The 144179-nt window shown below is 41.9% G+C and overlaps 2 protein-coding genes and 1 pseudogene across 19 annotated transcripts; 1 reads left to right on the forward strand and 2 right to left on the reverse strand.

Annotated features, from left to right (window-relative positions):
- The first annotated feature begins 17990 nt into the window (after nt 1-17990).
- On the forward strand, nt 17991-54843 carry INTS10 (integrator complex subunit 10). Of its 14 annotated transcripts, XM_060136742.1 has the most exons (20): nt 17991-18242; nt 18827-18894; nt 20073-20176; nt 21773-21912; nt 23979-24060; nt 24555-24695; nt 25126-25297; nt 25760-25929; nt 26663-26796; nt 28837-28911; nt 37568-37721; nt 38863-38945; nt 39660-39812; nt 42480-42588; nt 47093-47172; nt 48553-48715; nt 49556-49649; nt 51388-51482; nt 52310-52387; nt 54455-54636. In XM_060136742.1, exons 1-20 carry the CDS (start codon nt 18114-18116, stop codon nt 54490-54492), a joined length of 2262 nt encoding a protein of 753 aa, XP_059992725.1. In that variant the 5' UTR covers nt 17991-18113; the 3' UTR covers nt 54493-54636. The 14 variants fall into 14 exon arrangements, 13 of the variants coding, with proteins under 13 accessions (XP_059992725.1, XP_059992730.1, XP_059992724.1 ...); XR_009538343.1 differs by lacking the exons at nt 51388-51482; nt 52310-52387 and adding an exon at nt 50191-50992 and having other exon boundaries at nt 17992-18242; nt 54455-54589; XM_060136747.1 differs by lacking the exon at nt 52310-52387 and having other exon boundaries at nt 17992-18242.
- An 18520-nt stretch (nt 54844-73363) lies between these two features.
- On the reverse strand, nt 73364-119143 carry HGSNAT (heparan-alpha-glucosaminide N-acetyltransferase). 5 transcript variants are annotated; one of them, XM_060136344.1, is made up of 18 exons: nt 119019-119143; nt 111738-111853; nt 107711-107847; nt 107372-107493; nt 104496-104565; nt 87716-87785; nt 86743-86840; nt 86202-86278; nt 85574-85604; nt 83977-84137; nt 82751-82866; nt 80471-80592; nt 79987-80113; nt 78825-78911; nt 77070-77147; nt 76402-76472; nt 76200-76312; nt 73364-75554 (listed from the first exon to the last, which is right to left on the reverse strand). In XM_060136344.1, the coding sequence occupies exons 1-18, from the start codon at nt 119119-119121 to the stop codon at nt 75373-75375; spliced, it is 1881 nt and encodes a 626-aa protein (XP_059992327.1). In that variant the 5' UTR covers nt 119122-119143; the 3' UTR covers nt 73364-75372. The 5 variants fall into 5 exon arrangements, with proteins under 5 accessions (XP_059992327.1, XP_059992328.1, XP_059992329.1 ...); XM_060136345.1 differs by lacking the exon at nt 119019-119143 and adding an exon at nt 112278-112679; XM_060136346.1 differs by lacking the exons at nt 104496-104565; nt 107372-107493; nt 107711-107847; nt 111738-111853; nt 119019-119143 and adding an exon at nt 103989-104034.
- Nucleotides 119144-134393: 15250 nt separating this feature from the next.
- LOC132512615 (large ribosomal subunit protein uL30-like) lies at nt 134394-135575 on the reverse strand (annotated as a pseudogene).
- Between the last annotated feature and the right edge of the window lie 8604 nt (nt 135576-144179).

The raw sequence follows: 144179 nt of genomic DNA on the forward strand, positions 1-144179 counted from the left end.
TATTTTCAAAAAGCATCATAAGTACAATTAAAAGGAACTCTGGGAAAGGTATATGTGACAGCAAAAGATTAATATTCTTATTTTAAACTTTTTTAAAGAATAAGGGAAAAAATTAACATCCCAATTAAAAAACAAGCAAAGGTAATTCATAGGAGACCAACAATGTTCAGTAAACATATTTTTAAAAGGTCAAACTTTCTAATTATAAGAAATTCAAGCAAAAATAAGAATGTGATTGATCAAATTGGAAAAGATTAATAAAATGACAAAACCTAATGTTGGGGGTGGAGAGAATTAGCATTCTCCCGCAATGCTGCTGGAAATCTGATATGTCAAAATGTATCTGGAGAGTAATTTGACACATTTAACTTTAAAAAAAAAAACTTTAAAATGCATTCATTTTATTTAAATACCTCCATCTTTCAGAATATATCCAAATGAAACTATCATGTACATCTGAAAATGTATATTGACAAAGATGTTTAGCAAACTATTATTTATATTTAAAAATCTAGAAACAACTGAACATCCAATTATAATGAACCTAATTCATGGAATACTATACGGCAATAAAAAGTAGAAGACTTAATGGCATTGAAAACATTATTAAGATACTGTTTTGTAAAAAGCAAATTTCAAAGCAATGTCTAGTGCAATACTTTTGTTTCCTTTTAAGAATTTTTATTGTTCAATATAACATAAGAAAGAGTGTACAAAAGAAACAGGTAGATCTGACTTATCACAAAGTGAGTATCTTGTAAGCACCACTGGGTCCAGAAATAGAATGATTCAAGCATCTCAGTGTCCTCCTGCCACCTGCCAGTCTTCACCCCTCCCTTCTCCCCAAATGAACCACATGAGTGTAATTATTCCCTTACTTTTCTTTATAGTTTTACCACTTGTGTGGTAAAACTATAAAGGAAACACTGTAAACACTTTGGCTTACTTTTGTTTGTTTTCAAACTTTATGTAAATGCAATTACATGGTGTGGGCACTTTAGGTCTGGCCTCTTCCACTTCCCGACGTTGTACAGAGTAGCCATTTTTCATTGTGTACCAGATGGAGAAAGCCTTTCTAAGTCCTTGCGTGAATAGACCATGATGTATTTATTCATTCTGCTCTTGAAGGACATTTGTGGCTATTATGGATAATGCTCCTATAAACATGCTTCTATATGCCTTTTATTACATAGGAACACACATTCTGTTGAGTAAATATTTAGGGGTGGGATTGCTGAGACAATGATATGTGAATCTTCAGCTTTAGCAGATAATGTCAGTTTTCCTAATTTCCTGCAACAAGTTGACACTCTCATCAGTGGTGCAAGAGTTTCCATTGTTCCACATCCTTAATAATACTGGGTATTATTAGCCTTTCTTAATGTTAATAGTTGTATGGTTATAGAGTAGTATCTTGTGATTGTAATTTGCATTTTCCTTATTTCTAATGGATTTATTAGCCACTTACACATTGTCTTATATAATGAGCCTGTTTTAATCTCTTGCCCATTTTTTTCTATTGGATTGTTTATCTTTTTCTTTAAAAGAATAAAATATAAATGGAAAAAATTTGTAATGACTGCATAGATCGTGGTAATATCAGTTATTTCTGAATGATGGAATTACGAGTGATTTATATTTTCTTCCTTGTGCTTTTCTGCACTTTTCTAATTTCTATAGTAATTCTATATTATTTTTAGAACTTTTAGTGTTTCACAATTCTAATGAATAAAAACGATGGATTTTACAAAAGATACTACCTAGGGAATAAATTTTTAATGCTTGACTGTTAAATTTGTGGGATATTTGGATGATTGATGGTAGTGCTTCTCAAACTACTCCAAGGTGTTCTACAGTGAAAATTGAATAATAATACCCTCTTCCAATTTGCAATGGTTTCATTTATTTTGTTTAATGCCTACAACCAAATTTAATATATCAAGCTATCAACCTATATACACATCAATGAATTATTAATATGCCAAATAGGATCCAGCAGGAACAAAAGTTATGAACAAAGTTTGAGCCAAAATTAGGAAATCACACTCCTCTATCAAGAAGAACATCTGCTTTCACTCCCATCAGAACTCCTATTAATGTAGGAGCTTCTAAAATAAAAGTATTTGCATCCTGACAAATCACACATTAACATACCTTAGATTTCTCATGCTCTGAAAAATTAATTATAAAATAGTAATTGAATAAGACTGTTCCCAATATTGTGTAACATTAAAAAGAATGAAAATATAATGCTTGACCTCAAAGAGATTGCCATCTAATTGGAGAAACAAAGCAAGCCCTTATGAAAATAACAAAATGCATGATGATGTATAAATGATGTAGGGAGTCCAAGGAAAACATTTAAAAGTAGGATGAAGCCTTAAGAGAATGCCTAATACAAGAGGAACACGACTGTGTGTAAGGAGTCTCTCCTCACTGGGACTCTGCCTGAGACCTGCAAAAGATGTTATCGCACAGCAACGTAAGATTTTTCTTTTAATAGATCTTTATTGGAGTATAATTGCTTCACAATACTGTGTTAATTTCTGTTGCACAACAAAGTGAATCAGCCATATGCATACACATGTCCCCATATCCCCTCCCTCTTGAGCCTCCCTCCCATCCTCCCTATCTCACCCCTCTAGGTCATTGCAAAGCACCAAGCTGATCTTCCTGTGCTATGCTGCTGCCTCCCACCAGCCAACTATTTTACATTCCGTAGTGTATATATGTCAATGCTACTCTCACTTCGCCCCAACTTCCCCCTCCCACCCCATGTCCTCAGGTCCATTCTCTATGTCTACCTCTTTATTCCTGCCCTGCAGCTAGGTTCATCAGTACCATTTCCTTTTTTATTAGATTCCATATATATGCATTAGCATACAGTATTTGTTTTTCTCTTTCTGACTTACTTCACTCTGTATGACTGACTCTAGGTCCATCCACCTCACCACAAATAATTCAATTTTGTTTCTTTTTATGGCTGAGTAATATTCCATTGTATATACGTGCCACATTTTCTTTATCCATTCATCTGTCGATGGACGCTTAGGTTGCTTCCCATGACCTGGCTATTGTAAACAGTGCTGCAATAAATATTGGGGTACATGCCTCTTTTTGAATTATGGTTTTCTCAGGGTATATGTCCAGTAGTGGGATTGCTGGGTCATATGGTAGTTCTATTTTTAGTTTTCTGAGGAAGCTCCATACTGTTTTCCATAGTGGTTTTATCAATTTACATTCCCACCAACAGTGCAGAAGGGTTCCCTTTTCACCACACCCTTTCCAGCATTTATTGTTTCTAGATTTTTTGATAATGGCCATTCTGACGGGTGTGAGGTGATACCTCATTGTAGTTTTGATTTGCATTTCTCTAATAATTAGTGATGTTGAGTATCTTTTCATGTGCCTCTTGGTCATCTGTATGTCTTCCTTGGTGAAATGTCTATTTGGGTCTTCCGCCCATTTTTTACCTGGATTGTTTGGTTTTTTTTATATTGAGCTCCATGAGCTGTTTGTATATTTTGGAGATTAATCCTTTGTTGTTTCATTTGCAAATATTTTCTCCCATTCTGAGGGTTGTCTTTTTGTCTTGTTTATGGTTTCCATTGCTGTGCAAAGGCTTTTCGTTTCATTAGGTCCCATTTTTTAATTTCTATTTTTATTTCCATTACTCTAGGAGGTGGGTCAAAAAAAATCTTGCTGTGGTTTAGGTCAAAGAGTGTTTTTCCTATGTTTTCTGCTAAGAGTTTTATAGTGTCTGGTCTTACATTTAAGCCTTTAACCCATTTGGAGTTTATTTTTGTGTATGGTGTTAAGGAGTGTTCTAATTTCATTCTTTTATATGTAGCTGTCCAGTTTTCCCAGCACCACTTATTGAAGAGGCTGTCTTTTCTCCATTGTATGTTCTTGCCTCCTTTGTCATAAATTAGGTGCCCATAGGTGTGTGGGTTTATCTCTGGGCATTCTACCCTGTGCCATTGATCTATATTTCTGTTTTTGTGCCAGTACCATGCTGTCTTGAGTACTGTAGCTTTGTAGTATAGTTTGAAGTCAGGGAGCCTGATTCTTCTGGCTCCATTTTTCTTTCTCAAGATTGCTTTGGCTATTCAGGGTCTTTTGTGTTTCCATACGAATTGTAAAATTTTTTGTTCTAGTTCTGTGAAGAATGCCATTAGTAGTTTGATAGGGATTGCATTGAATCTGTAGATTGCTTTGGGTAGTAAGTTTTTTTTTTTTTTGCTGTACGTGGGCCTCTCACTGTTGTGGCCTCTCCTGTTGCAGAGCACAGGCTCCAGATGCACAGGCTCAGCGGCCATGGCTCACGAGCCTAGCCGCTCCGTGGCACATGGGATCTTCCTGGACCAGGGCACGAACCCGTGTCCCCTGCATCGGCAGGCGGACTCTCAACCACTGCACCACCAGGGAAGCCCAGTAGTAAGATTTTTGATCTAAATTTATGCCACCTTCTTACTGTTATTACAGTGGCCAATCAGATGGTTTTAAGATTGTCTCTAAGCTACAATTCCCCAGGATCCCAATCCTTTCTCTACTGCTTTGCTATGCTCTACATATTATTCATACACACAAATTGCTTTCTTTTGGCCAAGGTACCAAGCATCCTTTGCATAATCTGGAGTATATCTTGAAGAAGGCCTTAAAATGTGTGTATAAATTAATTTAAGCTACCACTCTCAATAATTTTAAATTCCACATAGCAACTTGAAGTCAGTTTTTATAATTGTTAAATTAGAGAATTGACATGAGAATTTAAAATGCACTGTACCAGAATGTAAGACTAAATAAGCCTGGGATGGCAGGGAAGATGGCAGTGTAGGAAGTGCTAAGAATTTGTCTCTCCACCTGGACAACATGGTATTGGCCAAATCTGTCTTCCATAATTATTTAAAAATTTCTGAGTCTATTCAGAGGCTTGCAGCTTCCAGGCAAGGACAGGCTGGTAAATTGCGCTTACTTTTAGTCAATTTCAGCCTCATGCAGCTATGCATCCTCCCACGCCCCAACCCACAGCACCCAGCTGTACCAGTGTTCTTAGAGGGGCTTGCAGGATCCAGAGTGGCAATAAGGACTTTGTCCTTCAAATATCAGGGATCTGGGCTCTGATCACCAACAGCTGCCTCTGGTAATGGAGGGGCAGACACAGAGGGGGGCAGTCAGCAGCATTTCTCACCACCATCGTTTCATGCTCCTCCACCTCAAGCACCTTTCAGGGGACTTAAAGAGACAATGGATCTTTTATTCCCTTCATTTTTCCCTTTTGTCCCTTTTGGGAGCAAGATACTTAAAGATTAGTTACACATACAGGGAAATTTAGAAAGGTAACACTCATGTCCAAGATGCAGGCTTTTCTTAGACCTGATAAGACCTTAAGTGTACACATTTCAGGCTGATCTCTGACACAGAGACACCTACACACACAAAAAAAAAAGTTTTTAAAGAACAATAAATCCTAAAATTTGCTTGGAACCACAAAAAGACTTTGAATAGCCAAAGCAATCTTGAGAAAGAGAAACAAAGTTGGAGACATCACACTTACTGATTTCAAACTATATTACGAAGTTATAATAATCAAAACACTATGATATTGACATAGAAACAGACACACAGATCAATGGAACAGAATAGTGAGCTCAGAAATAAACCCATGAGTATATGGTCAAATCAGTGAGGAAAGGACAGTTGCTGCAATAAACGGTGCTGGGGAAAGAGGACAACCACATGCAGAGGAATAAAACTGGACCACCATTTTACACCAAACAGTTACACAAAACTGACGCAAAATGGATTTAAAACTTTACCATAAGATCTGAAACTATAAAACTCCTAGAAGAAAACATAGGCAGTAAGCTCCTTGACATTGGTCTTGGGGATGATTTTTTGGACTTGACACCAAAGCAAAGGCAACAAAAGCAAAACTAAACAAGTGGGACTACATCAAACTAAAAAGTTTCCGCACAGCAAAGGAAATCATCAACAAAATGAAAAGGCAACATACTGAATAGGAGAAAATATTTGCAAACATACCTGATAAGGAGTTAATATCCAAAATATATAAGAAACTCAAACAACTCAATCTGATTAAAAATGGGAACAGGAAGTGTATAGACATTTCTCCAAAGAAGACATACAGGTGGCCAATAGGTACATGAAAAGATGCTCAACATCACTAATCATCAGGGAAATACAAATCAAAACCACAATAAGATATCACCTCACACCTGTTAGAATGGCTATTATCAAAAAGACAAGGGATAACAAGTGCTGATGAGGGTGTGGAGAAAAGGGACCCCTTGTGCACTGTTGGTGGGAACGGAAATTGGTGCAGCCACTATGGAAAACAGTAGTTTTTTTCCTCAAAAAATTAAAAATAGAACTACCATGTGCTCCAGCAATCCCACTTCTGGGTATATATACTAAGGAAACAAAATCACTAACTTGAAAAGATATCTGCAACTCCATATTCATTGCAGCATTATTCACAATAGCCAAGACATGGAAACAATCTAAGTGTCTACCGTTGTTGGAAATGGATAAGGAAAATGTAGTATATATAGAATGGAATATTATTTAGCCAAAAAAAGAAGGAATCCTGCCATCTATGGCAACATGCGTGGATTTGGAGGGCATTATGCTAAGTGGAATAAGTCAGACAGAGAAAGACAAATACTGTATGATCTCATGTGTGGAGTCTAAAACAAAAACAAGAAAAACCTGAACTCATAGATAGAGAACAAATTGATGGTTGTCAGAGGTGTATGTGGAGGCAGGCAAAATGGATAAGTGGGTCAAAAGGTACAAACTTCCAGTTATAAAATAAGTAAGTCCTAGGGATGTAACTTACAGCATGGTGACTACAGTTAAAGATACTGTGTCATATATTTGAAAGCTGCTGAGAGAGTAAGTCTTAGAAGTTTTCATCACAAGAAAAAAACTGTAGGTATGTGTAGTGATGGATGCTAACCAGACTTATTGGGGTGATCATTTCACAATACATACATGTATCAAATCATTACATTGTACACTGAAACTAATACAGTTGACCCTTAAACAGTACAGGTTTGAACTGCATGGGCCCACTCATACGGGGATTTTTTTCAATAGTAAACATTACAGTACTATGCAATTCTCGGATGGCTGAATCCAAGGATGATTCGGAGGAACCACGAGTACGGAGGCGTGACTGTAAGTTATAGGCTGATTTCTGACTGTGCAGAGCGTGGGCACTCCTAACACTACCTTGAGCTGTAAAATGATATCAATTATATCTCAATTTTTTAGAAAGTCAAACAGCAAACCTTGGGGAAGGGGGAAAATCTGATTTCCAAAGTTACCACATTATAAGATTTATTTGTCCAGTTTTCAATTAAAAAATCACAAGACATACAGAGAAACAGGGAAGTATGGCACAACCAAAGGAAAAATTAAATAAAAACTATCCTTGGAGAAGATATGATATAAGAAGAGGGATTTATTTCAAAGTGAAAAATAATTTTTTTTAATGATAAAATGGTCATAGTAATTTTCTAAAGTAACTCCTGGTTCTGGCCTTGATGGATTAGTTCAAATTGCATTTATATTCCCACTATAAACAACTAAAAAACTAGAAAGCAACTGTCTTCAAGCACTGGCAGTATACAGCACAGGGCTGTGATCTTGGAAGAAAGGAAGCACACCATAGGTAAGCTCCAAAGCCACCCAGACTCCTTCTCTGGAGGCATTTCCAAAAATAGTGCAGGAAAATGGAGGCCAAGAAGAGAACTGTCTCACTGGGCAAAAAACAAACAAAACAAAACAACCAGAGATTGGAATTCAGAGCAGCTAAGGCAGGTGAAATTTGGGGAGCAGGTTATCAGAAAGGAAGGAGCTACAGAGAAAGAATCCTAAAGTCTACCTAAGGGTTTCCCTGGCGTCCTTTTACAAATCTAAAGCTATCTGTGAAGATGAGGCTCTGAAAAGCCTAGCAGAGAAAAACTGCTGAGAGACCAAAAGCTAAGAGGAATTAGGGATTTCACAGTGCTGGGGAGACACTGACCCATCCAGAAAGGAGAGACACTGGTCAATGTCCTTGCCATTCAGTTGAGACACCAGAACGCCCATCTTGTAGAAGTAAAGATCACACCCTAGAACTGAGGGCAAAATACACCAACCTTTAAAAAGCCTAGAGCTAAGCCTTAATAAAAATCAAAGTGGTCCACATTAATTTAGGTAACTGCCAAAATAAAATTCAAAATTCTTTTGAAGAAAATAAAACAATCCAGAGCCTCTAAAACAAATCATCAAGGGTCCAGTATGCAGTCAAAAATTACTAGAAATGCAAAGAAAAAAATGTAATCTAGAGTAAAAAGTAGAATCTGTCCATAGAAACAGACACACTAAGAGGGTGTGGAGAAAAGGGAACCCTTCTACATTGTTGGTGGGAATGTAAATTTGTACAAGCACTATGGAGAACAGTGTGGAGACTCCTTAAAAAACTAAAAATAGAGCTAACATATGATCCAGCAATCCCACTCCTGGGCATATATCCAGAGAAAACCATAATTCAAGAGTATACATGCACCCCAATGTTCACTGCAGCACTGTTTACAATAGCCAGGACATGGAAGCAACCTAAATGTCCATCAACAGAGGAATGGATAAAGAAGACATGGTACATATATATATAATGGAATATTACTCAGCCATAAAAAGGAATGAAATTGTGCTATTTGCAGCAACATGGATAGACCCAGAAACTGTCATACTGAGTGAAGTAAGTCAGACAGAGAAGGACAAATATTGTATGATATAGCTTATATGTGAAATCTAAAAAAATGGTACAAATGAACTTATTTACAAAACAGAAATAGAGTTACAGTTGTAGAAAACAATCTTGTGGTTATCAGGAGGGAAAGTCAGGGAAGGATAAATTGGGAGATTGGGATTGACATATACACATTATTATATATAAAATAGATAACTAATAAAGACCTACTGTATAGCACAGGGAACTCTACTCAATACTCTGTAATGACCTGTACGGGAAAAGAGTCTAAAAAAGAGTGGATATACGTATATGTAAAACTGATTCACTGTGCTGTACAGCAGGAAGGAACACAATAGGGCTTCCCTGGTGGCGCAGTGGTTAAGAATCTGCCTGCCAACGCAGGGGACACGGGTTCGAGCCCTGGTCCGGGAAGATTCCACATGCTACGGAGCAACTAATCCCGTGCACCACAACAACTGAGCCTGTGCTCTAGAGCCCGTGAGCCACAAGTCCTTCAGCCCGCGTGCCACAACTACTGAAGCCCATGTGCCTAGAGGCCGTGCTCCATAATAGAAGCCACCACAATGAGAAGCCCGTGCACCACAACGAAGAGTAGCCCCCGCTCGCCACAACTACAGAAAGCCTGTGCACAGCAACGAAGACCCAATGCAGCCAAAAGTAAAATAAATTAAATAAATTCATAAAAAAAAGAAAGGAACACAACCTTGTAAATCAACTATACTCCAATAAAAAATAATAATAATTTTAGAAAAAGAAAAGAAACAGACATAAAACACTATGCCTCAAACACACAAATAGTAACATGTAAAAGAATCTAGAAAAAAGGATGGATATAATGGGGAAAGAGATAAGAAATTTTAGGAGAGTTATAAAAATTTACATATATAGTTTCCAAGTGGAAACTCTAACACTGAAAAAAAAGCATAAGAACTGGAATCAAATATTCACTGGATGGGATTAGCTGGAGATTAAACACAACAGAAGAAAGGATTAGTAAACTTGAAGATAGCTCAAAATACATCATTAAACTGAAACACAAAGAGTAAAATATTAGGAGAGAAACAAAAACAAAGCCTCAATGACCTGTGGGTCCAACACATGTGTGGTTAGGATCCCAGAAGGAGGGAAGCAGAAAATGAAGTAGGAATAATCTTTGAAGAAACTTTAATCAAAATCCCAAATCTGATCAAAAAAGAAACCCACAGACAGAAAAATCAGTGAACCCCAATCAAAAAAGAAAATACACCTAAAAAGAAAATCACACCTACACAGATCATAGTCAAAGATAAAGATAAAATCTCAAAGGCAAGCAGATGCAGGGTCTTGAAGAGGTACGGGTTCATAGCAGCATTGCATCCATCAAAGGGTGAATTAATAAACAAAACTGGCATATATACACAATGCAATATTATTCAGCCTTAAAAAGCAAGGGAAATTATGACACATGATACAACATGGATAAAGCTTGAGGACATTAATCTAAGTGAAATAAGCCAATCACAAAAAGATCAATCCGGTATGATTCCACTTATGGGAGGTACCTAGATGCTCTAGGTACCTCGTAAAACTCATAAAAACAGAAAGCAGAAGTTTGGTTGCAGGGGCTGCAGGCATGGGATACAGGGAATTGTTTAATGGACACAGAATTTCAGTTTTGCAAGATGAGAAAGTTTTGGAGATTGGCTATATCATGTGAATATGCTTAACACTAATGAACTCCACACTTAAAAACTGTTAAAATGGCAAATCCTACGTTATACATATTTTACCACAATTTAAAAATTTTTGAAATTTTTTTAAAAGAAGCAAACATAAGATAAAAGATACAGTATGTGCAAACAGCAATAATAAAAATAAGGCTAAGTTCTCATTAGAACTAATGGAGGCCAGAAGACAAGAGTATCTTTTTTTAATTTATTTTTTAAATTTAATTTATTTTATTGAAGTAGAGTTGATTTACAATGTTGTGTTAATTTCTGCTGTACAGAAAAGTGATACATTCTTTTTCATATTCTTTTCTATTGTGGCCCATCACAGAACACTGACTATAGTTCCCTGTACTATACAGTAGGACCTACGGGTATCTTTAAAGTGTCAAAACCAAATAAGAACTATCAACTATCAACCTAAAATTCTACATTGAGTGAAAACATCTTGCCAAAATGAAGGCAAAATAGAGATATGTTCAGATCAATGGACGTTTAAATAACCGATTGCCTGCAAACTCGCTCTGTAAGAAATGCTACAGAAAATTCTTCAGGCTGAAGGAAAATGGTACCATATAGAAATCAGACTCACAAGAAGGAAAAAAGAGCACTGGAAATGCTAAGGATATTGGTAAAAATAAAAGGGTAATTTTTTGGTTTCTTGAATTCTTAAGAAGTTAAACATTTATAGAAAAAACAATAACAATGTATTGTGGCAGAGGTAATATATGTGACGGTAACAGCACAAAGGGCAGGAGAAAGGGTAAATGGAGTTTTGCTGTTTTGTCTTCACATTCTTCGAGAAGCGGTGTAATAAACAAAGAAAACACGCAAAGGACCACAGCCAGGTCCTTGCAGTGAGCAGCGTTACAAGTGGATTTGCACACAGCAGGAGCACAGGGGACCACAGCCAGGTCCTCGCAGTGACAGTGAGGGCCCCGGTGCTGCTTGTTTCCCGTTCTGCGCCCTGCCTGCTCTCTCTGCTCCAGAAGGTGGCCCCTGGGGGCTGCATTAACCCGGGGTTAGCATCACCCAACGGAAGGGAGGTACCGCAGGCGCTCAGAGGGCAGGAGAGGGCAGCGGGGCACTTGTCCACTCTCTCTTCCTGTATCGGTGCAAGAGCTTGGCTGAGGCTGGCATTCTACAACAGCAGCCTCTGCCAGGACGCCCCTCAGCTCTCAGCCTCCAGGGCGAGGGGTAATCCTGCTGTCGCTGGCTCCCAGTCCCTCCACATCCCCTGTGGGTCTCTTAACTCTGTCCACACGGCTGTTAATTCGTTAAATCCTTCAGAAGTCCACTTGAGTGTATCTTGTTTTTTCCTCTTGGGACCCTGACTGAGAGAGCAAATGGTATGAAGAACAACAGGCTCTCAAGATGGAATTCTGGGGTTCCCATACATGGCTCAGAGCCACTGGAAACACATAGCACACCCTGGAACCAGGATTACTCAAAATAAGGTCTGCCATGGCATGGACTGGAGTAGAGAGGGGAAAAGACTTGGAAAATCATTTGGTTACTGTGGCAATAAGATGTAGATTGGAAAAAGGTAAGCTGGGTGTCTTGAACTTTCAACTCAGGGCGCTGGTTGAAATCAGAAAACGTCTCTGATGGCCTCCAAGGAATCTGTTATCTCTTTGCTTCCAGGCTGTAACAGCTGCAGATGGGATGCCTGTTCTGCATTATATCCAGGCATATAACGAGAGGAAAATTCCAGAATGGCAGCGTATTTGCATGGCCTTAAAGTGTCTCCCTCAGTTTGCTTACTGTTGCAAAGAGAAGAAAATACTTATAGTTCAGACAACACCTTGAATGATCAAAATGAGCGTCACCAGTGAGGGGCAAGTGGGCATTGTATGCCTCCAGGTGTGATGCCCAGAGAAGGGTAGATCACATGTGTAGTGTTCTACCTGGGAATGCACAGCTGAATCTAATCAGGAGGAGGAACAGATGAGCTCAGAATAAGGAACTTTCTATGTAAAAGAAAATGGAGAGGAGCTATATTCTTCAAAAATGTCAGTCATAAAAGGCAAAGAGAGGCTGTGGAAATATTCTAGATTCAAGGAACACGAAATGGAAAGTGAATGCAATACCTGATCCAAGACCGGATCCTTTACTAGAAGGGGGATTCTGTGAAAGACATTATTGGGTCAATTTAAAAACTGGAATGTAGGTGGTAGAGTGGATGAAACTATTTTATTAAGGTTAAAGGTACTGAAGTTGGGCTTCCCTGGTGGCGCGGTGGTTGAGAGTCCGCCTGCCGATGCAGGGGACACGGGTTTGTGCCCCGGTCTGGGAAGATCCCACATGCCACGGTGCGGCTGGGCCCGTGAGCCATGGCTGCTGAGCCTGCGCATCCGGAGCATGTGCTCTGCAACGGGAGAGGCCACAGCGGTGAGAGGCCCGCGTACCGCAAAAAAAAAAAAAAAAAAAAGGTATTGAAGTTGATCACTGTCCTTGGCTATGTAAGAGAATATCCTTATGCTTAGAAAACACATGCTGAAATATTTAGGAATAAAGGGCCATGACAAATACAATTTACTCTCAAATTGTTCAGTAAAATATATATTATGCATGTATTTATTGAGAGAGAGAGAATCCTCTCTCTCGTGCAAATGATAGAGCAAATGAAATAAAATGTTAACAATAAGTAAACCTGAGTAAAGAGTATGCGTTAGCTTGCTAAGATGGTCAAACAAAGTACTACAAACTGGGCGGCTTAAACCTCAGAAATTTACTGTCTCACAGTTCTGGAGGTTGGAAGTCCAAGATCAAGGTGTCAGCAGGGTTGGTTCCTTCTGAGGCTGTGACGGGGAAGTGTTCCAGGCCTCTCTCCTGGCTGCTGGTGGTTTGCTGCAAACCTTTCGTGTTCCTTGCCTTGTAGAAAATCACCCCCATCTCTGCCTTCATGTTCACATGGCATTGTCCCTGTGTGTGTGTGTCTCTGTGTCCACATTTCCCCTTTGCATAAGGACACCAGTCATATTGGATTAAGGCCTAAGGTAATGACCTTAAGTTTAATTACCCCTGTAAAGACCCTATTTCCAAATCAGGTTACATTCTGTGGTATCAGGACTAAGACTTCAGCATATCTGTTTTGGGCGGGGGTGGGGGGACACACCTAACAAGTATATGGATAATTTTTATACTATGTTTATTCTTGTAACTTTTCTGTAAGTTTGAAATTATTTCCAGGTAAAACATTTTTTTTTTTAAGGAAAAGAAATTCCTTTATGGCCTAAAGAGTGACTTACAAAACCAGGAAGAGAAAAAGTATATCCCAAAGAACTGCAGGATTCTACCAACTACATCCACAAGATGCTTGGAATTGACCAAATAGGATAAATCATACCATGAGATAGGACCAGATTTATCAATATGGGTTCACTTACCAAGAATTCTAGGTTCAACACGTCCAGTAACAGTCTAGGAACTGCTTGTCAAATGGGCATGTTTTGCTCCATTAGGCCTTGTCAGGGGCTGCATACAGCATCCCTAACCATCACAGCCATTTTGAATTCTGTTGGATCTGTTATAATAGTTGCAGATCCCTCTTGTGGGATCTGCAGCTATTATAGATAGTTGAACAGCTGTTAGGTGCCAAATGGCTCTAAGAGTATGCTTGTGAAGACTGGTTCATAGATGGCCTAGATTGAGAGGTTGGAATGTTCCCAGCATATGTTAGAGGAAGGACTATACTGGCTCACTGAGACGGGACTGTTGGAGTTAATTCATTACGTGCAGCCTGCTCAGCCAGCCCTTACCGTACAACCCAGGAGGCCCAGAAATGCTTCAGTGAAGGGAGCACCAGAATCCATAAAAGTCCTAGTGCCAACTGTCCTCTGTACACCAGAGATGCTGGTGGGAGGTAACTGCAGTAGAATTGGGCACCCTCATTTCAATGGGAATAATGGGATCCCTGTGTGGTAGCAGTGTGGTGGCAGCACTGGACCATCGAGGACAAAGTAGGCACAATTAGCATAATAAAACATGGGGACAGAGTGGCCATCAGAGCATTTTGGCTCTCAAGGTCTGCGGCAGTGGCTCATTGATCATAAAGGTCCCAGGAATAAAACAGATGGACAGCCTCCACCAAAGTACGGCTTGATCTGCAAAATCAGAGAAAGTCTAAGCCAGGTATGCAGAAATCTGAGTTGAATGACTATACAGAAAGTACCCAATTCCCATCAGTTCATAGATCCAGAGTCCTAACTGAAAGAGTGGGAGGTGGAGTCGTTGAGAGCCCAGACTGATACTAAGACCAGGAATCTCTTACAGCACCAATCTGCACATGCGTGTGCTATTCTCCAGCAGGACTCAGCCTCCTCAATGCTCATTGACTATATAGTTATTGCCCCTATTCCAAGCCAGTCGCAACATCCAGCAAGATGCACCACAGGGCGGATCCAGGGCTGTTCATCTGAAGAGTGGATACAGGTGGGATAAGAAGCAAAGGCGCTGAGCATGCTGAGTGTCCAAGCAAGGCTACAGCATGAGGAGGCAGATAAACTAGGAGGAAAAGGTAGATCTGTTAAGCTAACATCAGGGAGGAAGAAAGTAGCAAATTGCTGAAAAGAACCAAGGAGAGAGTTGAGGGCAGGAAAGTTAAGAGATTGTGTTTATGAGTTTTGAGATTTTGAAGTGGAAGGTAAAAAGCAATATAGAGTTTAATACGAATCACTGAACTGAGGTCCAGGAGCTTGAGGCTGGATGCTGGATGCTGGACGCTGGGCATCTTATGTGACTTAGAAGTTGTCAGGGAGAACGGGAGCCAGGCGCCCAGACACTCAATGAGGCTTCGAGATCAGGACAAGGAGGCCCAAAAGACGTAAAAACCCACATGGTGCGGTACCTCTCTTCTGTACTTTAAGATGCCAGCATGATACCCTAGGACAAATATTTATCTGGAGATCTTTCAAAATTAAGAGGTTGGCTAGAAAATATCCACAAGTCTTATCTTGTAATCTGGCAAAAACTCAATTGATTGGCATCTAAATTATAACCAGAGCTCCCTTATTTAGCCCTAGCTTTAAAATGTTTAATTTTCAGTTGTTACCTAATACAACACTAGAGAACTAAAGACCCAGGAACAGGTACACAGTTTTGTTTTGGTTTCTGTTTTGTAATCCCATAACCAAAACATAAAGTTTAAAGATTAAAGTCTAATCAGTCATTTTTGCCAATTTACACATTATACAATTTATACATTAAAATCAATGAAATAATGAAAAAAATATTTAAGCTAGCAATCTGGTTTTTTTTTTGGTCTACACTTTGTAAGATAAAAATTATCCTGATTTTTATATTTATGTATATATATATACTTATATATATGTATATATACACATATATATACATATATATATATATGTGTGTGTGTGTGTATATATATCCTTTTTCTTTTTTTGGCCACACTTGCAGGATCTTAGTTCTCCGACCAGGGATTTAACCCGGGGCCATGGCAATGAAAGCGCCGAGTCCTAACTACTGGACCAAAGGGAAGTCCCCTGATCTGTGTAAATTCAATTTTCTACCTTCCTTTCTACAAAGCTGAAAGAATTCTATCACTGAGCAATCCATCCCAGCCTACAAAGTGATCGCATAATCACGCTGTTCCTGTGCATAATCAGAGGACATTAAATAGCGTTAGGAACCATAATGCTTCCCAAAGCGCTAATACAATTAATGTATCAGAGTGACTGAGGGTAAAGCAATGACTCTTACCTAAAGATATCATTGAGGATACTAATGAAACAAAATCGAGTTTTTAAAATCAAGGTTTTAAAATAAGAGGGGAGATACTAAAGTTAACATTTTTAGACTGGTATTATGAGCGAAATAGCAAAAGAGCCAGGACATTGATGGATTTGATAGCGTTGGCGCTTTACATGGTGTTCCTTAAAGCCTCATCTTCTTGGTACTTTCCTCTAAAACTAACACACTAATTCACCACTAACTTTACGGTTGTTTTTATTTTATTATTTTTTCGGCCGCACCACACCACATGCAGGATCTTACTTCCCTGACCAGGGAGCCAACCTGTACCCCCTGCAGTGGGGTCGCAGTCTTAACCACTGGACCCCCAGGGAAGTCCCATGGTTGTTTATTTTTAAATTATTATAATTACGAAGTATATATTTTACTTTACGTATAACCACAGTGTTGACTGAAGAAAAATGCACAACCTAAAAGTTACTAGTTATGTTTTATTTGGGGACCTTACTGAGGACCATCGCCTGGGAGACAGCCTCTCAGATAGCTCTGCAGGACTGTTCCAAAGAGGTAAAGGGGAGTGAGGATATATAAGAGTTTCTCTGAAAAACACACATGGGAAGAGTCTGGGTCATTAAAGTTACTCCTTAGGTATGCATCTTTATGTAGGGCCACTATCCTGTTTTTCTCCATCCTGAATTCCGCTCATGGGGCACTAATGGGGGGCGGGGGGTGGAGTGGGGCCAGGCTACAGTGGCTGATAGCTTGCGCTTGCGGGCAGGCAATAGTCATTATTTACTAGGATGGCAGGCAACATTCTTTGCCCTCGGTAGTAAGTATATATTCATATTTATTTACCATATTTATAATGTTTCCATGTATGAAGTATATAGTCATTTCTTTTTTTTCCCAAAAATATCAGTTTTGAATCCCTAATCTCGGTTTTAAGTCCAAGATATCAGTGGTACTAGAACCTGCTAAAAGTTTTGTATATAGACCTTGGATTGGAGACTCCAACGAACTGTTGGGAACACACATTTTGGCACATGCCTCCTATTAGGCGAATAAATGCTGCTTCCTCCGGTTCCTAAGTGTGGCCTCCCTTCACGAGATCAGGTAGACTGTTTTGTTTTCATTTGGTGAAAATGACACTGATTCTGGTTGAAAGAGAATTAAAACAGCTATTTTTTGTAGGTCACAGGTCCCTAACACTGTAAACTCAGGTTGGAACAGGATAAACGGCTCGGTAGCTCCCGGCATGCAGCCAAGCACCTGCAAAGTACTAAGACTGCAATTGGCTCAATAAATGCTTTTCGGAGAAACCAGGGAATAAAGAAGCAACGACCATGAGACATGACTGTGCTGAGGACCGGTCCAAACGCTGGCTTTACCGCCTGACCGAGAGCAGCGCGAGCCTTTCTGTACATCCTATCCGGAGGTCCCGAGGGGGCTCTTCCCGCCGCCTCAGCGAAGCCCCTCGGCGCTCCCTCCTCCAGCGTCTTCCCCGCCCGGCCCCCGGCTGCCCAGCCAAGACTGACCACCCGGCTCCCCGGCGCCGCCAGGACCGGGCTCCGCGCATGCTCCCTGGCTGCACCAGGGTCGCTCCCGAGCAGGGTGAGAATCCGCTCCTCCGCGTCTTGGAGGCGACCTGGAAGAGCCGTGACGAACGCACTAGGTCCCCAGAGGAGGAAGCCGCCGGGCAGAGGCGCAGAGTGCCCGGGAGGAGGCTACTCGCGAAGCCCGGAAGCCCTCCCGGATCCACCCTGCGGCTGCCGCGCGACCCCGGACTTGCGCAGTAGCGTCCGCGGCGGTGGCGGCGGCGGCGGCGGCAGCACGGGCCGCGGCGGCGAGGTCCGCGGCGTCCCCCAGCCGGAAGGTCCGGCAGCCTCAGGCCGCCTGAGGCCTCCCGCGTCATGTCGGCCCAGGGCGACTGCGAGTTCCTGGTGCAGCGAGCCCGCGAGCTGGTGCAGCAGGACCTGTGGGCCGCCAAGGCTTGGCTGATCACGGCCCGCAGCCTCTACCCCGCAGACTTCAACATCCAGGTGAGGCCGGGCGGGGGCGCAGGTGGGGCGCTCCTCCCCGCTTCCCTGAGCCCCCAGCAAGCCCGGCCCAGGGGACCCCGGGCCCCGCTCCGGGTCGGGGCGACGGGAGCGTTACCCTCTTGGCGGTCGGGACAGCGCTTCGCGCCGCCTGGGAAGGCCGCCCGCCGGCTCGTGGGTCCGGACGGCAGCCGCGTGGGCGCGGGTAGTGGCGGGGGCAGGGGCGGGGTGGGGTGTTCTAGGTCCCCGTGGGAGGGAGCTGGGGTGCAGTGTAGTGAACACAGGCGCCAGCTCCGGGCTGCGGCTGTGTGAGGGGACCAATACCGCGCATCTGCGGGCCCCGCGGTTGATAAAGGCATCCGAGTGACGCGAACGGCATAGACCTGCACCGCGTTGCCGTCCGGGATAGTCAGAAGCCCCGCTGGCCGCCGGAGACGTGCCTGCGCTAATCCGGGGCTCCGGGGCCGCGCGGCGCGAGCCCTGAGGCTCCGTCAGCACGTGATGCCCGACCCTGGGACCTCCGGGGCGGTGGGGTGAGCCGGGCCGGCCGGGCGGAGGGCCTGACGCGGCCCCGGCCCGTGTTGCAGTATGAGATGTACACCATCGAGCGGAACGCTGAGCGGACGGCCACCGCCGGGAGGCTGCTCTACGACATGTGAGTGGGGACGCCGCCCCGCACCTCTCGGGAGGTTTCCGTTCTGTCTGTGGCAGAGGGAGTTGGGGGAAGGTCCTCAAGTTCATCTGCGTGTCCGGCACCTAAAGCTTAACTTGGTAGTGGTCTAGGCCTTCCGTTAACTGCAGGGAAGTCTTCTTAGGTTTTATTCTTGTTACAGCTCTTCCATTCAATCATTTATTTTACTTTGGGAATAACGTAATACAGGCTCCTCGCAGAAGTTGCGACGGTACTGAAGTATAAAGAATAATCAGTGGAAGTCCCTCCTAACCTCGGCCCGAATTCAGGAGTGTGTGTGTCTGTGTGCATGTACGGCCCAGGACGCATCAGTAGGTTCTGGGGGAGGAGTTGCAGCGGTGAGCGCCTACTGCACACCCACTGTGATGGGGCTCTTTCCAGGCCAGCATGTAGGGATCTACTTGGTTCTTTCTCCTGTCTGCATAGCGTTTCAGCCCTCTTTTGTCGGCGGACATTTAGGTAGTTTCCAGTTGTTTGAAATTATATTCAGAGTGTCAGAAAGCAGTTTTGTACTCACATTTGGGTGTTTTTCTGTAGAGTAGATTCTTAGAGTAGGTTTTCCTAGTCGAAGGGTATGCGCATTTTAAATTTCGATGCACTGTCAGATTACTCTCCAAAAAGTACTGTTCAGTTTACATCTCCACTGACCGTCTTTGAGTGCCTGTTTTCCCACACCTTCGCCAGCATTGGATATTATCCGTCTTTCCCTCAGCTGTCAATTTTTGCCGGTGCTGTAGGAGAAGGCAATATCTTGCTATTTTTTAAAGATTTGTGTTTGCTGTATTACTAATAAGACTGAGTATCTTTTCAAATATTTGGCTGTTTGTATTTTTTCTGTGATTTACCTTTGCCCATTTTTTTCTTTGGGGAGTTTTTTTTTTCTTGTTTGCCGTTTAGTAGTGTTTTGCATATTATGGACACTTGTCTTTTCACTTATTAAAAAAAACTAAAGACTTTTGTGAGTACCCTCATTTTTGTTAGTTTTTATTTTTATATCTTTATTTCAGTTTGTTTTGGTACATCTATGTATTCACTTGGAATATAGTAAAATGTGTTTTTCTCTGATGCTAGCGTTTTACTTTCTTTTTTGGATACTATTTAGAATCTGACATTTTAATTTAATGCATTCATTTTAAAAATAGGTTTGTGAATTTCCCAGATCAGCCCGTGGTGTGGAGAGAAATCAGCATTATTACATCAGCATTAAGAAACGATTCACAGGATAAACAAACCCAATTTTTAAGAAGTAAGAATAAAATGATAACTTACTGGTGTATAAATTACTACTTCTGTAAGTCAGAAAGAGAAATACAAATACCGTATGCTAACGCATGTATATGGAATCTAAAAAAAATGGTTCTGATGAACCTAGTGGCAGGACAGGAATAAAGACACAGGCGTAGAGAACAGACTTGAGGACACAGGGGGAAAGGAGAAGATGAACAAAGTGAGAGAGTAGCACTGACATATATGCACTACCAAATGTAAAATAGCTAGTGGGAAGCTGCTACACAGCACAGGGAGATCAGCTTTGTGACCACCTAGAGGGGTGGGATAGGGAGGGTGGGAGGGAGAAGCAAGAGGGAGGGGATATGGGGATATATGTATACGTATAGCTGATTCACTTTGTTGTACAGCAGAAACTAGCACAACGTTGTAAAGCAGTTATACTCCAATAAAGATGTAAAAAATAAAATTATCAACATCGATAAATAGCTAAGGTATTAAAGCTATCATTAAGATATCAGAGATAAGATATAATAATGTGTTTTATGCTACATACTCTAGCAATATACATAATTTATAAAATTAGAAGCAAAAATGTAAAAGAAGATAATTCATCTAATTTTTATAAAATGTCTGCATGAGATTAAAAGTAATTATATTTTGGAAGTTTTGCCTACTTGGGTAAAAATACTAGCAATTATTTCACCATAGTAAAAGTGACTCACAACTGTGAACCCAATAAGATGCAGTTTTATTGAGCTGTTAATTTTAAAAATAATAATTTTCTGAAAAACAGAAATATCTAGAAAGTGATCATTCTTTTTACTGTTATTAGAACATAATGATGGTGCTATCTCATATAATACAGTTGTAGATATACCAAAATGTTTCCAAGTAGAATTATATTATAATAAAAAACATATAATTCTTTTTAAAACCTCTGGAATACCAAGTTCTGTGTAGTAATTTCACAAAAAAGTCACATCTGTGGTATTGGTACCCATATGCATGTTTTGTTCTTGGCAACTGAAGCCTGTACAAATGATGTCACTTGATCCCTTGAGCATATGCTTAGAACCCTTTAAACTTTCTTAAAGGATGTGGATTTATCAGTTAGCCTGGGAAACTGAATATATTTTAACAAGTTCTACAGTAATCATAAAACATCTGTAGATTAGACAGATCTCCACAGAACAGGAGAGAAACTTTTAGTAATTTATGACCTTTCTCATTAACCTTCACTCTGTGTTGGTTGCTATAGCCAATCCAGTATTTCAGATTTTGGATAAAAAAGAAAGTAGATTGTTTAGGTCATTTCAACTTAAGTGAGTGTTTTTTATCTCAGTCAGCAGCAAACACTGCTGTGACCCTTCCCAGACATCATTCTTCTCTTCTAGATCCAATAAGGCCTCCAAAGGTTTTATCGTCATTCAGCAAATATCTTATGCCCAATAATATCTGACCCCAAAGCCTTCCAGGTTGTAGGTGAACTCCAACAATAGTGATTCTTCACTTAGTATATACCATTCTGTACATGATGATGCCTTATTTCCACTTTTGCTTCCGTATTTTCTTTCTGAAAGAAACTTTTAAAAGTGAAATATGTTATATACAGGTTTATTTGAAACTCTTCCTGGTCGGGTCCAGTGTGAAATGTTACTAAAGGTTACGGAACAATGCTTCAACACTTTGGAACGATCAGAAATGTTGCTTCTACTTTTGAGACGATTCCCTGAAACGGTGGTACAGCATGGGGTAAGATTTGATCCTTTCCTTTTTCATAAAAGAGTATAAAATTGATCAGTGGACTCACGAGTATGTTTAAGAGCTACAGTGTGTATTATTCTAAAGTAGATTATTCTAATTCTGAGGAGTACCAGATAAGATTGAATTCAAATCAAGGAATTTTTGTCAGTAAAGCTAAAAGGGTGTCACTGTTACCAAACTCTATGAATATCCAGTAGGAGTTGTGTTACCAGTGTGAGGAAACAATTACCAAGCCTTGACAGTGCAACTTATCTTCAATTTGTGAAGTTCACTAAAGTTTTAAAAAATAATCTGTTTCATTGTATTGAACAGTGTGTTTGAATTTAAAGGAGAGCGATAGTTTGTATTCTTAACGTTTTTCATATGCTTTTGCCATATGGTCACTGTTTTCCCTCTACTCTGCCCTTTCCTCATATCTCTAATTATTATTGAGTGCTACTACTGGCAGGCATTGGTCGGTGTTCAGTAGGTCCTTCTATACTCCTTAGATCCGTTGAGGTAGACAGCATCCTACTTTACATATATGTTAGTCACTTCCCGTAGCCAGTAACGGAGAAGTGGGATTCAAATCTTTAACTTTCTTAATTCAACCTCTTTGGCTTATTCTTTCTGGCTCCACTTTTCTGGCTGCTGGCCCCAGTTAACCTTCTCTGTACGTCCGTATATTAGTTTCAAGGACCGCCGTAACAAAATACCAGAAACTGGGTGCCTTAAAACAACAGAAGTTTATTCTTTCACAATTCTGGAAGCTCGAAGCCCAAAAGCAAGGTATGGGCAGGGCCGTGCTCCCTGTGAAGGCTCTGGGGAGGACTCCTGCTCACCTCATCCTGGCTTCTGGGGCACCAGCGATCCTTGTCATTCTTTGGCTTGCAGCTTCATCTCTCAGTTTCTGCCTCTGTTGTCACGTGGCCTTCTTTGTGGTCTGTGTCCCTGTGTCTTTACATGACCTTCTTATAAAGATACCAGTCATTGGATTTAGGACCCACCCTGATCCAGTATGACTTCTAAGAAGACCTTTTTTTTTTGGCTGCGTTGGGTCTTCTTTGCTGCGCACAGGCTTTCTCTAGTTGCGGCGAGCGGGGGCTACTCTTCATTGCGGTGCGCGGGCTTCTCACTGCGGTGGCTTCTCTTGCCGCGGAGCACAGGCTCTAGGCATGCAGGCTTCATTAGTTGTAGCATGTGGGCTCTGTAGTTGTGGCTCGCGGGCTCTAGAGCACAGGCTCGGTAGTTGTGATACACGGGCTTAGTTGCTCGGCGGCATGTGGGATCTTCCCGGCCCAGGGCTCGAACCCGTGTCCCCTGAATTGGCAGGTGGATTCTTAACCACTGCACCACCAGGGAAGTCCCACGAAGACCTTTTTTATAAGATAAAAAAATATATGAGGTCACATTCTGAGGTTCTGAGTGGACGTGAATTTTGGGGGGATGCTGTTCAACCTGGTGTCCTCCCTGACGATTACTCTTTTAACTTTCTGTCTCATGTAATTGTTTACATGGTTCCCCTCTCCCCCCACCCCATGCATCCCCAGGTGGTTGCAAGGAAGATGATGCAGGTGTTGGTGGATTTGGAGAAGCCAGCTTTCTACTAGGCTAGGGCATCAGTAATGGGAAGGTGGCCTTCTCAAACAGTTGTGTCCGACCTAGTCCAGGCTGTATGACTGACTACTCCCGGCAACTCTTGAAAATGTTGTTTTGTCTACATGATACATCTTGATGTAGAGAATAAAGTTAGTTTCTACATTTCTTAGAAAAATCTCTACATCTGTATTATCAAACTAGCTCCAGTGCTTCCATTAAGTTTCTTAGACATTTTAATTTTACTAGTTCAGGGGAGAATAACCAAGACAGAGTGGTCTGTGGTCAGGTGAATGTAGGGTTCCCTTCTGGGTGGTGTTGCTGATGCATTCTTTTGTTTTCTAGTCTTTAAAATGATAATATTTGTTTCTTGGGTAAGTTTGAATATACAAACTATGTGGTAAATCAAATATGGTGTTTATTCATGTAATTCTGACATCTGAAACTTAACGCAGATGATTAATTGTATTTTGAAACAGGTTGGCCTTGGGGAGGCACTGTTGGAGGCTGAAACTATTGAAGAGCAAGAATCTCCTGTTAACTGCTTTAGAAAATTATTTGGTAAGAAAAATTACATTTTGTATTCATTCCTTATGCTAAGTAGAATATGCTGGGGGTAAGTGTCATTTCAGAAATAAGGTCATTTGTGGAAAGCAGAGGAACTCTTCATATTATGGGATTTAAATCCGTGTTTATTTTTTCAGTTCAGAAAGCATTTTAAACAACTCCTAAATTTTTATTATGTAATAGTTGATACTTCTGAAAGAATATGTGTAACCATGTATTTGAGTATGAGGCATACTAATAAACACCTGAATTTCCACCCAAACATCACTCATAATGTGGAATCTGCCTGTGTGTTTCCTTCCTGACTCCATCCACTGGTGTCCCTCTGCACTGCATTTTTTAAATAAATTTGCCATAAGGGGTTTCTTTTTTGCCTATATATTTCAGGTACTACATTAAGTGAACTCTAAAATAAATTTTGTTTTTGCCAGAACCCTAGAGTAGACAAACAGCTTAATCGGTTTTTCCTCATTTTCCCTCTTCAACAGTGTGTGATGTCCTTCCTCTAATAATTAACAACCATGATGTTCGGTTGCCCGCCAATTTGTTGTATAAGTACTTGAACAAAGCAGCTGAATTTTATATCAATTATGTCACTAGGTCTACTCAAATAGAGAGTCAGCATCAAGGTAAGTGGGAATAACCTGCAGTTTATTTTATTGTATTTCTTACTTTGTAAAATTTCAAGCTCAGAAATCCCTCAACATTCTGATTATTCTCCTCTGGATACATACCAGTTTGATAGTCTTGCTAAAAGATGGTTCCTAGAAAAAAACACTACAGTTAAGAGATGAGACTTCTCTGGAGCCAGTTTTACCCCTCGATTGAAGCAGTGAACCTGCTGAACTGTAAGGTTAGCTTCATACGTTAACCACAGCTCAAAGGTCCCTTCCTACTCTACCAGGGGCCAGTGGTGGGTCTTTGAATAAAACACACAACATGTTGAAGTTCTGTGTTCTTGCCTCTTGCATGGGGAGTTAGACGTTTTTTCTCTATAAAGTACTGCATAAATAGTAAGTAGTAATGGTAATTGTAAACTACTTTTTGTTCACATCTCAGGTACCCAGGAAACGTCTGATTTAATGTCACCGAGCAAACGTAGCTCTCAGAAGTACATAATAGAGGGGCTGACTGAAAAATCATCCCAGATCGTGGACCCTTGGGAGAGGTTGTTTAAGATTTTGAATGTTGTTGGAATGAGATGTGACTGGCAGATGGATAAAGGAAGACGGTACAAAACTGTTCATTTCTAAGATTGCATAACAAATCTTTTGATAGCATACTCTCTATAAAACAAAATACTTTTTTCTAAAAGCATATAATGTATAGGGACACCTCTGTCTGGGCAAATTCTGTAACACTCAGTATTTATGCAAAAGAGTGTGGTTTTTCACTTTATTAAAAGATTCCCAACGGGAGTATGAACTCTTAAGATGATATTGAGTTTGAAGAACTCCTTGGTGTTTAGAGGAAAGAGAAGCTACTTGGCATGTTTGTGTCATGAACTCTTGGCCTGTTGCTGCTCTAATTCGGAAGAGGAATTTGCATCCGTATGCAGACAATGAAGAATAGTTTTACATGCCTAGAGCCACATTTGGTAGTTGTAATGGTTCTATTGGGGCTTTTCTCTGGTAGACCTTTTGCTGACAAGCCCAGAGTAATTAAATAATTTTTATTGTCCTTCACCTTTCAGAAGCTATGGTGATATTTTGCATAGAATGAAGGATCTCTGCAGATACATGAACAACTTTGATAACGAAGCTCATGCAAAATATAAAAACCAAGTGGTTTATTCCACTATGTTGGTCTTCTTTAAGAATGCATTTCAGTATGTCAACAGCATACAGCCGTCTCTATTCCAAGGTTGGTTGAAGAATTTTAGAGTGTCTCAAAATACTGGCCTCATTGTGGGTGGTGAGGAAGATGAAAATGTTTACCTTAACATTGTTCTTGGATCCAAGTAATTGCGGGGTGATGCCAGAGCTTTCATTAGTTGTTGATTTTTATGTAAGAAAGTTTTCATTAAAAACTTATATATCAAAGGATGTAGTGGTACTGTGAAACTACAGATATTGAATGCCTCTTTTAAAAAAGCAGCAGATGTAGCTAAGTACTGAAGTAGATTTCACAATGGCTTCTCAACAGACAAAGATTTTTAAAATAAGATGTATGCATATAAATTCTAGAGAATGTGAAAAACAGGAAAACTACAGGGTGAGATCACCCACAATACTTCCAGTATAATGCAGCTCTCATTTTTGTGTATTGACTATAGTGTTTCATATATTTAGATTTGTTTGGAATTTATAACAATAATGTATGTGTGTATGTGTGACTTGGTAGTTTTTCTTTTTTTGGTAATTTTATGCTTCGTGATCATTGTAAAAAATTGTCCACCACTGAGAAAGAACCTTTATTAACAATTTGGTTTATATCTGTACAGTTTTTCATTTCTGTATATGTATACTTATTTGTTTACCTAGCTGGGATGATACTGAACGTATTTTCACACGATGTTTGAGTAAATTTCCACCTGATATTAAGTACTGTTTCCCTGCTGCATTTTTAAGTGTTGGTGTTTTCCCTCCATCCACAGGTCCTAATGCCCCTAGCCAAGTTCCACTGGTTCTTCTGGAGGACATATCAAATGTATACGGTGATGTAGAGATCGATCGCAATAAACACATACATAAAAAGAGGAAACTAGCTGAGGGAAGAGAAAAAACCATGGTAATTCTTTCAGATATAATTGTTAACAGATTATATGTTTATGGTTTGCTAGAAATGAATCTTTGTAAAACATGGCTCTGGAGCTAAATTGATAAAGCTTGGGTCTTTTAATTATAAAATATAATTACTATATAAAACCAGTGGTTCTCCACTAGAGGTGATTTTGCCCCCTGGGTTATTTGACAGTGTCCGAGGGCATTTCTGATGGTCATGGCTCAGTGGGGAGGGATTACTGTTAGTACCTAGTGAACGGAGGCCAGGGATGCTGTTAAACATGCTCCTGTGCACAAGGAGAGCCCCACAGCAAAGCGTTATCCAGCCCCAAAGGCCGCTAGTGGAGGCTGAGGAGCCCTGGTATAAGTCGTTTATACCTGTTTGACTTAGTGCCATCGATTAAATTTAAAAGGCAAAACCAAATAAACTACCTTGGACATATAGAGCGGGGTGCCGAGGGGCACTGGCCGCCGAACGGGGAGTTCTTAGCCATCGGGGTAGGAAGTCATAACCCCAGGGGAGATGTTGGAAAGGTCCCATGAAGGAGGTTGGCATTTGACGCCAGCCTCGTAGGGTTTTGTTGTTTGGAATTGGGAAGTAGATTTTGTTAAGAAGGGGCAGCTTGCACAAAGATGCAGGAAACCAGAGAGTGAACCATCAGTCTTCTGGTCTGGCCTGCTGGCAAGCCAGTGCCCAGCGCTGATTTTCGAACTCTTTTTAAGCAGAGGAATCCTTTCTTTCAAGGAGCACTTTTGTGGAGGCCCGTCATGTAATGTGACAGTGGGGATGCTCTCGGTCAGGTCTCAGCAAACTTTGTCCTGTAAAATGCTGGGTGGTGAATGTTTCAGGCTTTGCAGGCCATGCGTCTCCATTGCAGATACTCAGCTCTGCTCCTAAAGTGCAGAAATAGCCACAGACAGTGGGAGACAGCAGGGTTTGTCCTGCAGGGCATAGCGTGCCAGCCCCTCTTCTGGTGGAAGTGTGAGGGCAGCCAGGAGTCTCACCCAACTTCTGTCCCCTCTTCTCTCCACCTTTCAGTTTCTTAACATGCTCTTCTTCAGCCCTTGGGTAACATTTAACGAGACCCTGGCTTGATGAGAGACAGGTCTGAAAATCAGTTTAATCTGATGTCTCCAAGGCTCTGGAGTATGAAATGGTTTGGAGTGGGAAGACGTGGCCCATTCTGAATGTGCGTGTAAGGGTATTAACTAGTTCTGAAAAACTGGTTTGTTTCCTTCCACAGAAAAATGCTCAACATGCACAATTTTGCTTTGAAGCCCAACCCTGAACCCCAGGCTGAGATCTCCGTGCTAACCAGGCTTTCCCAGATGCCCTCTGTCTGCTCTTTCGTTCTTTCCTGACATTCCCAGGCGGGGTAGCTCTTGTCAGCTCTCCCTTCTGCTTTCTGAGGGTGTGTGGTTGCACAGTAAGACCACAGACACCTCTCCCACCCACGTAGGTGGTAGGTTGTGTGTCCCTAGTCTCAATGAAAAGCAGTGGCCTGTCATTCAGTGTATGTAGCGTAGCCGCGCCCTGAGTTTCTCTCCACCCCCTCCCTGTCCAGGCACCGCGGCCTCTGCCCCGGCTCACCCGAGTCATCATCCTGGCTCCCTGCTCGCACTCTTGCCTCCCACAATCTCTCCTCTCCCCAGCAGCCTTAGTGACCTTTTTACAATGTGAGTAAGACATGGCTTCTGCCTCTGACGGCTCCGCATCACTCTAAGAATAAAATCCAGACTCTTTCCTTTGGCTTCAGAGCATGCACTGAGCCGCCCTCGGTGCTGCAGACACACTGGCTGCCGCTGCTCCTGCCCGGGCCCCGGCGCAGCTCATAGCCATGCACTGGGGCGGAGTGCCTTTCTGTGCCTGGCTGGGTCCCATCGGGCAGTGCTCAGCCCAGAGCTGAGCTCTCTCCCGGAGGCTGCCTCCAAATGGCCATCAGTTTTCTCTTTTTATTACTGTATCTTAATTCTGCATAGCCCTTATTGCAGTTTATTTTTCATTCTTTCTTGGTTGGTTGGTTTGCTGTCCGTGTCCCTTCACCAGAGTACAAGCTCCACGGGGCCAGTGGCAGTGTCTGGGCATCCATCTGAACGGTGCCTGCACCCCAGCAGGCCTTCGGTGAGCTCTGGTGCGCGAGGGGATTCACACATGCCCTCCCGGGTGTGGGTCCGGGCAGTGGTACAGCTGTGTAGCCTCTGGCCCATCCGTTCCTCCTTCCATCCTTCACTCGTCGTGTGCCGTCTAGCAGGCTCTGCTCTCATGCTCTGACCCTCCAGGCAGTCTGGGGTCTCCGTCCCACTGCCTGCCCCACCCAGTGCAGGTCCAGCCAGGTCTGTTTGTCCCATTGTGGCAAGGGACATACCTGGTGGCCCATGAGCTCAGCTCACAGACCTGTCTTGTTTTACTCGTAGTGTTTTGTTTTGTTTTGTTTTTACTAACCTAGCACCTAAAACTTGGAAGCTTTCTCTCACTATCCAGATGTCTGACTTCCCTTTAATAATTGGTGTCTCTGATAATGCTGGCCCTTGTGGAGGCCCACCCCTGCAGTGGGGTGGACATTCTCCCCGCAGCCTAAGTGCCTGCCAGGCAGCTGGAGCCGGGGGCAGTCTTCCCTGTGGGCAGGGTGTTCCACCACGTACACTCGTGTACCTTCCCTGAGGTCAAGACTCCTGCTTCAGAGCATCCCTGCAGAGCCTCAGAGTGCATTACTGTATTTCGAAATCAATTTCTCGAAATTTTACAGACTGTTTGGAACTCCACACTATCCCCACCACATCTGAGGCCCTTCCAGAAACTCCTGATCTCATTTTGAGGCAGGAATATGTTCCATGAGTTGCCACAGCGATGAACACACCATTCCTATTACTGTATCTCACTAGATGGCCCACGTGTGGCCCACATGTGGCCCCAATGAGCTAAGATGCCTGACAGATGGGTTTTGGTTTTGAAAGGAATTGGGGTGTGTGTCATTACTAAGGGGATAAGAATATGAAGCTAACTAGGGTGGGACGGGGAGGTAGTGGGAGGGAGGTGCCAATTTTTTCTGAGTTTAGCTTGAGGATTGGAGCTTTTTATGTTTGTTTTAACTATAGTTGTTTTACAATGTTGTGTTAGTTTCAGGTGTACAACTTCAGATTCTTTTCTATTCTACGTTATTACAAGATATTAAATATAGTTCCCTGTGCTGTGCAGTAGGTCCTTGTTGGTTATCTATTTTATATATAGTAGTTTTTATCTATTAATCCCATACTCCTAGTTTATCTCCCCCCGCCCCCCCTTTCCCCTTGGTCACCATTAGTTTGTTTTTTACATCTGTGTTTGTTTCTGTTTTGTAAATAAGTTTATTTGTGTCTTTTTTAGATTCTACATACAAGTCATATCATATAATATTTGTCTTTCTCTGACTTACTTCACTTAGTATAATAAGTCCATCCATTGGTCCTGCAAATGGCATTATTTCATTGTTTTTTGTGGCTGAGTAGTCCATTGTACATATATACCACATCTTCTTTATCCAGTCATCTGTTGATGGACACTTGGGTTGTTTCCATGTCTTGACCATTGTGAATAGTGCTGCTATGAAGATTGGGGTGCATGTATCTTTTCCAATTAGACTTTTTGTCTTTTCCACATATATACCCAGGAGTGGGATTGATGGATCATATGGTAGCTCTACTTTTAGTTTTTTAAGGAACCTCCATACTGTTCTCCATAGTGGCTGCACCAATTTACATTCCCACCAACAGCGCAGGAGGGTTCCCTTTGCTGCACACCCTCTCCAATGTTTATTATTTGTACACTTTTTAATGATGGCCATCTTGACCAGTGTGAGGTGATACCTCATTGTAGTTTTGATTTGCATTTCTCAAATAATTAGTGTTGTTGAGCATCTTTTCACGTGCCTGTTGCCATCTGTTTGTCCTCTTTGGAAAAATGTCTGTGTAGGTCTTCTGCCCATTTTTTGATTGGGTTGTTTGTTTCTTTGATATTGAGCTGCATGAGCTGTCTGTATATTTTGGAAATTAATCCCTTGTTGGTCGCATTGTTTGCAAATATTTTCTCCCAGTCCATTGGTTGTCTGTTCGTTTTGCTTATGATTTTCTTTTTTTTTTAAACATCTTTACTGGAGTATAATTGCTTTACAATGGTGTGTTACTTGCTGCTGTATAACAAAGTGATTCAGCTGTACATATACATATATCCCCATATCCCCTTCCTCTTGCATCTCTCCCTCCCATCCTCCCTACCCCACCACTCTAGGTGGTCACAGAGTACGAGCTGATCTCCCTGTGCTATGCAGCAGCTTCCCACTAGCTATCTGTTTTACATTTGGTAGTGTATATGTGTCCATGCCACTCTCTCATTTCGTCCCAGCTTATGCTTCCCCCTCCCCGTGTCCTCAAGTTTGTTCTCTACGTCTGCGTCTTTATTGCTGTCCTGCCTCTAGGTTCTTCAGAACCACTTTTTTTTTTTTTAGATTCCATATGTATGTGTTACCATATGGTATTTGTTTTTCACTCTGACTTACTTCACTCTGTAGGACAGACTCTAGGTCCATCCACCTCACTACAAATAACTCAATTTCATTTCTTTTTATGGCTGAGTAATATTCCAGTGTATATGTGTGCCACATCTTCTTTATCCATTCACCTGTCAGTGGACATTTAGGTTGCTTCCATGTCCTGGCTATTGTAAATAGCGCTGCAATGAACATTGTGGTACATGACTCTTTGAATTATGGTTTTCTCAGGATATATGCCCAGTAGTGGGATTGCTGGGTCATATGGTAGTTCTATTTTTAAATTTTTAAGGAACCTCCATACTGTTCTCCATAGTGGCTGTATCAATTTACATTCCCACCAACAGTGCAAGAGGGGTTCCCTTTTCTCCATACCTCCTCCAGCATTTATTGTTTGTAGATTTTTTGATGATGGCCATTCTGACTGGTGTGAGGTGATACCTCATTGTAGTTTTGATTTGCATTTCTCTAATGGTTAATGATGTTGAGCATCCTTTCATGTGTTTGTTGGCAGTCTGTATATCTTCTTTGGAGAAATGTCTATTTAGGTCTTCTGCCCATTTTTGGATTGGGTTGTTTGTTTTTTTGATATTGAGCTGCATGAGCTGCTTGTAAATTTTGGAGATTAATCCTTTGTCAGTTGCTTTGTTTACAAATATTTTCTCCCATTATGAGGGTTGTCTTTTGGTCTTGTTTATGGTTTCCTTTGCTGTGCAAAAGCTTTTAAGTTTCATTAGGTACCATTTGTTTATTTTTGTTTTTATTTCCATTTCTCTAGGAGGTGGGTCAAAAAGGATCTTGCTGTGATTTATGTCGTAGAGTGTTCTGCCTATGTTTTCCTTGAAGAGTTTTATAGTGTCTGACCCTACATTTAGGTCATTAATCCATTTTGAGTTTGTTTTTGTTTACGGTGTTAGGGAGTATTCTAATTTTATTCTTTTACATGTAGCTGTCCAGTTTTCCCAGCACCACTTATTGAAGAGCCTGTCTTTCTTCCATTGTATATTCTTGCCGCCTTTATCAAAGAGAAGGCGACCATATGTGTATGGGTTTACCTCTGGGCTTTCTGTCCTGTTCCATTGATCTATCTTTCTGTTTTTGTGCCAGTACCATACTGTCTTGATTACTGTAGCTTTGTAGTATAGTCTGAAGTCAGGGAGTCTGATTACTCCAGCTCCATTTTTCTTTCTCAAGATTGCTTTGGCTACTCGGGGTCTTTTGTGTTTCCATACAAATTGTGAAATTTTTTGTTCTACTTCTGTGAAAAATGCCATTGGTAGTTTATAGGGATTGCATTGAATCTGTAGATCGCTTTGGGTAGTATAGTCATTTTCACAACATTGATTCTTCCAATCCAAGAACATGGTATATCTCTCCATCTGTTTGTATTGTCTTTAATTTCTTTCATCAGTGTCTTATAGTTTTCTGCATATAGGTCTTTTGTCTCCTTAGGTAGGTTTATTCCTAGGTATTTTATTCTTTTTGTTGCAGTGGTAAATGGGAGTGTTTTCTTGATTTCACTTTCATATTTTTCATCATTAGTGTATAGGAATGCAAGAGATTTCTGTGCATTAATTTTGTATACTGCTATGCAAATCAAACAATGTGATACGCCATATTAAGAAACTGAAGGATAAAAACCATATGATAATCTTAATAGATGCAGAAAAAGCTTTTGACAAAATTCAACACCAATTTATGATAAAAACCTTCCAGAAAGTAGGCATAGAGGGAACCTACCTCAACATAATAAAGGCCATATACAACAAACCCACAGCCAACATCGTTCTCAGTGGTGAAAAACTGAAACCATTTCCTCTAAGATCAGGCACAAGACAAGGTTGCCCACTCTCACCACTATTATTCAACATAGTTTTGGAAGTTTTAGCCACAGCAGTCAGAGAAGAAAAAGAAATAAAAGGAATCCAAATCGTAAAAGAAGAAGTAAAACTGTCACTGTTTGTAGATGACATGACATTATACATAGAGAATCATGAAGATGCTACCAGAGGGCTTCCCTGGTGGCGCAATGGTTAAGAATATGCCTGCCAATGCAGGGGACACGGGTTCGAGCCCTGGTCTGGGAAGAACCCACATGCTGCGGAGCAGCTAAGCCCATGCGCCACAACTACTGAGCCTGCACTCTAGAGCCCGCCAGCCACAACTGCTGAAGCCCGCACACCTAGAGCCTGTGCTCTGCAACAAGAGAAATCACCGCAGTGAGAAGCCTCCACACCACAATGAAGAGTAGCCCCCGCTCACCTCAACTAGAGAAAGCCCGTGTGCAGCAACGAAGACCCAATGCCGCCAATAACAAAAAAACAAGAAACAAAACAAAACAAAAAGAAAAGATGCTACCAGAATACTACTAGATCTAATCAATGAATTTGGTAAAGTAGCAGGATACAAAATTGATGCACAGAAATCTCTTGCATTCCTATGAGTTTCTTTGCTGAGCAAAAGCTTATAAGTTTAATTAGGTGCCATTTGTTTGTTTTTGTTTTTATTTCTTTTGCCTTGGGAGACTGATCTAAGAAAATACTACTATGATTAATGTCTGAGAATGTTTTGCCTATGTTCTCTTATAGGTGTTTTATGGTGTCATGTTTTATATATAAGTCTTTAGGCCATTTTGAGTTTATTTTTGTGTATGGTTTGAGGGAGTGTTGTAATTTCATTAATTTGCATGCGGCTGTCCAGCTTTCCCAGAACCACTTGCTGAAGAGACTGTCTTTTCTCCATTGTATATTCTTGCCTCCTCTGTTGAAGATTAATTGACCAGAGGTGTGTGGGTTTATTTCTGGTCTCTATTCTGTTCCATTGATCTGTATGTCTGTTTTTGTGCCAATACCATGCTATTTTGATTACTATAGCTTTGTAGTATTGTCCGAAGTCTGGGAGGGTTATGCCTCCAGCTTTGTTCTTTTTCCTGAGAATTACTTTGGCAATTCTAGTTCTTTTGTGGTTCCATGTAAATTTTAGGATTATTTGTTTTAGCTGTTTGAAAAATGTCATAGGTAATTTGATAAAGGATCACATTAAATCTGTAGATTGCTTTTGGTAGTATGGCCATTTTAACAATATTAATTATTCCATTTCAAGAGCATGGGATACCTTTCCATTTCTTTGAATCATCTTCAGTTTCCTTTATCAGTGTTTTAGAGTTCTCAGCATATAGGTCTTTCACCTCCTTGATTAGGTTTATTCCTAGGTTTATTTATTTTTTGACCTGATTTTAAATGGGATTATTTTTTTTTTTTTACTTTCCGATATTTCATTGTTAATGTGAAGAAATGTAACAGATTTTTGTATATCTATCTTGTATCCTGCTCCCTTGCTGAATTCATTTATTAGTTCTAATAGTTTTTGTGTGGAGTCTTTAGGATTTTTCTATATAGAGTATCATTTCTTCTGCATACAATGACAGTTTTACCTCTTCCTTTCCAATTTGGATACATTTTATTTCTTTTTCTTGTCTAATTGCTGGGTTAGGACTTCCAATACTGTGTTGAATAGAAGTGGTAAGAGTGGGCATCCTTGTCTTGTTGCAGATTTTAGTGGGAAGGCTTTCAGCTTTTCACCATTGAGTATTATGTTGGCTGTGGGTTTGTCGTAAGTGGTTTTATTATGTTGAGATATGTTCATTCCCACTTTGGTGAGAACTTTCATCATGAATGGATGTTGAGTTTTGTTTTGTTTTTTTTTTTCTTATTTATTTTTTGGCTGCATTGGGTCTTCATTGCTGCACAAGGGCTTTCTCTAATTGCAGTGAGCAGGGGCTACTCTTCATTGCGGTGCACAGGCTTCTCATTGCGGTGGCTTCTCTTGTTGTGGAGCATGGGCTCTAGGCGTGTGGGCCTCAGTAGTTGCAACATGCAGCCTCAGTAGTTGCGGCACGTGGACCCTAGAGTGCACGGGCTTCAGTAGTCGCAGCGCATGGGCTCAGTATTTGTGGCACACAGGCTCTAGGGTGCGCAGGCTTCAGTAGTTGTGGCGCACAGGCTTAGTTGCTCCATGTGGGATCTTCCCGGACCAGGGATCGAATCTGTGTCCTGTGCATTGGCAGGCGGATTCTTAACCACTGCGCCATCTGGGAAGTCCAGATGTTGAGATTTATCAAATGCTTTTTCTGCATCTGTTGAGATAATCATATGGTTTTTGTGTTTTCTTCTGTTAATATGGTGTATCACATTGATTGATTAGTGTTATGTTGAACCATCCTTGTGACCCTGGAATGAATCTGACTTGATCATGGGTGTATGATCATTTTTGTGTATTGTTGGATTCAGTTTGCTAATATTTTGTTGAGGACTTTTGCATCTATATTTATCAAAGATATTGACCTGTAATTTTCTTTTTTTGTAGTGTCTTTGTCTGGTTTGGTATCAGGGTGATGGTGGCTTCGTAGAATGACTTTGGGAGTGTTCCCTCCTCTTCAGTCTTTTGGAAGAGTTTGAGAAGGATTGGTATGAGTTCTTCTTTGTGTGTTTGGTAGAATTCCCCAGTGAAGCCATCTCATCCTGGACTTCTGTTTACGGGGAGTTTTCTTAATTACAGATTCTGTTTTAGTGATTGGTCTGTTCAGAGTATCTGTTTCTTCTTGATTAAGTTTTGACAGGCTGTATGTTTCTAGAAACTTGTCCATTTCTTCTAGGTTGTCCATTTCATTGGCATATAAGTGTTCATAGTACTCTCTTATGATTTTTTTTGTTTCTCCAGTATTGGTTGTTATTTCTCCTCTTTCATTTCTTATTTTATTTAGTTCCTCTCTTTTCTTCTTGGTGAACCTGGCTAGAGGTTTGTTGGTTTTGTTTATGAGGATTGGAGCTTTTAGGTGAAATATTTTTACATATTTTTTAAAAATTTTATTGAATCTAAAAAATTCAGTTGATTTACAGTGTTATATTAATTTCTTCTGTACAGAAAATTGATTCAGTTATACATACATATTCTTTTTCATATTCTTTTCCATTATGGTTTATTACAGGCTATTGAATATAGTCCCCTGTGCTATACAGTAGAATCTTGTTTTTTATCCATTCTGTATATAATAGTTTGCATCTGTTAATCACAAACTCCCAGTTCTTCCCTCCCCTATTCCCACCCTTGGCAACCACAAGTCTCTTCTCTATGTCTGTGAGTCTGTTTCTGTTTCATAGATGTGTTTATTTGTACATATTTTTAGACAGTCTTAGTGGGGTAAAAATCTGCAGGGAAAATTTAATTTGGGTCAATTAATTAATAAAAATGACGTAGGTGGAATAAAAGGTTCAAGAAATTTTCAGGAAAATAAAGTGAAATGGAGCTTTTTTGACTTTACTTGTTTTTGGCAAAAAGTCTGACCATACTCAGTGGCATTTACAATAGTTGCCTTTCTCTGAGGCCCTCTCTTTTCTTTGGCTTTATTTGAGATGAAGAGCAAGAAATGTAGGAAAGTTTATTATAAAGTAAAATGGGTAAGTGCAGACAAATGTAATTCCTGGCCAGACACCTTGCATTGGGTGGCCATTGGAGAAGTTATATGCAGTGAACAAAAGATAAGTAACAGTTTCTCTTAATTATTTCTCAGAGGACTCGGGCTTTAATTTTATGGCACTACAGAACAAACTGTTTCTTGGAAGCAAATTAAATGTCACCTATTGGAAAAAAGTAAACTGTAAAACAGGTGCTACTTAATTAAGCTGTATCCCTAAATGTAAAAATGTAAGTTTTGGCTTTTATAACATTGGTATATTTTTAACGTTATTGGAAGTTTTAACTCTATAGCTTTACTCTGAAACCAACATAAGCTTAGAATTTTTTTTTTTTTTTTTTTTGCGGTACGCGGGCCTCTCACTGTTGTGGCCTCTCCCGTTGCGGAGCACAGGCTCCGGACGCGCAGGCTCAGCGGCCATGGCTCACGGGCCCAGCCGCTCCGTGGCATGTGGGATCTTCCCAGACCGGGGCACGAACCCGTGTCGCCTGCATCGGCAGGTGGACTCTTAACCACTGCGCCACCAGGGAAGCCCAAGCTTAGAATTTATCATCAGAAAACCTTAATTTTAAAAGTAACTATCAAACTTGTGAAAGGATGAAAATTTTATGTTACTTTTTAAAGCTAAATTGTTAAATTCAAAAGAATTGTATTATACTCATGATAGTATCCTTTGATATGAAATTCATATAATAATCAGAATTGGCAACAATAAATGTAATAATGTTTAAGTAGTGACTATCTTTATAACTTTAATCATGTTCTTCACATTCTCTAAGCAGAGTTCAGACGATGAAGACTGTTCAGCAAAAGGAAGGAATCGTCACATTGTTGTCAATAAGGCAGAACTTGCTAACTCCATCGAGGTGTTGGAAAGCTTTAAGCTGGCCAGAGAGAGCTGGGAGCTGCTCTATTCCCTGGAATTCCTTGACAAGGGTAAGGCATGCTCATCCTGTTGTGATATTTCATTTTTTATGGGAAATCATCATGCCGAAAAGGTTCATTATTCTACTCGAAATGTCGTCACTAACGGCTGATTAAATTGATTACAGTAGTTCACACATTTCATAGGATTCTTTTTTGAGCAGGAAATCTAATCAGTTATAAATATTCAAATAACCATTTACCTCTTAGCTCGTGCACTGGGGGTGTATTATAATCAGGGTTGGGGTGGACTTGGAGGGGGGGGTTTGATCTTTCTGTTAAAATTTATATTGCTGGCCATTTTCTTGCTGGGTTTGTCTGGTGCTTTTAGTCGCTCTGCCCACTGCTTTGTGCCCCCTCCAGCCACATGTGACTAAGGCTGCAGAAGGTGGTGCTGTGATGCCTGACTTGACTCCGTTGCTTGAAAGCCCAAATTCCAAACACTGCAGAAAGCCCGCTTTGAGCATAGACAGAAATGAGAGGGAGTTTCCTCTGTATAATATTTACACTACTGAGTATTTCAACACTACTCAGAAATCACTAGCACTCTGCTAACCAGCATATTTTCCTGTACTTTGGGATCAAGGCCGTTACTTTCCTCCTGGCCAGTGGACATTTGTCCCTGGCTTGCTCCTGTCACGTGCCTATACAGGCCCCTTGTTTGATGTGTCATGTCATAGTTTCTAAGTAAACATTGCATCGTCCAGTTCCTCCTTGTCACATCTAGAATGGTGAACAGGTATGTGACTTTTGGAGGGGATGTTTTTCTTTAGGCATAAATCGACTTAAAAAAATGAGTGAAACTCTTAGTGTCATATATTTATTACTTTAACTGGGTGAAAGCAAAGCAGTTTAGAAGATAAAGTAATGTGTGAAAAGCATTTTGAGCAGCTGCTAGCACATGATGTGTGCTTAGGAAGTGTTGGTGCCTAATAAGGTTATTGCTTGTGTATTACTGGTAAGTATTCTGCCCTAACTTTACTATCGAACTGAAAGTTCAGACCATTGTTTTAGAAATCAAAGTCTAAAGTTACATCCATTTTTTGGTAATTTGTTTCTCTCTGACTATTGTTCTGTTGGTGGGTATGTCAGTTTTATTCTCTGCTTCTGTGTTACGTATTTCTGGTAAATTAACTTTTGAATTCTTGCTCAGAATTTACAAGAATTTGTTTGGCGTGGAAGACGGATACTTGGCTTTGGTTGAGAATCTTCCTCAACGATGTGATCATCTATCAGGTAATGTGTGTTTAAGTACCTGTGTCTTGACCACGGTTGCTGTGAGCATCTTCAGCGTGAAGATGTGTGCGTTTTCCTCCTGCTCTGAAGGCAGATGTTCCTTCTTCACTGATGAGGGGATTGTGGTCCACTTTCAGCTGAGAACAGCTCCGGACGGCAGGCCCACATCTGGGTTACTTTTGGGGGGTCCAATCACACCCCTCTGTAAAAGTAAGAGTTTTATTTCTCAGTGAAAGACAAACACTGCTCACCTCTCCTCTCTGCTCTGGGGGAGCCCTGCTGCCTTGCTCTGCTGTCCTCAAGCTACTTATGTCCAGAAGCGAGAGAGGATTCAGTAACGAGAGGGAGAGCTTCCAACCCCCGTTGTTGAAATGGGCAGGTTGCAGCTTCCAGCCTTCATGAGGAGAAATGGTATTAGTAGTAAAATATTCATAAAGAAGTGGTATATCCAAAATGTACGCTACCAAAGAGCTTGTGTCATTTTATTTAGTCTCAAGAATTAAGACTAGAAAGAAAAATCTTTGTATTTATGAAGTCCCCCTACAGATCCTCCACGTAGCTTTAGCTAAGTTGGTTTGATTCTGTAGCTGTGTCCATTCCCTCCTCAAATGCTTAAGCACAGGTGCCTGATTTGTGGTTGCTTGCTAGGGGCGTAATTAGCTCTGGAGATTCTTTAATGGCACTGTGTTTCCCTCCTTGCTGTGACTTTCTAAGGGTCAATATAAAAAGGCCATAGCCAGCCTGCACCACTTGGCCGCTCTCCAGGGACCGCTTCCTCAGCCACAGATCTCGGGACAGGGGACCTTGGAGCATCAGAGGGCGCTCATCCAGCTGGCGACCTGCCACTTTGCCTTGGGGGAGTACAGAGTGAGTACTGGGTGCCTGGTATGGGGACGTGCAGGCGCACTCGGTAACCTTGGGGCTTTCTTTTTTTTTCCCAGAGTGGCTTTTTAATTCAGTGCATGTTTACTTGAAGCTTGCTCTTTCTGCCTAGATTTTATTATCTCATCTGCTGGTGAAAAGGTTAGTGATGCTGTTTAATTTCCTCCTTTCTATAGCTTCCCTCAAGTTAGGCTTCCATACTTTTCACATTTCCCGCTCATTATTCCATTTGTTTGAGGATGATTTTTACTTTCTTGCCTGGAATCCCTTTAGAGTGGAGTCAGTCCTCTTGTACTTGGACAGAAGAGGCCTTCACCCAGTGGGAGATGGAGATTCACAATAGCATATCTGAACTCAGGTTCTCTTTTTACGTGGTGGTGACACCTCTTAGGGGTGTTGCAGGAGCAGCTGTATGAACAGACCTGCCTTCTCCATGCTGTGAGCCCCTCCTTGCATGGTGGCCGCACAGCTTCGGTCCGCAGTAAACACCTGCATGCGGTGAGCGTGACCAGCGCGGCTTTATACGCACAGTTACTGGATAGATTCAGGTCACACCTTAACACACCAACTCGGATTTCTTCTTGTCTCTCTATAGAGATTAAGTTGATTACTTTGTGATTAAAAACGCTAAATTAAATTTTTTCACTTGAACTTTGAAATATGATTTACAATTTGCCGTGATGAATTTTAGAAAGAAAAAGTTAATAAGTATGTGAAGTATGTGCATTTAAAATTGAAATGCTTTTCTATCACTTACGTTGTCAGGTGCCTAATTCTAAGTTTCAATTGATTCCTTTTGCGAACTTAAGAGAGCACATAGTTACGCACACAGATACACACGTGTCGTGTAGAATTAGACAGCCGTGCACGGTACGAGGGAACGTACGATAAACTGGTAGATTTGATTAAGCTACGCAGACTCATTCTCTCTGAGGGCTCCTGTTACCACCTCCGTGCGGGTCGCTCTTAGGCTTTCATCTTTGGTTTCTACCTTACCCGATTCCTGAGTTTCTGACTGCCTGTCTTTGGCTGGGACTCAGCATGTCCAGATGTGGATGTGCATTTCCTTAGTTCTCTGGACCTTAGACACCACCTGTCAAGTCACAGAGACTCTTACTCAAGCTGGTCCTTTTGTCTCTTCCAGGATGGGGCACCAGTGCTTTTGGCATAGTGCCTTTTATTTCCACTGCCACCACCCTAACCCACGGCTTTTAACTGAGTTTGTTGCCTGTAACCATTTTTCCAACCCTATAAGTTATGGTCAGCTCTCTACAACATTGCTGTCATCATTCCATTTCATCGAGGTGTTGACTTCCTGGGTGCCCCAGGGTGGGATCCCTGTGTTCAAGGACATCTAATTTGAGTTGGAGAGAGAAGTGCAGGTGTTTATGTAAGACAGTTAAAAATCCAGTACTAGCAGTTTGCCTCAGACCTGTGCACAGCAGTCATACAGCAGTCATTCAGGGAAGGGTGGTTTCGCCCAGGCCCACACCCTCGGGGAAAGAAGGTGGGTATTGAAGGAAGGATGGCGGCATATGATTCTGAGTTAACTCCCGGTCTCACTACTCACTAGCGCTGTGACCTGTCTAACTCCAGGGTTCAAGTTCTTAACTCCCCAGCTGCCGATCTCTCAAAGCTGGAGCTTCATGACCCTGTGGCCATGGGTGATTCTGGATGTGCCAGGATACCGACCCCTCAGCCCCAGGCAGTTAGCTGTGGCTTGGGCAGCTAAGCCCCAGATCATTTGCTGCCAGCTCTGAGCAGCCTTACAAATACTATTTTCTGGAAGTGCCAAGACATGAAAAAGGTTGGGAAGATTCCACTTCGTCATCTGTAAAATGGGGGTAGTAGGGGGTTGTGCCTGACACACAGGAAATGCTCCCTCAGCCGATTCTGACTGTTACTACTGGAATTTGATGGGTGGACAGAAGGTGATGCCCTGCTCTCTGTGGCTTGAGACCACCTGCTCCATGAGCACCTGGGGCCGCCTCTCATCCAGCAGCACGTCACTGGTCCAGTTTCATGTCTGTTTCCTAAACCACGCCCTCCTTCCCCTCAAGGGAATTGCCAAAACCAGTAGAAAGCCTTCCCCACGTCGTCTTTCTCTCCTCCTTTGAAAACCGGTTTTTCTCTTTTCCATATTTCAAATCCTGCCCCCCTTTAAGGCTTAGATCACCTCCCTGCCTGAAATTTTTCCTGCTAGTTTAGTCTGTGGGTGTTTCTACTTAGTTTTAAATTATGCTCTAAACATAACATTTTAGTCCACCACCATGTGTCCCATTTTGTTAATTTTTCTATTCAGTGAGTTAGTAAATGTCCTTAAGATAGGGACATACTTCTTTTGGATTCCACTGTGCTGTGAAACACTTTGGTAGTTTAGTTAATACTTGATTAATTTTTAGGTTTTGTTCTTTTGTTTTTTAACAGTGAAGAATGAGTTAGTGTTCCCTGAATGGTCTAGTACATGGATTTGATCTCAGTTATTTTTCTACACGGTGTCAAGCAGACAGTACTGGTCACATGGCGTCCTGGGGCCGTGCTCCCAAGCTCTGTGCACAGGTGGCCCCACTTGTGCTGCATAGGTTTTAGTTACGTAGATTTGGTTTCAGTCAGAAACTTTCAGTTAGTTCCTTCTGGTCTTGTCTTCTCTAGATGACGTGTGAGAAAGTCCTTGATTTGATGTGCTACATGGTCCTCCCCATCCAGGATGGAGGCAAGTCACAGGAAGAACCCTCAAAAATAAAGCCCAAGTTTAGAAAAGGTACAGTGACAAATTTTATTTTTATTTTATAGAAATAGCTTTAGGACCTAAGGCTGGGAATTTTTTGTAATTCCTGACAACGTAATACCATGTGATCTGCAGAGCTTGACAAATTGTATAAGAAGCGAAGTGCTCGCCAAGCTTTTCGTGGCTCTGATTTCATAAGCAGCCATACATCTGTCCTTCTTCCGAAGTTCTCATCAGTTCCTGAGTTTGTTGGCTCTTTGAAGAATATCAGTGAGCTCCTTTTCCTGTCTTTACCAATTCTAGGAAATCTTGTAATACTTAGTTGAGAAGGATCTCTTAGCTTGTCTCTCGGGCTGTTTTGAGCTTTACCTCAAGTTGCTCATTGTTGAAAAACTACGTAAATTGAGCTGTGATGCTTCCTAGGAAAGGAAGAGAGCCCCACTGTCATGATCTAACCTCCATCTTAGAAGTTGGAAAAAGATAATCTGTCAAACCCAAGCCAAGTAGAAAATGGGGACTAATAAAGACAAGAGCAGAAACTAATGAAATAGAAAAAAAAATAGAGGAAATTAATAAAGCAAAAAGTCGGTTTTCTGAAAAAAAATAATGAAATTGATGAACCCCTAACAAGATGGACCAGGAAGGTAGTAAATACAAATAACCAATATCAGGAATGGAAGAGGGAATGTCACTCCAGATCGTGCTGAAATCAGAAGGACAGTAAGAGAATAGGTTGTGAATAACTTTATGCCAATAAATTTAACAATTTAGGTGAAATGGAAAGAATTCCTTGAAAAACACAACTTACCAAAACAGACACAAAATGAAATAGAAAATCTGAATGTTTTATATCTATCAAAGAAATTAAATTTTGTTGTCAAAAACTTTCCCACAAAGAAAACTCCAGGCCCGTTTGGCTTCACTGTGAATCTTGTCAAGCATTTAGTAAGAAATAACTCCAATCCTGTACACACTTTTGGAGAAAACAGAGAAAGAGGGAACACTTACCAATTCAGTTTTTAAGACAAACATAACCCTGATAGCAAAACCAAACAAGAGAAGAACATTAAAGGCCAGTGTCTATCATGATCTTAGATGCCAAAATTCTTCAGAAAATATAAGCAAATACAGCAATATATAAGAAAGATAATACATAATGGCCAAGTATACCGGAAATGCAAAGCTGGTTTAACACAGGAAAACCAGTCACTGCAGTTCACCACATTAGCAGATTAAAGGAGAAAAATCATAAGATTATCTTAGTAGATGCAGACAGAATTCAATTATGTCTGCATTTATCATTCATGATTTTTTTAAAATCTTAGTAAACTAGAGATAGGAGGAAACTTCCTCAGCATCATTCTTAACTATGAAATATTGAATGCTTTCCCCAAGACCAGCAGCAGTACAGGGGTGTCTGCTGTCAGCACCTCAATTCAACATCCTGGAGATTCTAGCAAACACAATAAGCAAGAAAAAGGTTGAAAAAGAACCGTTTTTATTCACAGCTACATATTTGGCTACGTAGAAAAGTCAAGGAATCTCCAAATAGAATAACATCAAACCCCATAAAATACTTAGGGATAAATTTAATGAAAGATATGCAAAATTATGTTTGTAGGTTAGAAGACTCAATATTGTTAGGGTACCAGTTCTCCTCAAATGTCTTTATAGATTCAGTGTAATCCCAGTCAAAATCCCAGCAGACTTTTTTTTTTAACAGAAGTTGACAAACTGATTCTAAAATTTATATGGAAATACTACAACAGTTTTGAAAAAGACTAACAAAATGACAAGTGACCCTACCTGATAGCAGGGTTTAATATAAAGCTACAGTTACCCAGACAGTATTGGCACAAGATTGGAGAATCCAGAAATGGACCCACATAAGTATGGTCAAATGATTTTCCATGAAGACGCCAAAGTAATTCAATGGAGAAAGGAAAGCCTTTTCAACAAATGGTGCTGGAACAAAGGGATCTTCATGTAGAGGAAAAAAAGATCCTCACCTCCTACCTCACATTTTTCCCAAAAATTAATTTGAGCTGGAGCAGAGAGACTAAATGGAGAAGCTAAATGATAACATTTTTTTAGAAGAAAATTTCTTTGAGACTGGTAGTAGGTTCCTTAGGACACTAAAAGCTTTCTAGAAGACAAAAGCATGACAGTTTTGATACTTACTGGGAGTTCATTATACTATTCTGTTTACTTTTTATATGTTTGGGATTTTCTACAACAAAAGGCTGAAAAAACTAGACATAGCCCAGACCCCTTCAAAAATTAATATCTCTGTGGAACAGAAACAGATCAGGTGGGTAAGACTTGACCTAGCGGACATCAAGACTGATTTTAAAGTGTAGCATTGGCGTAGAGATTGACCCCAGGAACAGAATAGAGAACGAAGAAACTGGAAGCATTACAGTTCAGGGGAGGAAGAATGAATTTATCCTGTAAGTGGTACTGTTACAGTTGATTATCCAAATACAAAAATGACAGAAAAGAGATTCCTCCTTCATACTACACAAGAACCCTTTAAATTTTAAGATTTAAATATTAAAACTAAAACTTTTAGAGGAAAATACAGAAGACGATCCTTGTTGCTTTCTAGTTAGAGAAGGATTTAGGCTACAAAGAGCACACGACATAAAAGATTAGTGAATTTGATCACGTTAAAATCAAAATACCAACAAAAGATATTATGATCAAAGTGAAAAGCTATAGACTATAAGAAAATTGTCCAGCACAATTTATATATTTATATACTTATATACTCAACAAAAAATTAGTATCCAGAATGTTGAAAGAGCTCCTATAAGAAACAAATAACCAACCCCCCATAGAAAAATAGGCAAAAAATATGAACAACAGATTCACAGAAGCCAGATGGCCAAAAACTACTTGGAAAGATTCTCCACCTATTATTAATACAGGAAATTCAGATTAAAACAATAAGCTATCATTTTACATCAGGATGCAGAGAGTAAAGGGTGGCCGTATTGACCATCAGGACGTGAAGATACGCATCGCCCACGTGCTTCTGGAAGGTGCATAGATTCATATGGTCACTTTGGAGAGCAGTTTAGCAGTACCAAGTTGCATATCTCACTACCTGGTTATGTGCCCCTTCCAGGTATAGACTTTAGATCAGTGATCTCCAAATTTGGGCCCTCACCTACTAGGTCATGAATTTCCCATAGAAATTTTCTTTTTTAATGAGATAGACTGTAACAGTATTATTAAAATGAATGTATCTCCACTAAAAAGGGTAAATTTTATTTCATGAACCTTTTGTTTTAGACACGCAGTTGACCCTTGAACAATGCAGGAGTTAACCCAGGGGCTCAGACCCACCCCTCCCCGCAACGGTCGAAAATCTGGGTACTGCTCTCTGCCTCAAAAACAGGAACTGACCAGTGACTCAGCCTAGGGCAGGAAGCTGGAACAGTTTGGATAAAATCAGGGCTCAAACCGCAATTCTTTTGATTCCACATGTTGTGATCTCTAATCCAATACAAACTTTTCCCCACAGTTAGTTCATTTAGAGATCTGTAAGATGAAAATGCAGACACTGTATTTACTGAAAAATCCATGTATAAGTGGACCCGTGCAATTCAGACCTGTGTTGCTCAGAAGCCAGCTGTATGAACATGTGTAAGTGTGTGTGCACAGGGTTGCCACGTGAAAAGCATATTTATATCTTGCTACTTCTTGCCTCTGGGGTAGAGAGGATTTAGGATAGAAAGAGCACACAGCATAAAGGAAAGGACTATGGTCTTGGTTTGAAAAACAACCATTGCTTAAAGTTTTTTCCACAAGTGCACAAGAAAATATATATAAGAATGTTTATTTCAGCATTGTTGGTAATAGTGAAAAATTGGAATACTCAGTGTTTACCATAAAAGAATGGATAAATCAGCTGTGGTCAGTGTAACCAACAGAACACTACGTAACACAGAAAACCAATGAGCTAGAGCCACAGATATTAGTACCAAAAACAATCTGCAGAAAGATACGTACGCTATGACACCATTTATATAGTAGACTGAAAACACACGAGACGTTTCTCTGCAGTGCGTGAATATAGATTCCTGTGTTAAAAGCAGGCAGTGTGCACAGGAATGATGAACCCCTGTTCAGAATAGCAGTCTTCTCTCAGGAGGGAGGCAGGAGTGGCATCAGAAGAGAAGTGAGCTTGTGATGCTTTATATTAAAATCTAAAACTAAAGCAGATGTCAGCATTTTATACAGCTGAGTGGTGAGCACTCTGCTGTTTGTAATAATCTCTGTCATTTTCTATGTATTTGAAATGTTTCATAATAATAAGTATTTAAGCAACTTTAGAAATTTAGATTGAGAAATGAAATCCAGAGACGATTGAAAAACCAGTTTCACCTTCACTAAATGTAATTGTGGTTTAACTGTGTTGAGACCATGTGATTGTTGCTTATCCTTTTCCTTTTAAGGAAAGCACTTTAAACATTTGCTTCTCAAAGCTCTTTTCTTTGCTACTAACAGATATATTGTGGACTTTTCTTAGGTTCAGATCTGAAGCTGCTGCCTTGTACCAGCAAGGCTATCATGCCCTATTGCCTGCATTTAATGTTAGCTTGTTTTAAGGTAAGCTTCACGTTGATTACTGTAAAGGAAATTAATCTGCAGGATTGTTCTGATGACCTGGAATGACTTGAATTGAGAGCCTTAGGCACAAATGTTAGTTTAGTCCTTTGAAAACAGGGTGGTGTAGTGAGGAAAGCACATGGGCAAGGAATTAACAAATATTTATTAAATATCGACTGCACTAGGCAAAGACGAGTAGGAAATAATCCCCATCCTCGAGAGGTTTATGGGTAACAGTGGGGCAGATAATTTACAGGTAATAGTGGGGTGGATACACAAATAACCTTGCCTGTGGTAGCGTCCAGTAAATATTTTATGAATTAGCCTACGAGTCAGGATATATTAGCTACAGAAGAAGGGAGCACAAGTGCTGTTGGGCTTATGGAGGGATGTGAGTTCATTATCACAGGGATAGGGCATGAGGCTGGGCACGTGCAGAGGCCCAGCAGAGTCAGGAAAGCCTAAGGACCGGGCTGTGGGGAGCGGAGGCCTGGGGTGGACAGGCTGAATTGTCTACGAAGGCTCAAGCGGGCAGCAGTGTCGGGTCTCCCCTTCAGGGCGGTAATTCCCAAACCTGACTCTTTTTTTTTTTTCTTTGAATGGCTGTGTCCACTTTATTGATGTGTACCACAACGTATTTAGTCTTTCTCCTGGTGATGGACATTTAAGTTATTCATCTCGTCCTATCCCCGCCCCCCCTTTTTTTTTTAACATCTTTATTGGGAGGGTGGGAGGGAGGGAGACGCAAGAGGGAAGAGATATGGGAACATATGTTTATGTATAGCTGATTCACTTTGTTATAAAGCAGAAACTAACACACCACTGTAAAGCAGTTATACCCCAAACCTGACTCTTGATCTGAAGCACTGAGCGGCAGAAACAATTTGAAGTGACTTCAGGCACAGCTGCCGGTTTAGAACCAGAAGCCCTAGACAGCTTCTCACTTCACACCCCTGCGTCCTCCTTCCCGTGGCTCCCGCCGGCCTTTCTCCCCAGTCCCACAGTCTCCTCAGACCCCTCTGTCTAAGGGGGCCTCTCACCCGCCCTCCATCCCCCCCCCGGCCCCTTAAAAGAAGTCCCCAAATTCTCTGTTGCCCAGACCGCTCACCTTCCTCGCACCCTCATCCCCGCGTTCAGAGCCTCGGGCCCACCCTGCATGTCCCACTCCCGCCAGGATGCTCACGAGGGTGCCGGGGAGCCGGGTTCTGTGGTGGGGCCCCTCCTCGCCGGCAGCGGTGACATTTGCCAGGCAGGCTTGACTTCTGCTGTCCCTTCTGACTAGTGACCGTAGTCATGCACTTCCCTGCAACAGTGTTTTGGAGGAGGTGGTATCGGGCATGTGTGAGATCACCCCGTGACTCCCTCCCCTCTGTCCTGCAGCTGAGAGCCTTCACAGACAGCAGAGACGACCTGGCGCTGGGGCACGTGATCGTGCTGCTTCAGCAGGAGTGGCCGCGGGGAGAGACCCTTTTCTTGAAAGCCGTCAATAAGATTTGCCAGCAAGGAAACTTCCAATATGAGAATTTTTTCAATTATGTTACAAGTATCCTTTTTCTTGTTTGAGCAGAAGAAATGCTTGGTACAAAAATGAACGAACCATTTGGGGTAGAAATAATGCTTTTGGTGATTTGGGGGAAAAGGAGAAGGAATGGTGACTTAAAATGGGATCGTGGCAGCTGGTTTTGTGAAAGTCATGAATGGCTTCAAAGAGGAATCAGGAACGTGGACAGCCCTGTTGCATTTTCCACTTCAAGTGGCTTCTTAGGAAGGTACCCAGGGTGCCTGAAGTAAGAGCCTGCAGGCTCCCTGCAGCCCCAGGGTGACTGCTGAGGCCACAGACTGTGCTTCTCTGTTGGCCTTCCTCTGGGAACAGGGCCCCTGGGGTCTGGGGTTACAACAGCAGCTGGTGGCCCGGGGGGCACCCGCCAGAGAATCTCCTCCACCCAGCGCTGGCTTTCGTGTGGGGGAGCATTGTATTTCATACTGTTGGTTAGGGAAAGGTCTGCTTCTCTTAATACATTACTTTTGAGTTGCAAGGCGTCTGACATCCCTTTCCAGGTACCTAGAGCAGCATTTCTTAACCTTTGGGCCAGGGGGAGGGGGGCGGTGTGTATAGCACCTCTACCGCCTCTTTCTTACTAAGAAAACAGAAGATTCTGCTCTTGGGACCCTATAGGCTCTGCTCAGTCAGCTACCTGAGGAACATGTTTCTCTTTGTGAGGGCGTTGGGCTGGCATAGGAACCGCTGGGTCTGGACTGAGGCAGCGCTGGGTTGTTGGTGCGGTCGCCGTGGGCAGGTCTCTCAGTGGCTGCGAGCCAGTCTGCTCCTCCAGGAGAGCAGGGCTCCATGATTTCTCACGTGGTTCCCTGAATCTGGCCTCAGATATCGACATGCTGGAGGAGTTCGCCTACCTGAGAACTCAGGAAGGTGGGAAGATCCATCTGGAACTCCTGCCCAATCAAGGGATGCTGATCAAGTAAGGGCACCGCCTCCTGCCCTCCGTGCTGAGCGCCCGCCTTCGTGTGCTCGTGGGAAACGTTTGTAAATGTCCGTGGCTTGCACACAGTCATTAGAAAGGAATACAAACCTGGTCTCTGTTTTGGAGAGTAGATTTGATTCCGGGAATCCTTTTGAAAGACTTGGCATTTCCTTAACTACATTTCTGATAGAACATTGTTTAAATTGGGGTAGTTCTGTCACTTTTGATACTTACTTCACTAGACAAAAGTCTTACTCATGGTATCTTTTCTGTTCCAAAACTTACAGACTGATCCTATAATTTCTGATTAGAAGTAGGGTGCTTTTAATTAAGAAAAGCCATGCTTAACTAAAGTTGAGCTGGACTGGGAAAAACTGCAGACCTAACTTCCACACTGTACTTGGGCCTCAGTGTTGACTGAAGCCCTGCTGAGCACCTGCCCGCTCAGCGGGGTGGGGTTTGGTCTTGGCACTCCCCACTCCTGGATGAAATCAGTGACCATTTATGATTTTTAAATGCCCTTGCTTCTGCCCTTCAGTCCTCATTGCAGTTTGGACAGTACATCCTCTGTGCTGCAGACGCCTCGCGTAGTGTGATGTCCATACCTCCTCCTCTGCGTCCTGCACGTTCAGCGTGTGTGGGTCAGGATCAGAGTCACTGCAGGAGACCGAACCCCGAGTGAGAAGAAAGTGTTGCTGAGGCTGACAGATTCTCCTTTTTCCCTCACTTGTGAAAGGGACGAGTTTTCAGCGCAAAGCCAAAATCCGCATCTCGTGCTGTCTTTGGGGAGTGTTGTCGAGAGGGAAGTAAGAAGTGTCCCTCTGGACTCCCGTAGCCTCGGGGCTGGGGCATCCAGGCAGCACGGTGTCCTGTCGGGAATGGGAAGGTGGGGTGCTTGTCCTTCACCTTGCAAACGTTACTAAAGATTCTGAGCATTTGACATGAAAGCGCAAGACCTTTATACGTTAGCTGGCTCAGGCAAGGGGACCAGACATGCTCATCTTCTCACTCTGGTAGCTCCCCTGGAACGTGGGGAAAATAATTGCGTGATTCAAAATATTCTTCACCATGCTTGAGAGTAAAGATGGCTTTTTGACACGGAAGCCTAGGTAACCCCTTTTACGTTGTAATTTGCAGGTTGTGAGGCTGGACACACAAACATACCTTTAATAGCTTTTTCTTTAATTCCCATTAATGCTCACCATACAAATTGTCATAATACGGAGACAACCTCAGTAGAATCAACTCCATTTACTTAGATTAAACCTGAGTTTAATAATCCTCACACTAGATAATGCTTAGCTGTGAATGTGAGAGAAGAGGCTGTCAGAAAATCAGCGGTGAGTCTCAGACTTCATTCTACTGAACCTGTCTTCTCCAGCCAGTCTTATTGAGCTGCACAGCGACACGGGAACATGCAGACAAGCCCTCGGACGAGTAGTGAAGGCGAGGGCTGTTGGGCACGCAGACGGTGTCCTTAGTTAAAGAAACCCTTAATTTCTTCTAACTCCCTGTAGAAGACCATTAAGTCTCTTAGGAAACCTGCTGCCCCGTCAGTTTGGAAGCAGGACTAGGGGCTGTTGCTTAGTGAGCTGACAGTGTGAGTCCCAGGGTTCATTTGAAACCTGCCTTCCAAATTTCTGACGAGAAGCTACCGTGGAGAAGCGGGCCGCCTGAGACAGTTGAGGTATGGTCGGGATCTTGAGTAAAACTGTCACATTCCTTTTCCCTTTGGGTCGCAAACAAATTGTCTGAAGCCATTGTGGACCTTTTGGGGGGCCCTCCAGCCGAGCGCAGAGATGCAGGGAGCAGAGTCCAGCCTTCCCTCAGGTGAGGCTGTGAGTCTGTCCTGGTTGTGGCGTCTGGGCTGCAGCAGGTACGGTACCAGCGCCGAGGGCACGGGGGCCTGACTGGCAGGAGGGACGAGCTCTGATTCTTACCTACACGTGCTGCTCTCATGTATTTTGAAGTAGAGAAATGCTTCTGTGCTGATGCTTGCAGTACCCTGGGTGACACAGAAACCCATGTCCTGTGTGTGCCCCGAACTGGGTGCGTGATGACGTTCTCAGAGGTGATCACCCGGCTAATGTACTCATTTCTGTTGTTACAGAATCCCACAAAGCCATGGCCCAGACTCTTGTTTTCCCCCATCTGTTCCTTTTCTCAATACTTTTTGAAATTTAAACTCAACCTTTCTTTATCAAAAACATTGCCAGCCTCTCCAGTCCTCTTGAAAGGGCCTCTTCAGTCTGGGGCTTCAGTCCCATCAAAGATGGTTCTAAAAAGTCACGGGTGTCTTTCTGGGATCGGCATGGACGTGGCAAGCGTGGAGAGCAAAGGCGCTGGATTTGAGATTCTCTCCACGGCCGTTCCATGGCATCTCCCCGTCCTCTCCCCTGGCTCTTGCTTTTCATGCCAGATCTCAGCGGGCTGAGCCGGGGACCGGCAGCCGAGAGGCCTGTGGACCCATGTGGGCCACAGCCGTGCAGCGGGGGCGCTGGTAGCCTCTGTCCTCCCGAAACAGCTGCTCGAGGCCTGAGGCTGGCGGTTCTGTGCAGCCTGCCCCCCGTCTCATGCGTTTTCTCTGGAGTGTTGTTTTTAAGTGCAGGCTGAGTCGGTGTGGGTGTTTGAATGCCGCTGTTTGCTGTTTTTTAAAGGCCTTCTAGCCCTCCCATGGGGTTACTGCAGCAGGAATTCTTACCTGTGCTTCAGCCCAGCATACAGACTGCTGACAGGTACCAAGTGGACACACCTGCTCATAGTGTACTGTTTGTCGACATGTTTTACTGCCCATGGTTTTCAGCTCTTTGTTCCTCAGTGCTCTTTTTCATGCTTTATTTAATTTTTTAATTTGTTCTGCATTCCTTGGCAAACCATCTGGTTGTAATATTGTAACATTTCTTATTTTTTTCCATAAGTTGCCAGTGTTTTTGTGTTCAATTTAAAAATCATTATGGATCTGGAAATAAGTGAACGTTATATAAAACTGTGTAAGACTAAGTACACATTAGATTAGGCACTAAATTATGATTCTCTTTTGGTAAAACATAAGGCATTCGGTCCTAAATATTTAAGGATGCTGAAACTTACTCTAAGTAAATTTTTATTCTCAGATTTTCGTATTAGTGTTGAGGTCTTGGTCTAAATGGGCATAAGCACAGTATCTTCCTGCCACTGGTACTGTTTTTTCTGACCTTACCTGTCCGGATTGAAAATATTTGGTAGGCTAGAATGCTGCATTTACTAGTTGACTTATCCTGGTCTTAAACCACGAAAGCTAATTCGTCCTCTTCTTCATCCAAACTTGCCAGAGCAATAAAGACTCTGATAGAAATACAGTTGGGTTGTACCACTCTTCATATGTGGAAACACCTTTGGCCCGTGACCAGCAGGACACAGCATTTTATTACATTTTTACTAGTATTAAGGGGAGCGTGTGCTTGGAGCCATCCATGCCCTTTAGCTCAGTGTCTGCAAATACCAGCGTCTTTCAGTGAGTCAGAGGGAGGGCTCCCATTTGGGGTTGCAGTCTGGGTCCCCTGAGAGCAGTATCTCAGGGCAGCATAAAGGGGCTGCATGAGCTCCCAGCGGGGCTCACTGACACTGTACTTACTACTGAGTCACCAGCCAGACCTGATTAGAGATGTCCACAGAGAACTGGCTGTGCTGTCTCACTGTGTGGTTCTATAAACTGTCCATGGGCGTTGTAGGGTGTCCTGTAATATCTTGCCCTTCTAACAAAGCCTGTTTTGGTTTTCTTTTTCCTTCTATTACATTGCAACTTTCTGACTTCTGTTGTACTTATTTTATATAATTCAAGTTTTAAAAACAGCAACGTTTTAGAGTGGTTTCAACAGTTTAATCTTGGCCAGTACCTAAAAATCTAATTTTAAACCCCCATGACTGTGTCTTAGGGAAGTTAGGCAGTGGGAGTGGAGGATGGAGGTGGCTTCTGTTCGTCTAAATCTACCAAATTACTAACTGGTAGTTAAAACGCCTTTCCTTTTGATTGAACCCATTGAATTTTGCTAGGTTTTTTTTTTGCTTCCTTCATTTTGGTGTTTGGAGTTTCCTGGGGTTTCCTCTGTAATTTCCTTCTCTGAAGCCCACCCTCCAGGGCGTTGTGAAGGACCCACCTGTGCTCCCACCGGCCCAGCCCAGCCCAGCATGCAGGGCTCCCGGGCCCCAGCAGGCCCTCAGGAAGCTTTGCATCAGCGACTCCGCTGCTCTCTCCCTGCCGGTGCCGGACTCTTGTCTTGGGGCCCCAGGTCCTCCTGCTTCTTTGCAAAAAGACCTGGAGGAGCTGTCCCATCCTGGCATCACAGGGGGAGAGACACGCCTGTGGCCCGCAGCCTGACACGGGGCACCGGCCGGGGGCTGCGGCCATGGCCACGCTCGCTCAGGCATCCCCCTCCCCACTGCTGCCTCTGCGCTCAGCTGGCCTGGCTGGACCCGAACTGTGTGGCCAGGGTGGTCTGGACTCCGTCAGCCCCAAGTAACTGAACTGTGCACAAGTCACAGAGGGAAGTACAGCGTCAGGGCTGCAGAAGTTAGAAGCCAAGCAGGCAGCACCTCGCCAAACATGCGATGTTTAGAATAGCCTTTTCCTGAGTGGGGAAGACGACTCTCCGGCTTTAAGTCTTTCTGAAGAGGAACGGGCAGTGGAGGCTGTTTGGTTGGGGCTTTTTGCTTTTTTAAACTCTTCGCTAGATTTGAGGCAGCCTGTTCTCCTGCCCCAGAGTCACTGACCCGTGCTGCCGTGCTAACTGTGGTGTCTGTTTGTTTCCCTGTCGCTGCCCCAGGCACCACACGGTCACCCGGGGCATCACCAAGGGCGTGAAGGAGGACTTCCGCCTGGCCATGGAGCGCCAGGTGTCCCGCTGTGGGGAGAACTTGACGCTGGTGCTGCACAGGTTCTGCGTCAACGAGAAGATCTTGCTGCTCCAGACTCTGGCCTGACCGGCCCTCCCGCCAGAGGCAGCCCACAGCCGCGGGGCTCTGGGGAGACATAAAGCACAGATGAGCGTTGCCGTCATCGCTCTTCAAAAGAGGAAGACCATCGGGGTTTTAACTCATTGGTTGCTTAGAAGTAGTTCCCAACAGTCCAAGAAGCTATTTCTATTTTTGTCGTATTTTGTAATTTTTGTAAAACAAAAGAACCTGTTTTGTAAATAAAATCATCCTAAATTTGTGGGGGTGGTTTTCAATTTTATTTTTAATTCTTAGAGTTTCTGAACAAGAGTGTACTTTACTTAAAAGGCATTTCCTTCCATGTTCTCAAGATTTTCTTTTCCACAGTCAGGTTTTGGTGAATATCACATATCAACATAATGCTAGACCTTTTCCTTCAGGAAGTTTTAACACCAAAATCCTTTGTGCCAGGATGAACTTGAGTGAACTTCCACTGAAGCCGCCGTGGGGGGCTGGGGTGGGGGTCCTGCCCAGTGGCCTGTGGAGGGCACCTCCCCTCCCCGTCGGCTGCTGTCACCTGGGTGCCCTGAACCAGACAGCCTAGCCTCCGGCCTGGTTCTGCCCAGCCCTTTACTTGCCACGTACCAGGGACAGATTCATGTCCCTCAAGCTTGTCATGGGAAATACAGGCACTGGCCCTTCCCTCCCAGCTGGCTGTAAAGCCAGTGACGTGACACACTTGGGATGGGGCCTCGCACTTCTAAGTACAACACTGGGGTCAGGGGTCAGGTTCATTTCTTTTGCTGTTCCTGAAATATATCAGGTAAGCATCACATGAACAGTTGTTTCTGGGGGGATGTAAGAATGAAAGAGCTAAGAAGTTGTTCAGTTACTGTTACTGGACCAGGCCCATTGGCCCAACATGCAACAAGCCAAATGCTGAGAGGCCAAGGTTTGCAGCTGAGAAAGACTTTATTCCTAAGGCAGCCAAGCGAAGAGACAGGAGAACGAGTCTCAGGTCTGCCTGCCCGAAGGCAAGGGGCTCGGGGTATGTGTGTTGTGAGCAGGGTGGTCTTGGGAGTGGGGACAGATGAGGTGTTGGGTGTTCTGTGCGGGGGCATCTGGGCTCGTGCGTCTGCACGTTCACAGTGGAGGCACTGAGCGCCATCTGAGGGTGGAGACTTCTGGCGGCAGAGGCCGTTCATGGGAACCCCCAAGGCCCAGTTTCAGGAGCAGTGGTCCCAACCGGTCCTAGCCAGCTCGCATCGGGCAGGAGCTGATTACAAGTTCCTGGGCTACGGGAGGCTGGGAGGCGTGCATTTAAAGAGGAAGAAAAGGAAAATAACCAAAGTGAGCTTGCTCAGTGAAAGCAGGCCACAGGGGTTTTTAAGCTGTTCCCTTTGCTGCTGTTCTGTGAGGAGCTCGGGAACTTCCGTTAGTCACCAGTCTCTGTCAACCCTGTGGGGCATGGTTTCATTACCGTGCACAAAAATTTTAGAAATCTTTTCTATATAAGACCCTTTTATAGATTTATTAAAATCGATGGGAAACTGCAACAAGAGAAGCCACCACTATGAGAAGCACGTACACCACAACGAAGAGTAGCCCCTGCTCGCCACAACCGGAGAAAGCTGCGTGCAGCAACGGAGACCCAATGCAGCAAAAAAAAATGATTATTATTTTTTAAAAATCAGTAGGAAAGAAAAGATGGTGAGGTAGAAGGACTTTGAGCTCACCTCCTCTCATGAGCACACCAAAATCACAACTGCTGAACAACCATCAAAATAAAAGACTGGAACCTTCCAAAACCAGATGTTCTACATCCAAAGACATGATGAAACCACAACGAGACAGTAGGAGGGGTTCACTTGCAATATAATCAAATCCCATACCACCCAGGTGGGCGAACCACAAACTGGACAATAATTATATTGCAGAAGTTCTCCCACAGGGCACTTCCCTGGTGGCACAGTGGTTAGGACACCTTGCTCCCAATGCAGGGGGCCCAGGTTTGATCCCTGGTCAGGAAACCAGATCCCACATGCATGCCGCAACTAAGGGTTCATGTGCCGCAACGAAGGAGCCCGCAAGCCACAGCTAAGACCCAATGCAACCAAATAAATAAGTAAATATTTTTTTAAAATGTTCTCCCACAGGAGTGAGAGCTCTGAGTCCCACATCAAGCTCCCCAGCCTGGGGGGGTCCAGCATTGGGAGGGGGAGCCCCCAGAGCATTTGGCTTCGAAGGCCAGTTGGGCTTGACTGTAGGAGCTCCACGGGACTGGGGGAAGCAAAGACTCCACTCTTGGCACACACAAGGTCCTGTGTGCACCAGAACTCGGGGCAAAATCAGTGACTTCACAGGAGCCTGGGCCAGACCTACCTGCTGGTCCTGGAGGTTCTCCTGGGGAGGGGGGAGGGGCGCCTGTGGCTCTCTCTGGGGTCATGAAAACTGGTGGCGAACGTATCAGGGAGTGTTCACCTGTGTGAACTCACTAGAGGCAGACGTTTTGCTTGGCTCATTAGCACCAAGACCTGGCCCTATGCAACAGCCTATGGCTCAGTGCTGGGATGCCTCAGGCCAAGCCAACAGTGGGGGTTAAACAGCCCCACCCATCAACAGACAGGCTGCCTAAAGATCTCCTGAGCCCACAGCTACCTCTAGACATGGCCCTGCCCACTAGAGGGCCAAGACCAAGCTCCACCCACCAGTGGGCAGGCACCAGCCCTTCCCGCCAGGAAGGCTGCACAGCTGCTAGACCAGCCTCATCCGCCAGGGGGGCAGATACCAGAAGCAAGAAAACTATGATCCCGAGTCTGCAGAACTGAGTCCACAAACGCAGATCAGAACCTACTCTGGGACCACCTGGTCCCTGGCCCTTGGGTGATGAGAGGGGAGTGTACTGCTGGGACACATAGGACATCTCCTACAGAGGGCCACCTCTCCAAGATCAAGAAAAATAACTAACCTACCACATAAATAAAAATGCTAACAAATGTAAACAAAATGAGACAGCAAAGGAATACATTCCAGATGAAGGAACAACATAAAACACCAGAAGAACAACTAAGTAACGTGGAGATAGGCAATCTACCTGAGAAAGGGTTCAGGGTAATGGTCCTAAAGATGATCCAAGAACACAGGAAAAGAATGGATGCAGAGAGTGAGAAGTTACAAGAAGTCTTTAACAAAGAGAAGATATAAAGAAGAGGCAAACAGAGTTGAAGAATACAATAACTGAAATGAAAAATACACTCGAAGGAATCAACAGAATAAATGAGGCAGAAGAACGGATCAGTAAGCTGGAAAAAGAATAGTGGAAATCACTGATGCAAAACAAAATAAAGAGAAAAGAATGAAAAGAAAAAAGGACAGTTTAAGAGACCTCTGGGACAACATCAAATGCACCAACATTCACATTATACAGGAAGGAGAAAAGAGAGGGGAAGGGCATGAAAAATATTTTAAGAGATAATAGCTGAAAACTTCCCTAACATGGGAAAGGAAACAGTCACCCAAGGCCAGGAAGCACAGAGTGTCTCATACAAGATTAACCCCAGGAGGAACATGCCAAGACACATAGTAATCAAATTGACAAAAATTAAAGACAAAGAGAAAATATTAATATTAAAAGCAACAAGGGAAAAACAACAGATAACATAAAGGGGAATCCCATAAGACTATAAGCTGATTTTTCAGCAGAAACTGCAGGCCAGAAGGGAGTAGCACACTATATTTAAAGTGATGAAATGGAAAAACCTACAACCAAGAACACTCTACCCATCAAAGCTGTCATTCAGATTTGACAGAGAAATCAAAAGCTTTACATACAAGCAAAAGCTAAAAGAATTCAGCAACATGAAGCAGCTTTACAACAGATGCTGAAGGAATTTCTTTAAGCAGGAAAGAAAAGGTCATAACAAGAAAATTATGAAATGGGAATGCTCACCAAAACATACAGTAAAGGTAGGAAGTCATCCACACACAAATATGATATCAAAACCAGCCACCGTGAGAAGAGGAGAGTACAAATGCAGGAAATGGGAATTGCATTTGAAATTAAGAGACAAGCAACTTAAAACAATCTTGTATATATATATAGACTGCTGTATCAAAATGTCATGGGAAATGCAAACCAAAAAACTACAATAGATACACAAACAAAAAAGAAAAAGCAACTCAAACACAACACTAAAGATGGTCATCAAACCACAAAAGAAGAGAACAAAAGAGGGAGGGAAGAAAAAAGACCTACAAAACAACCCAAAACAATTAAGACAATGGCAATAGGAACATACATATCAATAATTACCTTAAATGTAAATGGATTAAATGCTCCAACCAAAAGACATAGACTAGCTGAATCGATATAAAAACAAGAGATGAATATGCTGTCTACAAGAGACCCACTTCAGATCTAGAGACATATACAGACTGAAAGTGAGGGGATAGAAAAAGGTATTCCATGCAAATGGAAATCAAAAGAAAGCAGGAGTACCAATACTTATATCAGATAAAATAGACTTTAAAGATTGTTACAAGAGACAAGGACACTACATAATGATCAAGGGATCATCCAAGAAGAAGATATAACAATTGTAAATAGACATGCACCCAAAACAGGAGCATCTCAATATATAAGGCAAATGCTACACTAACACAATAATAGTGGGGGACTTTAACACCCCAGTTACATCAATGGACAGATTATCCAGACAGAAAATCAATAAGGAAACACAGGCATTAAATGACACATTAGACCAGATGGACTTAATTGACATTTTTAGAGCATTTTATGTGAAAGCAGCAGAATACACATTCTTTTCAAGTGCACATGGAACATTCGCCAGGATAGATCATATGCTGGTCCAGAAAGCAATTTTTGATAAATTGAAGAAAAAAATCATATCAATCTTCTTTTCCGACCACAACACTCTAAGATTAGAAATCAACTACCAGAAAAAAAAAAAAACTGCAAAAAACACAAACACATGGAGGCTAAACAATATGCTACTAAACAACCAATGGACCACTGAAGAAATCAAAGAGGAAATTAAAAATTACCTAGAGATAAAATGAAAACATGATGATCCAAAACCTGTGGGACACAGCAAAAGCAGTTCTAAGATGGAAGTTTATAGCAATACAATCTTACCTCAGGAAACAAAAACCTCAAATAAACAACCTAAGTTTACATCTAAAGCAACTAAAGGGGAACAAACAAAACCCAAAGTTAGTAGAAGGAAGGAAATCATAAAGATCAGAGCAGAAGTTAATAAAATAGAGACGAAGAAAACAATAGAAAAGATCAATGAAACTAAAAGCTAGTTCTTTGAGAAGATAAACAAAATTGATAAACCTCTAGCCAGGCTCATCAAGAAAGAAAGGGAGAGGGCCCAAATCAATAAAATTAGAAATGAAAAAGGAGAAGTTACAACTAATACCACAGAAATACAAAGGATCATAAGAGACTTCTACGACCAACTATATGCCAATCAAAAGGACAACCTAGAAGAAATGGACAAATTCGTAGAAAGGTACAATCTCCTGAGATTGAACCAGGAAGAAACAGAATATATGAACAGACCAATTACAAGTACTGAAATTGAATCTGTGATTTAAAAACTCCCAACAAACAAAAGTCCAGGACCAGATGGCTTCACAGGCAAATTCTATTAAAAATTTAGAGAAGAGTTAACACCTATCCTTCTGAAAGTATTCCCAAAAATTGCAGAGGAAAGAACACTTCTGAACGCATTCTATGAGGCCACCATCACTCTGATACCAAACCAGACAAAGATACCATCAAAAAAGAAAATTACAGGCCAATATAACTGATGAACATAGATGCAAAAATCCTCAACACAATACTAGCAAACCAAATCCAAGAATATACTAAAAGGATCATAAACCATGATCAAGTGGGATATAAGCCAAGGATCAAGGATTTTTTCAATATCTGCAAATCAATCAGTATGATACACCACATTAACAAATTGAAGAATAAAAACCGTATGATCATCTCAATAGAGGCAGAGAAAGCTTTTGACAAAATTCAACATTCATTTATGATTAAAACTCTCCAGAAGGAAGGCACAGAGGGAACATACCTCAACATAATAAAGGCCATATATGATAAACCCACAGCTAACGTCATCCTCAATGAGGAAAAACTGAAAGCATTTCCTCTAAGATCAGGAACAAGACAAGGATGGTCACTCTCACCACTTTATTTTTTTTGAATTTTATTTTCTATATTTTTTTATACAGCAGGTTCTTATTAGTCATCCATTTTATACACATCAGTGTATACATGTCAATCCCAATCTCCCAATTCATCACATCACCACATCCACCCTCCCGCCACTTTCCCCCCTCCTTGGTGTCCATATGTTTGTTCTCTACATCTGTGTCTCAATTTCTGCCCTGCAAACCAGTTCATCTGTACCATTTTTCTAGGTCCCACATATATGCGTTAATATACGATATTTGTTTTTCTCCTTCTGACTTACTTCACTCTATGACAGTCTCTAGATCCATCCACATCTCTACAAATGACCCAATTTCATTCCTTTTTATGGCTGAGTACTATTCCATTGTGTATATGTACCATATCTCCTTTATCCATTCGTCTGTTGATGGGCATTTAGGTTGCTTCCATGACATGGCTATTGTAAATAGTGCTGCAATGAACATTGGGGTGCATGTGTCTTTTTGAATTATGGTTTTCTCTGGGTATATGCCCAGTAATGGGATTGCTGGGTCATATGGTAGTTCTATTTTTAGTTTTTTAAGGAACATCCATACTGTTCTCCATAGTGGCTGTATCAATTTACATTCCCACCAACAGTGCAGGAGGGTTCCCTTTTCTCCATACCCTCTCAGCATTTGTTCTTTGTAGATTTTCTGATGAGGCCCATTCTAACTGGTGTGAGGTGATACCTCATTGTAGTTTTGATTTGCATTTCTCTAATAATTAGTGATGTTGAGCAGCTTTTCATGTGCTTCTTGGCCATATGTATGTCGTCTTTGGAGAAATGTCTATTTAGGTCTTCTGCCCGCTTTTGGATGGGGTTGTTTGTTTTTTTAATATTGAGTTGCATGAGCTGTTTATATATTTTGGAGATTAATCCTTTGTCCATTGATTCATTTGCAAATATTTTTTCCCATTCTGAGGGTTGTCTTTTCATCTTGTTTGTAGTTTCCTTTGCTTTGCAAAGGGTTTTAAGTTTCATTTAGGTCCCGTTTGTTTATTTTTGTTTTCATTTCCATTACTGTAGGAGGTGGATCAAAAAAGATCTTGCTGTGATTTATGTCATAGAGTGTTCTTCCTATGTTTTCCTCGAAGAGTTTTATAGTGTCTGGTCTTACATTTAGGTCTCTAGTCCATTTTGAGTTTATTTTTGTGTATGGTGTTAGGGAGTGTTCTAATTTCATTCTTTTACATGTAGCTGTGCAGTTTTCCCAGCACCACTTATTGAAGAGACTGTCTTTTCTCCACTGTATATCCTTGCCTCCTTTGTCATAGATTAGTTGACCATAGGTGCGTGGGTTTATCTCTGGGCTTTCTATCCTGTTCCATTGATCTATATTTCTGTTTTTGTGCCAGTACCATATTACCTTGATTACTGTAGCTTTGTAGTATAGTCTGAAGTCAGGGAGCCTGATTCCTCCAGTTCCATTTTTTTCCCCTCAAGACTGCTTTGACTATTCGGGGTCATTTGTGCCTCCATACAAATTTTAAGATTTTTTTGTTCTAGTTCTGTAAAAATTGCCATTGGTAATTTGATAGAGATTGCATTGAACCTATAGATTGCTTTGGGTAGTACAGTCATTTTCACAATATTGATTCTTCCAATCCAAGATAATGGATATCTCTCCATCTGTTGGTATCATCTTTAATTTCTTTCAACAGTGTCTTATAATTTTCTGCATACAGGTCTTTTGTCTCCTTAGGTAGGTTTATTCCCAGGTATTTTATTCTTTTCGTTGCAATGGTAAATGGGAGTGTTTCCTTAATTTCTCTTTCAGATTTTTCATCATTAGTGTATAGGAATGCAAGAGATTTCTGTGCATTAATTTTGCATACTGCAACTTGACCAAATTCATTTATTATCTCTAGTAGTTTTCTAGTGGCATCTTTAGGATTCTCTATGTATAGGATTATGTCATCTACAAACACTGACAATTTTACTTCTTCTTTTCCAATGTGGATTCCTTTTATTTCTTTCTCTTCTCTGATTGTCGTGGCTAGGACTTCCAAAACTATGTTGAGTAAGAGTGGCGAGAGTGGATATCCTTGTTTTGTTCCTGATCTTAGAGGAAATGCTTTCAGTTTTTCACGATTGAGAATGATGTTTGCTGTGGGTTTGTCATATATGGCCTTTCTTATGTTGAGGTAGTTTCCCTCTATGCCCACTTTCTGAAGAGATTTTATCATAAATGGGTGTTGAATTTTGTCAAAAGCTTTTTCTGCATCCATTGAGATGATCATATGGTTTTTCTTCTTCAATTTGTTAATATGGTGTATCACATTGGTTGATTTGCCTATACTGAAGAATCCTTGCATCCCTGGGATAAATCCCACTTGATGGTATATGATCCTTTTAATGTGTTGTTGGATTCTGTTTGCTAGTATTTTGTTGAGGATTTTTGCATCTATATTCATCAGTGATATTGGTCTGTAATTTTCTTTTTTGTAGTATCTTTGTCTGGTTTTGGTATCAGGGTGATGGTGGCCTCATAGAATGAGTTTCGGAGTGTTCCTTCCTCTGCAATTTTTTGGAAGAGTTTGAAAAGGATGGGTGTTAGGTCTTTTCTAAATGTTTGGTAGAATTCACCTGTGAAGCCATCTGGTCCTGGACGTTTGTTTGTTGGAAGATTTTAAATCACAGTTTCAATTTCATTACTTGTGATCCATCTGTTCATATTTTCTAATTATTCCTGGTTCAGTCTTGGAAGGTTATACCTTTCTAAGACTCTGTCCATTTCTTCCAGGTTGTCCATTTTATTGGCATAGGGTTGCTTGTAGTAGTCTCTTAGGATGCTTTGTATATCTGCGTTGTCTGTTGTAACTTCTCCTTTTTCATTTCTAATTTTATTGATTTGTGTCCTCTCCCTCTTTTTCTTGATGAGTCTGGCTAATGGTTTATCAATTTTGTTTATCTTCTCAAAGAACCAGCTATTAGTTTTATTGATCGCTGCTTTTCTTTTCTTTGTTTCTATTTCATTTATTTCTGCTCTGATCTTTATGATTTCTTTCCTTCTGATAACTTTGGCTTTTGTTTGTTCTTCTTTCTCTAGTTCTTTTAGGTGTAAGGTTAGATTCTTTATTTGAGATTTTTCTTGTTTCTTGAGGTAGGCTTGTATAGCTATAAACTTCCCTCTTAGAACTGCTTTTGCTGCATCCCATAGGTTTTGGATCCTCGTGTTTTCATTATCATTTGTCTCTAGGTATTTTTTGATTTCTTCACTGATCTCTTGATAGTTAGTAATGTATTGTTTACCCTCCATGTGTTTGTGCTTTTTACGTTTTTTTCCCTGTAATTGATTTCTAATCTTATAGTGTTGTGGTCAGAAAAGATGCCTGATATGATTTCAATTTTCTTAAGTTTACTGAGGCTTGATTTGTGACCCAAGATGTGATCTATCCTGGAGAATGTTCCATGTACACTTGAGAAGAAAGTGTAATCTGATGTTTTTGGATGGAATGTCCTACAAATATCAATTAAATCTGGTCTATTGTGTCATTTAAAGCTTGTGTTTCCTTATTTTCTGTTTAGATGATCTGTCCACTGGTGTAAGTGAGGTGTTAAAGTCCCCCACTATTATTGTGTTACTGTCGATTTCCTCTTTTATGCCTGTTAGCAGTTGCCTTACGTATTGAGGTGCTCCTATGTTGGGTACATATATATTTATAATTGTTCTATCATCTTCTTGGTTTGATCCCTTGATCATTATGTAGTGTCCTTCCTTGTCTCTTGTAACAGTCTTTATTTTAAAGTCTATTTTATCTGATATGAGTATTGCTACTCCAGCTTTCTTTTGATTTCCATTTGCATGGAATATCTTTTTCCATCCCCTCACTTTCAGTCTGAATGTGTCCCTAGGTCTGAAGTGGGTCTCTCTGAAGTGGGTGGATGAGGCTATCTAAGAGGCTTGTGCAAGTTTCCTGATGAGAGGGACTGCCCACGCTTCTCAGTCTTGGCTCTATGCTTGGGGAGCTGCTCTGTGTCCTCAAGGCCTTGGGGGCATCCTGGCTCCACCCACCGGGACTCTGGGCTTCTTCCTCACAGAGCAGAAGGTCTTCCTCGATCCAGGTCTTGATCCAGGTCTGTAGGCACGACACAGCCCACCTTCTCTGTTCACTGAGTTCTGAAGGCTGGGAAGTCCAAGATCAAGATGCCAGCTGATTGGTCTCTAGTAGAGCACCCTTCCTAGCTTGCAGACAGCTGCCTCCTTGCTGTGTTCTTCCCACTTTTTTTTTTTTTTTTTTGGCCATGCCACACCGCTTGCAGGATCTTAGTTTCCTGACCAGGGACTGAACCCAGGGCCACAGCAGTGAAAGTGCCAAGTCCTAACCACTGGACTGCCAGGAATTCCTTACCACTTTTATCCAACATAATTTTGGAAGTCCTAGCCACAGCCATCAGAGAAGAAAAACAAATTAAAGGAATTCAAATTGGAAAGGAAGAAGTAAAACTATCACTGTTTGCAGATGACATGATACTATACATAGAAAATCCTAAAGATGCCAACAGAAAACTACTAGAGCTCATAATGAATTCAGTAAAGTTGCAGGATACAAAATTAATACACCAAAATCCACTGCATTTCTATACACTAACAGTGAAAGATCAGAAAGAGAAATTAAGGAAAGAATCCCATTTACCATCACATCAAAAAGAATAAAATACCTAGGAATAAATCTGCCTAAGGAGGCAGAAGACCTGTACTTTGAAAACTATAAGATGCTGATAAAAGAACCTGAAGATGAAAAAACAGATGGTTAGATATACCGTGTTCTTGGATTGAAAGAATTAATATTGTTAAAATGACCATACTGCCCAAGGCAATCTACAGATTCAATGCAATCCCTACCATATTACCAATGGCATTTTTCACAGAACTAGAACAACAACAAAAATTAATTTGTATGGAAACAAAAAAGACCATGAATAAGCCAAAGCAATCATGAGAAAGAAAAACATAGTTGGAGGAATCAGGCTCCCTGACTTCACACTACTACAAAGCTACAGTCATGAAAACAGTACGGTACTGGCACAAAAACAGACACATAGTTCAGTGGAACAGGATAGGAAGCCGAGAAATAAGTCCATGCACCTATGGTCAATTAATCACAACAAAGGAGGCAAGAACATGCAATGGAGAAAAGACAGTCTCTTCAATAAGTGGTGCTGGGAAAACTGGACAGCTACACGTAAAAGAAAGAAATTAGAACATTCTGTAACATCATATACAAAAATAAACTCAAATGGATTAAAGACCTAAATGTAAGACTGGATAGTATAAAACTGCTAGAGGAAAATGTAGGCAGAACACTATTTGACATAAATCACAGCAATATCTTTTTGGATCCATCTCCTAGAGTAATGGAAATAAAAACAAAAATAAATGAATGAGACCTAATTAAACTTAAAAGCTTTTGCACAGCAAAGGAAACCACAGACAAGATGAAAAGACAACCCAAAAAATGGGAGAAAATATTTGCAAACAATACAACCGACAAGGGATTAATGTCCAAAAGGTACAGACAGCTCAAACAACTCAATATCAAAAAACCAAATGACCCAGTCCAAAAAATGCGCAGAAGACCGAAATAGACATTTCTCTGAAGAAGACATACTGATGGCCAAAAGGCACATGAAAAAACGCTCAATATTACTAATTATTAGAGAATGCAAATCAAAAGTACATGGAGGTATCACCTCACACCAGTCAGAATGGCCATCATCGAAAAGTCTACAAATAATAAATGCTGGAGAGGGTGTGGAGAAAAGGGAACCCTCTTGCACTGTTGGTGGGAATGTAAATTGGTGCAGCTACTGTGGAGAACAGTATGGAGGTTCCTTACAGAACTAAAAATAGAACAACCATATGATCCAGGAATCCCATTACTGGGCATATATCCAGAGAAAACCATAATTCGAAAAGTTACATGCACCCCAAATTTCATAGCAGCACTATTCACAACAGTCAAGACCTAGAAGCAACCTAAGTACCCATCGAGAGAGGAATGGGTAAAGAGATGTGGTACATATATAAAATGTACCAGCCATAAAAAAGAATGAAATAATGCCATTTTCAGCAATAGGACCTAGAGATTATCATACTAAGTGAAATAAGTCAGACAAAGAGAAATATCATATGATATCACTTATATGTGGAGTCTAAAAAATAAAAGATACAAATGAATTTATCTACAAAACAGAAATAGACAGAAAAACACTTATGGCTACCAAAGGGGAAAGGAAGGGGGAGGGATAAATTAGGAATTTGGGATTAACATATATACATCCTATATGTAAAACAGTCAACAAGGACCTACTGTATAGCACAGGGAACTATACTCAATATTTTGTAATAACCTAAGGGAAAAGAATCTGAAAAAGAATTATATAACTGGATCACTGTGCTGTACACCTGAAACTAACATGACATTGTAAATCAACTATACTTCAATAAAATTTTTAAAAATAAAATTAGATCAATATAGTGGCTTAAGGAATAGACATCCGGTTTCAGAAAATATTTCAACTAGCTCATTTTAAAGTGCTTATCTTTATAGCAATACAAGCCCACCTTAAGAAGCAGGAAACATCTCGAATAAACAACCTAACCTTGCACCTAAAGCAATTAGAGAAAGAAGAACAAAAAAACCCCAAAGCTAGCAGAAGGAAAGAAATCATAAAAATCAGATCAGAAATAAATGAAAAAGAAATGAAGGAAACAATAGCAAAGATCAATAAAACTAAAAGCTGGTTCTTTGAGAAGATAAACAAAATAGATAAACCACTAGCCAGACTCATCAAGAAAAAAAGGGAGAAGACTCAAATCAATAGAATTAGAAATGAAAAAGGAGAGGTAACAACTGACACTGCAGAAATAAAAGAGATCATGAGAGATTACTACAAGCAACTCTATGCCAATAAAATGAACAATCTGGAAGAAAAGGACAAATTCTTGGAAATGCACAACCTGCCAAGACTGAATCAGGAAGAAATAGAAACTATGAACAGACCAATCACAAGCACTGAAATTGAAACTGTGATTTAAAATCTTCCAACAAAGAAAAGCCCAGGACCAGATGGCTTCACAGGCAAATTCTATCAAACATTTAGAGAAGAGCTAACACCTATCCTTCTCAAACTCTTCCAAAATATAGCAGAGGGAGGAACACTCCCAAACTCCTTCTACGAGGCCACCATCACCTTGATACCAAAACCAGACAAGGATGTCACAAAGAAAGAAAACTACAGGCCAATATCACTGATGAACATAGATGCAAAAATCCTCAACAAAATACTAGCAAACAGAATCCAACAGCACATTAAAAGGATCATACACCATGATCAAGTGGGGTTTATTCCAGGAATGCAAGGATTCTTCAATATACGCAAATCTATCAATGTGATAAACCATATTAACAAACTGAAGGAGAAAAACCATATGATCATCTCAATAGATGCAGAGAAAGCTTTTGACAAAATTCAACACCCATTTATGATAAAAACCCTGCAGAAAGTAGGTATAGAGGGAACTTTCCTCAACATAATAAAGGCCATATATGACAAGCCCACAGCAAACATCATCCTCAATGGTGAAAAACTGAAAGCATTTCCACTAAGATCAGGAACAAGACAAGGTTGCCCACTCTCACCACTCTTATTCAACATAGTTTTGGAAGTTTTAGCCACAGCAATCAGAGAAGAAAAGGAAATAAAAGGAATCCAAATCGGAAAAGAAGAAGTAAAGCTGTCACTGTTTGCAGATGACATGATCCTATACATAGAGAACCCTAAAGATGCTACCAGAAAACTACTAGAGCTAATCAATGAATTTGGTAAAGTGGCAGGATACAAAATTAATGCACAGAAATCTCTGGCATTCCTATATACTAATGATGAAAAATCTGAAAGTGAAATCAAGAAAACACTCCCATTTACCATTGCAACAAAAAGAATAAAATATCTAGGAATAAACCTACCTAAGGAGACAAAAGATCTGTATGCAGAAAATTATAAGAAATTAAAGACGATACAAATAGATGGAAAGATATACCATGTTCTTGGATTGGAAGAATCAACATTGTGAAAATGACTCTACTACCGAAAGCAATCTATAGATTCAATGCAATCCCTATCAAACTACCACTGGCATTTTTCACAGAACTAGAACAAAAAATTTTGCAATTTGTATGGAAACACAAAAGACCCCGAATAGCCAAAGCAATTTTGAGAACGAAAGAAGGAACTGGAGGAATCAGGCTCCCAGACTTCAGACTATACTACAAAGCTACAGTTATCAAGACGGTATGGTACTGGCACAAAAACAGAAAGATAGATCAATGGAACAGGATAGAAAGCCCAGAGATAAACCCACGCACATATGGTCACCTTATCTTTGACAAAGGAGGCAGAAATGTACAGTGGAGAAAGGACAGCCTATTCAATAAGTGGTGCTGGGAAAACTGGACAGCTACATGTAAAGGTATGAAATTAGATCACTCCCTAACACCATACACAAAAATAAGCTCAAAATGGATTAAAGACCTAAATGTAAGGCCAGAAACTATCAAACTCTTTGAGGAAAACATAGGCAGAACACTCTATGACATAAATCACAGCAAGGTCCTTTTTGACCCACCTCCTAGAGTAATGGAAATAAAAACAAGAGTAAACAAATGGGACCTAATGAAACTTAAAAGCTTTTGCGCAGCAAAGGAAACCATAAAGAAGACCAAAAGACAACCCTCAGAATGGGAGAAAATAGTTGCAAATGAAGCAACTGACAAAGGATTGATCTCCAAAATTTATAAGCAGCTCATGCAGCTTAATAACAAAAAAACAAACAACCCAATCCAAAAATGGGCAGAAGACCTAAATAGACATTTCTCCAAAGAAGATATACAGAGTGCCAACAAACACATGAAAGAATGCTCAAAATCACTAATCATGAGAGAAATGCAAATCAAAACTACAATGAGATATCATCTCACACCAGTCAGAATGGCCATCATCAAAAAATCTAGAAACAATAAATGCTGGAGAGGGTGTGGAGAAAAGGGAACCCTCTTACACTGTTGGTGGGAATGTAAATTGATACAGCCACTGTGGAGAACAGTATGGAGGTTCCTTAAAAAGCTACAAATAGAACTACCATATGACCCAGCAATCCCACTACTGGGCATATACCCTGAGAAAACCATAATTCAAAAAGAGTCATGTACCAAAATGTTCATTGCAGCTCTATTTACAATAGCCCGGAGATGGAAACAACCTAAGTGTCCATCATCGGATGAATGGATAAAGAAGATGTGGCACATATATACAATGGAATATTACTCAGCCATAAAAAGAGACGAAATTGAGCTATTTGTAATGAGGTGGATAGACCTAGAGTCTGTCATACAGAGTGAAGTAAGTCAGAAAGAGAGAGACAAATACCGTATGCTAACACATATATATGGAATTTAAAAAAAAAAATGTCATGAAAAACCTAGGGGTGAAACAGGAATAAAGACACAGACTTACTAGAGAATGGACTTGAGGTTATGGGGAGGGGGAAGGGTAAACGGTGACAAAGCGATAAAGAGGCATGGACATATATACACTACCAAACGTAAGGTAAATAGCTAGTGGGAAGCAGCCGCATAGCACAGGGAGATCAGCTCGGTGCTTTGTGACCGCCTGGAGGGGTGGGATAGGGAGGGTGGGAGGGAGGGAGACGCAAGCGGGAAGAGATATGGGAATATATGTATGTATATAACTGATTCATTTTGTTGTGAAGCTGAAGCTAACATACCATTGTAAAGCAATTATACTCCAATAAAGATGTTAAAAAAAATAAAATAAAATAAAATAAAATATGAGGTCTAAAGTGAAAAAAAAAAAATAAAGTGCTTATCACTGTGATATGAGTGGATTACAAATATTAAACCATCCTGTTGTTTTTACAAACATGGCGTGCGTTGCCCGTAGCAACTTTCAAAGTAAACACTCTGGCACCTTTTGGTTTCATAACCCCTTCCTCAGATCGGCATCTGGGGGCAGCACACATCAAAATAAGACTGTCTCACACCCACATGTGTAGGGACCAGATAAAAGGGAACCAATCATCTTTTTTTTTTTTTTTTCCAATTCGGTGGTGCGTTGCTGTGCAGAGTTGCAGGAAAAGGGCCACAGGATAGAATGGAAACTCAGACCAAGCGTGCAGATGAGGAAGGGCTCGCACCACTGGCACAGGAGGGTCCGTCCAAGCCCTGCACTGAGAGACTCAACCAAAGGGCAACCGCCTTCCAGCAGCTGAAGGAGTGTCCCGGGATGACCCCAGCGCCCTTAAAACGTCTGCCTGAGAAAGCTGCCACCGCCAGAATTTACTCTTTGCTCCTTTAGAAAGCTTGCAGTGCTCAACCCGCCCTCTGTTCTCTGAGATGTGAGACTGCCACCCGGAACTGTTTCCTCCAGGAGCTCTCTCTGAAATGTAAACATCCGGGGAGGATGGGGACTAATTCCGTGGGTACCTTGCTTCATGTGGCACCACCGCCTCCTGCCATAAGGATAGAAGTTTGTTTCTCCTCCATAAAAGCGCGAGTGAACAAACCCAGGTGGCCCAGTCACGTGGACCAATCCCGTCCCAGCTCCCAGTGCCCTTCCAAAGCCAGTCAGCCTTTCAAACTCCAGCCTTTTGCTTCAGGAAACTAGTTCCGATCACGCTGGACCCTCTTTCCATTGGCCTCACCGCTTTAGCAGCCTCTGGCTTTGTTCATCTTTGACAAGGGCTGGCTTCGCCTGTGATTTGTTAAACTGATGTGAGCTGTCTCCTGGGCAGAGCTGTAACAGGCAGGATTTGGACGGAGGTACCACTTTACAAGCCAAATGACATACAGAGTTTAATCAAATAGAAGAAAAACTCTTTATTTATGGAAGTGGAAGGGTGTGACCTCTAATAAGATAAAATGCAAGAACAAACAGCCATGAAAGGTGGGAAAATAGAAAAAGAACTGACCTCTGTCGAAAAAATCCAGCAGTCAGGACAGAATCCCACCAGACCCGAGATGGTAATGGACACCGTGGGAAGCCGTGGGCTCGGCCCTGCGGGGAGTGAGGCCAGCTGTCCTTACAGCTGCGTTTGGGATGGATTCTGCAAAGGAAAGCTAGCAGGATGCTGGCATCTTTTATCTGGCGCAGTGTTTGCAACATACATAATTAGATAAGGGGGTTACAGGGTCTGGAGCATCTTATGACATGACGCAAACATCTAGCATTTCTATCAACTTTGAAATCGGAAACACATGTAGCCTGAAGAAAAAAAATGTTTGGAACTAATGCCCAACAAAAACTGATTACCGGGAGAAAAATGGTGGCTTGCTACACCAGTGAAAACAGATTACACAGATATGCAGCTGAAGACAACCACTGGCGATGCGTCTTCCCGCCTAATTTCAAAGTTTAAACAGAAGGTGCGTTTAAAACCTCAGAAGCTGCATTGTTCACAGGGCCATGGCTGCTACAGCGTACTGCTTAGGATTTTTAAAGATCTACCCCTGGTTTTTTACGATTGATGGAAATCTCTTTCTGAAAGGCAGTTTGATTTGTTGAGAAAATTTCTCAAAGTCCTTTTGTCACCCCCATTTATTTGGAAAAAAGGACTACATTAAAGGAAAAATAGTATGTTGACTTTCATTTAAGCTGATACCATCTGATAAAAACCAGATTATTGTGCATTTATGAACGAGGCCCTTTATGGGCCAGAATGAAGTGAGGTCAAGTGTAAGAGCAGCAGTTTATTCACCTAATTATAAAGCGGAATTAGGAATATAAGTGCAAAAAATGAATAAACAATGTCAAATTATTACATGCCCACTCCAGGACAGTACTTTCTGCTTTGTTACACAAGGACTCCACCCAACTTCCCCACAGGATGCACTGTGACATGGGTTTTCTGCAGCCACCGCTGCACACGGTTGTCCCCGCTGCCATGTCCCACTCCACCACTCACCCTGCACACTCCCTGCCCTCCCCAGGGAGGCGCCAGCTGTCCCTGCTCAGCCCTGGGCCAGGCCAGCCCAAGCTCCCTCGTCACGGCTGGTCTTGCACAGTTTGGGGAGCGTTTTCCGGCCAATAACGTTATGAGGCACAGAGGGGATGCCCGCTCCCTCCCGTGTGGCGCTGGCCGAGTGCGTGTGTCTGTCGTGATGGCAGTGGGGTGGGCATCTCAGCCGTGAAGTGACCTGAGCGGGAGCCCACCTGCCGTGGGACCACTTATGTGCGATGCTCTGCTTATAACCCAGCTGGATGGGGAGTTCCTGCTCCATCCGGCTCAAGACATCCTAACCGATGGACACCCCGACTTGAAAACTGCTTCTGGAGAGGCCCAGCTCAGCCTTACCTGCTGAGACTCGGGATGACAAATGTGCACTGCAAGAGAGGGGTTTCCTCAAAGATGACAGCTCTCCCCACACGCACGCGTGCACACACACACACGCACGTGTGCACACACACACATTAGCTCCAGATACACGCGAAATTTTACCTATGAAAAGCAAACCCACCACCCCATTTTGCTTTCACACGTTTATTTAGTGCCTGCTCTGCACGGGCCACTGTGGCGTGCGTGAAGAATGTGCCTTATCCGCCACAAGCTCACAGGCCAGCGTGGGAAACTGGTCATGTACCCAAATCACTGTCATACAAGGCAGAGAGCAACAAGCGCCACAAGATTGAGCCCAATCAGATATTACGAGAACTCAGAGCAAGAAAATATTACTTAGGGACAAGATTAAGAGATTAGAGAAGGTGCCTTAGAAGCAGGGGGCAAATGTGATAGGTCAAGGGTCGATGGGAGAAAACTAAGGGGACTAATCAAACTCAGGGGCAGGAGGCAGCTGATGGGGCTGGACACAGCCGAGAAGGTGTGCTGGGCTCAACGGAGGACGGCTCTACCTGCCAGCAAAGCTGTTCGAACTTCAGTGTAAGTGCTTATAAGGAGGTGATGTGAGTCAGCTCTGTTTATGAAGTGTAATCTGGGGCAGTGGACAGTGGCTTTACAGAAGGAGGGACTGAGGGAAGGAGGCCGGTTGAAAAATGATTCCTCTTGGCATCTGGGCAAGAGTAACAGGCAGTGACCGTGAGAACTGAGACGACTTGGCAATGACTAAACATGGGAAAGGGGGACAGAGGAGGTAAAGCGGGTGAAAGACAGTTTTATCCGAGAGACAGAGGGTCACCTGTCTGCAGAGCTGGGACAATCCAAGCCGGAAAGGCTTGTGTTTGAGAAGAGAGGGTGGAGGGGGAAGCCTGAATGCTGGCGGACACCCAGGTGGACGGGTACAAGTTGGGATGAGAGTTCGGGTAGAGACGGGGTAGCTGGAAACTCACTATCCAAGCAGGGTGATAGCTGACATCAGGGGACAGGTCGAAGTGACCCCGTCTCACCATGCAAGGATGCTCCAAAGTACACCTATAGCCACATCTTCCTTCAGTTTGGAATTCTCACAGGAAATCCCTAAGTAGGATGCTGCAAAACGGGGGTGCTGGTCCCCTGTGTTCTCCTCCTTCACTCCTGAGAAACAATTCTGCAGTTTGGTGATTCCAAGCAGGAAAGCTGCCTCCACTGTGGAGGGTCATTCTGAAAAGAGTTACTCTGATGAGAGTTTTTTAAACTCCTCATTTATTTTGAAGAGTTTTCTGTAACAAAATTATTTTTCTAAGGATTTCAGAAATGCCACTGATGTCTCCCACCCCACTGGGTCTCAGAGCTGGAGGGGAGCTGAGCGGGCAGCACCGTGTCCCTCGTTGTGAGGGGACCTGCCTCGCGTCTGACCCGGCAAAGACGCCACAGCAGGAGCCCGGCCGAGACCATGAGCTTCTCTCTCTTCCTAGAGTCAGAGGATGGCTACCAGCCAGACACACAGACAGAAAGACAGACAGGCAGGCAGGAGGTGGGTGGGTAGAGAGATAGGTATATGCAAGGGTGGCTGGGAATAACACACCTACTGTTTCACTTGTTTTTCAAATGAGGAAAAGGAGAAAATGGCTTCTGATAGAAAGGCATTTTTTTGGACCCACCAGTTACTTACAGATCTGAAAGGAGATTACTTGGAATTTCTTGAAATACTAAACTGTACGTAACCGAAATATGTTAGACTATGTTACCACACACTATACCCAATGAGCTTCACAGTCAGACACAACAGAAACGGTGGTATCTTGGTCGGCGTGGACCAGCACAGAAAGGCAGTCTGCAGGAAAGATCATAAGGTCAGACCGTAGGTGGTCACAGAAGCAAAATGGCCTGGTTAACTCCCTTGTGAAAAATTAGAGGAGAAATCCTGAGAATGAAGTTGCAAAGGCATCCATTTCTACAGAAGATGGAGAGGAAAGACAATCACGTTTCAGACGTCTGAGCCTCATGTATAGAGTCAGATGAGCCACGTCCGATAATCAACCAGGCTGAGCACGTCCGCATCGCCCCCAATAACCTGGAAATACGCAGTTTTATAATGAATCCTCCTTTTAATGATGCCCCAGGCCCTGTTGTCTGCTAGCAACACCTCTCAGCTGAGGCCTCAGATTTTCCAAAACACCTTCTTCTTATAGAGAACGTAAGCGATGAGCACCCAGAGTGCAGTGGCGACTATGTTCTGAACGAGATGCTCCCTGTGTGACTGGTTGTCCCCCAGCCTCCACTGGAAGGGGAAGTAGTTGGCGAAGACCTCGTGGCCCACGTACACCAAGATCGAGTTCATTCCTGGGGAAACACAGCTGGTTATCGACTTAACTCTTGCAATTTGCCTTTAGTTCAGTGAAAAAAGAAAAAGTGCCCACTTGTTATTGGCTACTCCAAAAATAAGTGATGCGAATCTTAGAGATTTGAGTGTGAACCTTATTCAAAAATTATTAGAAAACATTCCTTTGGTAAGTGTAATTCTGGAATACCAAATTTGAAAGGAAAGCCAGAATTATTCATTTATATTCTCCACACAGAAAACTGGAGGACCAATGAGCGTAACTGTTACTGGACTCGGGGCTGAAACGAGTCACTGAAGTCATCTGCTGTCTCTCACCTCGGGCAGAACCCGTGCATCTCCGCGTGGTGTCTCTTAGGCACCGCCTGTAGGGCAGGGGGCTTACATGAGAAAGCACGGCCCTGTTTGTGAAGCTCGAGGGACTGGATGTCGTGCCTGAAGCGGCCAGAGGGGTGCATTTATGATCCCACAACCTAAATGGTAAAACGAGGTGGCGCTGCTCGGGGAGAGGCCCAGCAACGCCCTGCATGGACCCCCTCGGACCCCCTCGGTCGGCACCTTGGACACACCCGGCACCCGCGGCCTCTGGCCTGTCCGCTGGGTCCCCTCCTCTGCGAGGCCTGGGGCCGGTTGGTGGGGGGACTCACCAGGGTAGAAGAACGGAGTTCCCGTCCACAGCCCCTTCACGTCCACAACGGGGTACAGGACCAGCAGGATAAAGAAGGCGAAGGAGCTCAGCGTGGTGACATAGGAGATGGACCTGGGGGACAGCGGGCATCTCAGGGCTCCCGAGAGCACATCCAACGCCAGCCCGACCGGATGTGAAAACGACAGGCTTTCTGTACCTACCAGAGGTTTTTGTTTACTGGAATAAAGCCTTCATTTTCGGAAGCCTTTGTCAAAGCAACAGAAATAAACCCCTAGAAGCGGGGAGAAGATGTTAAAGTTTTTTACATCATCTCAAGAAACAATTGTGGTTCAAAACTGAAGAAAAGGAGTGACTTAATTGCTTAGGGAAGGCTGAAAACTGTGCCCTCCGTTTTATTCTTTTAACTGGAAAAACATTTTTAAGATGTGTAACTAAAAATGTTCTCCAAAAAACCTCTTTTCAGCATTACTCTTGAGTTGAAGGTAAACGACCTTATCAACTGGAGTGAATCCGTGGAGGAAACAGGGCTGCCAGGTCAGGGGTGAAAGAACAGCTAAGCTTATCTTTTGCCCCCAGTGAACCTGTTGTCATTGGCCTGGTCCTTCTGGCAAAGGTCCCCACCAGAACCCACACCTCCGCTCCATTTCCTCATATCTTCATTGACTTATTTATAAAGACATTTTCCTAAGAAAATCAACCTGAGAACTTAGGTGTCGAGACTTTTCCTCTCTGATATTCAAGTGAAGAATGTTACCGATGCGAAGTGACAGCTGCCGTCTATCGCACGGCCGGCCACTAAACATTTTATGTCTTTGAAATGTGTATGTGTGAAGAGAAGGAATTTCAGTGAGGACCATCCGCTACTTACAAGGAAACAACCCCAGGTAGCGAATCTGATCAGGATGCCTTTAGTCTGATCCTTGTAATACAGGAGTATTTTCCCTGCCTGGGGAAGAAAACGCACAGTATGACCAAGAGAATCACCTACGATGTGTTCTTATTTCATACTCATCCACTGTCCTAACCGCTCGACAGGTGGACTCACCTGCAGGTACCGGGGTTACAAGGGGATGAACGGTACCCCCGCCCTTGGCTAGTGGAGGCCTAGAGGCACAGGGACCACTGGGGAGGGAAGGAGGGAGGGAGGGAAGGGGATGCGCAGAGGAGGTACCGCCAGGCTGAGGATATGAGCACAAAGCAGGAACAGTGTCTGGGCAGTAAGGAACAGCATGCACAGGAGTATGTCACACGGGTGAAAACGCACAGCCTCCCCGAGGTGCTGCAGGTAATTCAGAAAGGCCGGGGGTGGGCAGAGGTGGGAAGGTGGGAGCAGGTAGGCACAAGCTTTCTCCCACAGGTGATGGGAGCCAAGGAAAGTCACTTTTCCCCCACAAAGTGACAAGGGACAAGCTCAGGCTGGCCTGCTAGATGGCCCAGTCTGGCAGGGGTACAGAAGAGGGACAGAACAGCGTGGACCCAGAGGCAGGGAAACACTTTAAAAACAGAAAAATCTGGACTTTGCATAGCCCCACCCTCCTGCAAATTAGAAATTAATTTCTGAAAACATCAGAGAAAGTGTTAATAATAACTTAAAATAGCTAAAATTTATGAATGTCCTGGTCTTAGAACCTTATGTGAATTAACTGATTTAGGTGCGCCTACTTATTTGGGTGCCACTGAATCACACAGGGTGCAGTAACACTCCCGGGATGACCCGGCTAGTAAGCGAGGTCAAGTCCAGGCCCCGGCGCCGGGCTGTACTCCTCGGCACCCACCCTCGGCTGTCCTGCAGGCGCAGATTTGCCTGGAGAGCACGTGGGGGGATTAAATGCATTTATGAATAAAAGCACCCAATGTAAACTCTAAAGTGCTGCGGAGAGAAAGGCAGTATCTCTAAATAGGAAATTATTTCATCACCAAAACGTATATGCTGTAGACCTGCACTGTCCCATGTGGGAGCCACTGACCACCTGTGACACCTTCAGTTGAAATTTAAATGACGTAAAATTAAAAACCAGTTCCTCCGTCAGACCAGCCACGTCTGAGGACTCAGCGGCCACATGGACAGCACACGTGGAGCATTTTTACCGTTGCAGAGGCCCCCCCGCAGGAGGCTGGACCCGGTCTTTCCCCTCCCCGTCATCTCCCCGCAAATAATAGTTTCAAACACCAATAAGGAGAACTTCAGCAAGGAAAATCTAGACTGCTCAGAATCCTAACAAACATGTGAGAGAAGCCAAGAACAACCTGTACTGACTTTGGCATAAAATAGGCATAACCTGAAACTGTGCCAACTGTACACATAAGGTGACAGGTGACCTTCCGAAGACCGCCAGCCCAGCAGGGACCCCTCTCAGCCAGGGGCTGCTGTGCGCCCACTGCCAAGATGAGCCATATGAATAACTTCTTTGGAGAATATAGGAATTATACCTAATTATTCGAAAGTGCTAAATTTTAGCAACCTCTGGTTTTGACAACCTGTCAAATATAAACAATTTATTAGGTCTGAAACACAGAAGATGTGCTTCCAGTTACTTATCTTAATCAAATGGTTTTTGGATTAGTAATGAATCAATAACCACGAACTGTCAGGAACACGCATTCTCATGAAATGAACAAATACCTGAACTCCTAAAAATGCCATCACGATGGAGTTGATGGTCCCCAGGATGCCTTCTGGGTCGTAGGCCACCTCGGTGTGATAAAGCACCTGACAGGGCAGGACAGAAGGTGGGACTCACCCAAGGATCACAAAAAGCACACAGCAACTCACAGACAAAATGCAAACTCGGATACACCCCAGTATTCAACATTTTTGGTTTTGCTGCAGAAATTCACTGCTAACTTATGGGGATGACGGGCAGAATACTCCTGGCCAACAAAGTGTGTGGCATGTGACACTCTGGCATGTGACACTCTCCCCACATGGGAGACCGTGCTGGGCCCTGTGGCTGTGACACTACACGTCCCTAACCAGCTTCAAACACCACACATGACACCTTCTAATTTTCAGGTTTACTCTTTACGGCCAACCCTACTGTAACATCGACAGCTTCCTTTCTTCTTTTAAGGCAAATAACGATAAGAAAAATACCTTTGTATTATTTCATTATAAAAGAAATCGTTCTTGTAGAAACGGCAGAAATTTGGAACCAGTCATTGCAGTGGGTGCTGGAAGGCACTGCCCAGCTATCTGGCCCCCGCCTGTCCATCCCACCCCTTTTGCAACTAAAGCATCCACTCCCCCGGCTGCTAGACGTATCCATGGCCCAAAGCTCTCAGCAGCTTCTGGATTTGTCCCTGAAGACAGCTGCCCCTCAGGAGTCGCCCTCTGGCCAGGCCATCACATCCCACCAGGGATGTCTAGGGCCTGGTCCCTCACCTCACTGAGAACAACCCTGAAGGGCCACCCCAGCCCCCAGGAGACCAGCGGGGGCCTGCGTGTGGCTGTCCCCACTGCCCCATCCTGTTTCCTCCAGACCCACACGTGCTGATCCCAAAAGCACTGCCTGACAGACCTCCCTCACGGGAAGCTGTCCCCATACCTGAGATGTACAAGAAAGCACCTTGCTGCACACCTGACACCAGGCAGTCTCACTTTAACAGCCAAAGAAATGTCTACATGCTGCCCACAACCAACATTAAACTGAAGTCTGTAAAGTCAGCCAACTTTTCAAATAAAACTGCGTTCCACCCAAGTCTATTTCGTGGACACAGTTCGGAGTTGGCTCTTTCCCTTCCTTCCCCTCAGTGTCCGGTTCCAAGTTGGAGCCAGGCTCACTCACAGCCGAGGAAGGATGCTGGTAAAGGTGATGGTCTCCTAGGAGCAGGCGGTCAATGTAGCCGGCAGCGCCTCCCGTGCAATTCGGATACTTGCCCCAATCTCCGAGGCCCCCGGGGCCCAGATAGCCGCTGGGGAAGCGAGAACATGCACTTCACCCACCAGACTTAGGAGCAGGGGGATGTACACTGGTGATGTGCGTGCCCACAAAGAGCCGCAAACACCCACCAGCCTGACGACCCCGGGGCGCCATGCACGTCCACTGCGGGGCCCCTGACTCGACGGCTGCCCGAGGGGTAAGGTGGGAGCCCAACGTCCGTCCCACCGACCCTGGAAAACCTCATAGAGACAGGCCTCTGGACACGTGCCCAAACCCCCTCCCACACAAGGGGAGAAGAGAGAGAGGAAGGGAGGTCCCAATCTGGGAAATCCGACAGCTGTAACCCAGGGGCTTGGACTTGGCAAAAAGGGCTGCAGGGCTGGCTCACGTAGGGCATCCGGGAACAGGTAAGAAGAAGGTCAAGGCCAGCCAAACACCTTCCAGCATCAGGATGAAGAGCCACTGGGGCCAGCTGGATATGATGTCCAGCAGAGAAAAGCAGCTTCTCTCCTGCAGGGGCGGGGCATAAAAATCGTGAGCTAAACGCAAGTGGAATGGGAAACAATACACAGTGCAGTACATGTACTCAGAAAATTCTCTGTGACACTCCTCTTGGCCTTCACGGTAGTAACACAAAATAGACGCGTGTTTATTCCATATGTGGCATGTGGTCTAGATGCTTCATCTCTATGATATAGCACAGTAAAATGCCAGTGAAGAAGAAATCAGTGGACAATTCCACTCCTATATCCAAGAGATCTGAAGAGAGATGTTCGTACAAAAACTTGTACACAAATGGACATAGAATCACTATGCGTAATATCCAGAAAGTGGAAACAAGTCAAATATCCATCACCTGATGACTGGATACAAAATGTGGTACATTCATAAAATGGAATATTATTCAGAAGTAAAAAGGAATCAAGTACTAATGGTATAACATGGATAAACCTCAAAAAATATTCTGCTAAATGAAAGAAGCCAGACACAAAAAGCCACATATTCTATAATTCCATTTCTAGGACACGTCCAGAACAGGCAGATCTATAGACAGACAGTAGATTAGGGGTTGCCTAGGGCTGGGGGGACCTGGGGTTGGAGAGTGGCTGGTAGTGAGGACAGGGTGTTTGGGGGGATAATGAAATTGTTCTAGAATTAGACAGTGGTGACGACTGCACGACTCCATGAATATACTAAATATCCCTCAATTTTACGCCTCAAATGTGTAAGCTTTATGGTATGTGAATTATATCTCAATAAAGCTATTATTTTAAAAAGAAATAAAGGGACTTCCCTGGTGGCGCAGTAATTAAGAATCTGCCTGCCAATGCAGGGGACACGGGTTCGAGCCCTGGTCCGGGAAGATCCCACATGCCGCGCTGCAACTAAGCCCGTGCGCCACAACTACTGAGCCTGCGCTCTAGAGCCCGTGAGCCACAGCTATTGGGCCTGCGAGCCACAACTACTGAAGCCCACGCACCTGGAGCCCGTGCTCCGCAACAAGAGAAGCCACCACAATGAGAAGCCCGCGTGCAGCGACAAAGAGTAGCCCCCGCTCGCCGCAACTAGAGAAGGCCTGCGCGCAGCAACAAAGACCCAACACAGCCAAAAATAAATTAAATTAAAAGAAATACAACTATATTTTAAAAAAGGAAAATAAAATTTAAGCTTTTGGAGCTCTTCTGGTTGAGGGAAGGAGAGGTGCAGCCCACCACTCCTGGTGTCCCCCAGCCCTGGGCTCCACTGTGGGACCTGGATGAGCCTTGCAGACCCTCCGGTTCCCCACAGCCAGCAAGGTCAGGTTCACATGTGCACATGGAGCCCCTGCGTGCCTTCCATAGCCTACAGCAGAGGGCACGGGTGCGCCAGCGGGGGTCGGGGGGCGCAGTGTGAAGGAGTGAAGTGTAAATGCTCTCCAAGCACGTAAAACCGAGGGATCATTACAGGAAAAACCAAGAGAACCGGGGATTCAGTGATGAATTTGCTAGTTACCCACACAGGAAGGAGCTGGACAACAAATACAGCTTTATTAACTTACTGTGAAGTAGGACCCCAAATGGAAGAATTTAAATATTTCCACCTGAAGTTTTACTTCCGTTGGGGGAAAAAAAATAGTTGTCATCTGAGTAAACTCAACTCAGCAATGTATAATAAGACAGAAAGTAATTACAAAAGAGGTGAGATGCTCACATACTTCTTACAAAGAAGACACAGGAAGCGGCCCAGGGTGGAACTGTCATCTCCTGGCCCGACATTGGCACTGTCCAAGTCGAACCTCTGCAGCATGTGTATAGACACTGAAATGTTCTGTGAGGTTTTTGTGTATCCTTACCACCAGGAAATTGAAAAACTGGCAGTAATTCCCCCAAGAGGCTGGACCAGCCAACTAGAAGATGGTGATGTTATTTAATGCCATCACATTCATTTGATTAATGAAAACTGAAATATGTGTTAAGAGGGTAGATCTCATGTTATGTGTTTTTTACCACAATTTAAAAGAAGATTGATATAAAGACTAAATAAAAATAACGAATTGAAGAGAAAAAAGAATGTTTTTGACTAACTGAGTTAAAGAGTCTTGTCGTCTCTGGTACTGCACTCAAAACTAAAGAAAGTTCTAGCACCTAAACAGGGACCTCTCCCCCTTTCATAGTGCAGGGTTTCTCACCGAGGTGCAGCTCTCAGGCACGGGCTTGGCAAAGAGCAGCTCCAACACGGCGACCACAAAGTAGGTGCCCCCGAGCCGCTGGAGCACGCCAGGGATCCGCACCTTCTCCCAGGACACTGCGGGACGCACAGGGTGCAGGGGTGTCAGCCGGCACTGCTCACTTCACCCCAAGATGACACCACTGTTTCCTGAGGGGGGAGACGGACTTCCATTGCGTCTGAGGAAGTTAAGCTCTTGGAGATGGAAACACACGTGGTCAAGGGCCTGGCTCACACATGGCAGTGACGCTGGGCTAAGAGCCAGGGAGGGTCCGGCTCAGTGTGGGGATAAAGCGCAGACGCCCTCGGCCCCGAAGCCCTGCCCCACCCCGCCCCGGCCTTTCCCATCAGGAGTGTGGACTCAACTCACATCCAGCAGGGACCTGCAGACCCAGCGCAGCCTGCGGACTGTCCCTGCCATGCAGGCTACGTGACTGTATCACTGCCCGAGGGTAACCCTGTAAGGACCCCCGCAGTGTGTCCTCCTGGGAGCAGCGGCCCTCTGTTGGGGGATCCATCGAATGGGCTTTTCTGTGACACCTTCCCTTAGCACCCCACCTCCTCCCGTCACCTGAAGCCTTAGTGCTTCTTGCCTGAGGGGTTCACCTGGCACCTGCCTGTATAAGTACGTCTTCTTTCTGCTAATGACACCGTAAGCCCCTTGAGGACGGTGGCCGCTGCCTTCCCCGGTTCCGACACTGGTCCCCAGAACAGGGCTCACTCACATCCTTCCCTCAGCTTTCCTGTCCCTCTCACGCCACTCAGTGACAGAGATGTCATACCTTTCCCGCAGCCCAGGGGCATTCAGGTGATGGCAAGGTGGACCCTTGAACAACAGCCTTACTGTGAAAGCTGGTGAAACCAAAGCGGCAGGAGGGCAGCTCTGAGAACCCGTGTGGTCCCTGCTCTGCCCTTCACTACACACGGACACAGCACTCACTCTCCCGGGCCCAGGGTCTTCCCTTGTACAGAAGGGTTTAAGTGGACTGGTGGCGCCTCCCAGGCCTAAAATTCCAAGATAGTAATAATGATAATGCCCAAAGTCATACAAGCATTAGATATACTTTTCTAGTAACTGTTCTTTTTGCAGGTACATGAGATGGAGAAACTGCATTTCTTTCAAATTGTAACACATCGTTTCCCTATTTCAACCTGAATACATTCTAACAGAGGGGAAAAAATACTTACGTGGACCCAGGCAATAATTGGGGTTCACAATGACAATTCCTATACAGATTAACAGGAAACTCCTCCACGCAATTTTCCCCAGCAGTCTGAATTTTGAACATCCCCGCTGCAGAACGGAAGTCATTGACAGAAAGATCGAAGATCCCATAATAAACACAAACCTAAAAAAACAACAGCTGTTACTAGATGGCCACTTTCAACTTTGTCTCTATGTCATTAGTATTTTACAATCTACTACATAAGAGAAGCAACACATGATTTTTGAAAGAAACTGACGATTGAAACCACATCCGGTTTAGTGGTGGAGAAGAATCAGAATGTTGGGCTGGAAGGACTGTGCACCTTCTTGTCCTGTCTTAGGGGGAGATCCTTCGGGACTGACTGCAGCTTCCATGGACAAGCCTTCCATCAAAGACAGACAAACCACTAGGTATAAAATAAGCTACAAGGATGTATTGTACAACATAAGGAATACCAATATTTTATAGTAACTATAAATGGAGTGTACCCTTTAAAAATTGTGAATCCCTATGTTGTACACCTGTAACTTATATAATATTGTACATCAACTATACGTCAATTAAAACAAAAGGAACTCCTCCCCAACTCAGATAAACCTGAGTTCACGTTAGCAGTGAAACACTGGGGACCAAAGACGCAAACCAGTGGCTGGTCCTGCCTATAAATGATGGAGGCAAGCCGCTCAAAGCATCTCAGCAAAGACACAAGAGCCACGCTGTGCAGGGGCCAGAGTCCCTCAGCAGGGGAATGCTCCGGGCAGAGTGGGGTATTCCACTATTATTTTATTTTATTATTTATTTATTTATTTTGTTCATTTATTTTTGGCTGCATTGGGTCTTCGTTGCTGCACACGGGCTTCCTCTAGTTGTGGTGAGCAGGGGCTACTCTTCGTTGCGGCGTGCGGGCTTCTCACTGTGGTGGCTTCTCTTGTTGTGGAGCATGGGCTCTAGGCACATAGGCTTCAGTAGTTGTGGCTCGTGGGCTCAGTAGTTGTGGCTCGTGGGCTCTAGAGCGCAGGCTCAGTAGTTGTGGTGCACGGGCTCAGTTGCTCTGTGGCATGTGGGATCTTCCTGGACCAGGGCTTGAACCCGTGCACCCTGCATTGGCAGGCAGGTTCTTAAGCACTGCACCACCAGGGAAGTCCTCCACTATTATTTTAAAGTGTAACTTATTACTATCCTTAACTGCTACATACTTATCTGTATTCCCTGATACTGATATACTGCATACCTTTTAGGAACTAAGATGTTTAAATTTATTTTCAGGATTAGTGGAATATTCAGAATTTATGATTTCCTACGAGATTCCAGGATCTTGTACATCATATCCACACTAATAAAATGTTCCCTCTGAAATCAGCAGTCTTTTATTCTCACGTTTCTTAGATAAGCACAAGCCCAAGTGTCAGAATGATTCAGAAACCCGGCTTTCGGAAGGACCTCATCACGCTACCACCTGTGGGCAGCACAGGCCCGCAGCCCGGAACTCAAGGCTGGTGTTGGGAAGGTCCAGCATCCACTGAAAACAAAACTTTGCAGATGGGCTACGAAGAGCAGATGGCGGATTTGCAACTCACCACGGGAACACAAGGTCAGCCACCGTCAGTCCTGCAGAAGAACACAAGCACGACAGTGAGGAAAGGACCTGGAACACCGGTGCTCCCTGACCCAGGAAGGCTTCCATCTCACACTGACGGGGAAAGCCCTGGGTAAACTTCATGAAGCAGCACCGAGCTCCCTGGACTCTGTGGCCAGGGGCCAGCCCGGGCGTCACCTGAGAGCACCCCTGCTGTGGGAGCACCACAGAGAAGTATGTGGACAATCTGTGCTCTTAGGCAGATCTTACTCAAAACCCATCCTAAAGCAACCCCCCAGCCAGATTCACAGCCACTGTTCAGCGCCACTCAGACCACCCCCAGCTTCACGGCATCCCAGGAGGACCATGAGTCTCGGGGCAGGACGCCCGTGCGGCTGAGGCACGGGGCACACCTAGAAGAGCACAGGGATCGTGTACAACGTGATGACAGCGAGGCATCTCGGAGTCAGAGCACGTGAAAGGAAGAGCAGAGCTGAAGGCTGACAGAACGACTTAAGGGGCCTCTGTGGGGCTCACCTCTGGAACCCCTGGGGGACACCAAGGAGCCCTCCTACCTGCGGCTCTCAGAGGGCCCGCGTCAGCAAGGCGACCTCTCGGCGGTGTCTTACCGTTCCAACTCGCGTGCTTGAAGTACCAGTACCTCCCACCTCCGTAGTTCACAAAGACCATGAGGGTGAGAGCGATCCTGCAAAGCCACAAAGATACACTCTCAGGGCCTGGGCTTGTGACAAGGATGGCCCGACTGCAGGACACAGGTGCCATCACGATACAAGCAGACGCTGAAAGAGCAGGAAACTCCCACTTCTAACCATCACGGTTAGGACCCCACGCTAAAGTCCTCTCTGCCAACATTTCCAACATGACGTCTGAAGAAAAACTTACACCAACACTGAACTGTGTAACTTGAAAATGGTGCAAAACATTCCCGATCACTCCACTTTGTGCTAATTACTTAGATGTCTCAGGTTAAAGAACTGTAGTGGGAGGGGACAGTCTTTAGGGTCAAGCCCTGGGTCCCTCTCTCTTAGGAGCCACTGGACCTCAGGCGAGCCCCTCATCAGTTCTCTGTGAGGAGGGACACCCCTGACCTGGGGACCACAGGCACCACGAGGCCACGTGTGCCCACGGGTCACCAGGGAGCCCACGTACCCGCGGAACGTGTCCACGCAGCGGAGGCGCAGGGGGGCCGCCGACTGACGCCAAGCCTCTGGTTGGGGGTCGCCCGCCCTGCTCGGAGACCCCAGCTCCTGCCGGAAAAGAGGAGAAAAATGCAAACAGTTCATAATACAAAAGAGTAAACTATACTTTCCTGCGTTTTAGGGAAGAAATTAGCAGAGTGAAAGCCAAGGATCATTGTTCTGGATAATACTTTAATTTGCCTTTGTAAAGACCCCACCTAGAGGTTAGGTTTTTCACTTTATTTGATTTATGTGCCGCCTGCTGAGCTCTCCGTGGCCATGCTGATAAATGACCACAAAGGAGCAAGAGTACCAGCAAGTGTGTCCAAAAGTGGACAAAGATACATCCATGTTAATCAATTAACACAGACGGTATGTTTAATCATCACAGCAGGCCATCCCATGTATAGACTTAATATTGATGTCTCTCACTCTTTTGTCTTCATCTTTTTTTTTTTTTTTTGTGGTACGCGGGCCTCTCACTGTTGTGGCCCCTCCCGGTGCGGAGCACAGGCTCCGGACGCGCAGGCTCAGCGGCCATGGCTCACAGGCCCAGCCGCTCCGCGGCACGTGGGATCTTCCTGGACCAGGGCACAAACCTGTGTCCCCTGCATTGGCAGGCGGACTCTCAACCACTGCGCCACCAGGGAAGCCCATCATCCTGATACTCTCTACTTAAATGGATTGATTCAACAGTGCTGCCTGAAGAGTGAAAACCATCTCCACACCCAGCATCACAAAGCAGCTCAAGCTCCAGCCTCACAAAGATGGGGGCGGGGGGGGGCACCCTTCACGGGGCCAGCAAGGACTGCTGTTTACCAAGAAGGCAGGACACATGACCTGGCCTTGCACAGCACGAGATAATTAAGATTACTAAATAGCGGACTGTAAATCCGAATCCAGGAAAACACCCAGAGCACACACGATGCGTTTGAACAACTCACAGAATTGATGAGGCCATCCGTTTCCTGAGAATTTATGGCTTTAGAAATCCAATCACGGAAGTCTTCCAAGCTGTAAATAAATGAAAGCCCTGGTTAATTTGTTTCCCTCGGCAGAATTTTCAGAATGGTATCATATTGAAAGGAAATTAATTTAAAGTTCACATTCTATACAAGTCAAAGAATCAAAAATTTTAAAGTGTTTTAACGAAACGGAAGTAGAAATCCAAGTACATTCAAATGCTTCACCCTGACAGCATGGTCTCCTGATCGATGAGACAGGAATAAAGACAGAGCTTTCGTTCAGGGGTGTTGTGAGGAAGATGGCAGAGTACAAGGACGTGCGCTCACTCCCTCCTGCGAGAGCACCAGAATCACAACTAACTGCTGAACAATCATCAACAGGAAGACACTGGAACTCACCAAAAAAGATACCCCATATGCGAAGACAAAGGAGAAGCTACAATGAGACGGTAGGAGGGGCGTAATCACAGTAAAATCAAATCCCATAACTGCTGGGTGGGTGACTCACAAACTGGAGAACACTTGTGCCACAGAAGTTCACCCACTGGAGTGAAGGTTCTGAGCCCCACGTCAGGCTTCCCAACCTGGGTGTCTGGCAACGGGAGGAGGAATTCCTAGAGAATCAGACTTTGAAGGCTAGCCGGATCTGATAGCAGGACTTCGACAGGACTGCGGGAAACAGAGACTCCACTCGTGGAGGGCACACACAAAGCAGTGTGCACATCGGGACCCAGGGGAAGGAGCAGTGACCCCATAGGAGACTGAACCTGACCTACCTGCTGGTGTTGGAGGGTCTCCTGCAGAGGCGGGGGGGTGGCTGTGTCTCACCATGAGGACAAGGACACTGGCAGCAGAAGTTCTGGGAAGTACTCCTTGGCTTGAGCCCTCCCAGAGTTTGCCATTAGCTCCACCAAAGAGCCCGGGTGCTCCAGTGTTGGGTCGTCTCAGACAAAACAACCAACAGGGAGGGAGCACAGCCCCACCCATCAGCAGACAAGCGGATTAAGTTTTACTGACCTGTGTCCACCACAGCAACACCCAGCTCTACCCACCACCAGTCCCTCCCAACAGGAACGTGCACAAGCCTCTAAGATAGCCTCATCCACCAGAGGGCAGACAGCAGAAGCAAGAAGAACTACAATCCTGCAGCCTGTGGAACAAAAACCACATTCACAAAAAGACAGACAAGATGAAAAGGCAGAGGGCTATGTACCAGATGAAGGAACAAGATAAAACCCCAGAAAAACAACTAAATGAAGCGGAGACAGGAAACCTTCCAGAAAAAAGAATTCAGAATAATGATAGTGAAGATGGTCCAGGACCTTGGAAAAAGAATGGAGGCAAAGATCAAGAAGATGCAAGAAATGTTTAACAAAGACCTAGAAGAATTAAATGAAAACACCTAGAAGAATTAAAGAACAAACAAAGATGAACAATACAATAACTGAAATGAAAAATACACTAGAAGAAATCAACAGCAGAATAAGTGAGGCAGAAGAACGGATAAGTGACCTGGAAGACAGAATGGTGGAATTCACTGCCACGGAACAGAATAAAGAAAAAAGAATGAAAAGAAATGAAGACAGCCTAAGAGACCTCTGAGACAACATTAAACAGAACAACATTCTCATTATAGGGGTCCCAAAAGGAGAAGAGAGAGAGTAAGGACCCAAGAAAATAGTTGAAGAGATTATAGTCGAAAACTTCCCTAACACGGGAAAGGAAATAGCCACCCAAGTCCAGGAAGTGCAAAGAGTCCCAGGCAGGGTAAACCCAAAGAGAAACACGCTGAGACACATGGTAATCAAACTGACAAAAACTAAAGACAAAGAAAAATTATTGAAAGGAACAAGGGAAAAATGACAAATAACATACAAGGGAACTCCCATAAGGTTAACAGCTGATTTCTCGGCAGAAACTCTACAAGCCAGAAGGGAGTGGCATGATATATTTAAAGTGATGAAAGTGAAGAACCTACAACCAAGATTACTCTACCCAGCAAGGATCTCATTCAGATTAGATGCAGAAATCAAAACCTTTTAGACAAGCAAAAGCTAAGAGAATTCAGCACCACGAAACCAGCTCTACAACAAATGCTAAAGGAACTTCTCTAAGTGGGAAACACAAAAGAAGAAAAGGACTTATAAAAACAAACCCATAACAATTAAGAAAATGGTAATAGGAACATACATATCAATAATTACCTTAAACGTGAATGGATTAAATGCTCCAACCAAAAGACACAGGCTCGCTGAATGGAAAAAAAAAAAAAAGACCCATATATATGCTGTCTACAAGAGACCCACTTCAGACCTAGGGACACATACAGACTGAAAGTGAGGGGATGGAAAAAGATATTCCATGCAAATGGAAATCAAAAGAGGGCTGGAACAGCAATACTCGTATCAGACAAAATAGACTTTAAAATAAAGAATGTTACAAGAGACAAGGAAGGACACTACATAATGATCAAGGGATCAAACCAAGAAGAAGATAGAACAATTATAAATATATATGCACCCCAACATAGGAGCACCTCAATACATAAGGCAACTGCTAACAGCTATAAAAGAGGAAATCGACAGTAACACAATAATAGTGGGGGACTTTAACACCTCACTTACACCAATGGACAGATGATCCTAACTGAAAATTAATAAGGAAACACAAGCTTTAAATGACACAACAGGCCAGACAGATTTAATTGATACTTATAGGACATTCCATCCAAACAGCAGATCACACTTTCTTCTAAAGTGCACATAGAACATTCTCCAGGATAGATCACACCTGGGTCACTAATCAAGCCTCAGGAAATTTAAGAAAATTGAAATCATATCAAGCATCTTTTCTGACCACAACGCTATGAGATTAGAAATCAACTGCAGGAAAAAAAAACATAAAAAACAGAAACAGATGGAGGCTAAACAATACGTTACTAAATAATCAAGAGATCACTGAAAAAATCAAAGAGGAAATAAAAAAATACCTAGAGACAAATTACAAAGAAAACACAATGATCCAAAACCTATGGGATGCAGCAAAAGCAGTTCTAAGAGGGAAGTTTATAGCTATACAAGCCTACCTCAAGAAACAAGAAAAATCTCAAATAAACAATCTAACCTTACACCTAAAGGAACTAGAGAAAGAACAAACAAAAGCCAAAGTTAGTAGAAGGAAGGAAATCATAAAGATCAGAGCAGAAATAAATGAAATAGAAACAAAGAAAACAATAGCAAAGATCAATAAAAATAAAAGCTGCTTCTTTGAGAAGATAAACAAAATTGATGAACCATTTGCCAGACTCATCAAGAAAAAGAGGGAGAGGACTCAAATCAATAAAATTAGAAATGAAAAAGGAGAAGTTACAACAGACAACGCAGATATACAAAGCATCCTAAGAGACTACTACAGGCAACTCTATGCCAATGAAATGGACCTGGAAGAAATGGACCTATTCTTAGAAAGGTATAACCTTCCAAGACTGAACCAGGAAGAAACAGAAAATACGAACAGACCAATCACAAGTAATGAAATAGAAACTGTAATCAAAAATCTTCCAACAAACAAAATACCAGGACCAGATGCCTTCACAGGTAAATTCTATCAAACATTTAGAGAAGAGCTAACATCCATCCTTCTCAAACTCTTCCAAAAAACTGCAGAGGAAGGAACACTCCCAAAATTATTCTATGAAGCCACCATCACCCTGATACCAAAACCAGACAAAGATACTACAAAAAAAAAATTACAGACCAATATCACTGATGAATATAGGTGCAAAAATCCTCAACAAAATACTAGCAAACAGAATCTAACAACACATTAAAAGGATCATACACCATGATCAAGAGGGATTTATCCCACGGATGCAAGGATTCTTCAATATATGCAAATCAATCAATGTGATACACCATATTAACAAATTGAAGGAAAACTGTATGATCATCTCAATAGATGCAGAAAAAGCTTTTGACAAAATTCAACACCCATTTATGATAAAAAACTCTCCCAAAAGAGAGCATAGAGGGAAACTACCTCAACATAATAAAGGCCATATACGACAAACCCACAGCAAACATCATTCTTAATGGTGAAAAACTGAAAGCATTTCCTGTAAGATCATGAAAAAGACAAGGATGCCCACTTCCACCACTATTATTCAACATAGTTTTGGAAGTCCTAGCCACGGCAATCAGAGAAGAAAAAGAAATAAAAGGAATCCAAATTGGAAAAGAATTAAAACTGTCACTGTTTGCAGATGACATGTTACTCTACATAGAAAACCCTAAAGATGCCACCAGAAAACTACTAGAACCAATCAATGAATTTGGTAAAGTGCAGTATACAAAATTAATGCACAGAAACCTCTCACATTCCTATACGCTAACAATGCAAAATCAGAAAGAGAAATTAAGGAAACAATCCCATTTACCACTGCAACAAAAAGAAAAAAATACCTAAGAATAAACCTACTTAGGGAGAAAAAAAGACCTATATGCAGGAGACTAGAAGACACTGACAAAAGAAATTAAATATGATACAAACAGATGGAGAGATATACCATGCTCTTGGATTGGAAGAATCAATATTGCGGAAATGACTATACTACCCAAAGCAATCTACAGATTCTATGCAATCCCTATCAAATTACCAATGGCATTTTTTTTTACAGAACTAGAACAAAAAAATCTTAAAATTTGTATGGAGACACAAAAGGCCCTGAATAGCCAAAGCAGTCTTGAGGGAAAAAAACAGAGCTGGGGGAATCAGACTCCCTGACTTCAGACTATACTACAAAGCTACAGTAATCAAGACAATATGGTACTGTCACAAAAACAGAAATATAGATCAATGAAACAGGATAGAAAGCCCAGAGATAAACCCACGCACCTATGGTCAACTAATCTATGACAAAGGAGGCAAGGATATACAATGGAGAAAAGATAGTCTCTTCATTAAGTGGTGCTGGGAAAACTGGACAGCTACATGTAAAAGAATGAAATTAGAACAATCCCTAACACCATACACAAAAATAAACTTAAAATGGACTAGAGACCTAAATGTAAGACCAGACACTATAAAACTCTTTGAGGAAAACAGGAGGAACACTCTTTGACATAAATCACAGCAAGATCTTTTTTGATCCACCTCCTAGAGTAATGGAAATAAAAGCAAAAATAAACAAATGGGACCTAATGAAACATAAAACCTTTTGCAAAGCAAAGGAAACTACAAACAAGACGAAAAGACAACTCTCAGAATGGGAAAAAATATCTGCAAACGAATCAACGGACAAAGGATTAATCTCCAAAATATATAAACAGCTCATGCAGCTCAATATTAAAAAAACAAACAACCCCATCCAAAAGTGGGCAGAACACCTAAGTAGACATTTCTCCAACGAAGACATACAGATGGCCAAGAAGCACACAATAAGCTGATCAATATCACTAATTATTAGAGAAATGCAAATCAAAACTACAATGAGGTATCACCTCACACCAGTTAGAATGGGCATCATCAGAAAATCTACAAACAACAAATGCTGGATTGGGTGGGGACAAAAAGGAACCCTCTTGCACTGTTGGTGGGAATGTAAATTGATACAGCCACTATGGAGAACAGTATGGAGGTTCCTTAAAAAACTAAAAAAAGAATTACCATATGACCCAGCAATCCCACTACTGGGCATATACCCAGAGAAAACCATAATTCAAAAAGACACATGCACCCCAGTGTTCACTGCAGCACTATTCACAATAGCCATGTCATGGAAGCAACCTAAATGCCCATCAACAGATGAATGGATAAAGAAGTTGTGGTACATATATACAATGGAATATTACTCAGCCATGAAATATTACTCAGCCATGAAAACTGAGTCATTTGTTGAGACGTGGATGGATCTAGAGACTGTCATACAGATTGCAGTAAGTCAGAAAGAGAAAAACAAATATCGTATATTAACGCATGTATGTAGAACCTAGAAAATTGGTACAGATGAACCAGTTTGCAGGGCAGAAGTTGAGACACAGATGTAGAGAACAAACGTATGGACACCAAGGGGGGAAAGCCGCAGGGGGGTGGGGATAGTGGTGTGCTGAATTGGGAGATTGGAATTGACATGTATACACTGATGTGTATAAAACTGATGACTAATAAGAACCTGCAGTATAAAAAAACAACAAACAAACCAAAAAAACAACTAATACTAAACTTTCTTTGGGTTACTTGTATGGAAATATGTTAATATAAATGTTTCAGACATTACATGAAATTTCTAAAAATCTTATATGTTCTGGTATAATGTTATAAGTCATAATTCTAGTTATTACTTTAAAATGTGTATCTCAGAAATAACTAAATTTCCTTGTCAATTGCATTATTATGAAGTGTCATCAAATCTGTAACCATGGTCATTTTTAAGTCTTTTGTCATTTACAGACAGTTCTGGGTGTACTCTGATGCTTTTGCAAATATGTTCCTATAAAAGGGTTTCGTCTTCAAGGAATTCATGGGAAAGACTCTGACAAGTACAGGTTTCTGGTAACTGACTATACTGCTGAACTGAATGAATAAGCATTTTCAGAACTCTAATGGAAAACTAATGAATTCATAAAAGTGCTAACAAAAGATCAAGATAAAAAAAATAATTACATGGGACTGAGTGAACTGATGAGGATGATTATAATTTTTGTGACTTTCTGTTTGAATAAAAAAAAAAATCCCACAAGGACTCAGAGGCAAAAGATATACAAATCAATTTTCACTGCAAAGTAAAGGAGCTGTTACAGTGGAGGATTACTGGACTGAATGTCAATATTATGACACAGTATGAGTGTGTTTCGTGTTTGTTAATTGCAATCATTGTTGCTTTTCTTGTGGTCATCCATTTACAATGCTTGGTGTCAGTTTATTTATCTCTTGTAAAGATAAAATACAGTGTGTATGTGTGAAAAAAAAAGATGAGTGAAAGACAGATAGAGGTTTAAGTCAGGATGCAAAAATCAGTGAATGTATCTGATTAATAAATAAATAAAAGTAGTATTAAAAAAAAAGACACATGCACCCCAATGTTCATTGCAGCACTATTTATAACAGCCATGTCATGGAAGCAACCTAAATGCCCATCGACAGATGAATGGATAAAAAAGATGTGGTACGTATATACAATGGAATATTACTCAGCCATAAAAAGGAACGAAACTGGGTCATTTGTAGAGACGTGGATGGATCTAGAGACTGTCATACAGAGTGCAGTCAGAAAGAGAAAAACAAATATCGTATATTAACGCATGTATGTGGAACCTAGAAAATTGGTACAGATGAACCGGTTTGCAGGGCAGAAATAGAGACACAGATATAGCAAACAATCATATGGACACCAAGTGGGGGAAAGTGGTGGGGTGGTGGTGGTGTGATGAACTGGGAGATTGGGATTGACATGTATACTCTAATATGTATAAAATGGATAACTAGTAAGAAGCTGCTGTATAAAAAAATATACAAAATTAAAAAAAAAAAAGAGTGTTGTGAGGGTGAAATGAGATCATTATTCCTCGTCGCTGGAATTCTGATTAACAACACTATTAAAGTTAGAATAGCAGAAGCCTGAAACAACCAAACGTGCCCAATGCAGCAATGACTAATCTCAGTGTCTGCATCTGTGAGAGGATGAGCTATGGCTATTTAAACAGCAGGAACAGTGCAGCAACGGGATGGACCCAGAAACCATCATACTAAGTGAAGTCAGAGAAAGACAAATACCATATGATATCACTTATATCGATACAGGACCAGACTCACAGACATAGAGAACAGACTTGTGGTTGCCAAGAGGGAGGGGAGTGGGAGAGGGATGGAATGGGAGGTTGGGATTAGCAGATGCAAACTATTATATAGAGAATGGATAAACAACAAGGTCCTACTATACAGTACAGGGAACTGTATTCATATCCTATTATGAACCATAATGGAAAAGAATATTTTAAAAAAATGTATATACATGTATAACTGAATCACTTTGTTGTACAGTAGAAATTAACACAGCATTGTAAATCAACTATACTTCAATAAGACAAATTTTAAAAAAAGAGAGACAAAAGAAAAAAAAATTTTGTCCACCCTGGAAAAAAAAAGAATGCCTGTACAAAGAAATATAAATACAAACTATTAAATACAAAAAGCAAATCATAGTATTCAGACTCAATTACAACTAAATAAAAATGCACAGATGTGGGACTTCCCTGGCCATCCAGTGGTTGGGATTTCATGCTTCCACTGCAGGGGGCACGGGTTCGATCCCTGGTCGGGGAACTAAGATCCTACATGCCATGTGGCATGGCCAAAAAAAAAAAAATGCACAGATGCAAACTGAGAAAGTTTGACAGTGACCTTGGAGTGACTCACAGTTAATGTACGGGGTTCTTTCTCCTAGATGGTGCTTTAGTGCAACAAGATATCCAGAGGATATTAAGTTGATTTACATGATTAACGAAAGATAAATAACTTAACTGGTTTTTCTTTGAAACGAGAGTTCTTACTTGGAAAAAATGTTTCAAAAAGTATATTTAGCTCTTTCACACAATGTTTACATTCTGATTTAGTTTACTTTCCCCTTTTTTTTTTTTTAAACTTTGGAGTGGAAACGAATCCTGATTTCCAATATACTAAAGATTGCTTAGTGACTTGACGGGGTAATATCTTTTGTTATTTACAATTCCTGAAATTTTCTGGGACAGTTTCACTTTTATTTAGTTTGTGCCCATAAAGACATGAACTTTCCACTTTATGTCCCCACATTCGATTATTAAAGTCCACACAGAATCCTTTCTCAACCCAACAACTGTAGCAAACTCAGAGCTAACAGGCCAATTTGTTATTTTTCAAATAATAATGAATACTTAGCATTTTTAATTTGGTATATAAGAATGATTAAATTTGCCCTTTTAGTAAGTATAATTCTTTGATTAAAAAAATCAAGAGAAGGCAAATCTTTGTCTGTAAATCATTGAGGGCTTTCTTATAGAAATTATATATAACATTTCTAATATTACAAGCCCTTATATGTACTGTGCTTCCAGCTCTCTTGATACTGAAAAGTGTAATAAACTTCATACTCATACAGGTTTTGCATAAAATTTGCACATTTGAACATTTGAAATATTCAATGCATAGGATTTTTCCTCCTCTTTCCTTTTTTTTTTTTATGGTCATGGAAAGTTTCAAACATATACATACATGTAAGTAGACAAACCAGTATAATGAACCGCTATGGACCCATCACCTACCTTCAACAAGTATCTACGAAGCATGGTCTTCATCTTCATCTCGAATCTTACTTCATCTATACTCCCACCCACTGCCCCTTTTCCCTGACTTGGCTTGGTCATTTTAAAGAAAATCATAGGGGACTTCCCTGGTGGTGCAGTGGATAAGACTCCATGCTCCCAAGCAGGAGGCCTGGGTTGGATCCCTGGTCAGGGAACTAGATCCCACATGCATGCCGCAACTAAGAGTTCACATGCTGCAACTAAGGAGCCTGCCTGCCACAACTAAGGAGCCCATGAGCTGCAAATAAGGAGACTGTGTGTCACAACTAAGGAGCCCGCCTGCCTCAACTAAAACCCAGTGCAACCAAATTAATTAATTAATTTTTAAAAAGAATATATTTTAAAAAAATAAAGAAACAAAATCAGAGACATCATATCATTTCATCTATAAATACTTCAGTATGTACTGCTAAAAGATAAGGACTCAGGGGGTGGAGTCAAGATAGCAGACTAGGAGGACACGGAATTCGTGTCTCTGCACAACTAGGGCACCTACCAGGGACTGGTGGGGGACCACGGATGCCTAAGGTGATGGTAGGAACACCCAGTGACTGGCTTGCAGGTTCCTGGTTCCCAGGCCAGAGGTCGGGCCCGAGCTCCTGCGGTGGGAGCTCCGAGTCCAAACCAATGGACTAACAGAGAACCTCAGACCCCGGGGAATATTCACTGGAGTGAGGCCCCCCGGAGGTCCTCATCTCAGCACCAAGACCTGGCTCTAACCAACTGCTTGCAAACGCCAGTGCTGGAAACCTCAGGCCAAACAACCAGTAAGATAGGATTACAGCGCCACCTATCAAAAAAAAAAAACAAAGAAACGACAAAAAAAAATGTTACAGATGAAGGAGGAAGGTAAAAACCTAAAAGATGAAATAAATGAAGACAAAATAGGCAACCTATCTGAAAAAGAATTCAGTAAAGATGTAAAGATGATCAGTAAAGATGATCCAAAATCTCAGAAACAGAATGGGGAAAACACAAGAAACATTTAACAAGGATCTAGAAGAACTAAAGAGCAAACAAACAATGATGAACAACAAAATTACTGAAACTAAAAATACTTTAGAAGGAATCAATAACTGAGACAGAAGAACGGATAACTGAGCTGGAAGATAAAATGGTGGAAATAACTGCCAGGGAGCAGAATAAAGAAAAAAGAATGAAAAGAATTGAGGAGAGTCTCAGAGACTTCTGGAACAACACTAAACGTAGCAACATTCGAATTATTAGGGTGCCAGAAGAAGAGAAAAAAAAAGGGTCTGAGAAAATATTTGAAGAGATTATAGTCGAAGACTTCCCTAACATGGGAAAGGAAAGAGTCAATCAAGTCCAGGAAGCGCAGAGGCCCATACAAGATAAACCAAAAGAAAAACACACCAAGACACATATTAATCAAACTATCAAAAATTACATACAAAGAAAAAATATTAAAAGCAGCAAGGGAAAAGCAACAAATAACATACAGGGAATCCCCATAAAGTTAACAGCTGATTCTTCAGCAGAAACTCCACAAACCAGAAGGGAGTGGCAGCACATATTCAAGTGATGAAAGGGAAAAACCTACAACCAAGATTACTCTACCCAGCAAGGATCTCATTCAGATTCAACGGAGAAATTAAAACCTTTACAGACAAGCAAAAGATAAGGGAATTCAGCACCACCAAACCAGCTTTACAACAAACGATAAAGGAACTTCTCTAGGCAGGAAACACAGAGACGGAAAAGACCTACCAAAACAAACCCAAAACAATTAAGAAAACGGTAATAGGAACATACATATCGATAATTACCTTGAATGTAAATGGATTAAATGCTCCAACCAAAAGACACAGACTGGCTGAATGGATACAAAAACAAGACCTGTATATATATTGTCTGCAAGAGAACCCCTTCAGACCTAGGGGCACAAACAGACAGAAAACACAAACAAACAGAAAGTGAGGGGATGGAAAAAGATAATCCATGCAAAAAGAAATCAAAAGAAAGCTGGAGTAGCAGTTCTCGTATCAGACAAAACAGACTTTAAAATAAAGACTATGACAAGAGACAAAGAAGGACACTACATAATGATCAAGGGATCAATCCAAGAAGAAGATATAACAATTGTAAATATTTATGCACCCAACAGAGGAGCACCTCAATACATAAGGCAAATGCTAACAGCCATAAAAGGGGAAATCAACAGTAACACAATCATAGTGGGGGACTTTAACACCCCACTTTCACCAATGGACAGATCACCCAAAATGAAAATAAATAAGGAAACACAAGATTTAAATGACACATTAAACAAGATGGACTTAATTGATATTTATAGGACATTCCATCCCCAAACAACAGAGTACACTTTCTTCTCAAGTGCTCATGGAACATTCTCCAGGATAGAACATATCTTGGGTCAGAAATCAAGCCTTGGTAAATTTAAGAAAACTGAAATAGTATCAAGTATCTTTTCTGACCACAACACTATGAAACTAGATGTCAATTACAGGAAAAAAAACTAAAAAATACAAACACATGGAGAGTAAACAATATGCTACTAAATAACCAAGAGATCACTGAAGAAATCGAAGAGGAAATAAAAAAATATCTAGAAACAAATGACAATGAAAACACGACGATATAAAACCTATGGGATGCAGCAAAAGCAGTCCTAAGAGGGAATTTTAGAGCAATACAATCCTACCTGAAGAAACAAGAAAAATCTCAAATAAACAACCTAACCTTACACCTAAAGCAATTAGAGAAAGAAGAACAAAAAAAAGAAGACCCCAAAGTTAGCAGAAGGAAAGAAATCATAAAAATCAGATCAGAAATAAGTGAAAAAGAAATGAAGGAAACAACAGCAAAGATCAATAAAACTAAAGCTAGTTCTTTGAGAAGATAAACAAAATTGATAAACCATTAGCCAGACTCATCAAGAAAAAAACAGAGAAGACTCAAATCAACAGAATTAGACATGAAAAAGAACTAACACTGTAGAAATACAATGGCTCATGAGAGATTACTACAAGCAACTATATGCCAGTGAAATGGACAACCTGCAGGAAATGGACAAATTCTTAAAAAGCAAGACCTTCCGAGGCTGAACCAGGAAGAAATAGAAAATATAAACAGATAAATCACAAGCACTGAAATTGAAACTGTGATTAAAACTCTTCCAACAAACAAAAGCCCAGGGCCAGATGGCTTCACAGGCAAATTCTATCAAACATTTAGAGCAGAGCTAACACCTATCCTTCTCAAACTCTTCCAAAATATAGCAGAGGGAGGAACACTCCCAAACTCATTCTACGAGGCCACCATCACCCTGATACCAAAACCAGACAAAGATATCACAAAAAAAGAAAACTACAGGCCAATATCACTGATGAACATAGATGCAAAAATCCTCAACAAAATACTAGCAAACAGAATCCAACAGCACATGAAAAGGATCATACACCATGATCAAGTGGGGTTTACCCCAGGAATGCAAGGATTCTTCAATATACGCAAATCAGTCAATGTGACACACCATACTAACAAAATGAAGAATAAAAACCATATGATAATCTCAATAAATGCATAAAAAGCTTCTGACAAAATTCAACACCCATTTATGATAAAAACTCTCCAGAATGTAGGCACAGAGGGAACCTACATCAACATAATAAAGGCCATATATGACAAACCCACAGCCAACATTGTTCTCAATGGTGAAAAACTGAAACCATTTCCTCTAAGATCAGAAACAAGACAAGGTGCCCACTCTCACCACTATTATTCAACATAGTTTTGGAAGTTTTAGCCACAGCAATCAGAGAAGAAAAAGAAATAAAAGGAATCCAAATCGGAAAAGAAAAAGTAAAACTGTCACTGTTTGCAGATGTCATGATACTATACAGAGAGAATCCTAAAGATGCCACCAGAAAACTACTAGAGCTACTCAATGGATACAAAATTAATGTACAGAAATCACTTGCATTCCTATATGCTAATGATGAAATATCTGAAAGAGAAATTAAGGAAACACTCCTATTTACCACTGCAAGGAAAAGAATAAAATACCTAGGAATAAACCTACCTAAGAAGATAAAAAACCTGCATGCAGAAAACTATAAGACACTGATGAAAGAAATTAAAGATGATACAAACGGAGGGAGAGATATACCATGTTCTTGGATTGGAAGAATCAACATTGTGAAAATGACTATACTACCCAAAGCAATCTACAGATTCAATGCAATCTCTACCAAACTACCAATTGCATTTTTCACAGAACTAGAAGAAAAAGTTGCACAATTTGTATGGAAACACAAAAGACCCTGAATAACCAAAGCAATCTTGAGAAAGAAAAATGGAGCTGGAGTAATCAGGCTCCCTGACTTCAGGCTATACTACAAAGCTATGGTAATCAAGACAGTGTGGTACTGGCACAGAAACAGAAATATAGATCAGTGGAACAGGACAGAAAGCCCAGAGATAAACCCATGTACATACGGTCACCTTAGCTTTGATAAAGGCAGCAAGGGTGTAAAATGGAGAAAAGACGGCCTCTTCAATAAGTGGTGCTGGGAAAACTGCACAGCTACATGTAAAAGAATGAAATTAGAACACTCCCTAACACCATACACAAAAATAAACTTAAAATGGACTAAAGACCTAAATGTAAGACCAGACACTATAAAACTCTTCGAGGAAAACATAGGAAGAACACTCTACGACATAAATCACAGCAAGATCCTTTCTGACCCACCTCCTAGAGAAATGGAAATAAAAACAAAAGTAAACAAATGGGACCTAATGAAACTTAAAAGCTTTTGCACAGCAAAGGAAACTATAATCAAGATGAAAAGACAACCCTCAGAATGGGAGAAAATATTTGCAGATGAAGCAACTGACAAAGGATTAATCTCCACAATTTACAAGCAGCTCATGCAGCTCAATATCAAAAAAGCAAACAACCCAATCCAAAAATGGGCAGAAGACCTAAATAGACATTTCTCCAAAGCAGATATACAGGTGGCCAACAAACACATGAAAGGATGCTCAACATCACTAACCATTAGAGAAATGCAAATCAAAACTACAATGAGGTATCACTTCACACCAGTCAGAATGGCCATCATCAAAAAATCTACAAAGAATAAATGCTGTAGAGGGTGTGGAGAAAAGGGAACCCTCTTGCACTGTTGGTGGGAATGTAAATTGATACAGCCACTATGGAGAACAGTATGGAGGTTCCTTAAAAAACTAAAAACAGAATTACCATATGACCCAGCAATCCCACTCCTGGGCATATACCCTGAGAACACCATAATTCAAAAAAAGGCATGTACCACAATGTTCATTGCAGCTCTATTTACAATAGCCAGGACATGGAAGCAACCTAAGTGTCCATCGACAGATGAATGGATAAAGAAGATGTGGCACATATATAAAATGTAATATTACTCAGCCATAAAAATAAACGAATTTGAGTTATTTGTAGTGAGGTGGATGGACCTAGAGTCTGTCATACAGAGTGAAGTAAGTCAGAAAGAGAAAAACAAATACCGTATGCTAACACATATATACGGAATCTAAAAAAAAAGGTTCTGAAGAACCTAGGGGCAGGACAGGAATAAAGACGCAGATGTAGAGAATGGACTTGAGGACACGGGGAGGGGGAAAGGGTAAGCTGGGATGAAGTGAGAGAGTGGTATGGACATATATACACTACCAAATATAAAATAGATAGCTAGTGGGAAGCAGCAGCATAGCACAGGGAGATCAGCTCATGCTTTGTGACCACCTAGAGGGGTGGGATTGGGAGGGTTGGAGGGAGACGTAAGACGGAGGAGATATGGGGATATATGTATATATGTATATGTATAGCTGATTCACTTAGTTATAAAGCAGAAACTAACATACCACTGTAAAGCAATTATACTCCAATAAAGATGTTAAAAAAAGAAAACGATAAGGACTCTTTATTTTTAAACATACTGCAATTCTATTACCTCATTAAGAATATTATCAACAGTTCCTCAATATTGTCAAATAGCAAGTTCAATTTTCCTGTCTTTTTTACAGTTTAATTGCTCAAGTCAATATCCAAACATGTTCCATATACCCATTGCTTATATGTTTAATTTCTTTTTTCCCTTATAACTCAACTCCCATTTCTAGTTTATCCAGCACTAATAACATCACCATCACATGAAAAACTTGAAAACAGAACCATCTAAGGAAAGGTAAAAGAAGATATTTAAAAATTAAAATTCAAAAAAGCACTTATTTTCTTGTACATGCTTGTTCCCCAAGTGAAAAGGAGAAAGACACTGTATTCTTATTACTTTTTCAGATTCTTTTCTGGTTCAGACAAATCTGAACTTCCCTGGGCTTCCATGGGCACACTGGAAAGTGATGGGGAAAGGTACAAGACACTCTTGCTTTCCCCACAAGAGCTTTGTGCCCACAGGCTGCAAAGGGAGAATCACATGTAGAAGGAGTTTCAATTCCACAGTGGGGCAAGGTGGGATTCTTCTCTTTGCAAGAGTCTGATATCAGCTATCTACCACTTTAAACATCATGTAATAGATACATTCACATCCAAAGCACCAAATGAAAACACTCTAATAAACTGGAAGACCATTTACATCTTATCACCAAAGTAATGCAACTCCTCTTTACGGATTGCACTCCATCCCTAAAGGGTCAGAGTGATAAACTCCCCAAAGGTGCAGGATTTCCCCAAGCTAGCAGGTTTTTTCTTCCAATTTGGATCCGGCTCACCAATAAAATCTCATGGTCTTTCCTGAGACCGTAACCAGCTGAGCATGTGAAAATTCAATCTTATTCCTTTTAAGAGGAAAGACCTCCCCTTGGCAAGGTGACGTGCCAGGCCTGGGTCTATTTTACTTTCTTTTCCTTCTGCAGTCCGCAAATCCACTCACCAGAATCGTTGTTTACCAGGCAGGAGAAGGAATCCCCTCTCCAAGCTGGCCGACCCTAACCAAGGGAGAGTCCACCTGAGGTCGGAGGTCCCCACCGCAGGAGCTGGGAAGCTGGACCAGAGGCGTGGCCTCTGGGTTCAGAGCCAAGAGGAGGAAGACAGTCAGTGTGGCAGCACCTCCCAAGCCCATCACAGGCCTCTTCCATGCGCTGTGTGGCAGGATGTGAGAGTCTGTCAGGAAATAATGATTGCTCAAGTATTTTCTTCTACATCTTCAGCCACGTGGGAGAATTGAAGGCAGAGAGCCATTCGCACTAGGTTATTATTTCCCTGAAGTCAGGGACCATCTCTTATTTGACACTGAATCCCTAATGCCTAGGACTACACTGGGCACGGTGGACACAGTAAGTTTTCATTTAATCCAGGAATAACGGTCAAAGTACCCTTTCTGAATACAGTTATTCTGTATTCTATTTTCCCCAGTGTGACCCCCCCAACGCCTGCTTACCTCAGCGCGAACCTTAGAAAGGACACCACAATGATGAGCACCAGGCCGACAAGGAATGCGATACTCACGGCTGCAAAAATAAAGAAACGTATCATCACCAAAAGCTGTCGTGTCATCACAGTGAATCAGTAAATGAAAAATGCAAACAATATGAAAAAGAATGTATACATACGTATAACTGAATCACTTTGCTGTATAGTAGAAATTAACACAACATTGTAAATCAACTATACTTCAGTAAAACAAATTTTAAAATTAAAAAAAGAAAAAGGGGGCTTCTCTGGTGGCACAGTGGTTAAGAGTCTGCCTGCCGATGCAGGGGACATGGGTTCGTGCCCCGGTCCGGGAAGATCCCACATGTCGCAGAGTAGCTGGGCCCGTGAGCCATGGCCGCTGAGCCTACACGTCCGGAGCCTGTGCTCCGCAACGGGAGAGGCCGCAACAGTGAGAGGCCCGCATACCGCAAAAAAAAAAAAAGAAAAAGGCAAACAAATAAAAATGGAAACATATGAAGGAAAAGCCTATATCCTTATGTGAAATTTCTTATTAACAATTGAGAACACTCTTCATGAGGGAAGCGCTAATTTTCATCATGAAAAATATCAAACATACACAAAAGTACAGAGAACTGTACAATAAACCCACATATAGCTGTCACCTAGATTCTAGAATATCAAACACTGCCACTCTTGCTTCAAGAGTGGCACCCTTTTTTTTTTTTTCCACCTTAAGTGTTTTAAGCAAATCCCAGACATCAATCTATTTCATTCCCACATCTTCAGGATGTATCTCTATGTACGTCATGCAATTCTTACGTGACCGCCTGAGGAGGACACTGTATCTCTTCTGTAGGACGCTACCGAAGACACACGGCCTCTTCTGGGTCACAAGAAGGCAGCAAGCAAACCAAAGTAACAAAATAACTGGCCAGTCCTCTTCAAAAGTGTCAAGGTCGTGAAAGACCAAGAAAGGCTGATTAGAGGCCATGAGGTTAGATTAGAGGAGGCCTGGGAGACCTGATCACTAAATGCTCTGTGGGACCCTGGACACAAAACGGACACAAGTAGGACAACTGGAGAAATCTGAGAACTCCGCAGCTCAGTTAATAGTGCTGTGTGCATGACATTCCTGGTTTCAATCACTGTACATGGAATCACTGTACTGTGATTATATAGTTTAGGGGCTTAGGGGAAGCTGAGTGAAGGGTATATGGAAACCCTGTTTTGCAACGTTTCTGTGAGTCTAAAACTATTTCAAAATTAAAAGTTTCTTAAGAATGGACCTTTTGCTGTATAAGCACAATGTCATACAAAATTAATAATTCCCTGGCTAACACTGAGTCCATATTCAAATTTTTCTAGTTGCCTCGAAAATGTGTGTTGTAGTCCATGTGTTCAAATCAGGATCCAAGCAAGGCTCGCATCTCGCCTGCATTGTTAACGTGCCTTAAGCTCCATGCATTGGTCCACAGCCACTGACTTGATTTACATGAGGCTGGCTGTCTCCTATCAGGGCATCTCATTCGCGGTCTAGATCTGCCAGGACCCCTCGTCTGGTGTCACTGAACTTGTTCTTCTATCCTCTGTGTGTTCTATAAATGGGAAGTTAGCTGTAAAGCCTTGGCCGAGAAGTCCCACTTCTCCGGCAGGAACGCGTCGCAGGTGCTGTGTCTTTCCCACCACGTCCCATCAGGAGCACCTCCTGCTTCAGACCTTGTGCCCGATGCCTGCATTCAGCTGGTGAAGGCCTGTCCCCTCCCGTGTAAAGTTCCCCTTTCATTGGATGGTTCCATCCACTCATGGCTTTTGCCTAAATCAGTAACTTCAATGCGCATTGCAAAATATTCTGCCACATTATTAGCTGGATTCCTTCTCTAAAGAATTTACCCTCATCACCTAGGACTATTTCGTTACCCTAAGATATAGTCAAAACACGAAAGGCAGGAGAGATGATCCTGCCTTCACCAGGATCATCAGTTAACACCAGGTGTCCTTGTTACCCTCAAAGGCAACCAAAATATTGTTTTTGTTGGGGGCCTTGTGCTTTTTAGCTTCATAGTGAACTCACTGGTTTTTGTATGTGCAACGTGTTTCCGTCAATTACATTCATTATTCTTTTAATGATTAAATCATCCCGCGTTGACTTTTTCACATTGGCTCTAACCAGTGTTCTTCTGACAGTCTTCAACAGCGTCACTGTGTACAGTACTTATTGTTGGAACAGCCCCAGGGATTCCTGATACTATCTACTGGGGGCTTGGAGGGACAGATTTTCTCCAGTGGAGTTATTAGAGAACGAACGATCCCTCCTGAACCCAAGGGGACCTCTGGACAGTCAGAGACACATACAGGAAACACTGTACCCTAAATCCTAAAACGAAGAAAGACACCTGACAGCCAACTGTCTTATTTCTAGTTTCTTTCCACTGCATTAATTTTTTTGGCTTATTTATACTTCATAATACAGTAAATAAAAACTATGAGAATATGTTGATACATCAAATAATTTTTTGTATGTCACATAATTTTCTTAGTCTACACCAATGACACAATAAATATATTATAAATATGCCATAACTGAGACAGACAACCTATAATCCAGGATTTAAATTACCCGAAATGTCGCAAACAGTACTCAAAAAGTAAAACCGTTGAAAATGCAAATTTACCAAGAGGGACTTCCCTGGTGGTCCAGTGGTTGAGACTCTGTGCTCCCAGTGCAGGGGGCCCAGGTTTGATCCCTGGTCAGAGAACTAGATCCCACATGCATGCTGCAACTAAGGAGCCTGCGTGCTACAACTAAGACCTGGAGCAGCCAAATAAATAAATAAATAAATATTTTTAAAAAATAAAAATCAATCAAGAGCATGTACGTACGAAGGTTACTGTCAACTGGCTTCTCATTAACGACCAGGTCACATGCAATTTCATTGACTCCATCGTGGGTGTGCTTTACCAAGAGAGAATAGTTTCCAAATTCCCCAAATTTGTATTCCAGCCTACAAAGATTACGGAAAATGAAGAAACATCATTAGGTTAGGAAATAAGCAGTTGGATGTTGGTAATGTCACCCAGGCAGAGTGACAGGCATTCCTGGGTGCAGATCAGGGAAGACACAGAAAGATATTTTGAGAGAAGAAGCTAAAAATCAAACAGGAAAAAAATAGTAGAGAGAAAGTACAGGTGTCAGTAGGTCACATCATAGCAGGTACGAACCTACAAACTTGCTTCTCCTCCGCAGTGTCATTAAGCTGCAGGATGGATCCGTGCTGGGTGCTCACAGCCACAGCCTCAATGCTGGGCTCCCCGGGTTTCCTGCTCTGGGAGACGTCAACCAGGACCTGGAGCAGGCACTACACGATCCAAGCATAGGCCAGGTGTTAGGGGTTTGACAGTCTGTGGTTGCTGGGTATCCAACTGAAGACCTGAGATAACTTTTCCTTCATGCTTATAGAAAACTTTTACACTTCAATAATTTAGGTAAAATTTGCCTACATAACTAGGTGTTGCTATGGAACTACATAATCTTTGTTCATAGGTACATTCTTCACATAATTAACAAATACAGCATCCCTTTAATCTTGCATTCTATGGTTTTACTTAATATTATTTAACAAATAAACTTCCATGATTCTACCTAATTTGCATATTTATAATTTTTAATGGTTGCATTATATTCCATCAAATACTATCGCTATGAATACTTAGGGTGCTTTCAAAGCTCGTTTTATCTTTTTGTATATAACTTATACAAATTATATTGCTTTGGAAGATATATAATTTAATTATATGATATATAATAATATAAATCTACTTATATTTATAATTTATATAAATTATATTGTTTTAAAAGATCTACACATGATGTTCTTATTCCTTTAAACTCTTTCCCTAAGACAAATTTCCAAAACTGAGATTACTGGATTAAAAAAATAATCATTTTAATGGTTCTTGTTATACGTGGCCAAATAGCACTCACATAAGAAAAATTACAATAGATTTATTTCTCATCAGCCTTACCAGGACTTCATATCATTCTTCCTTTTGTTCAGGTACTAGGTGTTTATGATACCACAGCATTAAGATTACATTTTAAATTAGAAGTAGATTAAATAATTCAATTTTCTTTTGCTCTTTTATGTTCCTTATGGTGTGAACCACCTGGTAGACACTCAATTCCCTCAAACAGAATCTTAGAAATCTGTCCTCGTACACTGCAACATGAAACTTCTAACTCTCTCAAACGCTTCTCCACTCTAGTGCTTTCATCTTATTATGTTGTTGTTTTTAAAGTTTTACAGAGTCACACTACTCTGGTTTGTTATTTCTTCTATGGCTTCATGAGTTTAACAATGTATTCTGCATTTTTTAGTATTTGTTAAATTTGTGGGTTTTGTTTTTTTTTACTTGAATCCACTTGGGGTATTTGATAGATGGTATCCCATAATTCTAAATACCTTTCCCATGGTTTTAGCTGTTAAATTCTTACGTAAATTAGATTCTACTTCTTATACTTCATTTGGCCCGTTGGTCTTCATTTATCTTTTTTGGCTACATTCACGACCGTGCTCTGCGATACTTCTTATCCGGTACAGCAAGTCTCCGTACCATCTGTTCTCCTTTTGGGCCATCCTCTGATTCTCTTGCACACTTTTTCATAGACATTTTGGAATTATTTTTATGCAGCTTCTATAAAGTATCCACAAGCAATTGTGTTGAATGTATAAACTAATTTGGGAAGTATTGCCATTTTTCCTACGTTTAGGTGTCACATCAGCGTGCATTGGCTATTTCTCCATTTAGCCTATAATTTTCCCATTAAAATTTTATCATTGTCCATATATATGACCTCTTATAGATTCCTCAAGATGAAAATATAAGTCATCATAAATCTCTCAATATGCCAACTTATTCTACCTGATAATTTATTTAAGATTTTTACACCCACATTAATTAGAAAGATTGACCTGCATTTTCTGTCATGTCTTGGCTAGATTTTAAGATCAACACCCTGCAGAATGAATCAGATACCAAGACATCATTTTTTTTTATTGTTGTTATATTTAGGGTCAGTTTATATAGATTAAGAATTATTTATTATTTGAAAATGCAGGAGAAAATGACCTATTTTTAGGTAGAGAAATTCATTACAACTCTCCAGATTCTTAATCAGTTGCTGATCTATTTATATCCTCAATTTCTTGAATCAATCTTCATATTATATTTTTTGAAGGAAATCAATCAATTTTTGTACTTTAAATTGATCAGTCTTAACTGTTCATTGGACCATAATTATTTCAATTTCTGTTGAAATATAATTGCTAATTTTATTAATTTCCATTGTTCCCTTAAATGTATCAATAATTTATCAATTGTGTGACTTTTATTTATTTTTTAATTTTTCAAATTTTTATTGGAGTATTGTTGATTTACAATGCTGTGTTATAGTTTCAGGTGTACAGCAAAGTGAATCAGTTACACGTATACATATATCCACTCTTTTTCTTTGTTTAGGTTCTTTTCCCATATAGGCCATTACAGAGTATGTGTGACTTTTATTTTAGAAAACCATCTCTTGGCTCATTCTTATTCCCAGTTTTTTTCTCATTTTGCAGTTTCCATAGTTACTGTTTTTATTGCTTCCTTTTTTCTTGTTTGGATGATGACACTGCTTTCCAAGACCTTGAGATCCTTACTCAGTAGCTTTTCTTTTCCCCTTTTTTTCCTGATTAACATAAAGCAGGATCCAGAAAGGAAAGCGGACACACTCTGAAGCTAGACTGAGGGGTGAGGACCCCAGCGCTGCCACGTGACAGCGGGGGGACCTGGGATAAAGTCACTTTCCCGCTCTTAATCTCAGCATCACCATCTGCAGAATCCAGGTATTTCCTGGATTGCTGTGAGGATTAAATGAGATATAATGTATCTAAAACAGAGCAGGCCCTCAGTAAACAGCAGCGACAACTTGTATTAACATTATCTTTACTGTTAGAAACATTTAGACACAAATTTTCATAAGAATTGCTTTGGCCAGGTCAAAGATTTTTCTATGACATTTACGGCTGTATTCTCTCTCCTATTAGTATTTTTTTGTTATGCAGAGGTAGGAAATTGCAGAAAGTATAATCTCTGCCGTTTGTGTTTAGTCTCGTTTGACAACACATGATTGATGTTTTGTTAAATACATTACAGATATTTTTGAAGTTATTGATTTTTTTCTACTTAATTTAAGGTCCTTTTAGTCCCTCTTGTGATAAGCCTTTTCTTGGTCTTGACCTACCTTTTTAATATTACCAATGTTCTGTGTTCCACTTAACTTTACAGGAGGTGTCATGTACTGCTCCATCATCTTCTAGCTGATACCCACACTGGGGACTTTTAAAATTTGTTTTCTTTCTTAAAAAGCTATTTACACTAAATAGGTCACTATCCATTAAAATTCCTCCTCTGAAGGTGGTACATTGAAGCTCTCAATCTGGAAGTAAAGACTATTTCATTTTACATGGAAGAATAGCCCTGTCCTTAAAAAGCAACAAGGTCTAGCATAGGAGCAACACCTTCAGATAAAATCCTTTATCATCAGAAGGGCCTCAGCGTAAGCGTCCAGTGGCCCTCACCGCCCCGCCCTACCCGCCCCCCCCCACCCCCGCCGTGTCTCACTCCTTCCTTCTCTGGTCCAGCAGGAGGGTTATGCAGTGGGCAGAGGAGCCAAAACACGTCTATCACTTCAGGCTTCACAAGGGATCAAATTGAATGGACTCCAAAAGGGAGTGTGAATATCCTGCTGAGACCCCATCCTAGTGCATCACCCCTCTGCAACTTGAAACCAGTGGTGTGGCTGCCCTGTCACACTCTAGGCCCCTTGATTAATGGCTCTGAGGGTACAGGCTATAAGAGGTGGCAGAAATGAGCAAGTGGCCCGGATCTGGTTTATGCTCTTATTGTGGAATGAAAGAATGCTTGTCACATTAAAAAAAAAAAACAAAAAAAACATGTCTATCAATTTTGCTCATCACAGAAACTGGTTTGAAAAAGATGGGCAGGGAAACGATAAAAAAGGGATGCTGCCCATTGCTAGGCATCCTCCGTGATGGAATTTCTTCTGAGTCTTTGTCTAGCCTGTTTGTTTCCTCACCTGTAAAGCTGAGGCTAACATGTGAAGGACTTCAGGTCTGACAGCACTGGGGCCATATCAAACCAGCCCCAAAGCAAACACAATTGTGAGCAAGCACACAGCACCTACATGATAACAGCGATCGAAATTCCAGTAGATGGTCAGGTTTGTCCCAGGCAGTTCATTATGGATGAGCAGCAAAGCCTGGTCCATCTTCAGCTCCAAGTGCCTTTTTTTCCCTAAGTCTGGTAAGAATTAGGAAAAAAAAAAAAAAAGAAAAAGAAAAACTAGGCACCTGAAAGATGTGTCAGAGACAAAGTGCATCAGAGTGGAAAGTGGCTTCTCAGGAGCACTTCTCAAACGCCTGGGGTCTCTCGTCCCTCATGCCGTGTCCACACGGATGTGCACGTGCACACACGCATCCAGTTCCCTTCCACACACATGCCTCTACTACAAACAAGGATTCAATCAACACCATTCGCATCTTCCAATCACCAAGTACTAAGGTGTGAGGGGCACCAAGTTTAGTTGTTTCCATGCAACTTCTATTTGATAATATAACAACCTCATGAGCTAGGTATTTTCTCCATCCTACGGATGAAGAAATTAAGGCCCACAAAAATTACATAACTGCCCATGGCCACAGAGGTTTTCAGTAAAATCATTGACGTGAACCCAATCTGCGTGATTCCGAAGCTCCAACTTTCCTGGCCCACATCACTCAGCTCTGAGCTGGGATGGGCAGCTCTTAAGACCTGCAGAACCCCAGACTAGGGAGTCAGGACGCACAGAGCAGCAGTGTTCCTGGGGGATCTGCACGCCCTTTACAGTCCGAGAAGCTCTGCCTGATGTCACTTTTGTTTGGAGTTCTGCATCTCCTGGTTTCCATGGCAGACGTGAGGCGGGGAAGGAGAGAGGGTAAGTCTGAAGGGCAGAAAGAGCCACTGCTCCATATTCCCTGGGCTTAGAGCTCACCACTTTACCAGATGCTCTCAGGGTACCATAAGGATGATGCATCTTCTACCTTTCAGTCTGCCAATTTGGTAGGAAAACAGTGAACTATTATTGGCTAAAGTTAAAGCAAAGTGTTTCATCCAGATCAACTAGGCCATTTATATCTGTTATATTATATGAAAGAGAAATCACCATCTAGCTTCTAGGCAAAAGAAAAAAAGGGAAACTTTCTTTAATGTTTTATTTTATACTGGAGTCTAGCTGATTTACAATGTCGTGTTAGTTTCAGATGTAGAGCAAAGTGATTCCATTATACATATACATATATCCATTCTTTATTTTTTTAATTAATTTATTTATTTGGTTGCACCGGGTCTTAGTTGTGGCAGGCGGCCTCCTTAGTTGCAGCTCGCCAGCTCCTTAGTTGCAGCACGTGGGCTCCTCAGTTGCGGCAGGTGGGCTCCTTAGTTGTGGCATGTGAACTCTTACTTGCGGCATGCATGTGGGATCTAGTTCCCTGACCAGGGATCGAACCCAGGCCCCCTGCATTGGGAGCACAGAGTCTCATCCACTGCGCCACCAGGGAAGTCCCCATATATCCATTCTTTCACAGATTCTTTTCCCACGTAGCCTATTACAGAATACTGAGTTCCCTGTGCTACACAGTAGGGCCTTGTTAATTATCTATTATATATACATATATATAGTAGTGCGTATATGTTAATCCCAAACTCCTAATTTATTCCTCCCCACACACATTTCCCCTTTGGTAACCATAAGTTTGTTTTCAAAGTTTGTGAGTCTATTTCTGTTTTGTAAATAAGTTCATTTGTATCATTTATTTTTAGATTCCACATATAAGTGATATCATGATATTTGTCTTTGTCTGACTTACTTCACTTAGTATGATAATCTCTAGCTGCATCCATGTTGCTGCAAATGGCATTATTTCATTCTTTTTTATGGCTGAGTAATACTCCACTGTATATATATACCACATCTTCTTTATCCATTCCTCTGTTGATGGACATTTAGGTTGCTTCCATGTCCTGGCTATTGTAAATAGTGCTGCAATGAACATTGGGGTGCATGTGTCTTTTCAAATTATGTTTTTTTCCAGATATATGCCCAGGAGTGGGATTGCTGGATCATATGGTAGCTCTATTTTTAGTTTTTTAAGGAACCTCCATACTGTTCTCCACAGTGGTTGTAACAATTTACATTCCCACCAACAGTGTAAGGGTTAAGGGAAACTATTTAATAACACAACCAGAAAGGTAATAATCTAGCCTCTTTTATTTTGTAATATGAAAGCTTAATTCAGGGCTCCCCAGTACCTCATCTGGTTAATTCAGAAAATTCTTCACTGCAGCCAGCCTAAATCCGTCATTTTTAGCGTTCATCCTAATTTACCCTTATTTAGCTCTCAGTGAAGACAAAACACAGAGTATATAACTTTTAATAATCTACTGAGGCTTTTATTCCCTTCCAGGCTAAACAAAACTTTATCAATCACTTTTTCTGTTCTTTGGTCGCCCTATGGCGAGCGGCCAGCAGAAGCAGCGTTTGAGACCAGGAGTATAACATGGTGGGTTAAGTGTGTGGACTCCATGTTGGACCAACTTGAATCTGGACCCCACCCTGCCTCAGCATCCTCATCAATAAATTAGGGGTCATAATAGTGTGTGCTTCGGAGGATTGCTGGGGAGGCTAAAATTGATAACACAAGCAAAGTGCTTGACAGAGAACCTCAAACAAAGTAAGTGTTCGACAAATGATGATTATAATGACCTGGGCCACATCCAACCAATGCAGGGGACAAGAGGGGCTTCGTCAGAATCAGGAACATGTGGTTAAATATTTTGAAAAGTTGTTTCTCCTCTTTTCATTTAACCTTATTTCCAATTGTCCCCCATTCCCCTTTTTTCCAATTATAAGAAATGATGCTATATCCTATATAAAAATGGCTCTATAGACATCTGAAAATCAACATGCTCTTCTTTCAACATAGTTCCTTAAGAATGAACTTCCAGGAGTGAAATTTTCAATCAAAAATAGCTTTTTAAGTAGTTTTTGATATGTTTAGCCAAATTCCTCTCCCAATTTAGCTGTGCCGGTTTATAAAGACAACTATGGTGTTCATCGGCTCCCAGGTGACACTGAAAATGACACACTTACTGTGCTCCAGGTCCCAACAGCCTCGTGAAACAGCTGCTGGTGTCTCCAGCCCCCGGATGAGGTATGGGAGGCCTGGAGAGGTCACCCACCAGACTGACTCACCAGTCTGGCCAGCACCTAACCTCTATGCTCCCAGTCTCCTGAGACTAAGCAGATCTGTTCCCTAGCAGCTGGGCCAGTTTAATTTTTTCCCTTGCGTTTTAGCCCGATGTATAGAAAATATACTTTCCTTATTATTTTAGTTCTGAACTGACAATTAGCAAGTTCGAACATGTTTTCCAAATGTTGACTATCAGTACTTTCCTCTCCTGTGAATTGTTGGAATGTTTATTTAACCACTTAGCCCCTGTGATATTAAATCCTTTGTCATACTTGTCATAATGTTTTCAAGTATTTCTCTTTCATTTCCCTTGTTCAGGTTTGAGAGCTTCCATTTGCAAATTTATAGTCACTAGCTGTTGACCTTTTCCTCCGTAATTGTTCTATACAGCATCATCCCTTCAGAGCTGTAGTAACTACTGTTTTTATTCATACTTCTATGAGTCTTCAGTGGTGGGTGGAATATGGTTCTTGTTTCATGCTTAATTTTTCCATGTGAATTTCAGACTTTGAAGGCTCTTAATTGTCATCAATATTATTTTATATAAGGTTGTATGAAGGGTTAATGCTAGCTGAACATCAGAATTACCTGGCAAGCTAAAAAAAACACAAAACCAGACTTCCCTGGTGGTGCAGTGGTTAAGAATCCGCCTGCCAATGCAGGGGACATGGGTTCGAGCCCTGGTCCAGGAAGATACCACATGCCACGGAGCAACTAAGTCCGTGTGCCACAACTGCTGAGCCTGTGCTCTAGAGCCCAGGAGCCACAACTACTGAGCCCACATGCCACAGCTACTGAAGCCCATGTGCCTAGAGCCCATGCTCCACAACAAGAGAAGCCACTGCAATGAGAAGCCCACACATTGCAATGAAGAGTAACCCCCGTTCGCTGCAACTAGAGAAAGCCCGCATGCAGCAACAAAGACCCAACGCAGCCAAAAATAAAATATAAATAAATAAATAAAATAATAACAAATAAATTAATACATAATTTAAAAACAAAACAAAACAAAAAATACCAATGCCCTGGCTCCACCCCAGACCTATTAAATCAGAATCTCTGCCCAACCAGTATGATTTATTTTTTGTATTTTTTAAATTGAGGTATAGCTGATTTACAATATATTAGTTTCAGGTGTACTACATAGTGATTCAAAATTTTTATAGATTATACTCCATTTAAAGTTACTATAAAATATTGGCCATATCCCTCATGCTATACAATATATCCTTGTAGTTTACTTTATACATAGCAGTTTGTATCTCTTAATCCTCTACCCTCGTTCTTGCCCCTCCCCCTTTCCTTTCCCCACTGGTAACCACTAGTTTGTTCTCTATATCTGTGAGTCTATTTCTGTTTTGTTATATTCATTCATTTTATTTTTAGATTCCACATATAAATTACAACATACAGTATTTGCCTTTCTCTGACTTATTTCACTTAGTATAATACCCTCATATCCATGTTGCTGCAAATGGCATTATTTCATTCATTCTTTTTTATGGCTGAGTAATATTCCATTGTATATATGTACCACATCTTTATCCATTCATCTGTTGGTGGACACTTAGGTTGCTTCCATATCTTGGCTATTGTAAACAATGCTGCTATGAACACTGGGTGCACGTATCTTTTTGAATTAATGTTTTCATTTTCTTCAGTTACATACCCAGGAGTGGAATTGCTGGATCATATGGCAGTTCTATTTTTAGTTTTTTGAGGAACCTCCAAACTGTGCTCCATAGTGGCTGCACCAATTTACATTCCCACCAACAGTGTAGGAGGGTTCCCTTTTCTCCACACCCTCATCAACACTTATCCTCCTCAAAACAGCAGCAACAGACACTGTGAGTGTAAGGCCAGGGGATTCTGACATCTTTGTACCTTTTTGCATTATTTGAGGATTTTTTAAAAAAACCAATGAGTCTGTGGGATTAGCAGATGCAAACTATTATATATAGAATGGATAAGCAACAAGGTCCTACTATAGAGCACAGGGAACTATATTCAGTATCCTATGATAAACCACAATGGAAAAGAATATGAAAAAGAATGTATATATATGTATAACTGAATCATTTGGCCATACAGCAGAAATTAACACATTATAAATCAGCTATAGTTCAATACAATAAATTTTTTAAAAACCCAATGAGTGTGTAGTCTGTATCACTCACACACTCACACACACACACACACACACACACAAACACAAAGGACGAAATTCCTAAGCCATCCAATATGACGCCAAAATTGAAACTGATGCTCAGTTTCTAGAAAAAGCTGCCAACAGCTGAACTTACAAATACCAGGGCAGGGACTTCCCTCGTGGTGCAGTGGTTAAGACTCCGTGCTCCCAATGCAGGGGGCCCAAGGTTCGATCCCTGGTCAGGGAACTAGATCCCACATGCATGCTGCAACTAAGAGTTTGCATGCCACAACTAAGGAGCCCGCCTGCCGCAGCTCGCCCTGTGCAACCAAATAAGCAAATAAATATTTAAAAAAATAGAAATACCAGGGCAGCCTCAAGGAGCATTACATACAACAGACAATTCCCTCTTCCTGTCTACAATGTCTTGGTGAGGAAATAAACCAAACAAAGTCACGTTTCAATAGTGCCCAAGTAACTGTACTACTCGCATATTAGGCTTTTACTTCATTTCCAAATACTTAATTTCTGGTTCTAGCTCCCTGCTCGTAAGTGTCTTTGCTGAGCATATCTGAAAAGACATAGTCTACTTAATTTTTTTTTTTCTTTTCAAGTAAACTTGAGTCCACAAATCATATAAAGGTGGAGTTCTTAGTAGGAATCTGTCCCGCCCAAAGTTGGCCTCCAGGTGGCACTAAAAGCCTGGCTGACCTGGCAACACTGCTCTGTGAAGGTTCGGGAGTGGATGGCTTCAGAACGCTACTAGTACGCTCTCCCTCACTACCAGAATCACTGCTTAGAAACTTACCTTTTTCCTACAATAATTATCAGTATTAACTGATGCTAAAGCACAAAAATAGAGCGTTGTACGGGTTCAGTCTCTGACAAGTTGTGACAGGGCAGATTATGTAACCCCTTGGGGTCCGTTGCTCGATTATAAAAGGGAGGGAGTGACGAGACTGAGCTCGGGGGCGGGGGAGACACTGTATTAAACGTAATCAGCTAAGATGCTTTTTCAAAATTGATTTTGTCTTCTCCCTACAACATTTTGATTGAGGAGGAGCGGCAGTTTGAACCACACACGCTGACACCAAAACCCCCGCGTTCTGAAACAAAGGTGATGGGATGAAGGGAGCAGAGGCAAGTGGCCCCCAGCTACCCAGGTGATAAGGAGACCTTCCCCAACACTGACCGAACCGGGTTTGCTGCCCTTGGCTGATCCCAAGGGCTGACCTTCGACCACAGCATCCCCTGGGGAGGGGCTTGGGACTGAGATCTTCTAGAGCCCTGGGTCCTCGTCCAAGGGGTCTAGCGGGAGGCCCAGGAATTTGCCTTTTTTTTTCCACTTCCCTGGCGAGCTCGGAGACCAGGCAAGCTGGGGAAACGCTCGCTGAGCCGAGGTTCACCTCTCCTCTCCTCCCTGCCGGACATGAGCACCGATCTCCCCGAGCCCTCCCAGGCCGCCGACCTCGCCCGGGGCGCCCCTGCAGACCGCAGCCCCGGCGCTCCGCCCGTCACCATGGAAGCGGAACCGCCCAGCGGGCCGGGGAGGCTCGCTCGAGATCCGACCCCGCGCCTCGGCCGCCAGCTCCCGCGCCCGCCGCCTCCCGCGCGCTCCCGCTGCGCCCCCGGTCCGGGCCGCGGTGACCCCGGAGCCCAGCACAGCCGAGCCGGCCTCTCCGTCCCGCCGCGCATGGAGCTGCGCGCTCGGGCCGCGGCTCCGGCGGGTCCCCCGCAACCCCTCCGTGCGGCGGACGGAGCGGGGCGCCGGCCCGGCTCCGATCAGCTTTGCATTAGGGGGCGACAGGTCTCCGGGTCAAAGGCACTCCATGAAGCCCGAGGAGCGCCACTCCCGCCCTCCTGCGTCCTCCCGCGGGTCGGCCTCCGTGCACGAGCCCCGGCCCCGCCACGACAGCGCGGCGGAAACGACACGCGAGTTCCGGGCGCTGCTCCTCCCGAGCTGTCCCGCGCGCCGCCCCGGGGAGGGGACAGTCGCCGCCCCGCGGGCTCGGCCGGAGCGCGCACTCACCTGGCGTCGGGGAGCTGCCGGGGACCAGCAGCGCGGCGCTCAGCACGGACGCGGCCAGCAGCAGCGCGGCCAGCGCCCGGCCCGCGGCCCCCGTCCCGCTCATGCCACCCGCCGCCCCCGCGCCGCCGCCGCTGCCGCCGCCGCCGCCGCCGCGCTCCCGGGACCCGCGCTGCTCGGCCGCACACGTCCGCGAGCCCGTCATCGCCCCGCGCTCGGCCCCGGGGGCGGGGCGGAGGCGGATCTTCCGGGGGAGGGGAGCTCACCGCGCCCGGAGCCGCTGTGCAGGGTTTTGCTTTTTTTTGGGTTTTTTTTTTTTTTTTGTCCTGAGGAGAGACGCGTCGCGTCGGGAAGACAGGGCCCCGCAGGCCCCGAGCCGCCGCTCCGCGGTCCCTCACCACCCGCTGAGGGACATTACGCTGAATCCCTGCGTCCAGCCATTCGCCATACAAACGGTTGTTAGTGTCCTCTGTCCACTGTTCTGAGTCCCAGCCCCCAAGGCGTTTGCTATCCAGAGGGAGAGTTGCGACATAAAAGCCATAAAAGCCACCGTGTGTTACTACCACTTGGAAGAGCTGGTTGCCAGTCCCGGATGAAGTTAAAGGCTCGCAGGCACGATGACCCCGCGGTTACACTCCTAGCTTTGCGCCCGGGGAAACTAACATACGCATGAAGGGCAGATCCAGTCATGCTTGAGGCAGAGTGGTTTGAAACTGCAAGAACCTGTAAATGATCTAAATGTCCATCAGTGGAGAAAATGGATGAATTGTGGTGTAATGCATACAGCAGTAGAAATGATCTAGACTTACCTGTGTCCACACGGATGAATCTCAAAAATAAGGCTGAGAGGGAAATGCAAGTTGCAGAAATATCTTTGTAATATCATACATAAAGTGTAAAGCCAAGCAAAATAGGTATGTTGTTTAGGCTTATATGCATGTGTAATAAAAGTATAAAGATACATATGGAAAGTTAAACACTGAATTTAAGCCGTGGCTGGGAATAGGGAAGAGGCACAATGTTGAGGTCCAGCTTCACGGTGGGCTTCAGCCAGAGAAGTCATTGCTTAGGTAGGGTGATAGATTTATGCGTGCTCTCTATATTATTTTTTATACTTCTCTGTATATTGAATGACTTGATAACTTTGTAAAGCTACAATACAGTGTGATGAGCGCTATGTTCATAGAAGGAAAAGACGCTAAGATAGCATTTGATGGAAGCACCTAAGCTAGTCTGGGAAGCCTCCCAGGAGGACTGACATTTAAACTGAGTCCTGAGGGATGTGAGCCAGGAGAAGGGAGGAAGAGCATTCCTAACAGAAGGAACAGCCTTTGCGAAGGCTCAGAGAAAGCACGTCTCAGTGCAGGAACTGAAAGAGACCCAGTGTGACGGAAGCAGAATTCTGTGAGGGGAAGGAGGAGACAGGAGGTGAGCTCGACAATAGAGTTGAGTTTAGGCTTCTTCTTAAGGACAGTAGCAAGCTGTTGAGTTTTACAGTGGAGATAACTTTCAGGAAAGTCATGGTCATGAACTATCTAATAAAGGTCAGTCACATGGGTTTTCTCAGAGAAAACAAACCTCTGTGCCTGAAGGTCAGGAAGAAGTTCAGTGACTCCTTTTTTCCTCCTTGCCCGGCCCCACCGTTCAAAATCCCAGGAGTTGAGGGACACTGGTGTATAAGGAGTATGACAAGACCATCGCCAACTAGACATCTGCTGTCCAACAGCTTCTCTGGTCCCCACAAAACCAGAATGGGCCACAGGGCCCCTTGGGTGGATGTGCCCTTCTCTGCTTCCTCTTCGAGGATGGCTCTTTCAGCTCTGTCACAAACCTCCGTGCCCAGAAGAATCTGGAATTCCTGTCTTAGGGCTGAGCATGGCTGGTCCCTCTACCTAGAACACTCTTCCCCTGACACCTCACAGACCCTCCCTCACTTCATTCAGGTCTCAGCTCACCTGTTACCTTCTTCCCCAATACCCCTATTTAAAACTAAAACATTCTCTATCCCTGTGTCCTGCTATATCTGCTTTGGTTTTCATTCTACTCATATCTACCTGACATTATAATGTGTGTTTGTTTTTCTGCTTCCCTTGCACTAGAATGTAAGATCCATGAAGGCAAAGAGTTTGTCCTGAGGGCAAGAACCTTCTCTGTTAAGCTATAATGCACAATAAACAGACACCCAGTCTTGTGGCTTATTTCAGCAAAAGCTCATGTCTTGCTCACATTCATGTCTAGTGCTTCATTCTACCATGACTGCAGCCGTGGAGAAATGATGTAGCAAATCCTACACTGGCTCCTGCCCAGCAGAGAGATGCCTGTGACTGGCATTCACTGGCCAAAGCAGGTCATATGATTCCAATGTGACAAACACATGCAGAAATAAAATTGGACAAAATTCAACATCTATTCAACTCTCAACAAAATAGGAATAGAAGGCAACTTCCTCAATCTGATAAATGGCATCTATGAAAAACTTACAGCTAATATGACACTTGAAAGACAATATTTTTTGCCTAGAATCAAGAACAAGGCAAATATATCTGCCCTTACCACTTCTACTCAACACTGTCCTGGAGGTCCCAGTCAGTGCAATAAGGCAAGAAAAAGAAATTAAAAGCACATAAATTGGCTTTGTTCAAACATGACATGATTATATATGTGTAAAATCTTAAGGAATCTACAAAATAAAAGCTGCTAGAACTTAAAGTGAATTTAGCAAGGTCACGAAATTCAAAGTCAATATACAAAAATAGATTGTATTTTTATAACCTAGATATAAACAAAATTGAACACTGAAATTTTTAAAGTAGCATTTACAGTAAGTTTTTTAAATGAATACATAAGTAAATTTAACAAAATATATATAAGCAACAAACATGGATGGATCTCATAAACATTACACTGAATGAAAGAAGACAGACTCAAAAAGGTATATACCATACTGCATGATTCCAACTACATGAAACTCTGGAAAAGAAATTCTAATCTTTCTAAGAATAAAGCAGAGAGTCATTGCCTGGGGCCAGCAGTGGAGAAAGGATTGAATGGGATGGGGCACATACGAAATTCCAGAAGAGATAGAAATGCATTGTGTTTTATCTGTAGGGGTGATGACACAAGTATATAAATGTATCAAAACTCATTGAAATGAATACTTTAAATGGTTGCATTTTTATTATATATAAATTGAGCTTCTCCCTTGGGAAATCACCATGGATGGGATGCCATGTACAGATGTAGCACACACAAAGCAGCAAATTTGAAGCAGAGAAGAGTTATTTTGGAAATGTTGAATTTGAGATGTTCTTTGGAGAAATGTCTATTCATTTCACTGGATGGTTTGTGGGTCTTTTGCTGAGTTGTAGAAGTTCTGTATATATACTGGATATTGATCACACATAAGATATATGATTTGCAAATAACATTGATATAAAAGGAGAGTTAAGTATTTGGGGAAAATCAGTACTTATGTGGCAAGTGAAATTGTGAAAGAGGATGAGATTATCCAGGTAGTGTGTGTAGGGCTGAAAACGGAAACTGGGAGCTGTGGGGTGGGCAGAGACTGAGCGGAAGAAGCCAGAGGGGTGGGAGAAAGCTTGGGGGTGGGAAGCCACAGCAGTCAAGGGGGATTTCAAAAAGGAAAGGACTGAAAAGTGCACATTAAATTTAGCCATTAGTGACCTGGTGACAGCAGTTTCAGGGCAGTAGTAGTAGCAAAGTTCAGACTGCAGTGGGTGGAGGGGTCAAAGGGATACAAAGAATCGTAGACATTTAAACAAGTTGTTCTCGGACAACTGGATAGGCATATAGCATATATAGCATATAGCAAAAGAGTGAAGCTGGACCCTTACTTTACACCATATGCAAAAATTAACTCAGTACTTTAATGTAAGAGTCAAAACTAAAAAACTATTGGAAGAAAACATAGGGGTTCATCTTCATGACCTTGGATTTGGCCTTGGATTCTTTGTTACTCAAAATCATGACTAACAAAAGAAAAATATAGTCAAATTGGACTTCATCAAAATTAAAAAAAATTTTTTTAAAAGACACTGTCAATAAAGTAAAAAGACAACTCAGAGAATATGAGAAGATATTTGCAAATCATACATCTGATAAGGAACTCGTATACAGAATATATGAAGAACTCCTACTCAACAGCAACAAAAACCAAACAACTTGATTCAACAATGGGCAAAAGAGGGGGCGGAGTCAAGATGGCGGACTAGGAGGACGTCAAATTTGTGTCTCCTCACAACTAGGGCACCTACCAGGCACCGGAGGGGGACAATGGACACCTAAGGGGATGGGAGGGACCCCAACTGGGTAGGATGTGGGGCTTGGGGGAAGTGAAGAGAGAGGAAAAGTGGAGGCAGGATGGGACTGGCCCACCTGAGGGGTGGCTGGGGGAGGGGAAGGGATCCCATGCCTGAAGGGGGAAATGGGGGGACCATTGGGAGGGCAGAGGATCAAAAGGGAGCATGGACAGGTTTCCCCTGCCCACCTGGGCCCCCAGGAACCTGCTGAGATCCCCGGCCTGATCCTCTGCTCACCGAGGCCCCCTCCAGCTGCATGGGTCCTGAGGGAGTGGGAGGGACGGAAGGGGAAGCAAAAGTAAAGGCCGGACCTACAGGACGGGCACCCCTGAGGGGCAGCTAGGGGAGGGGAGGAGTTCCTACACCCAGCGGGACCCACCCACAGTTAGGAGTCCAGCATCGATGGGGGAGACCCTGGGGGAGGGGCATGGAGGAACGGAAGGGAACGGGGCCAGCGCTTTCCCTGTCCTCTTAGGCACCGGGGAACCTGTAGGGCTCCCGGGCCTAATCCTCTGCCCTCGGAGCCTCCCTCCTACCGCGCAGAGGCCAAGCCCCACCCCTACACCCCCACCCGGGGCCCCACGTCTACACTCGGAGACCCCCTCCAACACACTGGGCCTAAACCCCACCCACACACCCTCACTCAGGTGGCTACCTCCAAACTCAGGAACCCCATACAACAGAGGCCCTCCTTTCCACGTGCTGCTGCTCCCCTTCTGCGCAGGTCGTAAGCAGAGGCCCTGCCCACACTTGAACATTTCACCGCCTAGGCCCCGGCCCATGCTCTAATGTCACCCCCAACACACCTAGGTCCTGCCCCACCCAAAACCCTGCCCCTGCCGAAGTTCCAGCCCCCGCCTAAATCCCACCCCCAGAGCCAACGCTTTTTTTTTCCTCTTTTACATTTTCCTGTTTTACCTTGTTGATTCATTGTTGTTGATCATTTTATATTTTTATTTTTCCTAAAAAATCTTTTATTTTTCTAATTTTATTTTATTCTTTATACTTTGTTATTGTTCTCTCCTTCTGGCTTGTTCCCCCTCCCCTTTTTTTTTTCTTTTTTTCTGTTGTGGCTTTATTTTACCATGTTGCAGTTGTTTCAATTATAGTTTTATTTTCCCTAATATAATTTTTGTCTTCCTAATTCTATTTTGTTTTTTACTCTTTGATATTGTACTGCTGCTTTTTTTCTTTCTACCTTTTTTTTTTTTTTTTTTTTTTTACTGTGCCACAAAGGTTGTGGGATCATGGTCCCCAGGCCAGAGGTTGGGCCAGGGCTCCTCTGGTGGGAGCTCCGAATCCAAACCACTGGACTAACAGAGAACCGCAGACCCCACAGAATATCAATTGGAGTGAGGTCTCCCAGAGGTGCTCATCTTAGCACCAAGACCCAGCTCTATCCAACTGCCTGCAAACTCCAGTACTGGACACCTCAGGCCAAACAACCAGTAAGACAGGATTACAGCACCACACATCAAAAAAAAAAAAAAAAAAGAAATGACAAAAAAAAAATGTTAGAGACAAAAGAGCAAGGTAAAAACCTAAAAGACCAAATAAATGAGGATGAAATAGGCAACCTACCTGAAAAAGAATTCAGAGTAATGATAGTAAAAATGATCCAAAATCTCGGAAACAGAATGAAGAAAACACAAGAAACATTTAACAAGGATCTAGAAGAACTAAAGAGCAAACAAACAATGACGAACAACAAAATTACTGAAATTAAAAATACCCTAGAAGGAATTAATAACAGAATAACCGAGGCAGAATAACGGATAAGTGAGCTGGAAGATAAAATGGTGGAAATAACTGCCAGGGAGCAGAATAAAGAAAAAAGAATGAAAGGAATCGAGGACAGTCTCAGAGACCTCTGAGAAAATATTAAACGTACCAACATTCAAATTATAGGGGTCCCAGAAGAAGAAGAGAAAAAGAAAGGGTCTGAGAAAATATTTGAAGAGTTTATAGTCAAAAACTTCCCTAACATGGGAAAGGAAATAGTCAATCAAGTCCAGGAAGCACAGAGAGTCCCATACAGGATAAACCAAAAGAGAAACATGCCAAGACACGTATTAATCAAACTATCAAAAATTAAATACAAAGAAAAAATATTAAAAGCAGTAAGGGAAAAGCAACAAATAACATACAGGGAATCCCCATAAGGTTAACAGCTGATTCTTCAGCAGAAACTCTGCAAGCCAGAAGGGCGTGGCAGCACACATTTAAAGTGATGAAAGGGAAGAACCTACAACCAACATTACTCTGCCCAGCAAGGATCTCATTCAGATTCAACGGAGAAATTAAAACCTTTACAGACAAGCAAAAGCTAAGAGAATTCAGCACCACCAAACCAGCTTAACAAAAAAGGCTAAAGAAACTTCTCTAGGCAGGAAACACAAGAGAAGGAAAAGACCTACAAAAACAAACCCAAAACAATTAAGAAAACAGTAATAGGAACATACATATTGATAATTACCTTAAATGTAAATGGATTAAATGCTCAAACCAAAAGACATAGACTGGCTGAATGGATACAGAAAAAAGACTCCATATATATTCTGTCTACAAGGGACCCACTTCAGACCTAGGGACACATACAGACTGAAAGTGAGGGGATGGAAAAAGATATTCCATGCAAATGGAAATCAAAAGAAAGCTGGAGTAGCAATTCTCATATAAGACAAAATAGACTTTAAAATAAAGACTATTACAAGAGACAAAGAAGGACACTATATAATGATCAAGGGATCAATCCAAGAAGAAGATATAACAATTGTAAATATTTATGCACCCAACAGAGGAGCACCTCAATACATAAGGCAAATGCTAACAGCCATAAAAGAGGAAATTGACAGTAACACAATCATAGTAGGAGACTTTAATTTTTTTTTTATTACCTTTCAACAAACCCTTGTGTCAAGGGCTGACTTTCAATAGATCGCAGCGAGGGAGCTGCTCTGCTACATATGAAACCCTGACCCAGAAGCAGGTCGTCTATGAATGGCTTAGCACCAGGTTCCCCACGAACATGCACTGAATAGTAGGTGACTTTAACACTCCACACTCACCAATGGACAGATCATCCAAAATGAAAATAAATAAGGAAACACAAGATTTAAATGACACATTAAACAAGATGGACTTAACTGACATTTATAGGACATTCCATCCAAAAACAGCAGAGTACAATTTCTTCTCAAGTGCTCATGGTACATTCTCTAGGATAGACCATATCTTGGGTCACAAATCAAACCTTGGTAAATTTAAGAAAATTGAAATAGTATCAAGTATCTTTTCCAACCACAATGCTATGAGACTAGATATTAATTACAGGAAAAAAATGTAAGAAATACAAACACATGGAGGCTAAACAATATGCTACTAAATAACAAGGAGATCATGGAAGAAATCAAAGAGGAAATTAAAAAATACCTAGAAACAAATGACAATGAAAACACGACGATGCAAAACCCATGGGAGGCAGCAAAATCAGTTCTAAGAGGAAAGTTTATAGCAATACAATCCTACCTCAAGAAACAAGAACAATATCAAATAAACAACCTAACCTTACACCTAAAGCAATTAGAGAAAGAAGAACAAAAAAATCCCAAAGTTAACAGAGTGAAAGAAATCATAAAGATCAGATCAGAAATAAGTGAAAAAGAAATGAAGGAAACAATAGCAAATATCAATAAAACTAAAAGCTGGTTTTTTGAGAAGATAAACAAAATTGATAAACCAGACTCAAGACAAAAAGGGAGAAGACTCAAATCAACAGAATTAGAAATGAAAAAGGAGAAGTAACAACGGACACTGCAGAAATACAAAGGATCATGAGAGATTACTACAAGCAACTATATGCCAATGAAATGGACAGCCTGGAAGAAATGGACAAATTCTTAGAAAAGCACGACCTTCGGAGACTGAACCAGGAAGATATAGAAAATATAAACAGACAAATCACAATGAAATTGAAACTGATTAAAAATCTTCCAAAAAAACAAAAGCCCAGGACCAGATGGCTTCACAGGCAAATTCTATCAAACATTTAGAGAAGAGCTAACACCTATCCTTCTCAAACTCTTCCACAATATAGCAGAGGGAGGAATACTCCCAAACTCATTCTACAAGGCCACTATCACCCTGATACCAAAACCAGACAAAGATGTCACAAAAAAAGAAAACTACAGGCCAATATCTCTCATGAACATCGATGCAAAAATCCTCAACAAAATACCAGCAAACAGAATCCAACAGCACATGAAAAGGATCATACACCATGATTCCCAGGAATGCAAGGATTCTTCAATATACACAAATCAATCAATTTGATACACCACGTTAACAAACTGAAGAATAAAAACCATATGATAATCTCAATAAATGCATAAAAAGCTTCTGACAAAATTCAACACCCATTTATGATAAAAACTCTCCAGAAAATGGGCATAGAGGGATCCTACTTCAACATAATAAAGGCCATGTATCACAAACCCACAGCCAACATCATTCTCAATGGTGAAAAACTGAAACCATTTTCTCTAAGATCAGGAACAAGACAAGGTTGCCCACTCTCACCACTATTATTCAACATAGTTTTGGAAGTTTTAGCCACTGCAAGCAGAAAAGAAAAAGAAATAAAAGGAATACAAATTGGAAAAGAAGAAGTAAAGCTGTCACTGTTTGCAGATGTCATGATACTATACATAGACAATCCTAAAGATGCTACCAGAAAACTACTAGAGCTAATCAATGAATTTGGTAGAGTAGCAGGGTACAAAATTAATGCACAGAAATCTCTTGCATTCCTATAAACTAATGATGAAAAGTATGAAAGAGAAATTAAGGGAACACTCCCATTTACCACTGCAACAAAAATAAAATACCTGGGAATAAATCTACCTAAGGAGACAAAAAACCTGTATGCAGAAAACTATAAGACACTGATGAAAGAAATTAAAGATGATACAAACAGATGGAGACATATACCATGTTCTTGGATTGGAAGAATCAACATTGTGAAAATGACTATACTACCCAAAGCAATCTACAGATTCAATGCAATCCCTATAAAACTACCAATGGCATTTTTCACAGAACTAGAATAAAAAATTGCACAATTTGTATGGAAATAAAAAAGACCCTGAATAGCCAAAGCAATCTTGAGAAAGAAAAATGGAGCTGGAGGAATCAGGCTCCCGGACTTCAGACTATACTACAAAGCTACAGTAATCAAGACAGTATGGTACTGGCACAGAAACAGAAATACAGATCAATGGAACAGGATAGAAAGCCCAGAGATAAACCCATGCACATATGGTCACCTTATCTTTGATAAAGGAGGAAAGAGAATACAATGGGAAAAAGACAGCCTCTTCAATAAGCAGTGCTGGGAAAACTGCACTGCTACTTTAGTTTTGCTTGAAGGTAAGGAATGTGGACTTTAAAGATGTAAGAGGTACCATTATAAGTCACTAGGAACAGCCTCAAAGAGCAGCTTCTTTGGGCAACAGACAAAGAAGAGACTGGAGTTGTGTGCTGTGGTGTAGGTGTGGTTGAATCATTCACTGGAGTCACCAGTCAGCCTGGGACATGTGTGTAGCTCCAACAATTGCTGGCTGAAGATGTGAGAATACAGCGAAGCTCATTGTGTTCATAATGTACTCCACAATGGCCAGTCCAATCGCTATCCATTTTTTTTTAATCTAGAGGCTTAATTGAATGATGTGACAAAATGATGTATGAGAATTAAGACAGCGAAATTCTTTATTTCTGGGTGGAAAGATATACCAGATTAGATTTATCTGTTTAAAAAAAGACAAAAGTTATCACCAAATCCCCATTTCCCATCTTGCACTGTTTGGATTGAGCTTGGGGGAAGAGATGTTTTTCTTAACTCTCTACTTTGTTTGAACTTTTTCTGTGGTTCAAGTGCTGTTTTTTGTGTTGGGACAAAACAGGTGTCAATTAAATTTAAAAGCAAGCATCAAAAAAAAAAATGAGCAGAGGATCTGAACAGGCATTTCTCCAAGGAAGATATACAAATAGCCAATAAGGATATGAAAAGATGCTCAATATCATTAGTCATCAGGAAAATACACATCAAATGCACAGTGAGTACCCTGCTCATGAAGGAACAGGGTAGACTATTCCTGTTCACTGTAAGACTTAATACTGTTAATATGTCAATACTACCCAAAATCAATCTACAGATTCCATGCAATTTTCATCAAAATCCCAATGATGTTTTTTGCAGATAGAAAAAAAATCTAAAACTTATATAGTCTCACATACTCAATTTCAAAACTTACTACAAAGCTATAGTAATCAAAACCATACGATACTGAGTCATAAAAACAGAGAAATAGACTGAAGGGATAGAATGGAGAACCCAAAAATAAACTCTCACATATAAGGCCAAGTGGTTTTAGACAAGGGTGCCATGACCATTCAATGGGGAAAATACAGTGTTTTCAGACAAGTGATGTTGGGAAAACTGGATAAGCAACATGTAAAAAATAAGTTGTACCCTGTATATAAAAGTTAACTCAAAATGGATCCAAGAGCTAAAACTATAAGTCTCAGAACGGAATACTTCATGATAATGGATTTAACAATGATTTCTTGGACATGACACCAAAGCACAGAAAACAAAAGAAAAGACAGATAAATTGTACTTCATCAAAATTAAAAATTTTGTGCATCAAAGGATACTATCAATAATGAAAAGGCAACCATGGAATGGCAGAAGATATTTGCAAATCATATATCTGATAAGGGATTGATATCCAGTATTTATAAAAAGCATCTACAACTTAACAACAAAATCAAACAACCTAATTCAAAAATGGGCACAGTACTTGAATAGACATTTCTCCAAAGATATACAAATGGCCAATAAACACATGAAAAGATGCCCAACATCACTAATCATTAGGGAAATACAAATCAAAACCACAATACCACTTCACATCCATTAGAATGCTACTACTGAAAAAAAGAAAAAGGGGAAACAACAAGTGCTGATGAGGATGTGGAGAAACTGGAACCCTTGTGTAATTGCTGGTGGGAATGTAAAATGGTACAGCCACTGTAGAAAACAGTATGGTGGTTCCTCAAAAAGTCAAACATAAAATTACCACATAATCTAGGAATTCCACTTTGGGGTATACACCCAAAAGAATTTAAAGCAGGGACTCAGAACAGATATTTGTACACCCATGTTCATAGCAGCATTATGGTGGCTACCAGGCACTTGGGCTGGGAGTGGGGCGGGTTGGTGAATATGGGGAGTTAGTGTTGAATGGATAAAGAGTTTCCCTCAAGGAAGATGAAAAAGTTTTGAAGATGGACGGTAGTGGTGGTTGCACAACACCGTGAATGTACTTAATGCCACTGAACTGCACACTTAAATATAGTAATTTTATTTATATTTTACTATAATTTAAAAAGCGGGAAAACCACTCTAGAAGAAAGTTATTGTCATTTCCTATTTCACATATAAGAAACAGAGCCTCTGTGAGACTGATTTTAACAGTAAGGACACTCAAATTCCAAGTATCAGAAGCCTCATCTAAAAATATATAAAAGTAAACCCACCCCAAAGAAAAACCATCATCAAATACCACTTCCCACCCATTAGGAGAGTTATGATCAAAAAGATAATGTAGAGAAATCAGAACCCTCATACATTGCTGATGGGAATGTAAAAGTGCAGATGCTTTGAAAAATAGTCTGTTTAATGGCAGTTCCTCAAATGATTAAACCTAGAGTTACTAAAAGACCCAATAGTTCCATTCCTGGGTATATAAGAAGAGAAATGAAAACACAAAAACTTGTACACAAATGCTTATATCAGCATTATTCATAATAGCCAAAGTGGAAACAACCCAAATGTCCATCAATGGACTAAAGGATAAAACAAAATATTACTCAGCTCTAAAGAGGAATGAAGTGCTGATACATGCTACAGCTTGGATATGCTTTGAAAACATTATGCTAAGTGAAAGAAACCAGACACAAAAGTTCACATATGTTATGATTCCATTCATATGAAAGTCCAGAATAGAGAAATCAGTACAGATAGAAAGTAGATCAGTGGTTGTTTAGGGCTGGGGTTGGGGGAGGGATGGGAAGATAGGGAATGATAGCTAATTGGTATCAAGGGTTTTGAGATGATGAAAATGTTCTCAATATTTTCTCAGCTTTACTGAGGAATAATTGACCAATAAAATTGTATCTATTAACAGGGTACCACATGATGATTTGACATAGTATACTGTGTGAAATCAGGTTATTTAATACATCCATCTCCTCACAGTCACTGTTTTTTGTAGAGACAATGCCTAAGGTCTACTCTTCAAAAATCTAGAGTACACACACATTAACTATAGTCACCATGCTGTACACTAGATTCCCAGAGCTTATCCATCTTACAACTGAAGAGTTGTTGTACCCTTTGACTGGAATCTTCCCATCTCCTTCACTCCCCAGCCCCTAGTAACCACCATTCTATTCTCTGAGTTTAATTTTTTTTTAATTCCACAGATAAATGAGATCATGCGTTATTTATCTTTCTTTGTCTGCCTAATTTCACTTAGCATAATGTCCTCTAGTTTCACACATGCTGTTGCAAATGGCAGGATTTTCTTTTTTCTCATGGCTGAATAATGTTTTTTGTGTATGTGTATTTTCTTTCACATCTTCCTTACATTTAGTTTGCTTTTATATCTTGGCTATTGTGAATAATGCTACAATAAACATAGGAGTGCAAATATCTCTTTGAGAGTCTGATTTCACTTACTTCAGATATATTCCCAAATGTGGGATTGTTGGATCATACGGCTCTATTTTAAATTTTTTTGAGGAACCTCTATACTGATTTCCATAATGGCTGTACCAGCTTACATTCCTACTAACAGTGCAAAATTTCTCCACAGCCTGGACAACACTTGTTATCTGTTGTCTTTTTAATAAAAGCCATCTTAGCAGGTGTGAGGTGATATCTCATTGTAGTTTTGATTTGCATTTCCCTGGTGATTAGTGATGCTGAGCACTTTTTGTGTACCTGTTGGCCATTTGTATGTCTGCTCTGGAAAAATGTCTATTCTGCCCATTTTAAAATTGAATTATTTGTTTCTTTGCTATTGAGTTGCACAAGTTCTTTATATATTTTGGATATTAACGCATCAGATATATTGTTTACAAATATTTTCTACCATTCTATAGGTTGCCTTTTCATTTTGTTTCCTTTGCTGTACAGACACTGTTTAATTTGATGTAGTCCCAGGTGTCTACTTTTGCTTTGTTGCCTGAGGTTTTGGGTGTCATATAAAATAATCATTGCTAAGACCAACATCAAGGAGCTTTTTACCTATGTTTTCCTCTAGGAGTTTTACAGTTTCAGGTCTTACATTCTAAGTCTTTTATCCATTTTGAGTTAACTTTTGTGAATGTTATAAAATAGGGGTCCAGTTTGATTCTCTTGCATGTAGATATCCAGTTTTCCAAACACCATTATTGAAGAGACTATCCTTTTCCCATTAAGTATTCTTGGCACTCTTGACAAAATCAAGGTTTATAAAAGGCTCTCAAATCTGTTCCATTGGTCTGTGTCTACTATAGATTTGTAATACAGTACTTTGAAATCAGGAATTGTGATGCCTCCAACTTTGTTCTTCTTTCTCAAGACTGCTTTGGCTATTCAGATTCTTTTATGATTCCAAGCAAATTTTAGGATTGTTTTTTCTATTTCTGTGAAAAATGCCATTGGAATTTTGATAGGGATTGCACTGAATCTGCAGATTGTCTTTGGTGGTATGGACATTTTAACAATATTAATTCTTCCAGTCCATAAACATGGGCTATCCTTCCATTCATTTGTGTCTCCCTCAATTTTTACATCACTGTCTTATAGCTTTCAGCATATATATCTTTCATCTTCTTGGTTAAATTCATTCTTAAATATTGTTTTTAATGCTATTGTAAATAGAATTGTTTTTTAAATTTCTATTTCTGATAATTTGTTAACATATAGAAAAGCAACTGATTTTTGTATATTGATTTTGTATCCTTCAACCTCATTGAATTCATGTATTAGTTCTAACTTTTTTTTTTTTGGTGGAGTCTAGGGTTTTCTATATATAGAATCATGTCATTTGTAAACAGACATTTTTACTTCTTCTTTAAGAACTTGGATACCTTTTATTTCTTTTTGTTGCCTAATTACTCTAGCTAGTACTATGTTGAATAGAAGTGGTGAGAGTGGAAATTCCTGTCTTTTTCCTGATGTTACAGAAAAAGCTTTCAGATTTTCACTGTTGAGTATGATGTTAGCTGTAGGCTTGTCATGTATGGCCTTTATTATGTTGAGGTACATTATTTCTATGCCTTATTATTGAGAGTTTTTAATCATGAAAGGACGTTGAATTTTGTCAAATTCTTTTTCTGCACGTATTGAGATGATTTTATGATTTTTACCCTTCATTCTGTTAATGTGATGCATCTCATTGATTGATTAGAGCATATTGAATGAACCATCCTTTGTTCATATTCATATATCCTTTAGGGATATTGGCCTGTAGTTTTCTTTTCTTGTAGTGTCCAGCAAGGCTTTGGTATCAGTGTAATGCTGGTCTCATAAAATAAGTTTGAAAGTGTTCTCTGATCTTCAATATTTTGAAAGTTTGAGAAGGGTTGGTATTAATTATTCTTTATATATTTAGTAGAATTCACCAGTAAAGACTGTAGGTCCTGGGCTTTTCTTTGTTGGGAGGTTTTTGATACTGATTCAATCTCCTACTCGTTAGTCTGTTCAGATTTTCTATTACTTCATGATTCCATCTTGGTAGGTTATATGTGCCAGGGATTTATCCATTTATTCAAGGTTATAAAATTTGTTAACATACAATTGTTCATAGTAATCTCTTATGATGCTTTGTATTTCTGTGGTACAGTTGGAATATCTTCTTTCATTTCTATTTATTTGAGTCCTCTCTAATTCTTCGTCTAGCTAAATGTGTGTCCATGTTTATGGTTTTTTTTGTTTGTTCGTTTTTGTTTTTGTTTTTGTGTGCTTCTTTCTAATTGTATTTCAAGTTCTTTCTAAAACAAGCCCCTTGGATACCCCAGGTTCAATATGCCCCTGGGCCTGGTCCACTGCTGTCTTGTATTCATATGTGGGTATTTGTTCGTTCACCAACATGAAGTCCCAGGATAGGTGTGATAAAACAGGACTCCCTCCTCCATGACACAAGTCCTTTGCTGGTTTCAGAGGTGGATGGCGGTCTTTGCAGAAAACACACAGGAACTTTTTCTTGGAACTGAAGTGGGATGAAAAGTGTCTGCCCTGAACATCACCATCTTTTCCCTGACCCTTTCCCTCCAGTTTCTGAAGATACAGCAGAAAATAATCTTGCTTGAAGATACTGGGTAACAATTCCATAAAACAAAAACACATGCTTCCAAGGCACTGTGCTTTCTGATATGCTGGGTTTAGTTCAGCTGCTGGATAAGCTGATTGATGCATTCACCTCGATAGCCAGGTGAGCCCACTTCCTTGAGGAAGCCCACTCTATTCTTGGTAGTGACGGGCCACTGAGAGTTGGAAAGGGTGCAAGAACCCTGAGATCACCTGAAAATTCTTCCCCAGAAAGGCAATTTCGTGAATGAGGTCTTCCAAGCAAATTACACCAAACTTCCCCAGGTGCTCCTCAATCACTGTGTTGTCTGTCAAAGGGATGATTTTATTCTTGACCTTGGCTTGTCCATGTTTCAAGATGAGTTCCCAAACTGACTTCAAATTTGGAAATCCCCAGGTCACATAAGGTTCCACTATACAAAGCGTTTTTATGGTTTGAGGAGTTACTTGCATAAAGACACCACTGAAAATCTTATTCAGGCGAAGTCTTGCAATGGTCCTCTGCACCAGTAAACTCACCCCATTAATCCTTTCGATGCGTAAAACAAAGGCCAAGGAATGTTTATCTGGCACTTCCAAGCCATGAGGTTTCACTTCTAGTCGTCTGAGTCGCACCTTGTCACGTAGTTGCTGCCAGGAATCATGTAGGAACCATTCTAGTCGCTTAAACTTGATCTCTTTTCCTTTCCTCTGCTCCTTCCTTTGCAAAGGTGCCTGCTTTGCCTGGGTGGCTTTCAGGGCCTGATAAGCCTTCCTCTTTTTCAGGAGATTTTCTGGAATCAAAGGGATCTTTTTTCTTGGCTCTTCCTCCGCCATCTTTCCAACTCTCCATGTTTATGTTTTTAAAAAAATCAGATCTTAGTTTCATTGACCTTTTCTATTGACTTTCTGGTCTCTTATTTCATTTACTTCTGCTCTGATCTTTGTTATTTCCTTCCTTCTACTAACTTTTAGGCTTAGTTTTTTTTTTTTCTAGTTCTTTGAGGTGTAAGGTTAGGTTGTTTATTTGAAATCTTTTTTTTCTTAATGTAGACATTTATCACTATACATACGCTTTCCTCTTAGAACTGCTTTTGCTACATCTGTAAGATTTGGTATAGTGTGTTTTCATTTTTGTTTGTCTCAAGGAATTTTTTTAAATTTCCCTTTTGATTTCTTCTGTGACTCATTGTTTGTTCAGGAGTGTGTTGTTTAGAACACTCCCTAACACCATACACAAAAATAAACTCAAATGGATTAAAGACCTAAATGTAAGGCCAGATACTATAAAACTCTTAGAGAAAAACATAGGCAGAACACTCTTTGACATAAATTGCAGCAATATCTTTTTCAAGCCATCTCCTTGAGTAATGAAAATAAAAACAAAATTAAGCAAACGGGACCTAATTAAACTTAAGAGTTTTGCACAGAAAAGGAAACCATAAACAAAACAAAAAGGAGTGTGTTTAATTTCCACACATTTGTGAATTTTCTCTGTTGTCCATTTGTTTTCTATTTCATTGGTTTCTGTTCCCTTTGTTTTCACCCTCCTGTTACTGATTTCTAGTTTCATACCATTTTGGTAGGAAAATGAGATGAGATGGTCAGTATGATTTCAATCTTCTCAAATTTGTTAATACTCGTTTTGTGACCTAACAATATAATCTATCCTGGAGAATGTTTCATGTGTGCTTGAGGAAAATGTGTATTCTGCTGCTGTTGGGTGGAATGTTCTATATATATATATGTTAGATCCATTTGGTCTAAAGTACAGTTCAAATCCAATGCTTCTTTCTTGATATTCTGTCTGATTTGTCCATTGTTCAAAGTGGGGCATTGAAGTCTCTAACTATTATTGTATTGTTGTCTATTTCTCCCTTCAGAGCTGGGAGCATTTGCTAAAATATTTAGGTGCTCCATTGTTGGGTGCATATATATTTACGATTGTTATACCCTCCTGATGAGTTGACTCCTTTATCATTATATAATGAATTTCTTTTTCTCTTATTACCGTTTCTGATTTAAGCCTATTTTGTCTAATATAAGTATAGCTATCCCTGCTCTCCTTTGGTTTCCATTTGCATGGAATATCTTTTTCCATCCCTTCACTTTAAGCCTATGTGTGTTCTTAAAATGGAAGTGAGTCTCTTGTAGGCAGCATAAAGTTGGGTCTTGCTTTTTATCCCTTCAGCCACTTTGTTCCTTTTGATTGGAGAATTTAATCCATTTACATTTAAAGTAATTATTGATAGTAAGGACTTACTAATACCATCTTATTGTTTTCTAGATGCTTTATAGTTCCTGTCTTCCTGGTTCACTGTCTTCCTTTGTGAATTAATAATTTCCAATAGTGGTATGCTTTGATTCTCTTCTATCTTTGGTGTATCTACTGTAGGTTTTTGCTTTGTGCTCACTGTAAAGCTTACATAAAGCATCTTATAGTTATAACAGTCTTTTTAAGCTGGTAACAACTTAAATTTGATTGCATATAAAAACTCTACCCTTTTATTTCCTTCTCCCATTTTACTTTTGATGTCACAGTTCACATCCTTTTATATTCCATATCAATTATATTGTGGGACTTCCCTGGTGGCGCAGTAGTTAAGACTCCTCACTCCCAATGCAGGGGGCCCAGGTTCGATCCCTGGTCAGGCAACTAGATCCCACATGCTGCAACTAAGAGTTCATATGTCACAACTAAAAAACCAGAGAGCCACAACTATGGAGCCTGCCTGCCACAACTAAGGAGCCCACCTGCCACAACTAGGGAGCCCACATGCCACAAATGAGGAGCCCACGAGCTGCAACTAAGTGCACATGTGCCAAAACTAAGAATGGTGTAACCAAATAATTAATTAATTATTGTGGCTATAGTTATTTTAATACTTTTGTCCTTTAACCTTTATAATAAACTTTAGTGATTAACAAACCACCATATACAGTATCAGAATATTTTGAATTTGATTAGGTACATACCTTTACCAGGGTGATTTATATTTTCATATGCTTTCATGTCACTAATGTGCATCCTTTAATTTCAGCTTGAAGAGCTCCTTTCTGCATTTCTTGTGAGGCATGTCTAGTGGTGATGACCTCCCTCAGCTTTTGTTTGTCTGGGAAAGTGTTTATCTCTCCTTCCTTTCTGGAGGACAGCTTTGCTAGGTAAAGTATTCTAGGTTGGCAGTTGTTTTCTTTCAACACTTTGAATATATCATTCCACTCTCTCCTGGCCTGCAAGATTTGTGTTGGGAAATTCTCTGATAGCTTTATGGGGGTTCCCTTGTATATGAGGACTTTTTTTTTTCCTCTTGCTGCATTAAAAATTCTCTCTTTATCTTTGATTTTTAGACAGCTTTATTTTAATGTCTTAGAGAAGATTCAAAACAAAAAAATTCACCAATCTTTGGGGGGACCTATTCGTGAACCTGAATGTCCAAATCTCTCCCCAGATTTGGGGAGTTCTAAGCCATTATTTTTTAAAGTAAACTTTCTGCCCCCTTTTCCCTTTCTTCTTCTTCTGGGACTCCAATAGTGCCTAGACTGTCTCTTTTGATGTTATCCATAATTCACGCAGGATTTCTTCACTCGTTTTCATTCCCTTTACTTTGTTCTTCCCTGAGTGAATAATTTCAAATGATTTGTCTTCAACTTCCTGTCTTACTGAGATAGAGAACAAATGACATGTCTTCAACTTGCTGTATTACTGAGATTCTTCTGCTTGATCAGCTGTGCTGTTGCTCTCTATTGCATTTTTCATGTCATTCGCTGTAGAATTCAGCTCCAGAATTTGCTCGGCTCTCTTTTATGAGTTCTAGCTCTCTGTTAAACTTCTTGTTTTATTCATGTATTATTTTTCTTATTTCATTGAATTGTCTTCATGTTTTCTTGTAGTCTGCTGAGCTTCTTTATATCGACTAATTTGAACTCCTTATCTGGCAAATCACAGATCTCCACTCCTTTGGGATCAGTTACTGAAGAATTATCATGTTCCTTTATTTTTCATGTCCCATGAAGTGTTGAATAGCCATCTTCACATGTGAAGAAGCAGCCATCTCTTCCAGTCTTTAGTGATTGGCTTTGAAGGAGAAATAGCTTCTGTCAATTCTACCAGGGATTCTGAGGCTCTTCCAGAACTTTTCTATTGATATACCTGTTTCATATTTCTTGATCCCTCCTAGGGGGGAATTCTTAAGATTCTCTGCCTTCTCTTTATCCTACAAAGCTAGGCTGAGTGCTGAGAGCCTCCTGTTTGCTTTCCCTTGGGCACTGCTGAATGTTCAAATCTGTGTACTTTCTCCCAATCCTGCAGAGTCAGGATTTCTGCACGTGCTCACCAGGCATCTGCAAAGGTTCACTCTCACCACCTTCTGGGGTGTGCACAGGGATCCAGCCATGGGTTAGGTGTATGTGTAGGTGAGTTATACAGAACATTGGGGATGACTTGGTTTCACATTTTAAATTACCATTAAATCACTGGTCCCCAACCTCTTTGGCACCAGAGACTGGTTTCATAGAAGACAATTTTTCCACAGACCAGGGCCGGGGGGATGGTTTTCGGATGTTTCAAGAGCACTACATTTATTGTGCACTTTATTTCTGTTATTATTACATTGTAATATATAATGAAATAATTATACAACTCACCATAATGCAGAATCAGTGCAAGCTCTGAGCTTGTTTTTCTGCAACTAGATGGTCCCATCTGGGGGTGATGGGAGACAGTGACACTTGAAGTGTGTTGCTTATGTCCAGTCTGCTCCATAATCTCGTTTTGGTTGCTGTCACTGCAGAACACCCTGCTTCACAAAGAAAGGATGTTGGAAATGGAAGCAGGCTTTTCAGTGCTTTTGTGGCAGCCTCAGGATATTCCGCCTTGACTTTAATCCAGAACGTATGGAGATTTGAAGTTATCTCAAACATACTTTTAAGGCCACCGTCATTTGTGATCTCAAGCAGCTGATCCTCTTCGAGCACCGGCAAAGTCGATTCACCTGGTTTACTCACATATGGGTCGCGGATCCATTCGTTCCCAGTTCGGGGGTCTTTTGTGGTTGGGAAGTAATGCTCAAACTCTTTTGAAAGCTGAGACAGGTAATCATGCACCAGATGAGAGAAAGAAGGCCCTGGCTCAGTCTCTTTCAAAATCCCTGCTAATGTATGAAACGTCAAAAATCCCAATGACCACTCGTCGCCCCCATAATTCCAGTTTGGCTTTGAATGCCAACTTGAACACAGTTGTCCTTTTCCCCTGAAGTGACAGACTGACTTCTTTGAGCAGGTTGAATACGTCACACAAGTAAGCAAGTTTTGCGACCCATTCTGTGTCACTGAAATGTGCTGCCAGTGGTGACTGTTTTTCTAAAAGAAATCTCTGGAGCGGCTCTCATAACTCAAAAACTCTGGCCAGTGATCTACCGTTAGAAAGCCATCTCACCTCTGTGAATAAGAAAAGACGTGTGTGCTCTGTGTCTCCTCACAGAGCTGCATGAACAGACGTGAGTTAAGGGTGTGTACTTTAATGTGGTCGATAATTTTAATCACATCCTTCAAAATGTTAAGTTCAGGTGATGGGCTTCCCTGGTGGTGCAGTGGTTGAGAGTCCGCCTGCCGATGCAGGGGACACGGGTTTGTGCCCCGGTCTGGGAAGATCCCACATGCCGCTGAGCGGCTGGGTCCGTGAGCCATGGCCGCTGAGCCTGTGCATCCGGAGCCTGTGCTCCGCAACGGGAGAGGCCACAATGGTGAGAGGCCCACGTACCACACAAAAAAAATTAAGTTCAGGTGACATTTTTCGGCTAGCCAGCATTTCTCTAAGTGCATAGACTCACATTCAGAAGTGACCTCTTTGACCTGAGTAGTGAAACCAGAAAGCCGTCCAGTAATGGCAGCCACTCAGTCCGTGCATATACCGACACAAAATGACCAATTCAGTTTTCCTGATATGTAATCATTCAAAGACTTTAATAGTTCTGCAGCTGTGATGTTGGCTGGCAACAAAAGTGCACATAACATATCCTCATACACATCCTCCTGAAAAATATATTACACAAAGACAAGAATTGCTGCCTTGTTGTCAACATTGATAGACTTGTCAACCTGGATTGCGTACCATGGTGACTCACTAATCCTCTCTAACAATTGTGCCTCAATATCCTCTGCTATTTCATCAATTCTTCTAGTTACAGTGCCAGCCAAAAGAGGAACATGTGCCACCTTTTGAACTGCAGCCTCTCCTAAAAGTTCACGACCAATGTCCTTAGCAGCAGGCAGGATCGACTCTTTACCAATAGTAAAGGGCTTAGCTTTAGCAATGTGGTTAGCTACTAAGTATGATGCTCTCAGTGCAGACACATTTGATGAAGTGGTAGACTTCAATAATTGAACTTCTGTTCTTTGTATTCATCTTTTTTTTCTTTTGAAAAACCCCAAAGACTTGTCTTTTAATGCAGGGTGCTTGGTCTCCATGCGGTGAAGCTGTTTTGAAGGTTTCATGCTTTCATTGGATAGCCAATCGCCACATATTATACAAAGCAGGCTTGGAGAATGTGAATCACCTGTTGCAATGAACCCGTAATTTAAGTAGGACTCTTGGCATTTTCTTCTAAATGCAGCTTTCTTTTTGTTGGCAGTCTTAGAGTTTTCTGTTGTCTCATCATTGGATCTTTCCACCTTTTCAAAGAAGCTCTCCAGCGATGTTTGTTTTTTACTCATGTGGGCTAGGGTTAGCTTGCGGGCTTACCAAAACTGACTGAGACAAGTGTGCAGTGCAGGAAAGAGGCACGGATGGAAGTGGTAAATAAAATAATGGGCGGGCCACACGCGGACTAAAATAAGTGTCGGATTCTGACTTAGAGCCCGCCATCAGATGCAGCTGTACGATTGAAGTACCATCAACTCACTTGCCACTATAAAGCCTGCCACCAAAAGCAGCGTAGTTTTCACTTACCACTCACTCATAGGGTTTTGATATGAGTCTGCAAGCAATTGATTTATTATGGTCTCTGTGCAGTCAAACCTCTCTGCTAATGATAATCTGTATTTGCAGCCGCTCCCTAGCGCTAGCGTCACCACCTCAGCTCCTCCTCAGATCATCAGGCATTAGATTCTCATAAGGAGCACACAACCTAGATCCCTTGCATGCACAGTTCACAGTAGGGTTTGCGCTCCGATGAGAATCTAATGCCACCGTTGATCTGACAGGAGGTGGAGCTCAGGCGATAATGCAAGCAATGGGGAGTGGCTGTAAATACAGATGGAGCTTCTCTTGCCCGCCACTCACCTCCTGCTGTGCAGCCCGGTTCCTAACAGGCCACAGACTGGTACTGGTCTGTGGACCCAGGGTTGGGGACCCCTATGTTCAATGATTAAAAGTCATATGAGAATAGTGATTACTGAAACTGACATTTATTTTTAAAATAATGGGGGGAGGGTGGATACATAGAGGACCTTTTTAACACATCCTGCGTGAGATAAGCTTTCCACCCCACTCCCACCTCATGTGCCTCGTTTTAAGAACACTCACGTGTCCTGTCTCTGCTGAACGATTTACAATCCCTGGAGGCTCTCCGAAGCTTGGGGTGTTTGTAGCATCACATGAGATAAAGAGAAAACACACTATAAACCACATGGTAGTGATGATTTTTTTTCTTTTTTTTTTTTTGGCCACAGCACGTGGCATACAGGATCTTAGTTCCCTGACCAGGGATCAAACCCTTGCCCCTGGCAGTGGAAGTGTAGAGTCTTAACCACTGGATCTCCAGTGATGTCCCCACGGTGATTTAAAAAAAAAAAATACTTGGAATAAGGTTAGTAGAGAGACCACTAAATCCTGGGCTGTGCTTTGAGAATGGCTCACCTCATCTGCCTCTTCTCCTGATTATACTTTGCTGAATAAGTGGGCAATGAACTCACCTAGGTTTTAGTGAGCATGTAAGTTCCTCTTATGATTTTGCAGTTCTGTTGGTACTGAAGATTGAACCTGAAGGGCCAGGGCCAGTTTGGTGTCTGGCACTGGCATGGTAAAGCAGCAGGGAGAACTCAGAGGCAGAGCAGAAGTTGGAAATGCCTCTCGCCAACTCTCTCATTTAGAAATGGGTTTGTCTGAGGCCACACATGAATCAGAGGCAGAGCTGGGATGATAACTCAGGTCTTCTGATCCTGACAGCGTCCCCTCCCTTACACCATGCTGTTCATTTTAGCTCTATCATCAATATTTAAAAACAAATTCATTTGAAACAATGTTTTCCTCCCAATGCAAAGTCACCAAACCAAGAAAACCCTCAAACCAGAATTACAACATGAATAGGGTAATTTCAAATCAGCAACTCCACACAGTAACTACTACATCAAGTGAAAAGGGTCATAAGAGGTACATGGTCTTGTGGCAGAGGTGGGGGGGGGTTTCCAGCTTTATTGAGATATAATTCACATACCATAGAATTTTCCCTTTTTGTACAATTCAGTGTTACCTAGTATATTGAGTTGTGCAACCATCACCACTGCATAATTCCTGGACATTTTCATCACCCCCAAAGAAACCCTGTGCCCACAAGCAAGCACTCCCCATTCTTCAACCCCAGGCCCCTGCCAGCCTCTAGAAACTACTGATTTACTTTCTATGTCTATGGGTTTGTCGATTCTGGACATTTCATACAAATGAAATAATACAAATGTGGTCTTTTGTGACAGCTTCTTTCACTTAGCATATTCATCCATGTCGGAGCATGTATCAGTACTTCTTTCCTTTTTATGGCTGAACAACACCTCATGGAATGGATGGACCACATTTTCTTTGTTTTCTTTATCTATTCACCAGTGGATGGACATTTGGGTTATTTTCATCTTTTGTCTCTCACGAATAATGCTGCTATGAACATTCATGTACAAGTTCTTTTATGGCCATGTTTTCAATTCTCTTAGGTAAATACCGGGGAGGGGAACTGCTGGGTCATGGTAACTCTATTTTAACTTTTTGAGGAACTGCCAGACTGTTTTCCAAAGCAGCTGGAACACTTGACATTCCCACCAGCAGTGTATGATGGTTCCAGTTCTCTACATCCTCACCAACACTTGTTATTGTCCGTCCTTCTGATTACAGCCGTCCTAGTGGGTGCTGGCAGCATTTTTATAACAGAAAGTAGCAGTTACTATACTCTGGGCAAGCGTATTCTCTGACGAACCATAGGACCCACAGGACCCGATCAACCACAGGCAGTAGAATAGGGATAATACTGACAATACTCCCTATCCCACTGCCTGGGTTGCCCTCCCTGACAGTTAAGCACAGTGGTTCTCGAAATGTGGTCCCCAGACTGGCAGCACCAGAATCACCTGGAAACCAGTGAGAAATGCAAACTCTCGGACTCCACCCAGACAGACTGAGTCAGAGCCTGTGGGTCAGGGCCCAGCTCCCTGTGACTCCAGTGACTGTGAGGCCTGTGCAAGCCA

The sequence above is a fragment of the Lagenorhynchus albirostris genome, chromosome 21, assembly GCF_949774975.1.
Source record: "Lagenorhynchus albirostris chromosome 21, mLagAlb1.1, whole genome shotgun sequence".
NCBI lineage: Eukaryota > Metazoa > Chordata > Mammalia > Artiodactyla > Delphinidae > Lagenorhynchus > Lagenorhynchus albirostris.

Excerpts from the sequence above, each read along its gene's own strand:
- INTS10 (XM_060136741.1), top strand. The coding sequence starts at position 18,114 with ATGTCGGCCCAGGGCGACTGCGAGTTCCTGGTGCAGCGAGCCCGCGAG. Across the intron at positions 20,177-21,772 it reads ACAAACCCAATTTTTAAGAA|GTTTATTTGAAACTCTTCCT; the intron begins GTAAGAATAAAA and ends TGTTATATACAG. Across the intron at positions 25,930-26,662 it reads ACAGCCGTCTCTATTCCAAG|GTCCTAATGCCCCTAGCCAA; the intron begins GTTGGTTGAAGA and ends CTCCATCCACAG.
- HGSNAT (XM_060136344.1), bottom strand. The coding sequence starts at position 119,121 with ATGAGCGGGACGGGGGCCGCGGGCCGGGCGCTGGCCGCGCTGCTGCTG. Across the intron at positions 78,912-79,986 it reads ACCAGCATCCTTCCTCGGCT|GTGCTTTATCACACCGAGGT; the intron begins GTGAGTGAGCCT and ends CTGCCCTGTCAG. Across the intron at positions 76,313-76,401 it reads CCAGTAAACAAAAACCTCTG|GTCCATCTCCTATGTCACCA; the intron begins GTAGGTACAGAA and ends GCTGTCCCCCAG.